The sequence below is a fragment of the Phaenicophaeus curvirostris genome, chromosome 4 (genome assembly GCF_032191515.1).
Source record: "Phaenicophaeus curvirostris isolate KB17595 chromosome 4, BPBGC_Pcur_1.0, whole genome shotgun sequence".
Lineage (NCBI taxonomy): Eukaryota > Metazoa > Chordata > Aves > Cuculiformes > Cuculidae > Phaenicophaeus > Phaenicophaeus curvirostris.
The window spans coordinates 33,627,159-33,750,959 of NC_091395.1; the positions used below are offsets into that span (position 1 = coordinate 33,627,159).

The 123,801-nt window shown below is 37.8% G+C and overlaps 2 protein-coding genes across 2 annotated transcripts; both read left to right on the forward strand.

Moving 5' to 3' along the window:
* Window positions 1–49,458: 49,458 nt before the first annotated feature.
* Window positions 49,459–66,016, forward strand: GUCY1A1 (guanylate cyclase 1 soluble subunit alpha 1). Its single transcript, XM_069855741.1, has 8 exons — window positions 49,459–49,867; window positions 52,770–52,831; window positions 54,444–54,502; window positions 55,541–56,250; window positions 57,664–58,149; window positions 58,670–58,813; window positions 60,944–61,098; window positions 63,031–66,016. Exons 1-8 carry the CDS (start codon window positions 49,619–49,621, stop codon window positions 63,230–63,232), a joined length of 2,067 nt encoding a protein of 688 aa, XP_069711842.1. The 5' UTR covers window positions 49,459–49,618; the 3' UTR covers window positions 63,233–66,016.
* Window positions 66,017–72,321: 6,305 nt separating this feature from the next.
* On the forward strand, window positions 72,322–117,502 carry GUCY1B1 (guanylate cyclase 1 soluble subunit beta 1). Its single transcript, XM_069855744.1, has 13 exons — window positions 72,322–72,461; window positions 89,893–89,993; window positions 91,007–91,125; window positions 95,947–96,144; window positions 104,669–104,899; window positions 106,316–106,432; window positions 107,259–107,392; window positions 108,174–108,371; window positions 110,178–110,415; window positions 111,236–111,376; window positions 112,484–112,638; window positions 112,931–113,057; window positions 116,200–117,502. Exons 3-13 carry the CDS (start codon window positions 91,033–91,035, stop codon window positions 116,221–116,223), a joined length of 1,656 nt encoding a protein of 551 aa, XP_069711845.1. The 5' UTR covers window positions 72,322–72,461; window positions 89,893–89,993; window positions 91,007–91,032; the 3' UTR covers window positions 116,224–117,502.
* The last annotated feature ends 6,299 nt before the right edge of the window (window positions 117,503–123,801 follow it).

A 123,801-nucleotide genomic window follows, 5' to 3' on the forward strand; every position in this document is an offset into this window, starting at 1 on the left:
CTTGGCCAGGGGTCTTCTGACACAAGTCATATGTTGATAGAAAATTAAGAATAAGCCCCAGCTACATCCCTTGCAACACTACGTGGAAACTAACAGGTTCTGAATTTCTTGTCCAGCTGTATTTTCTTGCTTACATTCAGTATACAAGCAAATTACATTAATCATAGAAGTCCTGTTTCTTTATGATGTCCTTTAGCAATATTATGAGATCCTCCAAAATTTTATTTCACATTTCTATCCCCGAAGCCTGCTATGCAATTAGTCAACATAATTAAAGGCTGTAAATCACAGAAAAAAATGTTCTGAACGTACATACTTCAATATGTCATGTTACCATTAACATGCTATTGCATTTCTCTCATAGATTTTAGTAATCAACAGCAGATTTCCTACAGAAATATTAAGCATGTTGTGTGCACTCCAGCTAAACTGAGTGATGATGCTTCATAACTGTTCCCAAGCTCTGTCATCAGCATCCACTAACAGCAGCTGTGGTCACAGGAATGCCCTTGGTGGTATGAAAATGTTCAAAATATATATCTATTAGATGGAAATGAGTAAGTACACAGACTGCTTAACCAGGTGACTTTAGATGTTGGTTTTTTATTAAAAAAAATCATTTTATGGACAAGTTCCTTATTGTAATCAGTGACGAATACTCTAAAGTGTAAAAGAACTGCTGAAGTAAAAAGAAAAAAAACAAAACAAAAAAAACCCTGAAGTCTTAAGTTCACTGGTATTTTTACATATTTGTCAAACAGTATGAAGGATTTCAAAATGTGACCCTTTGGAGCCCTCTCCATCTACGCAAACTTGTAACCCAGTTTTTCAGTTCACAGAAAACAACATTTTTCTCCTCTGTTTTACTTGGCTTGAATTTCAATTGGAACTTCTCTTTCCCACAGTGTACTCTGAAATGACAGAGAGAAAGAGAGAGAGAAAGAGACCAAACATTTTCTTAATGGATGGCAGAGTTAGCAGTAAAGGTCTGTAACTTGCTCATTTTCTGTCAGCAACCTCTTCACTAGCGAATATGCTAATTCATCATTATGCTTTTCAGATTTGAAAATGCTTTAAAATGTACCCTCAGGAATCACGCCTTGGCCAATCTGCTAGTCATGCATTAAAGGAGTAGTAAACACAAACACAACAACCTAATCTTTACTGTAGGATACCCAGCCAGCCCCTGCAGAAGAGGACAGAGAGGCACACTGTGACACAGCCTCTCACAAAATCTATTTATCATCAGCTACGTGGATTTCAAAACAAACCAGTAAAATGTTCTAAATCTTCTCACTTTGAATTGGGAACACCTCGCAGAAAAGAAGGCTTTGTATGGGTATTTGAATGTCATTGTGTGTGAAGCTGTGGTTGATTTATAAAATAAACTAATCTATTGAAAAGTAATGATGTGGTTCATGTTTAAAGCCTGCAGTAAGAGTAGCAAGTAATAAGACAGAGTGAAGGACCTAATTTTACTTTAGCCTAACTAGTCCATTTGGATCTGATGCAATGTGATACATATTGAAAAATAAAAAGACGAAACAGGGGAAAGACAACTTGCACCTCTGGACAAGCTCCAAAAAAATATGACTTGTACACGCATCCAAGGAAAGAAGGATTTCACTGAGTTGTCACTGAACAGCAGTCTTTAACTGTGAGAGAGAATTTGACCACACAGTTTCTATTTTCCAGCATTGCTCTGGATATCACGTACTTCTACCACTGTAGCTGCGGCGCTATTAAAACCAAACTTACTTATCTTTCTCATCATAACTGTAAATGGGCTTGTACTATCAGCCAGATATTAACCTACAAGAAATGCCCTCTGACTCAATCATTTCTGTAAGAATCTATAATGCAGACAATTAATTGTGCCTATACATCAGTATCAATTGTGGTTATGACCTTTTTAATTTACTTAGCAAACAGTAATACAAATTCTTGGCAGGTTCTATAATTCATATTTACCAAGCTGCTGTCAGCCATTCTTGTAAGAGTAACGCTGTAGTTTACTAGATAGCAGTGAAGCTAATGGTTATGCATAAGCACATAAGATAGAAAACCAGTCTTGTGGGAAGATGTGTTGTACACAGAGAAACATTTCAGTGTGTGTTTATCTCTGACTACAACAGCAACTTTGTTATTTCTGAGAGCTGACTCAGATGTTTAATATCAAATGTATGTTGACCAAGCTGTCAGACTGAAATCATAATGCTATGCTCTTTGCAAGGCTGAGCCCAAAGGGCCTTTCATCTACAAACACAATGATTGCTAATCATACTGCAAGGTCAACCACTCATTACTCTTACAAGCTCAGTATCAGTCAACTGCACAGAATATATCAAAAAGCATTTAGAATAAAAGTTTGCATTGCTGTTATTTAATAATTTGTTGAAAAAGACTAGACAGCAGTACTAAAATGTTTGAGCCAAATTGTACAATTACAAGTACACATACAGCTTCTAATGACTTCAGATCTGCTGACTGCAGGGAAGCCACATGCTTCTATATGAAAGCATAATTTGGCTATATGACAACTTAAAAACAGAGAGAAGCCTTTCAAACCAGTTGGTGGATAAATACTTTGTACCAAAGGCTGTTGTATTTCAGCCAAAATGATTCACCACACTTTCTGTTTAGACAATACTTTTTCAAGTCAAGCCAGCCTTAGGAAAACCACAGAATCACATATTACAATACTTAAAAAAAATAGTAGAATTTTAAACATCTATGACCTGCATAGCTATTTTCAGCTAGATAGGAGTTAATTATATTTACAGGGCACTTTATTAATTCATCTTTACATTTTGTAACAGAAAATCTGTTAGCAGAATTGAGACAGTGCTGCAACTGTTTGAATGTTTTAAATATGAAACATATACAGATGGGATGAACTCACTTAGATGATGACATCTTATTATAAACTACATTATTTATCCTCATTAATATGATTCTACATGAGCTGTTATACTAATGAAACTGGGCAGTCAGACCACACAGTTGACCAATGTCTGATCAACTTCGATAGTTTACAGAAACTAACGAGTCACTGGTTTGATTTGGACCTGCCTCAGCTAGTCCCTTCCCAAACAGTTCAGTCGATAGCATGGGTCAGGGACTGTTCCCAGTGATCAGTGTGCATATGATCACCTTCTGAGCATCTTGGAGTTTAGATGCATACACATGATTATGTATATCTCAGGGCCACAGAAAACTCCATAGCCCATTAAAAATCAGAAACACAGAATAATTTCAGTCTGAAGAGACCTCTGGTCCAGCTCCCTGCTCTGTAGAAGGGTTAACTTCAGTTAGACCATTGCTCAAGCCCCTGTTCATTTGAGTTTTCCATAACTTCAAGGCTGGAGACTTTGCTACATCTCTGGACTACCTGCTGCAATAGTTGGCTGTCATCACTGTGAAGATTTTTTTCCTTTCAGGAGTCAGAATTTCCCTTGATGCATTTTATATCCACTTTCTTGCTTCAGTTTGCTGCACATGCTGTGAAGATTTTGGCTCCATCTTCTCTATAGACATCCATGAAATGGTAAAGACACCAATGAGACACTCATGAGCCAACTCTTTTCCAGACTGAACGAATCTAGGTCTTTCAGCTTCTTCTGATGTATTATCTGCTTCAGCTGTCAAACATTCTGGTGGTTTTCCACTGGACTTACTCCAGTTTGTCAATGACTTTGGGAACACAAAAGTGGACAGATACACTCCAGGATAAAAAATTGCTTCTCCAGCTTAGTGACATTTTTTAACTTCCCAAGCATGCTTCCCACACTTTTTTTTGGTGAATGATGGTTAATTGTGCCCATGAGATATTGCCTTGGCAATTTTTCTGCAACATCCTCAATCTCAGCCCATGAAAAGCAACAGAATTCTTGAGATGACTAGTGTAGGGGTAAATTGACTCTTACATAACAAATAACATGGATCCAACACAATTATATATATTAATTGTGTCTACAAAACTTGCTCTAGGATATCCCAGTTGTTTTGTAGGGTCATGCTAGCACTAGACTGGATACTAGAAGTAATTAGCAACATTTTCATTGATGTTAATCCAACTGGCATTTTAGCAAACAAATTGAATGATTAAAAGCTGTATAAATTAATCTAAGCAGAAATCTTTGTTAATTTGGTTTTATTACTTCTAGTATTCAAGCTCTTCCATTTATACATAACTCTGGCAATTCTACATTGTACTGCAATGTGCAATATAGACATTGCAGTCTTCAGCTGAGCCAGCTGTATTCACTGTGACTGGAAACTGAATAGCTTCCTTCTCCTATCACATTCTGTTGTGTTGATTGAATGCTAACCTTAGAGCAGGAGATGACAAGGTGAATGTATGCCTTTGATTAGGCTGATCCATTTTTAAGACACAATTAATGTATAAAATCTGCATCAGATTCTCACAAAAAAAAAAGTCCTGTTCCATGGTTAGGCTCGATGATCTTAAAGGTCTTTTCCAACTGAAACCTTTCTAAGAAAATCTGCAGTATTTTATGAAGAAGTGCATTAAATGGATAAGTACCCATTGCTATTGAAAACTTAACATTTTGTGCTAGATAACACTACTGTCAGCTCTCTTAAAACTAGTACAAGACAGGTTATTAGATTTTTTTCTACTTTACCTCTATGTGGAGCATGCAATTTTGTTTCAAGCTGACAAAAATTAATCTCAGGATGTTCACCACAGGTGAGACTGTAAATACCTGAAAACTGGATGCTTTATTTGTAACTTATCTCACTAAATTATTTTATAATCCTTTTCCCACAGCTTTGCTAGAGTTGTCATAGGGGTTTGGTAGGTGATAGAGGTTTAATTCTACCCCTGTGAAGCCATGCTTATTGTTGATTTGGTATTGTAATCAGCTAAGGAAGGTGTTTGGAATTCAGTTTTATCTATAATTACAGTGTACTTAAATGATACTGAAGTAAGGTTTATTATCATGTAGCTAGTAGGATCGGCTTTATTACAGAAATGTAGTGCCTTTATTAAAGTTATGAAATTTAGTACCTTGTCTGAAATTTATTATGTTCTGAAATAGTATTAAATAGCATTCCCCCACTATTTTACATTTTAGTGCAAATGCACACGTACAAAATCTGCATCTCAATAATAAGACACTGGTGCATCTGCCTTGAAATTTGTAATTAAGCTTTTTGATATCTTTACTTAATATTATGTTGCAGCATAAGCACCAAGTAAGATCATGTTTAAGCTGTAAGTACAAAAGGGGCAATGTTAAGTTCAAGCCTCTGACGATCATAAAAAATCCTGCATATTCTGATTATTACTGGCTGTTTCGTATTAGTTAAGACCTATCAGCATACAGCACTTCTAAGCAGATCTGCTGAAAGCAAATATAAACAAACCAAATTGGGCACGTCCACTTGCACTGTGTTGTACAAATATAGTTTTGTATATAGCTGTTTTAAGATTTTTCAAGGTATTTTCTCATATTGCAAGTTTACACCAACCAGCAGACTGAAAAAGCTATATAAAGATAGAAGCTCCAGAAAAAGTCCTTGGTGCAATTATTTTTGTAACTTTCTGAGATGCATGTATCATACTGGTGGCCCAAAAATACATGGCAAGTGTACACCACCCACACTGCAGCACTTGTCATGCACTAGGATGTAGAACAAAGATTATCTTTTCTTCATTCTGCCCATTTTGAGCAACTGTTTGTGCAGCTGTGAATAGCAGGAGCCTGCCTCTACTATGGGATATTGGATTCTCTAACTTGCTGAAGCAAGATTCATTTATATCCTGGGATAAACAGGTTAGGTGATTTTCTATGCATAAACACATACATACACAGATTTATAAATTTACTTGTACATATAAATAAGAAAACTGTTTAAACTCTGTGTTTTCTCTGACCAAAGAATTCATTAAGGAACTGGCATTGACTACATTGGTCCAGTAGCATTGTAAAAAGCAAGGGAAATGGTTCCTAGACTTGCCTGTTTATTTTGATTTCCTGCTGGGAAGCAAAGATGAGAAAGTTTCGGTTGGCTCCTGTTCTCTCATAAACTAATGTTGGCTGTCATACAAAGGTAAGGTCTGATTCTGGGAGCAAGCACCACCGCAAAACACTTGCTAAATGGATCGTGTACACAGACTGAGTCACGCTATAGATGATCAACATTGAAACTGCATGTTGTCACTGCAACATATCCTTCCAGTGATATTTACTGGATAATGATTTGAGTGCACTGCAGCATAAAAAGGAATTCTGTATGTGTCCTCCTACTGCATCCAAGAAAGGATATAAAAGTCCAGCTTTAATATGGTGAAGATGGGAAGCTACAATAGAGTAGTTTTCCATTTTCATAGCAACAATTGTCATTCATAACCTGCCACTTTCCATTCCTGTCAGAAACTTTGCCAGAAAGAAGAGATTTTCTGTTTAAAATCAGAAATGGCATGACCAGCAGGTCCAGGGAGGTTATTCCCCTAGATCAGGTTGCTCAAAGCCTCATCCAACCTGGCCTTGAACACCTCCAGGCATCCATGACTACTCTAGGCAACCTGTGCCAGTGCCTCACCATCCTCACAGTAAAAACATTATCTAATAAGATATAAATCTACCCTCTTTAGGATTAAAATGTCATCCTACCACTACACTCTCAATAAAGAGCCCCTCCCCAACTTTTCTATAGTACTGGAAGTACTTTCCTTCAGTACTGGAAGGCTGCTATAAGGTCTCACTGGAAACTTCTCTTCTGTAGGCTAAACATCAACTTTCTCCATCTGTACTCATAGGAGAGGTGCTCCAGCTCTCTGATCATCTTCCTGGCTCTCCTCTGGACTCGCTCTAACAGATCCATTTCCTTCCTGTGCTGAGAACTCCAGAACTGAATGCAGTACTCCAGCTCAGGTCTCAAGAAAGGAGAATAGAGGGGGAGGATCACCATCCTCAGCCTGCTGGTCACAGTTCTTTTGAAGCAGTCCAGGATACAGCTGGCTTTCTAGGCTGCAAGTGCACATTGCTGACTCATGGTGAGGTTCTCATCCACCAGCACCCTAAAGTTCTTCTCTTCAGGGTTGCTCCGTCCAGCATGTAACTATGTTGGGATTTGCCTGACTCAGGTGCAGGACCTGGCGCTTGACCTTGTTGAACTTCATGAGGCTCACACAGGCTTACTTCTCAAGCCTGTCCAAGTCCTTCTGGATGGCATTCCTTCCCTACCGTGTGTCAAATGTGTCACACTGCTTAGTGTCATCAGCAAACTTGCCGAGGTTGCCCTTGATCCCACTGTCCATGTCTACAACAAAGTCATTAAACAACACTGGTCCCAATACTGAGCCCTGTGAAAAGTCACTTGTCAGTGATATCCACTCAGATATTGAGCTGTTGACTACTGCTCTTTGAGTGTGACCATCCAGCCAATTCCTTATCCACCATGTGATCCATCCATCAAGTCCATGTCCTTCTAATTTAGAGACAAGAATGATGGTGTTGAATGCTTTGCACAAGTCCAGGCAGATGCTGTCAGTTACTCTTCCCTTATCCACTAACACTGTACCCTATCATAGAAGGTGACCAAATTCATCAGGCACAATTTGCTCTTAGTGAAGTGATGTTGGCTGTCATCAACACCTTCTTATTTTCCACGTACCTCATCTGAGTTTCCAGGAGGATCTGTTCCATGATCTTGCAGAGCACAGAGTTGAGACTGACTTAGTTCACTGGGTCTTTCTTTTTTTTCTTTTCTAAACATGGGGGTTATGTTTCCCCTTTTCCAGTCAGTAGGAACTCACCAGACTGGCATGATTGGTAATGGCTTAGCAACTTCATCCAATAGTTCCCTCCAGACCCACTGATGCATTTCATCATGTGCCATGGGCTTATGCACCTTCATGTTACTTAGATGGTCTCACACCCGATAGTCTCCTACAGCAGGCAGTTCTTCAAAATCCCAGTCCCTGCCTTTGCCTTCTGTGACTTTGGTGGTATGGCTTGAGCTCTTGCTGGTGAAGGCTGAGGCAAAAAAGTCATTGACTACCTCATCTTTCCCCATATTCAGGGTAACTAGGTCTCCTGTTTCCTTCTGGAGGAGGCCTACAGTCCTCCTAGTCTTCGTTTTATCATCAACATAACAATATAAGCTTTTCTTGTAGCCCTTAACACCGTTGGTCAGATTTAGTTCTGTCGGGGCTTTAGTTTTTGTAACCTGCTCCCTGGCTGCTTGGATAATTTTTCTGTATTCCTTCCAGGCTACCTGCCCTTGCTTCTACCTCCTGTAAGCTTCTTTTTCTGAAAAAAAAAAAAAAGGAAAGGAAATGGAAGAGGAAACAATTACTAAAAGATTTATTCCAATGTAAAACAATCCAGAAATTTACCCTAAAGTTTCTTTTGCACTGGAAAGTGTTCCTCATTAAATAAATTGCTCGATGTATTTTTCATAATAAATCTGTGTGCTTAATTTTAAATTGCATGGAGAATTTTTTCTAAAGCAGATAGCTCTTGTGTGGAGATTGTACAATAATTCAGCAAAATTTCATGGACTGTTTTCCTCAGCTCTGTAAACCACGATGAAAGTCAGAAAGCCAAAACCAGGATGTTTTTCATAAATATTATATTTCTTTTTTTATCATGGGTTTATAGTTCTGCAATTTCTAGCCTTCCTTTCTCCCTATTACATAGCTTTTTCAACTAGGCTCTACTTGCACATATATTATACTTTGTTACAGCAATTTCTTCCTATAATTATGGCAAATATGAATCTGTACTAAGCTGCAGAACTTTTGTGTGCTAATCCATAGCAGGAAAGCATGAATGTTCTTAATGGGTTTTCAGACTAAGCAAATGTTACCAAAAGAAACAAAATGCAACATGTTCACAATTAATTAGTTTAACCAGGGCACTTTTCTGTTCTCATGAACAGAAATTTGAATGAATACAAAGAAAAATAATTTAATTATAAATTTACTTGCAGTTGAACATAATGGTGCCATCAATTTTTTAGCAGACTTTACATTACAGTCCATGGGGGACCTATTAAAATATTGATAGCAGGATATGGCCCATTATGAGGACACACAACGTGTTCTATTTTAAACAGAGAATTAATAAAGATTTGTTTGAGGAGGATGCGAAAAGAATAAACCTTAAGCTTTATTTCAGTGTCTCACTGAGGCATATAAGGAAATCTGAGCTGTTGCCTTTCACTCTTTTTTGCATTCCAAAATGCATGTTATTCACAGAAAAAAACCAACCAACCAAACAAAAAGGAACAGTGTTAATTAAAATATTTAGTACTCCAGGAAGTGGATATTTTTCCCTTATTTCCTGCTTTTATCTCCTCCAGGTTTACTAGAATAATAAAAGATTTTTCTTCCATTGTTCTGAGGGAAGGAAATAAAAGCCTCCATTTTTAACTCAACCAACTTGAAGTCTTATAGAATGCATAACAGACATTGATACTAATATATTATTATTTAATATCTTTTGTCTTTTTCCTGATTCCTTAGAAACAATTGAGGCACATTTTATAAATGTTTTCTAGCTAATAATTTCCAAATGCTCAAAAGGGGAAGAGAATATAACACCGGTGGCAACTTAGTCTTTGGAATTTTTATGTGATACTCTTCTCATTTTACATATTGTTCCCACACAAAACATTCCTTCCTTCCCCTAATTTATTTCCTCTGCTGGGGAAAGGGAGAGAAGCGCAAGCATAACAAGAATGCAGAGGGTAAGACAGCCTGTCAAGCCAGCATAGTCCATAGGAACCAACGATTCAGACTGACAGTCTCATATTTGCTGTACACTCGGTTCATCTGCCAATTTTGGGCAGCCTCAAAACCCTATTTTGGAAACACAGGGAATGTATCACCTTCTAGACAAAGATCTTGGAAACTGATTATCAAGTCCTTTATCTTCATGCTTCACAGTTTAAGTAACGTGGAAGCTTATGTAACGTATTGTTACTTATTTTAGCAAGCACAACGATATATAAAGATAAGCTATGCGAAGACAGATAGATGACAATGACAAGATTTTGGCTGATTCAAGCTTTTGGCAGTGATTGGGAGTTTGTAGCTCACTTCGCCCCCTAGAAGGGATAGAAATCTGGTGTGTGTGTTGCAGCTGCCAAACCTGATTTCAAGCCCGAACAGTTCATGTCGGGTCCACTATGTAAAGGCAATTAGAATTGATAGATCTTGGAAAAAAACATGGCACCTGTGCAAATGCCAAATCAGTTCATTTAAACTGGTGCGGTTATGCTAAATAATCATTAAACTAAACACATTTGACTGAGCTATCAATAAAGGGGAAATACATATCCCTGAATCTCCAACATTTATTTCCTCAACTTCTATTTTGTGTCCTTTTTCTCCACCTTTTACCTCAGCTGTCTAAGTCTAGCCAGTATACAGTGATTGATCCCAGGCTCACTAACATCAGTTTCAGCAGGGCTAGAGTTACAACCTTGGAACTGTTCAAATGTGGCAAATGAATAATCTCCAGCTGATGGCAACTTTGTACAGAACTGCAACCAGCAGTTGCAAACAGTGTCATCCAGTGGGGTTAACAGCTATTCACACTGATGGAGCTATACTAGCACCTGGTGCTGCCACAATGTCCCCTTCTTTTACAAAACACGATAAGAAGTCAAGCATGAGATCCTGAGGGTTTTTCTCCAGAAGATTTATCATAGGATGCAGTTTTCCATGTCTATAGTTCTCTGCCTGTTTTTTACTTTGTTATTTTTTAAATGCAAGCATTGACACTGTTACTTACTCTTTCTTTATGTGGGAAGATGTTTATATGGAAGATCTAGAGGCCTCCTGAAAGCTGAAATTCATAAGACCATGTTTTTTGTGAGGGAAAGTTATAACTGTTCTGGTTTGGGTAGGAAAACGAGTAGGAAAAGCATCTTTTTTCATCAGTCTGAGCCTTTATGCTTTCATCTAAATTGTGAATAGAGTCTACACCACAACCTCCCTAGACAACCTGGTTTATTGTCCTTTATCATGGTCCTGACTAGGAAGTTGGCCTCTCATAGACAGAAAGTGCTAGCAGGTTAGCCATTCTTCGTGAAGGCTCTTGGGCTTCAGAAAATAAGCATAATGCTACATCTAGGATTTATAGTATTCTATTTCCCCATAGATTTTCTATACATGATTTTATCCTAAAATTGAATATAATCTGTCTTGCTAATGGACAGCTACAATGGAAATAATTTGATTTCTCTAAGTTATGAGTGTCTGACGGAAACACGTCCTTCCTTGGTTGGACAGCATGATATGGGGATCTTATGACATCTTATGAGTTCCAGCACTGCGACAGGGAAGAACAGATAAAGACAGATAAGAACAGAAAAAGGAAGGGTAAATCTTAGAAATCTTTGCCTTCAACTCCTAATAAGATACACGGAAATTATACAATAATGTTTCTATATTCATCAACTTGTCTACAATCATCAAAATGCAGACTAATTAATGTAAAAATATATCATTAAAGAACAAAATGATATAATGAAACATTGATGGCACAAATTTAATTGCGTGCACAAGTTTGAATAAAAGGATAATATCAAAGGGTCAAAATAATTTTCAATTTTGCTTTGTGACAAAGCTAATTTCTCTAGAATTTGCAGTCCTTTTTTTAACTTAAACAATATTTAAGGCAAAAAGCTGAATATACCTATTGAATAAACACATATGTACATTCTAAAAGATAAAGGGTCTGCAGTGCAATTAGCATCCCATTAGTTGGGTCTCAAAGAGAAAGGCCACGTTACTAAGGCTTGCCACATAACACTGACGTGTTACTTTATTAGCACACAGTCAAGGTTTCTTGTTAGAATTGTCTTAATAACTGAAAATACTGCTCTACTGAAGTGAAATTTCAAACAAATTTAAAATGTTAAAGGAAGATATTGGAAACAAAGGGAGAGAAAGCATCAAGCTTTTGTTCAACAAATAGTCTTTTCAAACAAACCACATAATAAAAGAGCTGCATAATCATAACTGGGTGTTTGTGCTCACAGACACAGAAAACACCCAAACAATTACAGGTTTGTTCTGTCTTACAACTTTAATTCCTGCCAGCAACAGAAATACGCAAAAATCTAGTAGTGGGTTTGGTTGGATGCAACTCCAGAGGCATTCCTTCCCTTTCAGGGGAAAGCAGACAGGCTATGAGCCTCATCCCTGTAGAACAGGCTGCATACCTAAGAGGGCATTAGAAGTTACCCTTGGCCACAAGAGCAAGCAACAGATGCCGGGTCTCTGACAGTCTCTGCTCATTTCAGTAGTTAAAACTTCTAAACCAGAAAAAAATAAATCCTTCATGTGTACCATCCACCTATCCCAGAAGCAGTACTATTGAAGTCAATAGAAATAAAATAGTGAAAGCAGATATTGAAATTACATGTTGCCTTACATCTTTATGCTATCTGTATATGTCATGTCTGGCCTTGAACCTAACCTTTCAGAAAGTACTGTGAAGAGAGTTTTGCACTTCAATTTCTTAGGCTAGTCTCTTTTGCATATAATGAAAATGGTAGGTGAGTGTGGTACAAGTCCATAAGTAGTAGCCCTTTTTATCCACAATAAATTTTTTTTTTTCAAAAAAGTCAGATAGAAGTAAGAAGTGCTATGCTATATACACTGTATTTCATGCACTTGCAATGCCCAGAACAGCTGTGTGAGAGATGGCAGTGCAAAGGAATTGTGTCGGTCTTTCTTGCTTTAATTATGGATGTAATTACTTGAGCTGAGGCCAGAAAAATGGATGTAAAGTTCATAAGTAAAGACCTAAAACTGCAGAAAGGGAGAAACTGTTTTTGGTGTGTTATTTCCACAAGATAAACATTGGAAAAATGTTTAATCCAGACCAAAAGCAGCACATCCCAAGACAAACTAGGTAAGTGTCTGTCTTTCTTAAGAGTATCTGGCTCTCAAAGTATGATGCAATGAGTACAGATGAGATCTTACAAGATAATTATGGTAATACAGTATATGCTGACTGATGAACAGCACTCAGATGTCCTCCCTGTTAAGATAAGTAAGTGGTGGGAAAACAGGTGAATGTTTCTGAACAGAAGCTTTATATTCTTCCATGATCTAAGACTGATCATCCAAGGTTAGCATTAAGTTGTGACATGACTTAGCCTGTGCTATGGCTGTGAATGCCCACACATACACATGACATCAGGAATATCAAAGCACTTCATGTGCACTTCCATTCAGCAGAATATTGAGCAATATAAGCACCTGAAATATGTTTCAAGTAATTACCACTTCAGATGATAAACTCAAAGGTTTATCTACATTAAAGACTGCAGGAGTAAAAATATTTCCTTTGAGATAACATACTAATTTTTATGATATCCTCGAGAGATAGGAAAGTTAAACAGATTTATTCAGTGCCTGTAAACCCCTTATATAAAGCAAGCTTCAATAAATCCTGTGAAATATTCCTTTGCAGATAAAAAAGCTCATTCATTCTGAACATTACATATGTGTATTCACACTCATTTGTAAAAGAAATGTCAACATTGCTACAAGTCTATATATATGACAGTAGGACACAGTGAAACATCTTTTGGAACACAGAAACCTATGGAAAGAGTCTTATTGAAATAATTGTTTCACTGAGAACCTGAGACAGGATATACTGTATAGTGGTACAATACAATGTAATGCTATTGTGTTATATCCTGCTTCTTTAGAGGAAACAATGGAGAGGAGCAATAGTCTTTCACTGAAATAAAACAACAAAGTGATCATAGCAAGAAATAGCTTGCCAGGACTACTTAGTGCCTCCTACACTTATAGTTTACATTTTGTAAGGATTCCTGTAATCATCACAGTAAGGAATATCTCCTTCCTGACCAAAGGCAGACTTCCCATTGAATGCAAACAAATACTGCCAAAACTATCCTGTAAACCTCATGTAGGCAGACTACAAGATTTTCCACAGACCAGAATTTCACAAGCTATAGCCTAGGAAACACTAGGTCTCCACAGAGCAGTTGCTCATTGAAGAAATTCAGCTGACTTAAGGATATTGCCCACTCCTATTTTCTACCAGCTGAGTTGCATTACAAGATGTCTGGAAATGCACAGAATACTTTCCTAAAGCTGATCTACTATGGAAACAACTGTTGCTGTTGTCACAAAAACCAGAAAGAGATGCAGATGAGAGGAAAAATGTCTGTACAGAAGTAGGTTGGAGGAGAATCCCACGCAATTTACCAAGCAAGATCTGGTTTAAACAACTCATCCATATGGAAGGCCAATAAAGAAGTGCACCTGGTGACTTTTCCTTGAATGGAACAGTCTGAAGTATCTTAAGGTACTCTTAGGAAACCTTAAGAGGTTCAAGGCAAGGGGAGGGCAAGAGGGGAAGAGACCAGATAGGAACAAGGCAGTTGCATTCAGGTGGTCAAACCAATCTGCCGTGTTGTAAAAAGATAGGATTTACCCCAGATACACAATTTTTCTGACACTGTTGAGTGTATTTCCCTAACTGTCCTTAAAAAGTAGGTTGCCTATGTGTTGTTCCCTCTGGAGGTTACTGATGGAGCTTTTCTGATGAACAAGAAATTCAGGGGCTATGAAACTGTGTCAAGAAACCATTTTTCAAAACCATTAAAAAGGATGCCTATCTATGTGTTTAAATATACCTGGACGAAAAAAATATAACCCCCCTCTATGCTTTGTGTCTACATTCAACCTATGTCTGCTATCTTCTTCCTGTGAAATTTTTGACATGATTTTTCTGCTGGTAACATTTTACAAAGTCAATAGAGGAGATCAAAGAGCAGAACTAAAAATATTCAAAATTATTTCTTCTCCTCCTTCTTTTTCACACTTCCCGTTTTCTGTCAGTTCTGTTTTATTTCTATTTGTTTTGCTTCTAGTAAATTTGTGTCCATTAAAATTCAGCCAAACCTTTTTTTTTTCCTGGTATACCATTGATGATAAAGATTCTACAGGTTAAAAATTTCTGTTAATTACAGAAACATAAGCCGTGACTCACATAGTAGGTAATTGATAATTTCTGTAAAACCTAGTATTCTCTTATAGCTAGCACACACAAATTTTTGTAAATTTCAGAGACTAGCAGGCACACGCCCTCTAAACAAAATTTCTTGTTAAAATTTCAGTGGTTTGTTATTTGATTGTTTTTCTTTTAGCCTGCAATTCTGAAGTCAAAAGTTACACCTAAATTGCACTATTCATTTGAAAACCAGAAGGCAATATGAATAATTAAAGAAAATTCAACATGCTATTTGCAATATTTTTCATGTTAGGCTAATGTAATAATTATTTCAAATTCAAAGCCCTTCTATTAATGCATGGGATACTAAGAGATGACATACTTGATAGTTATAACAATTAGCTCTTTTAATTCTCTAGGAGCTTCAATGAAGAGCCAAAATATGGACTTTACAGTAGTCTGGGTAGATGAAAGAGATGTATATTGATCATTTTCAATGCAAAACTCTTCAAATACTACATTCAACTCCATGTTTGTGAATAGACTTAGTAATGCTAGCGGCTAGATGTTTAGGGACAAAAGTCATAAGGTAGCTTGACATTCAAGAGATATCACTTAAAATGGACACAGAGGATTTCTCCCAAAGATGTGTGCTCATCTCTATGTGTCTTTTCTTAATATTCACAAAAAAGCTTGCCTCATTCTGCTAATTTGAATATTTTGTGCAATGCTTTCCTAAGCAGATGTGAATATGACAGGTACAAAAGAGCACTGCCATCCTAGATGCTGAAGAAAGAAAAATTCTTTTTGCTCATGACTAAAAGCCTTTATCTCTCTTTCAAAAAGTTCTTTTGAAATTGCATAATAAGCTTTCAAACAGGTCCCATCAATGCTTCAATTCAATTAGTATATTAAATTGTCTATCTCACAAACTAATGTATTTCCCACAGAAGAAGAAAATTACATTTTTGAATGTACTTTTCTTCTGGATTTATTTTCTTTTAAGTAGGAAAAATAATCCAATTGCAAGCATATAATCTATTTCCAACAGAAAACACATTCATTGAACCAAAACCAAAGTTAATAAACTAATTTATCATTCCAAGACTCAGATGAGAGATTTTTGGACAAGAGGCATAGAAGCTGCATGTGAAGAGAGTAAGTCTGCAAATTTTGTGGATGCTCACATGTACCTTCTGGCCTGAAACACATTTTTGTGTAGTTTTCTATTTATCTATAGAAGTTGATACATTCCTAGTAGAAGATGTTACATGTCCTTGAAGATCTAATTTCATGTTGTCCCTATTCTTCTTGGACACCTGTTGAAAGTATATTATTTGTATAATAATATGTCACATTTCATATATTTCAATTATATATTTTGATAAGTTTATTTGCATTTATTTTAGTTGTTCTTCCACTCACTACAGTGAATTGGTCCAAGTTCCGACCTTACCGTGTGCCTTTCAAGATATTAAGACAAAAAAGTACTACCCCTTTAAGTTCCTGCTGGATTTTATTCAGAGTATGGATAAAACAGACTAGTTGATTAAAAATGCACATTTGAACCCAAAAACTAGAGCATAGATACAAATACAGCATTTACAGAACTATTGAATCATAGAAACATTTAGGTTGCAAAAGACACTTAAGATCATTGAGTCCAGCCATTTATGCTGAATGTCGGTTTCTGACATATCCAGTAGCCATCACTGTAGAAACAGCAATGGTAATCATTTAGTATTTAAAATAGCACAGGATAACACGGAGAACTGTAGCTATGGAGTAAATCTGCATAAACAAGAATGAACAGTTTTTCCCTCCTAACTTTTGAGAACTGGTTGGTTTTCTCATTTGTCATTTGTTTGTGAATTCTCCCCTATAATACATTTCTCAAATGTATAGCTACCCTCTTTTCCTTCTGTTCCTTCAGGGGTCCTCCTCATATTTTCCAAAATTAGGAACAAGAAGACCAGGGAAAAAATTTAAAGTGTTCTTGCACCAGAGTTTTTAACAGTTTTGTTGTTGTACCTTAGAATAATTATTTAGTTATTTCTGAATTTATTGCAACAAATAATCAAGCAAGTAACAAGGACTTCTATAATATAAACCTGTTACTTGGTGTCCTTCTTTTCTAACTAATATTCCACAGGCATACCAGGAGGAAAAATACAAAACACAGTACACTGTTGTATCTTGCTGCATTTCTGTTTATCACTTGGAAGCTATTACTGGCAGCAGTTCTGCCACACACATATCCCACTCCATAGCCACAGAGTCCATAGTGATGAACGAGCAACCCTCAATATGCTTCTACAGTGATTTTATTCTGAATATGTTATCCTACACTGAGTGATCACTTTTAGTGTTGACAAAATGCCCCAGATAATAAAGTAACTTACTTGCATGTTAATAATACAACTGACAGTTTAATGGGAACAAAGAGTTTAACAGAAACATAGGACGCTGGATATCTTTTTATTTCCCCAATCAGCCTTTTCCATAATAGTACTGCTTATAAAAAGACAGATCTTTTATATTTTGATTGGAAGATAACACGTTATTCCATCCAGTGTAGTTCATTACCAAGGGATATTGACTTTTTCTCTAGAAAGTCTCAAGTGCTTACTCTTTTCAGAAGTCATAGAATAATTAAGTCCAGAAGTCATAGGATAATTAAGAACATAGTACTGAGTTGTTTTTTTTTCTCCCCATAGACATTAAGATCTAAAACTGCAATGTAGCTAGTTGCATGTATTTTTCCATTACTTTTTCCTGACATCGAACATCTTTTGCACCTTTATCTCACTTTCACCCACTTGTGAATGTTTTATTTCAAATACGCTATTATGTGAATACCACCTGCTATTACTCTGCTTGAATAAGTTTGTGTCCTGCTCTGACCCAAGGGAGGAAGTCCATTTGGATGCCAAAGTCAATTAGTCATTTCAGCTGCAATTTTACAGACCCACACCCTTGCAGAGAGGTAGATAGAAAACTGTACACCACAGCCCAGTCATCTATTTCAGAAGTTTCACATCTATGGATTTCTATGATAGGAAACCATCATCTGTTATTCTAGAAATGTTACTGAGATATTAACACAAGACTCCTTTGCATCACAAATGACAAAACCACCTGGGGGACAGCAGCAGTTTATACATTGAGGTGATACACTCAATGAAACAGAATTAAAGCAAATGGAGGAAACTTTACCCCTGCTTAGAATGTCTTATGTATATGAATTGTCTTATCTTGATATTTTTTTGTAAATGTGAGCTCTCGGGTAACTTTAATACTAAAAGAAGAGAAGCAATGCAATAACATATCAGTTCTGACAATTTTACCACTATAGCTAGGAAAGAAATATTATTACAGTGAATTTTTAATTTTAAGCTGATTCTTGAAAGCAGCAAGCAAATAATTTTTTTGCCCATAAACATTCATAAGCAGTTATAAATAATCAATTCATTACGGACTTAGTCAGAAGCTGGATTGACTATATGTGAAGATGAGTAAAGGAACAAAAGAATCAGCTACTGGAAGTGTACGCTCTATGAACAGAAAGAGCAGATTTTCATCAGGCTTTTTCCTAACTGTAGGAGAACATACTACTTAAATGATAATCTGATTCTAGACATGTTTCCACTACATGCAAGTACGCTGGCTTGTAAGGTTGCTCAGTTCAATTTTATGTTAACTAGGAAAAGTCACACAGTAGTTACAAAGAACTTAAAAATGCAAACAAATTGTACAAATTAAGGACAGACTGTCTGGTGAAAAAAAAATAATTGAAAGAAAATTCTCAACCTGTTCCAGAGCTTCTTTTGTTTTATTTACTTTAGTATACAATCAAACCCCATCAACACAAAAATTGCTTTTCCAGCAGCACCAGCTCCAAAAAGCTCAGATCTGAGTGCAATGTGTGGCCATTCTGTATACCAATACAAGCAAATTTTGTGCTCAAACTCAATTTGGACCAACTGTAAAAAAAAATTCAAGTATGGTAGTTCTGACACTTCAACTCATCCCTGATTCCTATAATTTTGTAATGGGGTGGTTAATGTTGAGTTTAATTTAAAGTAGCCTTGAGGCTTTACATGTTGACTTTCAGGATGTCGTAGTGCTTTGCACATTGTAAATTACTATTGCTCTGTGATACAAAAATTTATACTAATCAAGGAATGACTTCTGCGTGGCTGAGGTGATATCAGGAGGACAGAAAAACAGTAGACGTGTAAAGCTGGTGGCATCCAGTTCATTGTATGCTGCCTGCCTATATTGCTTCTCATATGCTTTCAGCAGCCCACTCTTTATTAGAATCATAACTTTTTTAGAGAGTGTAGAACTATATTTTTAGGCAAATGGCATTCAAGACATCTGCATTTGTAGATTTGAATAAAATGAAACTTCTATGGTTTAATTAAATTTGAAGTTAAATTACATACTAAAAGCTGAAAAATGAAAAATGAGATCATTGCCAAGGTCACGTTGCCATTCCTATCTGCAGCTATTCAAACAGATGAACCACCACCTCCAGAACCTCTGAAATGACTCTTCATTCTAAAGCTTGCTAAATTAAGCATTTTTCTTAGTAAGGATGGCAGGTAAACAATCTTTTTAAATCTTTTCTCCCTAGTCCTGAAAATTTTTTCCTTATTTGGATATGTGCTGGAAAGGTCTATTAATAAGTCTTTCAACTAAAAAATCAAACAGAAGGAGACCAGGACAGACCAGGATCACAAAACTGTCTTTAACTTCATCAACACATTTTCTCATTTTAGGGTTTTTTTGCCTTGGCTTTTGATTGGGTTTGTTTTTTTCATTTGTTTTGGGGTTTGGGTTTTTTTTTTGTGGTGTGTGTTTGTGTTTTTCCTAATCAGGAATAATAACCCTTCTGAAGTTAGGAAAGCATTTATGAAGAGACAGGTTTTCACATGCCACCTACAAATGATATTAATAAAGCTACAATGATATTTACATAGTGCCTTGCTAACTCAAAAATCCATAGCTTTGTAAGCAACTCAGTCCATGATGGTTCTGCCAACAGCTGCACAGTGGGCTCATTTCCTTAGGGGGAAGATCAGTCAACTTCCCAACCCCACTTACCTACCCAGACACCTAAACCTACCGTAAACAAAACAAAACATTACAGAATACCTAACAGAACATCTTTCCACCCTCTGTATTTTCACTTTAAAAACAAGTTGTAAACTTAAGATTTTTAAAATTCAGATTCCAGGTAAAGCAACTGTGGTTCTGTTAGAAGAAATGTCACAGGGTTACCCTGGTGGCGGAATCTGGATATGCAGGAGGAAAGTGAACATATGTGGATGTGTCTTGATTTCTATTTTCCTGATTGCTAATGTAGAGAATATAATTTGAAAATAATCACAATCATAATAAAATGTTCTTTTTACCTCTCTTATTGTTTTTCACCTAAGAAGCTACCTCAAAAAAAATCACATTAAACCTAATGATACTAAATAAATACATGGGGAAGTGATGAAGACAAAAGCAGGTGCATATGATGTCTACTATTTGAGGAGTAATGTCTTTTAATCTGCTGGTTAAAGATCATCTTTTACTTCAGTTTTACAAATGCATTATCTGCCCATGCAAATCACCTCTACAACAGAGCTCTAACTGTCTGAACCCTTTTCATATCAAGGTAATTATAGGGCTGACAATACCAGAACACCACTTCAGAAACTTTTTAATTTCTCCCCATTAACTTGGTGAGCAGCCCTTTGGACTATACAAGCCTAGGCAGTGCAGGAAGATACGTTTACTGTTACCTATCTTGCAGCAAGTGCAGTGGCACTTTGTGTATAATAACTGTGGAAAACTTAATAGAACAGCTAACATGTATGGAATTTGAAATTCAGAGGCAAAAGAATAAAATCACTCAAGTAATGCTGCTCTCTTATTACTAATCACATTTTTTTATTTTTCTTACCAATATTTTTCTCTTGGCCAGGAACTCTTTTAACTTTTCAGAGTCTGTCTTCTTTTCTCTTTTTCTTATTCTTATTCTGATTCTAGTCATTATAGTAAGTCAATCTCAATTTTCCATCTTTTGTTGTCTTATTATCATATTTAATGAGACCGTGTTATTTTGTATTGATTTTACACAATGAATCCCCTCATAGACTTCTTTCTGTGGAAAGGTCTACAGAACAAAAGGAGTATCAGGCTCATTATAGGACAATATGCACTGCAAAGAATTAATTATTTGTGATTAATACAATTCTGAGGTGAAGAGAAAATGACAAATGTTCGTGCCTAACATAAAACAGAAGGTTTCTGATGATATATGGGACATATTAAAAATCACTTCAGGAATTCCTAGAATAAGGGACAGATACACATTTTGGGGAGGTGGGTAGAAATCAACATTTTATTTTGTAGAAAAATCAAAGCCTAATGTGCTTAATGTGTTAAATTCAGGTGATAATACACTTTCATCTGTAGTCACTCTTGAACCAATGAATATGCAGTTGTTCTTAGACAATCAGTGCTCAGATGCCATAATGCATTTGGCTTCACACACATTATTGGAATAGCTTTTTCATGGTGTTATTTCACAGGAAACGCTGCTGCTGCAGAGAGACACAGGAGGCAGTTTGTTAGGTCTCTGTAAGCCACTCCATTTTTGTCTCCCTATAATGTGTTAGTACTTACCAGAAAAGAAAAATGAAAATTAAGAAGCAATGAAAGGACCACTGAAAGAAACAATGGAAGAAGCAATGACAGAAGAGGAAAGTTACCTGACAGTAGCCTGCACTGTTGCTGGGAAGGGAAGGAAAGGAGAAAAAAAAAGCATGAGTGAACTGGACAGGGGTGGGGACCATAGTGAAAGGGGAAAAAAAAGGAAAGTTTGACAGGGAGGAGGAAAACTACTGGAAGCTCTTGAGTGCAGTTCCCATTTGTTTGAGTGCTCAGAGAGAAGAAAATAGGACTGTCTGCATGTCAGCAGGTTCCTTCTTTGATATTTTTCTATTTTTCTCAAAAAGGATAATCTGAAAAAAAAATGATTTTTTTTCCTCTCCACATGAATTTTGAGTTAGGTTTCCATTATCTAGCCATGATTTCTCTAACTTGATGGATTGAGGTTAATGAGATCACTGTAGCTCAGTATTTACTTGCATTTACTGAAATTAAACAACGCAATTTAACCAGAGAAGGGGAGGGAACATTTGTTGGCTTTTTCTGATGAATTAGAAAGCCAACTCCAGCAAGTACTTTGCAGTATGATAAGCCTATCTAAAATTTCCAGAATTCAGTAACAATTGCTGAAAGCTAGATTCTGCTCATGATAATGCATTTGCTCTGTAAGCAGCCCATTCATTTTAACTCCATGTGAACCAAGCTAAGAAGTTTCAAACTAAAATGATCCATGAACAAGCACTGAAAACAAGAATCCCTACCTTGTTTACAGTATGATCAGTAAATTTCACCATGCCAAGTAATTAGAATAAATGAGAAACCTTCATCTATACAAACCAGCATTTGCAAAACAGAAGTCAATCTAATTTTATTTGCAAGCAATGCTCGTAGTTTCTCAGTGCTGATGATTGAGTACTGTGTTCAATTTTCTTCTAACACAAAAGGATTTCTGGAGTAAAGTCCCTTTAACTACTCATGATAGTTTCCCATAAAATCAAGAGTGGATCCAGATGCTTGCAAAACAGTATCCAAAAGAAGACCTTCATTAATTTGCCTGAGAATGTTTTCATAAGGAATTGTTTCTACAGAAAAACAGAGGGATTTTGTGTATAGGGAAGTGGATCCTAGCATATATTTGTACTCTTGCAGCATCCAAGTATGCAAAAAATTACTGGAACCCATTGTACTTGATACAATGAAAACAGAATCTCCTTAACAAAAAGCAAATGAGTAATTTTTATAATGATGTAATTATGGAACTTCATATAATTTAGAAGATCAGAGATCGAAATATTGAATGAGAACTAGTGTTATGCACAAGAATAATACTTGATCGTATTTTCTAAGATAGCAGATGAGTGCCACAGATGTGTGCCGATTTGTGCATAGGATTTTTTGCTTCTTACCTCGTTTTAACTGCTGACTTAAGCTGCTAATTAGAGACTATGGAGAAAGGGTTGTATTACAGCAGCAGAATACCATACATAATACAAGTGTTTCTCAAAACTGAACAGTTTTGAAATAAATCTATTTTCTGTATAGCAACTGACTTACAGTGTCGGTGAAAGACTGTTAAATAGCAGGGAAATCAGTTTGGAATGGCTGCATTTTCTCAGCACAAGTTTTCCATCACTGTCTAACATAGCTGTATTTTCCCTAGCTCTAAGAAATATATTTAATAGATGAAAAATCCAATCTTTAAATATTGAATATCTTATATATCAAGAAGTACCAAAGCTTTTGCTAGACTTGACTTCCTATACCTAGAGGAATCTACTCACTAATTTGAAAATAAAATGTGAAAAAGGCTAAAACTTACTGCAGGATAAATGCACTTTATAGTGTTTGTTCCCTGCAGTCCTAATTCCCTGAGCTCTGTGCTGCCTTTGGGAGCACTCTGCAGCCGATTTCCTGCCTGCTCACGTGCCTTGGCTTCCTTTGAATGGAAATCAATGCACAACAGAAAAGAATGTACTTGCAGAGGTCATCCAAGACAACGTCAAGGTGTCACAGGGGCATGCACCTGGACCATGGAGCTGAAAAATTATTCTGAATCACACTGCATAGGCATAGCCAATGTTTAGTAGAACACATGACAAAGTTTTCATAACAACTCACTTAGGACAGGAAGGATACCATAACAATTTAAATCAGAGGAGGATGCAAAAAGTTTACAGTCACCCAAGCTGGAACTTGTATTAGAGTTGAGAGCTTCTTAAATATGCCTTCAGAAAAGAAGTATCACTGCTTCCTTGTCTAAAAAGAGGTATTAATACTTGATCAGTACAAAGAAACATTATACTCATCTTCCACCTGAAAATAAGAAGGCAGGGCAAGAAAACAAATCCAACTGGCAGGAAGATATTTCCTTAGGAAGTCTACTTGTAACTTCCAATGAAGAAGAAGGCTGAGGGTCCTTTTTTATCTGTTCCTGCTGTTAGAACCATTGTAATATTTCCATTTACCAAGAAAACCTGCAACAGCAACAAAAATCATTTTAATCCCCAGAAATCTTGTGTTCAGTACAGCTTGCCTGCATGGGTATGAAGTCTATAAAAAAAAGGGAGAACTCATGCTTTTATTAATTCATTGAACCAAAACTCTGCTTCATGGCAGGCTTGAAACTCTGCACAAAACTTTCTTTGGTGAAAATGCAGACATTACTTCTGATAAATACTCAGATCTGACTGAGCAAAGCTGAGTAACAGTAAAATATGACATGTACTATTTGAAAATGAGTCTTTCAGTGGAAAAGGGCAAAGGAATAACATTTTAATATTGGTACCCTTTTGAAATGCATATATTTCCAAACAACAAGACACATGTTCCTGAGGAAGGCATTTGTGAGCCTTTAAAGACAAGTAATTTTTAACCAAGATAACTGGATGTCCAGAAAGGACAACATTGTGTTTTAGATGATGCAAAATGAAATTAACTCTTCAGTTTGCAGTACATCTTTTGGCATTTAAATTGATCTTAGAAGGCTCCTAAATAGATACAGTGTAAAATATAAATTTTTTTAGGTTTTGTATTTTCGCACATCTTCAGGAATAATTGTCATTTATCGCTCTGTGAAATCTAATTAGATTATTATTGCCATGGATCAAGTGACTGTCACCTTTCTGTGTCATGTGCACCTCCTCTACACTGGAATGAAAAGCTAATGTGTTCCTCATGTGAGATTCAAATAAATGTCATTGAATAGCAGTACTGAAAATGTATCATTATGGAGTGGAATAGAAATTATCATTACAAACATGATAAAAAAATAACCAAAGCTATTATACAAAGCCAAGCATTATAGTTAAGACAAATGTTGTTTGGCCATGCCTTGAAAAGAGATGCACAGCATAGACACATCACTCCTGGGTTCAATAACCCACACAGTAGATGTGAACTGAGCTAGGGAGTCCATGAGGATTGTGACTGACCAGATTTGATTAAAAAGCTGAAAACCTAGATGAGCATAGTACTACAATCAAATGGACTACTAACTGAAGTGGAGCACTGCACATTTGCAGCAATGCTATTTCTAGCATCAGTGATAAATGCAAATAATCTCATTTGGGCCACAATAAACATTATACGGCATGAATCAGGAAAAGCAAAGCCAGCAGGTAGAGGGAGGTAATTCTTCCCTTTTTCTCAGCCCTGGTGAAACACATATGGAGTGCCAGGTCTAGGTCTGGGCTCTCCAGTGCAAGATAAGGACTTACCCCAGCAAGTCCAGCAAAGGGTGCTAAAATGGTTAAGGAGCTGCAGCATCTGACATATGAGAAGACATTGAGATGGTTGTGACCCTTCGGCCTAGCAAAGAGGAGGCTCAGGGAGATCTTATCTACATGTATAAATATCTGATGGGAGAGAAAATAACGGGGAGCTGAACTCTGCTCAGTGGCATCCTGTGAAAAGACAGGAGGCTGCAGGCACAAATCCAAATGCAGGAAGTTCCATTTAAACACAGGAAAAAACTTTTTTTGCTGTAAAGTTTGTCAAACAGTGGAATACATTGCCTACAGAGGTTGTGAAAGGCCTCATCCTAGGACGTACTAAAAACGTGACTGAAAACATCATTGAACAATACACTCTAAGTGACCCTAGTTGGAGCAGCAGGGTTAGGTGGGCGAAAGTGCGGAGGTACCTTACAGTCTCAGCCTCTCTGCAGATTTGTGATCAGCCAGCACTTCCTGTTCCACGATGCTGGTGCCTGAAGCCATCGGGGCTGAACCATCAGTTGCTCAGCACCATGGCTGCAGCTTTCTGTATTTTCAGAAATTTCAGTTGCCATGGGGGAGATGACAAATTTGAGAGGTGCTTCTTTGAAGACATCTCATTTTGAGAACTTGATTTAAATACAGCAGATGCCAGTAAATGGCAGTTTAGGAGTGCTAATTATGCTCTGAATTATGGTGCTTTTATATTTGATTATACATATATCCTAGCATCGTCACATACAATATAATCTTTCTACTTTACTGGTCAAAAGGAGACCTTTAAATTAAAAAAGAAATTGAAGAAAATGTAGCCATTTTTAAGTGGGACATAAGTGTTTCTTGATGGAAACACGCTATCTTTTTGGTATTTGTGATGATGAAATAAATCTGACTAATCTGATTTTGCTTAGAAAACTAACTTCTCAATGGCTAACGGAAAATGAATATGGCCTTGTAATATTTCAATTAATCGAATTTGTAATATTATTTTCTTCTTCCAAATACTCACTGCAAAGATGTTATTCCTAAGCATTTTTTTAGGTTTTATTTAGTGCAAATTTGCAGGTCATTACTAGTACACACATAGCGATTGATGTGATAAGGAAAACAGTAGCTTTGCAAGAACTCTGGAAGACCTTTGGGTTCCAATGATCTTATTACTCACCAAATGTCCAAATACATCTTTGCTGCCTAGCATTACTTTGTCTCACTGGGCACAACTGGTTTATACTGCAGTGATCATCATATCCACACTTGCACAGCACATCCTAGAATAGACGTTATCTGAGCAACAGAAGCTCTTACTCGTTTTTGGTACAGAAACTTGCTAATGGAATTCATTTATACCAGTTGCTCAGAAGCCATTTCTACTTTTCTTTTTTTTTTCAAAAAACAGAAAAACTGGTTCCCTGAGGCAAAAAAAAAGTGAGACAGAACAGCAAGAGTTAGAGAAGTTTGCAGGCAAGGGCAAACATTAGTAAGACGGTGCCTTGCCCTGAGACTAATCTTTGTTTCTAGAGGCAAGATACTGCGTCAATACATTATGTATTAATACAGTAATTTCATGAAGTACACAATGTCCTAGACTATTTAGCACTCAATTAAACTTCTCATTGCTCATCAATAACTTCAGAAATGGCAACAAACTGGGCTTTAGCAGATTATTTCCAGTTAACTAGCCGACAGTTGAAGGAATTAATCAGTTCTTCACTCTAGCTTCTCTTAACACCGCAGGGTGGGAAGCATGGTGGGAAGCAGATGTATTTATTAAACTGTTTTTCAGTTCTGACAGTCCAGGAGTCAACAAAGCATTCACACCTTGAGCTTTGATACCCTCTGTTGTGTAAAGCTGGTCAGTTCAAAACCACTTGGAGATGTGCTGCTTTTGCTTTGGCTTGTTGAGCTGTGACAGTGAGCAACAAGAAACAATATCCATTCTTCTTTTGCTGACTATGGATGGTGCGGCCCAAACTTATCCTTCCTCTTCCAACAGGTGTTTTTCTTGGTGAAATCTGTTTCCATGTGACTTGATAAGGCAACTAATCCTACTGTGAGGTCAGTCACTGCTAATTGTCCAAGTCCAACAAAACAACCGTTTCTGACCCTGAGCTTCCCAAAGCCATCCAATGTTTTCACAGTGAAAATACTATGAATATCACATGGCATTTGTGAAGATCTAAAAACTGTGGAGTCGTCCTGTTTCAATGGTGACATGCAAGAATTAACCATATGATTTTGGACCTGGGCTACTCTATAAAAGGTGTTCTATGAATTTGTGTTCTAAATGGAACTTAATTTGTCTCTATGATATTCTGAAGTTGTTTGACTTCAGACTTGACTGTTTGACTTCTTTTCTGTGCTTATTTGGGAAGGCATTGTTCCCTTTCTGTCATTGCTTAGCTATTTCATACAGTAGGTACAGCAAAAACATATTTTATATATTATAGATTGCACAAAACATGACTAGGAATGAGAAAATCAAAACCATGGTAGAAAAAGCCCAATTAAAACAAATACGGGAGCACACAATTTTAAAATTGAAGAGTATTTGGGAGGATACTTGTGTGGAAAAGACTTCAATAACCACACTGTCTCAGAGTCCCTGATGACACTGGTTCCTACCAGTGTGGGAGCTGAAAACAGAAGCTCCTGACTGCGCTGGTCACAAGTGGTGCCCCCAGAGCTGAGTCCTGTTCAATATCTTTATCAATGACCTGAATGAAGGCATTGAATGTACAATGTACCCTTGGCAAGTTCACAGATCACGCTAAGCTGGTGGAAAGTGCTGATCTGCTGGAGGGTAGGAAGGCTCTGTGGAGAGATCTGAACAGGCTGGACAGGTGGGATGAGAGCAGTAGAATGAGGTTTAATAAATGCTGGGTCCTGCACTTGGAGCACGACAACCCTGTGCAGTGCTACAGACTAGGGGAAGAGTGGCCAGAAAGCTGCCTGGAGGAGAAGGACCTGGGGGTGTTGGTTGACAGTGACTGAACATGAGCCAGCAGTGTGCCCAGGTGGCCAAGAAGGCCAATGGCATCTTGGCTTGGATCAGAAACGGTGTGACCAGCAGGTCCAGGGAGGTTATTCTCCCTCTGTACTCGGCACTGGTGAGACAGCTCCTCGAATCCTGTGTTCAGTTCTGGGCCCCTCACCACAAGAAGGATGTTGAGGCTCTGGAGCGAGTCCAGAGAAGAGCAACAAAGCTGGTGAGGGGGCTGGAGAACAGGCCTTATGAGGAGCGGCTGAGAGAGCTGGGGTTGTTTAGCCTGGAGAAGAGGAGGCTGAGGGGAGACCTCATTGCTCTCTACACCTACCTGAAAGGAGGTTGTAGAGAAGCATGTGTTAGTCTTCCAAGTGTCAGGGGACAGGACAAGAGGGAATGGCCTCAAGCTCCGCCAGCAGAGGTTCAGGCTGGACATTAGGGAAAAGATTTTTTACCGAAGGTGTCATTGGGCACTGGCAGAGGCTGCCCAGGGAAGTGGTTGAGTCACCTTCCCTGGGGGTGTTTAAAAGACGGGTAGACGAGGTGCTTAAGGTTTATTGGCAGACAGGCACGGTTGGACTCGACGCCCTCAGAGGTCTCTTCCAACGCGGTGACTCTACGGCCCTTCGCTTCCCGAAGCCTCCGCTGTGCGGGGCTGCGCGAGGCAGGGGCACGCGTCCCCCAGCCCGCGCTCACCCTCCGCCCGCCGAATCCGGCGCGGGGCGCTCGGGGTCAGCGCGACTCCCCCGCCCCCCGCCCGCCCCCGGCCCCGCCTGATTGGCCCCGCGGGGAGGCCCCTCCCGCGCGGGCGGCCCCGCTGCCGCCGCCGCTCCCGCTCCCCAAATAACACCTTGGCGGCGGCGGCGGCGGCGGCGGCGATAGCGGCGCGCCCTGCCCGGAGCGCCCCCAGCCCCCCCAGTCCCGCGCTATGGTGAGTGAGCGGCGCCCGGGGCGCGGCGCGGTGCGGACCCTGGACAGCGCAGGGACCGGGCGCGCGCGCGGGGATGAGCACCCCCCGTGTTCCCCCCCCGGCTCCCCCTTCCCCTCGACCTCGGGGTTTGCAGCGCGAACCCCGAGCCAGACGCAGTGCTGAGCGAAATACGGTAGCGATCCGGGGCGGGGAGCGGGGTGGGGGAGCTCGGTAAGGGCTGCGGGCACGAGGGGAACCGGGCGGCCTTTGTGCACGGTGAGGCTTTCTAAGAATTTGCTCAGGGAGTGGTGCCGTTCAAGCTCGTTGCACCCGCTCAGGGTCGGTGGAGAGCATCGCAGCATCGCAGCATCACAGCATCATAGAATCATAGGATCACAGCGTCGTTTGGACAGGAAGGGACCTTAAGGACCGTCCAGTTCAGCCCCCCGGCAGTGGTCACGGTTTCCCACAGGTCACACCGTCGCACCCCGTGAATCGAACATGGTATTTAATCGCAGGCTTGACGCTCTAACCATAATTTCAGTTTTGCGTGTGTTATTCCTGTTCATTTTTTCTCCTAGGAAGAATAAATGAAGCCCCAAACTGCATTGTATTAATTGCGATTGATAATTTGCTTTTGCAGTCTTAGCTCCGCTCTTCTGTTTTGGTTTTTTTTTCAAGACTTCAGGCTTGCAGTTCCTTTTCTGGGTGGACGCTTGTTTCTGTGGCTGAGTTTCAGTGACCATTATTAGCCTAGGTATAATTGTCCCTCTCTAAACTATCTATTTATGTGTAAACATGAGACACTTGAAAAGTTTTTTTATCTCAGATGAAAAGAAGTACTTTTATACCTCTTATGAACTCTCTTAGGCTTGATCCAATGCTGCTCCTAAAACGGCTTTGTTTTCAGAGCCAGTCGCTTGTTCTGTGCATGTAATGAGATGGCTTTCTAAATTCAGAGGGTGAATTAACAGGAAAGAATTCCCAAGTAAGGATGCGGTGTTACTAGAAATGAGTATTATAGTGAAATGAGCTTTTTATAATGCTGTATTTGGGCTATGCACTTTCACCGCACTACAGGTTACACTGTGCTGTGTACAGGTTGGTCTAAAGAGAGATGATAAAGCTTTTGATAGTTGAAATACTAGTACGAGAAGAAGCCAGTTTTATTCACTCAGATTTTCCATTGTAAAGTCCCACAACACAGAGTTACAGAAAAATGTCACAGAGCAACTTTTCATTACAAATGTAAGCGTTTAATTATCTTTCTGTGAGTAGAACAAAGTGTTATACTTATTTGGAAATGGTCTAATCTAATCATTTTCCCTAAGTCAAAACTGCTTATGGAGACACTTAATTTTCTTGTGGTTATGATGATTTGTTCCCAAGCTATAGAAAGCAGGCGCAAGGAAGTGTGCACATAATCACATATGTGGTGATTTACTAGGGTTAAGAGCAAAAGGTGGTGACAGCCCATGCTAGAAAGAGATTCCAGTAACAGACTATTTTACATAATTAATTGGGGAATTTAAGCAACCAGAGAATGAGTGTAAGTATGTTACAAATGCAAGCATGGGCAGTTCTCTTTATTGTGGGTAAGTTTCTTGCTTGGATTGTGTTGCTCTGGGGCGCTGCGTATGGTCATACAGTCTGCAGCTCTAATGACTATTCTCTTTGCTTTGCCAATAGCAAGAACCTTAAATGAACTATATGATTATAAGGAAACATGAGAAATACTTTAATAGTGATATGAAGGACTTTATGCTCCACATTCTCAGGAGACAAAAGCAGCCATTGAAGTCATGCTGATCTAAAGCAGGCAGAAAAAGCAAGGAAGGAGAAAGAAGGAAAACACATCTTGAGATCTCTTGGTTGTATTTTTTTTTCCCATGGAATTATATAGTTTGCAGCTATTACGAGTCATGACAGTGCAAGATCGTGAGGCAGACATTGGAGGAGAAAATAAGGAATTTAGTTCTACAGTGGATTTATTTTCCTTTTTTGACATTTTCAATAAAATGGCTCACCATCCCCTGTCCCACTAGTTCATTTGCTGAGTATTCACTTAAATTATTCAATAAAGTTTTAGATGAACCATTAAAAATGAGAAGTCAAGGTTAGTCTTGAATGTCGTGTCCATAAAAGTAAGTACTAAGTCTTGTATATTTGTCTTATGACTAATGCTTTCTTTCAAAAATCTGCCTTTAACCATTCTGTGACAGTCTGTTTCAAAACAGATCCCATAGTGAAATCAAAACATAAGTAAGAGTTTATAATAAAATACTGAAAATGTCAGTAGCAGTCAAAAGCTGGTTATGTCATATAATAAAATGTAAAACATCACAGCCATTATGAAGATAAATGCCATCTGTGTGAAATTCTAAAAAAATGCCAAGACTCAAAATAAGCAATCCAAGAAGTCAAGGTAGAGTTTGTAGCAAATACAGCTATTTTCCTTTTAACTGAAATAAGTTGCTACACAAAAAGGTGTAGTAAATTATATCTTGGTTATATAAAAAAGTAAAAATGAGGCATTTCAGTAATCTAAGGAAACAGACAAAATATTCTAAATTATCAACAAGGAAATCTGTACAATGAGGTACTGGCCATATTTTTGTATCTAGACTGCAGACAATCAGCAAGTTTCCTTTTTCTTACACAAATCTGTTTTTTTAAGAAAAATTCAGTATAGTTAAAAATAAATGTTTTTTAAATAGTTATTGAAAACTACAGGACTCATTTTAAGGAAATTTGTTGTAATGTTATTTAGAAATTATTATGGTTCAGCTTGTACGTTTTGTTTGCAAATGGAAACTGAGCTGTGGAGAGCTGCCGTTAGAGTTTCTTTGCTGGAAATCCTTGCATGTTTTGTGCTATATCCTTTTTAAAGATCTTTATTGTCTGTGTGTTTATTAAAATTCACTGCATGTATTCAGATGCTTAGCATTTCAATTAAATCTTTTAGCATTTAAAATTTAAAATAAGTCAAATATCGTGTTTGACATTGATGTTACTTTGAATATTCTTTTCAGAATGTTTTGAGCATTTGATATACCTATTTGATTTAAAAATTCCCATAGGATTTAAGCATGTGCATAAATGGAGTAGGGCTTCTGGCTAGGGTATAAAGTACAATTTTTTTTATGTAACAAAGGCAGAAAAATTTACTAGAGAGAGCAGGGGTTTTATAAGTTTTTTCTTTATAGATGCATCTGCTATGAAATAATTGAAGGGGCCATGTAGTTATCTAAAGAATCCATATAGTTGTAACACTGGTATTATTTGCCATTCATTTGGTAACATGCTGTTCTTCCATATTTTTGGTTGTCCTACTCAGGTGATGCCGCTCTTAGGTCAGTATCATTTTGGCTCCTTATTTATGGCCTGTAGCTCATAGAGGATGCAGGGTCTGGGGCAAGCTGCCATCTACTCCTTTTCATAGGAGTGCAGATTTCACTGTTGTCTGTTTTTCTGCTGCTCCATGACCTGCGTCAGAACAAATACGTTCTCTAGGGGTTAATTTTACTTTACTGTAGAGAGACTTCACCAAGTCCTGTCTGTTGCTTCAGACCTCAAATAAATTTGAGCTTTAGGGTTTCCATAGGCCTTCAGCCTTTGGGAGGATCTCACCCTCTCAGACCAGAGTCTTTTGTGATACTCAATTCCACCTATTTTTCATTTGCATTTCCTATTATACGAGTTTTGTTAAGTGGAATCAATACCTTTGCTAAGAATATTATTGCTTTCACATTTAACTGTGGAGTATTTAATTCAGGTTCTCACTTGACTGAAATGGACCTTTCTAAGTGTATTTCAGACCCGCGCTGCTCCTGCTGGGCGCCCTCCTTGCTCCTTGAATTTGGCAGTACTGTGGTAGCCGTTATTCTTGACTTTACTGCTCTGACTCCCTCCTTAAATTAGTTCCTTTGTGTTACTTAAAGCCAACTTGTGAATTGATTTTCCTCTTGCACGTTCATATTGGAAGCAGCTGTTCCAATAGAAGAGTGTCCTGCTAGTGGAAGTATTCAAACTAGCCACCCCCTCATGCAAGCCAGCACCAGTAGACTAATTCCTTACAGGCAGCACACTAAGCCTAGATGATAACCGAGTTGTGACCTTAACTATTATTTCGGAGAAGAGGGCAAGGAGAAAAATTCCCAAAGACTTGCATTAGAGCATGGAGCTATGGGGAAGAGAGCTGCCTGAAACCCTCTCTTGGGACTGTTTGTCTATGCCTTGCACTTTACGCATGGCTATGCCCATTGATTGTTTCGGCAAAGTCCATATAGAAAACAGGTCAGCCATGCAGTGGCTTAGGAAGAGAGCTTTAATTGTGTGGGTTGTAATCTAGAAAGCAGGGTGTGTGCATCATCATGGAGGAGGCAGGAACCAGTTCCAAAGATTTTATCAAGCGTTACAGAATCTAGCCCTTAGACAGCTGGTTTTTTTAGAGAGTTACAGGGAATATCCCATGCAAGTCATCCAGTTGTTTCAGTGTGAGTAAAAATGTGTTACTATAAGGCAGAGTGCTAAAATCCTTTGATTACTTTCTCCTCTACCAATGGAAATAGAAAGAAACATATGTTTATGAAGTGGGCTTCTTCCTCAGCCCTGTTCTAAGGTATTCAGAACAAAAATGTATCACACTTTCGGGAAAAATGTATTTTGTGAGACTCTTCTGGTGTAATTCTTGAATGTCATCAATTCCAGAGGGTGTGGTATAACTTATGGTTTCTGTGATGCCAAATACAGTAATGGCTGCTAAACTCTGCACTTTTAATGAACAATAGCACAGTTATTTTTCAGATCTAAGAAAAAGGTTTGTTTATGGTGTATTAGACAGAAGTGTGATGACTGCCATTCTAATGCTCACCAAGGTAAACCTGTGTTTAATTTCATTTTAACCTTGCATTTCACTTGGCACTTGATACAGATGGAAACTGACAAAAGTTGTTCAGGGAAGGCTGATTTCCATCCTCAGCAAATGCAGAAACTCTTCACACATGAAAGAGCATTAGTAAAAAGCTGACGACAGTGGAGGAACACTTTAGCAAGATTTCCAGTTTTACTTGGAAAAATTTAGATTTTGCATTTGCTCATTATTTCTGTATTTTGAAAACACAAGACAATATATCCAGTTGCTGCCTTCTGGTTAATAGGGAGGGGTGTCTGCTTATATTAATAGCTATGTGGCTCCTTAGTCCTGACTGCAGGCACCCTGGAGCCTAAAATACTCATTGCAGTTCTTGTTTTAAATAGCATTGCTAAAAATGGCAAAATTTCCATGTCTTTGAAGAAAACATGCATCAATCTAACTTTAATTTTCCCTTTTTTCCTTTTTGCTGAAATTGTCTTTGTAGTTGTCTGTTTGCACTGGCAAGCTGAAAGTGCAAAACTACTTGCCTCATGTTGAAAAAAATATCTAGTGGATTGATAAACTGTTCAGATTTTAGTGAAAATGCGGCCATTAGTCCATAGAACTCAAAAAGCATATTTAGAGGTAAGAGTTTAGAATTTCCATATGGGAAGAATGGTATGAAGGGAAGCATAGTCTTGTGGCTTAAACTTAGCAAGGCTTTTGCTCAGTATGGAACTGGGTTTTTTCCCTCAAAAACTTTGGAAATCATGACAGGAGAAATTACAATTCATTTTAGATTGAATTAAATGCATATTTTGATGCAGTTAAATTTTCCCAAACATATTGCATTACAGCAATAAAACCAGCCAGGAGGAAATGCCTTTCCTATAAGCCATTACAGAGCTTTCAGATATAAGAGAATGAAGTTGAACGTGGTATGTGTCAGGCATGAAGTTACAGGGTGAGGACGCCTTCCTTGTTCTGCTTTTGTATGTAGCACCTACACCCTTTAATGAATCCTACCTGTAAAATCGCTTTGAATTTCACTTGTAGAAATGTAAAAACGTTTCTATCCCATTTTTATTTTTAAAATGTGGCTGCAGATTTTTTTTAAAAAAAAAACCTGACCTGATCTTTATAAATCACTCAGATCTACTAAAGTCATAGCCAGGAAAAACTTGTGCAGCTCTGTTTAAGAGATCTGGATTAACTTCTTAGCTCAGCTGCAGTCTTTTGTGATCTTCACCATGCTTTATTTCTCTGCTTCTAAAAGAGGCATCTTAACGCTTCCTTTCATATCCTATTTTTCTGTCGTAATTATTCACAGGGCAAACCCTTCCGGTCAAACAGTACTGTTTACTGTATATTTGTTTACGGCCCTGATCTTAATTTAGGCCTTCTGGCATGGTAAAATAAACAGATAATACACCTAGCAAGGAACAGAGAAAAAGCACAATGTGAGATAACATTGACACAATTTCTCTGCTGAGCAATCTGCCCAAGGATGAACTTGCCAGACAGAAGGTTAAATACCAGTAATTCAGTTTAAGCAAAGGCTCCATAAGAATTTTCACATGTTCACCAAGTATCAGTCTCACTGACTGAGTGGTGGCCTACATGAATGCTAAGAGGTAATGAAACAGTTCCCTTCCCAGGCAAAACCATTTGGTTGTGTGGTAGTGTGGTAGCAGTGAAACAGCATAGTGGAGAGCAGCCACGGGTCAGGCATGGCTTGCAAAACAAAATATTTTGATATGCTTGTGAGGCAAAGACTACATTCGTAGTGTGACACTGAAAATTTACAGCTGATCTGAAAATTAAGTGTAAATTTAAATAAGTTCTGCACTTACTCTTCATGTCACATGCTCCAGATCTGTGGGAGATGCAGCATGACAGTCAACTGTATGTAGAAAAGGTCATTGACCATAACAGTAGTAAATTTTAGAACCAACAGAGTCACGCTCAGTCAAAGTTTGAAGTATGCAGCTATACTATGTATGAGATTATAGCATTGGACATCATGACAGAATAATTATTCTCTTAGATTAGAGACTGGTACTAGCAAATACCAGTAAAAAATATTATGAACTGTTGATTAATACAATATATGAAGTGTGGTTTCATGATATCTTCCTGCCGGTTACTCTTTGAAAATAATTTGCAACTCTAAGCAATACTGAGTTCTAGGGAAAAATAGGTTTAAATGATAGATAGAGGGAAACTAAAGGGTAAAGGGTAAAAATATCTTTTCAAAAGGTTTTGAAGTGGTGAAGAGCAAGGAGTACTGATGGAATACAGGATTATGACTTACACGTAGCAGAAGATAAAGAAAGAATGTCCATCTCTGCCTATGTTATGGGCTGATTTTTATTAGCAATAAATTGTAATGGGGAAAAAAATAAGAACAGAAACTGAAATGAGAATAGTAGTGGCAGAAAAGCATCTAATGGGGTTGATGTATTTAAAAAATAGAGTTAGATTTTATTGCAGTTACTGTAATGTATTGTATTGTAAAAGGCTGATCTAATGCTCGAATAAACATACAAGAAGAGGCGCTTTATACAAATATTTATATAACATATCCTCACTGTTTTCTTTCCCAACTGTTACTCTACAACCATGGAAAACACTCATAATCTTAATAAATGCATCAGGTCTTTAATGTTAAGCTTAAGTTGGTACTCTGTCTTCCAGCAAAGAAGCTGCTTTACTTAGGAATGCAATCTCGTTGTCAGTTTAATATATTATGGGCAGTGTGGGATTTAGATGTCTGTTATAAACAGAGTTGAAAACCCAAAGCAAAGGTTTACAACATAAATATTCTGCAAAGATACTTGTGATACTGTGAGAACTTGATTTCTCCATTGTCACAGGATCCTTGTAAAGTTAGTGCTTTTGTCTCATTGGAATTTGCCTGGTACAAATATTTAAAACATATTTTGAATTTTCAGCATCACCCAAGCTGTAAACTGAAATGTCAAAGTTTTCTGACCCCTTGCAGAGGAAGACTATACACAGTGCAGCAAACTTTCTTTCCTCCCTGCTTTTTTTTTTTTACCCACCAAGAGTGCATAGTCCACAAGATTAATGGTGCTTCTGGATGCTCTAGAATACCAAAAGGCTTAAAAAAATATTGTCTTCATCTTAGCAGGAAATTCTTCATGAAAGAGATGCTACCTTTATTTATCCTTCAGATTAGGTCTCTGGTTTCTATGATTCTATATCCTCCAGGAACTCATGCCTCTCATTCCCTCCCCCTACCTCGACTATACACATGCTCTCTCAGACTTTTTGGTATGAAACTTCATACATCTGCAGAAAAAGGAAGAGATTCCTCTGTAGCATCCCCTTTCTGTGCACATACACAAACACAGACATTGAGCCCATTACTTGTTATGGGATTTCTTTTATCAAGGACCCAGTTAACAATATATTTGATTTCCCAGTCATAGGAGCATCTCTTTTCAAGATAATATTCAAATGACATTCAGTACCTATTTGAGGTACTCCTCTGAGTACACATGGACTTGTTATGGCGAGAATTTTATTTTGGTTCAGTTTTAGGTTTTCTCCCATAGTTCACCATCCAGTCTCTCTCCTTTTCACCACTGAAACAGCTGAACTGTTTTCTGTGCTGGCTTGGGGATACTGTGCACAGCATCAGTATGCAAAATAACAAGCTAGAGGCATCCTTTTATCTGGCATAATTTTTGAAATGAACATAGTTTGTTAATATAATGAAAAAAACCCAAATGTTTCTGGTAGATGCCCATTTTACAGATTTAGAAAACAGCACATACAGTGTGGCTGTAAATTTTTGGTGGGAAATAGCACTTGTACGGCCTTTGGCATGGGACAAATCCTACACTTAAAGTGAATGTTACAATATGTGGGTTGTTCATCTACCATTGCACAAGCCGAAGTGTTGAGACAGAGTGCTGTTTATCAATTACATATGGTATTAGTTTTGGTTCTGAACAAAGCAAATCTGAGATGACCCCATTACATCAGTAAAAGCAAAGCAGCCGAGATTCTCTACAGTCATTGCCTGCTGCTTCAGGGTTCAGATTGCAGCATTCATGTATGACTGGCACTGAACATCCATTGGTTGGCTGTCATCTCCACATGCCTCTCTGCTGCTGCTTCTCTTTAGCTGACTCTTTCCTTTGGAGCCCCAGCCTCTAGAACAACACCCTTGGGCTGTGTTTCAAGCTCATTTTGCCTGAGCACTGTAACCCAAAGACTCTTGGCACTGAAGCATAAATTACTACACGTTGAACTAAGAATAGAGCCTTTAGAGTTTCTTACCTTTTGTGGTGGCACCATGGGAGGAGGGTCTGGCTCGCAGTTCCTAGTGGCTGCTGACACTAGTGCAGTTACGTGTTGCCCCACTCTAATGTGGGTCAGGGTCTTCAAGGAAGCCAGGTAAGTAGTGCTTCCATCCTGGGATCTCAGATGGATTTGTAGTAGAGAAAAAGCAGTATATCAGAAGAGAACTGTCTGTGCTGTTGCAAATCATTTTGTTCTGTTGCCCATGTTTTCCTTCCTTCTTAGAGATTTTTTAATGCTCTTGTCCTTCTGCAGGCTTTGTTCTCTGCTTTCTTCTGGGTTTTCCTTCTTGCTCCTTTATTCTGTATGTATCTCCCTTCATTCCTTTTTCTCTCTCACATCATAAAGAACAGTAGATATTGCAGAATAATGCTACAATACATGAGATAAACTATGCTATCTGAGAAGTGGAGCAAAGCTTTGATCTTTCAGGCTTTGGCAAGAATACTGTGATGTTAACATCGTTGCAGTCAATGCAATTATACAAGTTTTTAGATGAAAAACAGTGGACAGTTCTAGGTATTCTACCTAGAATAATTCCAGGAAGTTTACTCTGTGATTCATATAATGCAGAAAGTTCAGGTTCTGTATCATAGAAACATATTAATTTGAAGGATAAACATGTTTTTTGGTAAAAGTTTTTCATATGGACTTTTGGGAAATGCAAGTCAAAAAAAACCAATGCCTTGTTTTACGGAAAAATTATCTGCATTTTCCCAATGAAAAATACCTGAGGGTCTTGCCAGAAAGTCACAAAAGTTTATGGGAAAAGTAGCAGGAGAATCCTTATGATTAAAATACATTTAATTTACCTCCCTATTTGAACCTGAATTTGTACCTCAATTTAGAGGCCAGTGGCTGGTACATATGACCAGAGATTGTGCACCGAGTTCCTTGTTAACCCTTTCTTGGATTTCCATTTCATTAAATCTCTTAATCTGTTAAATCTCTGTTAATCTGAAAAGCCTGACACAGAAATCAGTGCCTTTCAATGGAATTTACAAGCATTTTGAGCCAGGCATATGTTTCTGTGCCAGTCTGTGCCTGGCATTCTGGCATTGAAATATTACTGAAGGTTTGGAAAAGCAGCATATATATTGCATGTTCTCCTCATGATCAATGCCTTAATGACCGTCTGTTTTTCACTGAAAATATTAAAACAAGAAGCTACATTTTTGTAATGAAATTTATTTGTGAAGGATCTCACATTTCTAGATCTGAATAACCTAGATTTCTGCTGTAATCTGTCCAAAGTAATTCTTTTGTTTTTAAATAGAAGTGTCAGAGCTGAATGACCACCCATAAATATTTTCAATTTATTTTTCCACAGGGCTACATTTTCACCTCAGTCTTTACATTAAACTGCTGCCAAGCCCAAGGGAAGGTTCCACATGCAGCATATGAGGTGAATATGGCAGTTCTTTCCAAGTTAGTTTTGCATGCCTGCGTTTCCTTGGTGCTGTTGCTTACGTGTGCTTACTTTCCTATGCAAAAGCCATCTGAGAAACACTCCATGCAATTTGACTTCTTTCACATGCTTAAAAGAAAAATGGAATAAATGGAAAGGTGGGATTTTAAAGATCACCAGCTGTGATAACTTCAGCAATTGCACTGGAGACTTTAACAAGCTGACTTGTTAAATCACTGACTGACTATTCTACAGGAAGCCAAAATCTGCCTCTTGATTTAAATTTTTAATTTTGTTACAGAGGCGATACACAATAACAGCAGTCTAGTGTTAGTTGTTAAGTGTATATTTACTGTGATTAATTAACAACATTAATTTGTCTTAATATCACATGTGCAAGCAAGTATTTCACAAAACTTCTCGCCTTTACTTTGCTTCATTTTAGTGACAAAAGCTTATGTTTTTAAAGATCATTTAAAGATAATTTTAAAGATCATATTAATTCACAGATTTCCCTTATTTACTTAGCTTTCTCTGCTTTAAATGCATACCTGCGTATTTTCCAGAAACGTATTAGAAAGCAACTAAGTGATATACTTATCAGGGAAAGTGGTATTGTAATGTATTCCTACAGCATTCAGTCTCACAAGGCATGCTGATAGTCTTTGGAATGATGCTTTACAAAGGTAAGATCCACTGCTTTTGTGTACTCAGATTTTTTTTAAAATAGCAGATTTTGAAAGGGATGGGCTATGAATAGGCCAATCAGTGAAACAGAAAAACAAAGGTACTAATATACAGTGCGCAAGCAGCAATTTCATTTATTTTAAACATGGGTTTTAGCAGAAACCATCTGTAAGCATTTAATCAAAAAGAAAGATGCCTGCTGGTCCTACTCTGCCAATCCCATGGAAGAGAACCATTGGGAAAGTAGCTGATTTCTTCTTCAGAGCTGCGTTCTTTGTCATGGGCTCCAGATAAAGCAGAATCAGGAGCTGCATGATGGCTTCGAAAACACCTCTTAAACCATCTATTGTGATTGGATATACCTCTCCAATCAATATGCTTTTTCACTATCAGAAAAATTATGAAGACATGACCTCACTGCTGCAGGATAAACTATTTTCACTAATTACAAGTTCCTGTTATTAGCTTCCTGTGCATAGTAAGTAACTTTTCCAGAATCTCAAATGACCTCAGTTCTGTGTTTACCCTCACATCTGCACACCTACCTGCAAAAACCCCAAATGAAAAAAGCCAAGGCCATATTTTACTTGAGAAATAAGAAAACATTCAAATCAGTCACAAAGCTGTTGGGTTTAATCCTATTCCTGCTATATCCAGTAACCTGCTATTTATTTCAATGAGAGTTGGCATGAATGCTTAACTATGAATAAATACAAAAGGTAGATGTCAGTGATTTTCAGTGTGAAAATGACTTTGTTGACATTGTTAACAGAAGTGGCAGCTGGCAAATACTCAGTCCGAAAACTTGGCGGCTGAAATCTGCTAATGGAGCACTGCTTCCTACAGGCCTGTTTTTCAAACAGTTCCCGAAGATCTATGAAGTTCAGGGAAACTTTTAGTACTCCATTATTTATATAACTTGCTGTTCATTATAATTTGAAGCTGTGGAAATGGTAAGGGAATATTTAACTACATGCACTGTTCTAAGGCTCTACAATCAATGTTTTATATTGCTCTACAATTCTCCACTATCTTTGGGAAAACAGTAACAATAATGGTATTTTTGCAAACCTTTGTGTCAGTTGTTATGCACATTCAACTTCAATTAGAAGAATATGTGCATGTACAAGTCTCAGCCAGACAAGAGTCTTTGAAGAAGCAGAAGAATTATTTTATCATCTCTGAAGATGCTTCATAATTAATCCAGACCATGGTTCTTAAACAAGAAGTTACTTCATGTGTTAGAAAGCTGGAATTTTTAAACAGTTTATTGTTTCATTTATTACAGAAGATGCATCAATCTTGGCTAAGTCATGAATACTAGCTAAATTTTTATGAGATAAAAAGTTACTAGATTTCACTTTTCTTGTAGAATACTTTCTTTGCTCCTAAAAAGTTTTTGATCCATGAGCCAAATAAAAATCAGATTTTTCAGACTTTCAAGGTTAGAGGTCTACTTAAATGAGTAGAGTTATATGCATTGATAAGTTTGGCAGATTCAGCTGTAAGTAGGCATTTGGAAAGAATCAGTAAGCACAACAATTGAGAATTACTTCATATGCTAGAAACACAGTGTTTAATTTTGTGTCTTCTAATTTACATTCCATTGGCTTCTAGCAAGACATCAATCTTTACGTAAACTCCTGCTAACTGTCATGAATACTGCATGTCCTGAGGACAGGTTTTAATTCATGAAAAGGCATAAAGAGTTCTGAAGACGTAAATTTATTTCTTAGCTTTCCTCTTACGATTTTCAAGGAAGTAATGTACTTCCATGGTTTCCAGACACTTCAGATGGCTTTTGGTTTTGCTCACTGCAGCACCTCCTCTGTTTCAGTTTGTTCCTCATCTGGGTGGCAAGATTACTTAAGGTATGAGCAGTATGAGGATTTCTCTAAGTTACATATAGCAGGTTGCTTCTACTGTTTGTGAGGTATCTCTACCTCTGCCTCAGGAAAAAAGCCCACGAGCAGTCACCTTCAGTAGCTCCCACAGTTAAGGAGTCTAGGGTATACAGGGGCAGTATCTCCTTGTTTGCCTTGCTGATGGTGCAAGCCATGCTTTGGACCAGGGGTGAGGATGCAAGAGTCTGCCACATCTGTGGGCTGCTGTTTCTGCCTGAGCCTGTAAGTGGAGAGCAGAGAATCAGGTGCTCTGAGGCTGCCTGCTGAGCTTGCTATGGAGTGTTTTCACAGATAGGGTTTGACTCACAGGAAGAGAATATTTTTCCCACGCTATCTTCTCAGCATGTCTCCCTGTTATTTGGTCGTAGCGTAGGAAAAATATTTACCCTCTGAAAGAACATGTGATACTTAAAATGACAAATATGAATTTTATAAGCAACATTTGAGAATCAGTTCTTTCTTTAGCTACATGCCAAAACATGGATATAGTAATTAGGTTTACCCCTGTGTCTTTAATTGAAACCAGAGATATGGCTGCAATGTAACTTTCACATCTGGAGTCTAGGCTTCTCCCAGGCCATATGTGTATCCAGGGGTTTGCTTCAGACTATTAGTGGGAAATGAGTCAATCACAAAAACAGTATCAGAAATTCAGTGAAGCTTTAAAATGAGGGGTCTTCCTTGTCTTCAAGAACACTGGTTTCTCTGTCAAGGTATAGAGCTTGGTGTTATTACATGAATGCTAGTATTTTAAAGCAGCAGTGTCTCTCTCATGATGTCCTTAAAGTGAGATATTTTTGCAGTTTTGAAGCTTACTTATGTATCCCATTAAATGCATTTTCTGCTGATTACAATAGGAACAAGGTAGTAAAAAGATAACTTAGGTTCTGAGAAAACAAAGGCAATTTCTTTGTGCCCTGACTTGGTTGCTGCCTAATATTGCAGCAATACAGATCACAATCCATTTCACTTGGAGCACAGAGGAAATACTTGATTGTGGGTCTCTGTTTCTTAAAACAACTTAAATTAAAAAAGGTAGAAAGGTGAGGAAATTCTACAGTATTGTAAGCAATGTCTAGATTTTTAGCTTGCCTTAAGCAGTCATATTGGATAGTCACTGGGAAGAGTTACAACACTGATTTGGGTTTACTAAAGTGCATGGACTCTTAAAATAATAATGGGTTGGTATGACTCATTTTATTTTATCCTAGTTACGGTGTTATGTTGTACTTAGCTTGGTAATCACGGTGATTCCACTAGATAGTTCAGTAAGTGCTGTTGTGTTCTGTGGTATTTCCTTACTATCAAAAGTGCACTGTGACTTACTGTAAATGTTTTGAGTACACTTCTGTTAGAAATATCTCCAAACAGAGCTATTTCTGGCAGTAGGTTCACTGGAACTGGGCTTACACAGCACAAAATGGCAATTAGAGTAATACCAGTCTAAAGGATTGTGGGGTGCAGAGACCAACCAGAACTAGGGGTGATTTGTCAGAAAGAAGGGTGGCAGTTGGGGAAACAAGCAGGAAAGTTAATGCCTGAAAAATCCTATTCCTTTTGAGAACTAGAGTGGAATTTGAGATTGCTGAATCTTATAATTTCTTGGATACCAGTAAATTATATTGAAGTCCGCTTTCCAATGTCATGTCTCATCCTGGTCTACAGAGAGCATAAAAACCTTTTCATCTGTTATTGCCTTTGCTTAAATAACCAAAATCTGTGAAAGAGGCTAGAATATTGCTGGGAAAAAAGTTATTATTTCCTAGTGTTAGTAAAGCCCGTATCTACACAAGGGTGATAACGGTTCAGGATTAAATAGTCACCTCTATTTGAGATTCCTCAGGCTTGACTCCTTGGCTTTGCAATTTTCTTTTTATAGAGTTATATCCTCTGTGCAATTTGGTCTGATTTATGTTTTAATTATGTTTGTGTGGCTGCTGCAGATTCATAAGTACTATACCTACTGTGCACTGTACCCAGTATGCCAAATACACACAATTTGTTTTTTACATTATTCTTATATAATGGAACAGTTATCACCAGGTAGGTTAGCAAATGTATTTGCTGTGTTAACGACAAGACCAGATTACTGGGAAGGGGTAAATGAGGCATCCTCAAATTTCAGTTGGATAGTCTCTGACTGGGGAGTTGCAGGAAAACATCTCACTCCTCATCACAAGAACACATCTTTTCCAAGTTGTTCTCTACCTAAGTCAACAACTGGCATTTTTCCATTAGATACGACTCAGTACCACTAAGAAATTTGTAAACAGATTTGCCCATCTCCTCCAGTTACTTACATATTGTGCTTTCCAAAGCAACAACGGCCAAACAAATTAATGTTTTCAAGGTGTGCGACTCTGAACATGTTTAAGTTAACAATGAAGGTTACTTTTTTAGACAGGATTTAATAAGTCTAATAAGCACTTTGACTTCTCAAATTGTTATCTTGTATATCGATGCAGACTTGAGCAATTTTTCTTGAGTATTTTAGAAGCCTCCTTAAAATCCTTGGAAATGGACAAATCACCAGGGCTTTGATTCTGTTGCTACACGCAGCGCTAGAAGTAGAAAAAAAAGAAGTGTGGATATTGCTCTTCAGATTAATAAGATAAAATTGTAGGCTTCAGCTATTTTCGCTGTGTTTGTTCTGCTGACAGGCACAACAGCTAAATCCACAGTGACTGATGGGGTGATGGGTACTAACCTGTCTTGCTAGAAGCCAGTTGTGTTTTGCATGTGTATAAAAGTCAGTTCCTGCCTGGCTTCCAGATGAGCCATACTGACCAGCAAGGGGCAAAAGGCAGTGAATTTTGAATCCTGCAGAGATTAGAGCTGAGTGGGAATTGCAAGCCTCCATTTTATGTAAAGGCAAGATAGAAGTTAACAGCTGCTTCTATTGAAGCAATGGCTCCCAGACCACACTGAGCTCCTGCAAGTGTCACAATCCTTCTTGTGCTGGAGAAAGTTAGATGCAGTCTGTGCTGTTTTCTGACTGCTGCAAAACAAATTAATGTGTTTTGATTTGTTTTGGTTTGTTTTTTTTAATTCTTGTTCAACAGGCATCAGTTCATCTAACAGTGATATGAACAATTAAAAATAAAAAGTCTTTATAGCATAATACTGTATTCTGTCCTGCTCTAAGTGAGGGACTGCTTGTAATGTGAAAAAGGTATTTAATATTGCTTCTAATTTTTGTGCCATGTCCATAAGCTAAGATTAGCTACTGTTAAGAAGTGGTATTGCTGAATTCTTATAAATGACTGTGTTAGTCTTAGTAGGTTTTACTGCCTGATTGATAAATTGCACTTTATTTTATGGCACTGTCAAGGATATGTTTTAGCGAAGGGAAATATTCAGAAGCAACTAGTACAAATAAGCATACAGGAAGACATTTTGGCTGTAAGACAAGTGCAGATGTAAATATACAATGAAGTGTTTGTACAAAGCATTTTGAGCACTGTTAAGTTATTCTGCTGCTATGACTGTACTATGTAAAGTCATCTTCATTTTTCTGAGTGGCACAGTGCCATGTTGCATTCAGCCAGACACTGAATAAATTGGTTGCTTGTATTGATCTCACGGCAGATTATTTAATTTTAATTTTAAATTTGCTTCCCAAGACAAATATGACAGCAATTAATATGACAGAGTTGGAGAAATCGCATTAAACACCGCTTCTCCCATGGGCTGAGCTCTCTCAAAGTATATTTGGAGAGGAATTAAATCCTTTCCCATATTTCCTTATGTTTCTTACATTTTTGTGATGGTCAGAAGGTGTCTTTAAACATTATGAACAACGGGAGGGCTGGCTTTCATCATTCTTGAAAAACATTTGCAAATGTTTCACTTAACCTGCGATGTGTGCCATCATCTTTCTCGTACCTTTTTAAGGTCCAGTATACTGCTGAAATTTCATCTCTTCACTCTACGCTGGTGATTCATTATCTTCTGTCAAACCTTTAAAACAACTCTCTTATTACCATTTGAACAAGACAGATTTTCCTGCAGTAGACAGTAGACTTTTTTCCCTGAATCTTAGTAATATTAAGTTCAAGATGCACTTAGGATGCCAGATGTAAGCTTGATGTTTTCATAAAGGAAGAGCTAGTATGTTGATTTTTTTTTTTTTCATTGTTTGAATCCCCTCAACTGTAATGGAATCATTTTTTCCATTTTGTTTCTTTAAAGATGTGATTTAGAGGGACTTGTAATTGCAGGGGTCAGGAAGAGTCTTGAATTGGTCACTGCTTGAAAATTTTTATGCCTATTGTTGATAATGATTTTGAACTGGGATATATGTTATCTAAGGACCATCCCAGTTGCTTCTGGGAAAACAAGAACCTCAGAATACTTAGAAAATAGTTCTGCAGGAAGCTTTCTTTAGGATCTGTGCCATTGTTATTTGGAATTTAAAGATGCGTACATTAATGATACTGATTTTGTACAACAGTATTATTACTAGAAATATCCTGGATCTCCACTTTCTTGCAAACCAGTGATGATTTTGTCATAAATAGCAATTGGAAAGAGCCCAAGGTCATCTTCAGAGCACGGGCATGAATTCCAGTCCCCAGCAGGGCAGAAAGAGGCTGAATGTGGGTGTCCTGCAGCACAAAGGATGCCAGGCTGCACCGCAAAAAGAAGTTGTTATCATAGTAGCTCATGTCTAGCAGGTTTGTTGGCTCAGGGACCTTCGTATCAGTGTCCATTTTGTCCCTGAATAAGTCCTGGCTCTTGACCATCTTCTGGGACTTCACCTTCCCACTTGGCAGCTTCTAGAAACTTGCAGGTTTTCCAGATGTAAAATAATGGCATCTCTTCCTTCACGTAGCTGATTCTACTTGCCTGGATGTTTTTCCTACCACATGAAGTGTAATTTAATTAAAATACTGTGTAGTAGCATGGAAGTGAACCCCCAAATAATTCCAGATTATTGCCTTCTAGAAAAAGAGAAACAGTTCCACCAGCAGGAAGAAGCCCAGACCATTGAAACTACTGATAACTGCTGAAGGTCATTCACTTTCTTTGTTGTTAGTGTAGTGCAAATGCAGTAAATATTTGTTGGTATCTAATTTAACCATTAATTCAATCTTGCATTCTTCACAGAGAAACTTTTTTTTTTTTAAATAGCAGCACATATAAATGGAGTATTACATTTACTGGGAGATGTTTTAAAAGTTTTATTAAACATTTTCCCCAAAATATATTTAAGAATTTTTTTTTTATTTCAAAATGCTGGTATATTTGATATAAATTTTAAGAGGATTTATCTTGAAATGTAAGACCCAAATTCAGAAAAACACATCAGTATATATGTAAGATATAACAAAGCCATATTTTTTTTTACCCTTTGCCAATGGTGCCCATATATATTTATGTTACTATTTTTCATAAGTTTATTTCAGTACACAGAACAGTGTAACTATGGAAAATGGGGGGGATGGAGGCTGCTTTTCTTTTTTAGTAAAGTAATATAAGGTTATATATTGGCTTCTGAATAAAAATACTTCTACATATATATAACAATGCTTACATAATGAAGAAAAGCATCATGTATATTTTGTATTAAGAGTGTGGTTCTTGCTTGAAATTTTTCACTGCCTCATTCGCTACACGACAGCATACAGTGTTAAAATACAAAGCATTACTGCTCTCCATGCAGTAGAAACAAATGAGTGTCTGTGTAAAAACTGAAATCAGAAATATATGCTATGTAAACATTCTTCAGCCTCTTGTTCTTAGCATTGTGCTTATTCTTATAATAATACTTCAATAATTTTGACAGATGTCCCTGAGAAGCTGGCTTGACACCATCAGTATTACAGCATACTTTAAAAGGGCCTTTTCTGCCAAATATTTTATTTCAGCAGCAGGTCCAGCCAAAGTAGCTTCTGCCTGTTCCTCCTCTTATCTGTATCACTGGCACTGGGCTGCAGCACTCCTCTGCTGTGCCTTTCATTCCAGCTGTTTCAAAACAAGCAGCTCATAACCTGTGTCAAGGAATTAGTTATTTTTAACCCTGGTACAATTCCTGTGTGACCCCAAAAGCCCTTTGGGTGTCTCAGGGACAGAAATTAGCCGTGTGGTGCACTGGCTGATTAAAGCTACAGTGCTGTGAGAGAAATAGTTATTGTGCTGGATCTCCAGGGAGGCAAATGTAATACTTTCAGCTGCTTCCAGAGTCACTCTGAAGGATTACCTTGTTAGAGTATTATATGAGGATGAAAGGATCTGATTCAATGAGATACAGTCAATAGAAAATGAAGACCTTAAGGGAAGAGCTTTTTTCATATTAAGTCTTACTGAAATATATGTAACTAACAGTGAACAACTATTAAGATAAGAAGTTCAGCCCCCGCCTTTTTTAATGTGTTTTTGAAAGATATTACCTTCAAAAGCACAAAAATCGCATAGTGTTTCCAAACGACTACATCAGTTATGTGGTCACATTCCCATGGTGTTAGTTGTCACCAGTCAGTGGCTTTTACATGAGATGCTAACCTTTGGTCTTGGACAGTTTGCTGTTCCAGTGGTGCAAGTACTAGCTGTAATCATACACTTCTCTATAACAAAATGGGTATCTTGGGCATCAAGTTAATTTAGATTTAAGTATCCGTAACAAATCAGTTTCTTTGTGTTGTATCAGGTAGCTTTTAATAGCTGCTTATGAAGAATTAAAAAGGTTTTCTCATTAGGATTCTGCTCTCTACTCTTTCAGAAACCTCATCTGTCAATGTGACCAAAGATATATCAGGTAAAACAACTTCTTTGCCTTAATCACTAGAGCCCCAATTCAGCCAAGAACTTAACCATGCACGCAACTTTAATTACCTAAACCACTGAAGTCAGTAGGGATTACATGCTTAAAATGGTACGCGAGTTTAAGTGCTTTCCGGAGCAGTATCCTAGAAAAGCTATTATTTTAATGCACAGATAGTAAAACTCGTGTCACAGGAATTTAAAAGAGAAAATAAATGGGTTTAATTTTTTTCTTTCTTCTTGTTTTGTAGGGGCACACATTTGTTCCAGTATCGGATCCAATCCAATAATCTTCCATAGTGGGTGCTGTATCAACTACTTCAGCATCTTCTGCTCTTGTTGGTAAACAGAAGAGAACTATTGAACACAAGGCCAAGTATTTTTAATCCCAAGAGAGAGACTTAGTACAGTATGTTCTGTACAAAACTGAAAGACTTGAAGATCACAGGGGAATGTCCTTTCTCCTTACTGACTCAAAGTCACATTACTGAGGAACATGACAAGGACTGCACAGAAACCAGCTCTAGAGCAGTTTTGCCCATCTGCAAAGAAGTCCATGAAAAAGATGCTCAAGGAAACCTTCCACAAAGGAAAACAAGCAGAAGTAGAGTGTACCTGCACACATTAACTGAAAGCATCTGCAAACTAATCTTTCCGGAGGTAAATAGATGCCACATAACAATAATTTAGTAGCATTTAATTATAGTTATTAAACATTTTATGCAAGCCTTGAGATTTAAGCTTTTAGAAAATTGTTTTGACTTCAGAATCTGTGTTCTTATGTTGCACTACATAGTTTAAATCTTCGTTTCATCCTCTTCTATTTCTTCTGGATAAAATTTTACCACAATCAGTTCTGTACACTGTCACACCATCCCTTCCCTGTATTTCCCTATATTTTTGCCTTGTAATTGCAACCTTTCACTGATCATTTTAATTGTTCCATGTATTTCTGTAGCGATTCTTTTACATACAGATACACCTAGAAAAATTCTGTCTTGTTACCTAATTATGTAAATTATGTGATCACCTCATCAATTCACATAACTGAATGCATACTGCTACATGCATTAGTCATTATCACAAAAGTTAAAATAGCTTTTTTCACCTGTTATGATGCTAAACTTATGTCATATTGGTTTTTTTAAAAAATACGGTCTGTGTTTGCCACAGACGTGTTCTTATGTCTCTGCTCCAACTGAACTGAAACAGGTACAGAACATGCACAGTGATTTGCTTGACTGGACATGAATACCATGGCTTCTCTCTGTAAAAAGAAAATGAAAAAGGCCGCTCCATAACAATCATCAGGGTCTTGCCTCAGATTCTGTGAAAGGTGTGAAGGAACTGACTGGTTGGAACTGCAAGTGGCAAATGGCCAACTCTGTATACTCACTTAAGTACAATTCTATTACTTGACATTTAATGCACCTTACTAAACGTGCTGTAGTTTTGTTATATCTATTTGCAGATCTGTTTTCACAACTCTTCATCTATTAGCCTTTCATTAAAACTCTACATTATCACCTTTCAATAGACCCCTTTTTCCTGCTGCTGCACTTCCATGGAGGAAATCCATACCTTTAAACTAATCTTTAAACGTATAAAGGAAAGGGCTTTTAACTCAAGAACTGGCTGACAAAGCACCGTTTCTATGGTGTTCCAATTGCTGTATTGCTTTTCTAGTATATATATTGGTGGGATTTTTAATGAAATAATTAGTTTGGGTTTTTTTTTTAAGAGTGGTATAAATGTATGCAGTTGCCTATGTTATCATCACAGTGGCCTAGTTCGTCAGCTGGGACAAAAGCTTGGTAAAGTCAAGGGTATTATGACCATGTGCCCCAGGAGATGCTGAAGTTCAAGGTAATTGTCACTGCTCATTACAATTCTTCAAGTCATATTCCTTGAACATCTGTCCAAGTACACCAGTCTCATGCTGATTTTGTGTCAAAATCTAAGCATCCACCCAATCCCAGTTCTCCATAGAAGTTTTTTGCTTGTTTTAAAAAAATCTGTTTCATCGCATAGATACTTAATAGTGCCTTACTTTATTTAACCATCAGCACCTAACATTATCTTCTGTCCAACTGGAAACTCCAAAACAGTGGGTACATTATGACCCTGATTGATCCATGAACTCCTCATTAAAACAGTGAGTTCTGCATTGAAGCCCAGGATGTAGTGAATCCAGAATAAGTGTTGATTAAATTTGAGGTATAATGTAGCATGTGTGATTGTTTTCTTTGCTTCTTTGGGTGTTTACAGAAATATATAAACATTACTTGGAGATAAGTAACGAATTGGAAGGCTTACTGTACCAGTTTACACAGAGATGTAATTTACATTGCACTCATATACGTGGTAGAACAGTTGTTCAATTTAGGTGTTTGCTTGGAAAAAGTCTCCAGAATATGTTGCCTTTCTTTGACATAATTTCTTCGCATGTGCAAGCTTCTGAAAATACAAAAAGTAAGAGATGCAGTAGAAAACACTAGTTTCTTCAGGGAACAAGAACCAGAGAAAAGCTGGACCAAGCAAGCCTTACATCCAAATTCTGGAACGGCAGCATTCTATCACCCTGTCTTTATGGGAAGTTTGAGTTTTGAGTGATCATAGAGTACATACCTGAGACCATTTATCTGACCCCAACAAATTGAAATATGCACATTTGGAAAAAGTATCTGTTCCAATTAGGAACTACAGAAAGGATGTGGAACCATGGAATTGAGGTAAATTAAGGTAAATTTTTGTGATACTCCAAAGTGTCTTTTATTACGGAGTCCTTTTACAAAGGTTGTCTACAGTGACTAGCTTTTCATTGGAGGAAATTTGGGTTTGCAGCATACATAGCCAAAATTATTTTTTTTATAAATATAAAATAAATAGTATTATCTTGAAAAGCAATAATCTTGAAAATAGAAGAGGTAATCTGAAGCACAGAATCTGTCTTGATCTTTTATAGCTGCGTTTGAAATTCTTGTTACCTTTTGCAATTTCAGTCTTGACACTTCTGAAAATTGTCCTGAAAAAAATTGAACTCTTTGTAGTCCAAGAAAAGTTACTAATTAGAAAAGCCACTTTTTAATGGCTTCCTGTGGGCATAATGCAGAATATAACTGGCTCTTTCTGTTAGGAGAATATATTTTAAATCGAAAAAAATTCTTGCTACATTTTGCATCCATGGAAGGGTGTTTGGGGGGATGCACATAATTATAGAAAATTAGGTTAGTTTTACTTACTTCTTAGCAGCACTGCCTTTATTTCCACCTGCAACTTGGAGGTAAAGCACATTGCTATATTTATAAAGCACAACCACTGGAGGACATCAGCTAAACAGCTTAATTAGAGTGTTACTGGAGCTGAAGACATCAACATAAACCAAGCCTCAAACACAGAAATGACACAGCATTTCTAACAACTAAAGCATCTTGACAAAAGATGCTAGTCCTAAGGAAGCAACTATTACAGAGAAGTAATTCTTCTCTGCAAAAGAATTTTATTCTTATGATTAGATTTTCACCAATGACATTTTAATCAACATAACTTTTTTCTTCCCCAGTTTGAAAGACTAAATCTTGCACTTCAGCGAACACTTGCAAAACACAGAATTAAAGAAACCAGGTATGTAAGTGTAATGGGTTTGCAACTAACTTCGCAGCAAAAATGTTTTGCAGACGGTTCATATGGATTGGGGTGGTGACTGGAATTCGGATTGTCTGAAATGTGTTTTCAATTAGTTTGTCAAATCAGTGTGTAATATTTCAGGTACTGTAAGTTAATAATGATTTAGTTTATTTAAAGTATTCACAAATATTTATGTCATTCACGAAGTTTATTTAATGGGCAAATTTAGCCATTTGTGTAGGGAAGCAGGCAAGGACTTAGTTTAAAATGAGCAAGCGTTTTGGAGGAACTCAAGAGACTATTAGGTATAGGTGGAAAGGTAGGTATGGTTGTGTATGGATTTAATCCAGTGTTTCTAAGATCCCGGGAGAAGAATTTTAAATGCAAACAATTAGTATTAAACAAATAAATTTGGCTTCTAATACAATCATACACTACAGATAGTGACACGTGTTTCACTGGGCTCACTTGGCTTCTGATTTCTGTTTCTGAAGAACTCAGCTTGATTTTCAGCACTCCTTAGTACTAATCATTTGAGCCTTGTAGGGAATGAGAATTTCTTAGCATCTCATCATACACAGAGGATTCTATTTACGGGATGCATCTGAAAAAATAAGCGTCTCAGTATAAATGTCCTTTCAAAACTAGAGAACAATAATGAAGATGGAAACTGCACTATTTCTTATGTTAATAAGAATAAAGAATTACAGTGAATCTTTTAAAATTATACTTGATATATTTAACGCGCTTTACATGCATTGACTGAACCAAAGACAGCTGGTCAGGTGTGCATTACAATTGTTGACTGGCTTATTGTTGTGCATATTTTCCCTATCTTTAATTTTTTGTGGGTTCCTGGAATATTAGTTTGAAACAAAAAATTATTTGGCTGTTCTGAATGATGTAATAATGCAAATGTACAACAGATCTTAAATGTCAGTATTGCTTTTGTGTATAAATATATGTAAGTATTTCAAGTGAAAAAATTCAGAAAGCACGTATTTAAAGCTTATTGTTATATGGAGGTTAATTTAAGCTACATGTCCTTATCAGTATTTTGGGTCTGACATTTGGGTTGATGTTTATTGACCTCAGAGAACTCAGAGGGCCGCAGTTTTGTATCACAGAACCTGCGTTGCTACCAATGAACAACTAATTTGGAAGTTAATTGTTACTATTGGTGTTTCCTCTCTCAAAACAGAAATACCTTTCTCCTCTTTTGAATTTAATGCACTGTAATGCCAATAAAGGCTTGAATATAAATTCCAATTAAATTTTATAATAAACTATGCAATATAGTTATGGCTTCAAATTAAAAACAGGACTGTTGCAGCCTAAGAGTTTTTAATCAATGACAGTCTATAGCATTTGGCCTCAATCTATAATCTGAGCTCAGACAACTAAAACTTTAATTTATTACAAATGTGCAGGATAATCTAAGATCCTGCCAAGACTCTTATTTTGAATTAATGAAAAACTGCCTATTTGATCAGCAAAACTTGATCTGTGCACATTAAAGACAGAGTACGTAACTTCGGTTACTTACTGGCTTTACCATGGTTATCTTGATTTTTCATGGGGTTTATTTATATTTTTATGATCTTTACAGAAAAACTGAGGATAGAGAAGATTTTGAAAAACTAATCAGTGATCATGCTAATGCAGCAGGTAACGTAAGCTTATTTAATAACAGATATATGTAAAATACATAGATTATATGTAGATTACAAATAGAAAGTAACATCTAGTAAGAAATAATTTTCTCGATGTCAGGGTTGCAGTGATGCTGACAACACAGAGGCTAAATTCTGATCTCTGCAATGAATAGTTCAGGATTTCAAAATTTGAGCTAAAGAAACAAGTTTCTCAAGTCTGAGCTAGCAAAGAATAATCAACCCCCAAACCCAACGTCTAAAGGGAGTTGTAATGCATATTCAGTAATAAGTTGCCGGTTTATATTCATGAAAAACTGTTTCATCCTTTTCATCTTCTGAAGGACTGCAGCCGGTTGGAAGAGAACAGCTGTGATTTACAATATGGATCTCTCTGGCTACATCAGTAATAGTAAATTAACATGATTTCCAGGAATTGAATCGTGATCTTCTCTACACTTAAACTGTTAGGCTGGTCTTGGCATACAGTTGGCCTGTGACAGATAACACTTTTCCAAATAACTCCCAGTAACAGCTGGGGAGTTGGAACATTTGCAGCAGTGAGTCTGCATGCATCTATCCTGTCAAAACAAATTTACCAGCTAAGATGTGAGCTGTTCTGTGCCAGTTAGCTTCACTGCCCTCGAATATTCCTAAGGTCATTTAATTTTTTGGATCAGGCATAGTACTTACAGTTGCATGTGCCTTACTTTCTATTTTTATTTTAAATATTTGAGTTCTTATTTTATTTCTATTTCATATCTACATATATTTTTATATATATCAAGCTAAAAGAATTGTGTTGTATCATGTGCCAAAACATGCATTTATTCTGTCTACATCTATACAAAGAAGACTGTCTCCCTGTTTTCCAAGCACCATGAGTATGTTTTTGGTTACAGCAGGAGTCCTAAATGAGAGGACCCTCAGGTGTCAGTGCTGGATCAGGAAAGGATATTGCTAATTTGATTTGGTCTAGCATGAAGAAAAGTGGAGGTTAGCCTGAGATTCAGCATGATGTGTGCAGTTCTGACTAAAATGTGGTTCCATGCAGGTGTTTCTGTGGAGTCTCTACGGGAATCTCTTGGGGAAGAGCTATTCAAAATATGCTATGAAGAGGATGAACACATATTAGGGGTTATTGGAGGAACCCTTAAAGACTTCTTGAACAGTTTCACTACTTTGCTGAAGCAGAGTGGCCACAGCCAAGAAGCAGGAAAAAAGGACAGACTTGAAGATGCCTCCATATTATGCCTGGAGAAAGATCAGGACTTCTTAAATGTGTATTATTTCTTTCCTAAGAAAATCACAAGTCTTATTCTGTCTGGTATTATTAAAGCAGCAGCTCATATTTTGTATGAAACTGAGGTAGAAGTGATGCTCATGCCTCCTTGTTTCCATAATGACTGCACTGAGTTTGCTAATCAGCCTTATTTGCTGTACTCCATACAAGTCAAAAGTGCAAAACCTTCCCTATCTCCATGTAAACCACAGTCTTCACTTGTGATTCCTGCCTCTATGTTCTGTAAGACTTTCCCATTTCATTTTATGTTTGACAAGGATATGTCAGTTCTTCAAATTGGAAATGGGATAAGAAGACTTTTGACCAGGAGGGAATTTCAAGCTAAACCCAATTTTGAAGAGTATTTTGAAATTCTTACCCCCAAAGTAAGCTGCACTTTTAGTGGAATAATGACAATGCTAAATATGCAGTTTACTGTACGAGTCAGAAGATGGGATAATACTGATATGAAATCATCCATGGTAAGAGATTTTTTCTAACCATTGTGTCTGTGATGAATTTGTTTTCTTAAAGTACATCCAATACAACTGAATAAAGAGGGCACTCTAACTTTGTTCAGATTCTGAAGCAAATATTCGATCAACATGCTGTTCTCAGACTTTTACACAAGTAAAATCTGACTGTTAACTTTATTTTCTTAAAAAAAAAGGAATTTGGAATATTGCTATAAACTCAGTAAGTTGAGACAAAGCCAATGACGCTCCATGGTGCTGAGGATAAGGGCATCTCCAACACAAAAACAGTGACAGGGAAAGCCACAACAGCTCTAGGATTTGGGGAAAGAAGTAAACATTTCCTGTGCTCTTTTCAGACTGCGGTATCTTTGGTATTTTGTTGTCTTTGATATTCTGATGCTTTCATCACATGCAGTTGCCAAAGGTCCCACTTCATTTCAGCTGATGGGTTTACTTACTGACTTTGCTGAGTCTGTGGCACATGATCTGTCCCAGTAAAAACCACTGATTATTCAATGACTGCTTTAATTCATAATGATCCCCAGCTGAATTCCAGCTTATTTACACCTGAGGCAATCCACAATGAATTACTGGTTCAAGCTCAACACTCCAAGAACTTAAATGAAGAACAGTAAAAAAAAGCTTTCATCCAGTTATTAACGAAGTGTGAAAAAATGCAGCACTGATTAGCTACTTCATCTCGCTAGGCAACAGTTTAATGAGTACAGGGAGTAGTAGACTCTGCTTTGCTTTTTTATGTACTTATATAGGCAAATATCTATTAGCAAGTAACAGGTTTTCTTCAAAAAATGATCTTCAAAGCAGTGTTAGACAGAGCTCTGGAGCACCTTACACATTACACAATTGAATACAGAAGGGAGATAAAAACACTTCACACCAAATATATTGCTTTTATAGATCATTAAAATGTTTTCTTTTCTGCCATTTATGCCATTAATTTTTAATCACTGTGAGTACTGAACATCCTATGGTAAAATTGAAGCATATTTTCTCACTTTATTTTACAAAGAAAGTGGTGTATGAAATAGTAATTAGCAGAAATTCATAGGCCACTATAGTCATTAACGTTTTATCAACAGATGAAAATGCACAAAAATTCTTTTTGTTTTCTTTTTCTCTTAAGCTAAAACTGATAGTGATACTCAGACTTAATTAGGTGTTTTTCCTTAAGTTGTGGTTAAACTCTTGTACTGGAAGGCTAAGCAAAATAAACTTATTTGATAGCTCTATGATTTAGCATCCCATGTTTTCTCCTAAGAAGCTAAATGAAAATGTAAGGACTATGGACCAGTCTGATTTTCCTGCATTTCAGCAAAATGTATTTCCTCTGAATTTTCTTGCTTCTAAACCTTTGCCATGCATGTTTTGCATGAATTCTTGTGTCTTTAACTGTTTTAGGTGATGGATCTTAAAGGCCAAATGATCTATATTTTTGAATCCAGTGCCATCCTATTCTTGGGATCTCCTTGTGTGGATAGACTAGAAGATTTTACGGGACGTGGATTGTACCTCTCAGATATCCCCATTCACAATGCATTGAGAGATGTTGTTCTGATAGGAGAGCAGGCCAGAGCTCAAGATGGACTGAAGAAGAGGTTAGGAAAGTTAAAAGCAACTCTTGAGCAGGCCCACCAAGCACTTGAAGAAGAAAAGAAGAAGACCGTAGATCTTCTGTTTTCAATTTTTCCTGGAGAGGTTGCTCAGCAGCTGTGGCAGGGACAAGTTGTGCAAGCCAAGAAATTTAATAATGTTACAATGCTTTTCTCTGACATTGTTGGATTCACTGCCATCTGTTCCCAATGCTCACCTATGCAGGTTATCACCATGCTTAATGAGCTTTATACTCGCTTTGATTACCAGTGTGGAGAGCTAGATGTCTACAAGGTACACAATTTATTGCATTTCTATGGAGTTCTGGGGCAAGAAAGGAAATTAAGACTAAATGAAACAGAGGATAACAGAAGTCCAAAAATTAATTTGACCTAAACCTTATTATAAGGAATGTATATAATAAGATAAATTGCAAAACAAAACAAAACAGAAAAGTCAACACAATCAGCTGTTCATGCAGCCAAGAGGGAATCTGGTCAAACCTTAAGAGCTAATTTTAAAAATTTATTTCAGTGACAGTATTGTGGATCTGGAGTAGATAGGTGTTTAATGTAGCAATGAGTGCCTGACAGCCATTGAGCAAGGAAGAGTAACTTCACATCATGCCCAGCAATAAATAAAGTTGTGCAAATTTTCCTTTTGAATAATGCTGCTGGATTTACCCAGGACTTATGTAATTTAGCAGGGCAAATAAGATTCCGTTACTATGTAGGTAGAATTCGTATTGAAGCTACAGACTATTCCTTTATATGTCAAGCAGTCTAACAGTAAAGAACAAATATGCCTGTTTTAGGTTGAGACTATTGGAGATGCCTACTGTGTCGCTGGAGGTTTACACAAAGAGAGTGAAACACATGCTGTTCAAATAGCATTGATGGCCCTGAAGATGATGGAGCTGTCAGATGAGGTGGTGTCTCCCCATGGAGAGCCTATCAAGGTCATATATTTTATTGTATTTTATATGGTTAAAGTGAGCATTTTTGTTTGTTTAGTTGCTTTTGGGGTTTTTGTCTTAAGGAAATTTTACATCATTGCATTAACTCAGGCAAGCTGGGGAATCAAGAATGTATGGCTGGAGAAGTTTCTTGTTCTTCTTAGTTCTATGAATGAGAGTTTTGTGGAGAGGTAAAGATGAAACAGATCTGAAAATCAACCTAAAAAAAATCAGCCTAAAAGATGCTGCAGTTTTTGTCTCAGTAGCAATAAATTTGTCAGGAGCGCAGCATATTCTGTTATTGATTTTTAATGAGGAGATTAATCCTCTCTCAAAGTTAGACCCAATGAGAATATCTTAAGCCTTTTGAGATGACAGATATAAATATGAATAATCAAAGATTGTCTGATTGTATTAATCTACACATTTTTAAAGGATTCTGTTACTCTTCTTGGTTTACAGTCACTGAACCACTACCATAAGACAATGGTGTTAATGCTGTCAAAGAAACTGTTAGATTCAGTGTTAGTTATATTTATGGCTTCCTTTCAATCAGGACATACACATCTACTGAATTTTTTATGTAGGTTTGCTTCTCACTGAGAAAAAAAAAAAGGCAGGCCTGAGATCATGACAAATGATATGGACCTTCTGCCAAGTTCAACTGTACTGAGACGGGGGTCCTATTATTTTTAATATGGGTGTCTCAGTTCACTATGTCTTTCATTTGCACATTATTAACATTTATCTTACTTAACATTTATTTACTTGTTCCTTTAGAAAACTTTAGGCTTCTTTGATTTTAGATTAAGGAATATTTATATCCTAAGACAAAAAAAAATGGTTATTAAGAGGATTACATGCTCCACATTTATCATAGAGAACAGTATTATTTTATAAATAAATGTCATTCTCTTTGTATTTCACAATATCAAATTAAATTATGCTTAAAAAATCAGGAAACATCTTGACAATAATATTACATGCTTATAATTTCCAGACAAGTACAACCTCTATAATTTTGAATGAGGAATGCTATTACATTTTAAAAAGCATTTTTAAGATAGAGAGAAAAAATTGCATTGTATAGGCACCTAGTAGAAGCTTCTTAGAAAAAAAAGAAAGAATCTGGTTTTAATGAAAGCATGCATCTATTGTAAGGAAATGCTTCATGAAAGCATTGGTTCATTTCAAAAGAAACAAATATGTCACACAGTCTACTATTATTTTATATATAAATTGTCAGAGAAAAAGGTGTGACTGCAAACCACTTACCTTTAAATCAGTCTTCTATATCAATGCACGTATTTCAGCCATCTTTGCTGTGTGAGTACTTTTTGCTTTTGTTGCAAACTTTTCTGCTTTTCCACTCAAAGACAGAAATTGTGACTTCTTCATATTCTCTAGATATTTAAAGAGTAGCACACATGATAGATGTACAAGCTTCCCAACATCATGCCATTATTGTTTAAGTGCTACTCTGGAACAAACATGTCTACATATGTATAACGCACGTAAGAGAAAAAAATCCAGAAATCAACACCAAAAGCAGCACCAGCTAAGCAACCTCAAAAAACTGAGCATGAGGTACAAAGAAGAGATATCAAAGCACGTCAGCTTCTGAATAATTTGAACGATTATGAAAATTCTGTACTCAAGGCTTTGGTTTTATTCTGTGTGTGACCTTGCCAATAGATTTCAGTTGGAACTACAGCATATTTGTATTTCCTTTTCTGTTGCTAAGACTTGTCTTCTGACCTTAACAGCAAGTGCTGTCATTAATGGTCACCAGCCTAACAACATTGTGTCATGTAGTTCCTGCCAGGGAAGTATTCAAATGTCACAGTAACTTATGATGTTTCCAGATGAATTTACTGCCACAGAAACCAGTGTTATCACAGTCGTATCAGAGGAAGGATTACTTACTATAAATGCAAGGCAAGCTAAGCATCAGCTAGTTTCTTCTCCATAAGCAGTGATGACCAGAATACAGACATATCAGGGAGACTATACTAAGTCAATTTATATTAGTAGCTTATTATTTCCTTCTGTTTAATAGAAGAATAATTTATAAAACTGACTTTAACAATTTAGTGTAACCTAATAATGATATTTTCTGTCTTCTATTTAAAGATGCGCATTGGTCTTCATTCTGGATCTGTCTTTGCTGGAGTTGTCGGGGTTAAAATGCCTCGTTATTGCCTTTTTGGAAATAATGTAACCCTTGCCAATAAGTTTGAATCTTGTAGTATACCTAGAAAAATAAATGTCAGCCCAACAACTTACAGGTACAGTGCTTCATATCTGGAAATTGTCCACTTGAAGTAGTTACTGTAATAGATTATTATCTTCTTGTTCTTTTCTTTTCCCCTGTGAAATACTGCTGTTTAGTTTCCTTCTTTTTTTTACCTGACTGCTCATGAATACACCATGGTTATTTTTAGTCAGAATGGAACCAGTAGCAACTAGGAAAAGGGTGAAACAAAACAGCTGATATTTATTTTTCAGATGTTACATTTTAAATAAATGGACCACCTGGGCATATTTTGCTTCCTACCCTGCAGCTATATACCTCTTGCTTTCTTCTTTTTTTATTTCTTTCTTATAGTTTGCTCCTCTTTGAGCTATGTGGCTTTCAGTGTGAACTGGACACCAGTCTGGCTGCAGGTGCCCTTGAAAATAACAACCTAACTGAAGAATTGTTAAGCATCACCCTACACATCTTCATTCACTTTTGGTTAGGGAAGATGAATGAATAGGTTGCAATGAATCAGCCATGCCTGTGTTAGCTTGTACAGGTCTTGATCCCAACTCAGTTTAAACCTTTTGGTATGAAACTTAGGCTGTATTATTTATTCACTCAGATCAGACCTATCTAGTAATGTGTGCTAAGTGATCATGCAGACAGCTAGCAGGCTTTCCATGGCAAAAGCAGCATCTTTCCTTTGTCTTCCTAATACTCCCTTTGTATTATATGTTTAACTTTACCTAAAAATCACCTTGCAACACGTTCATAGCCAAGTAGTAGTGTCTTAAGGGTGCCAAGCGAAATAATAGGAAATTGGTTTGAATTCAATGGTAACAGCATTTTACATCTGAACTCCAGGTCCAGGTCTTAGTTTTGTGCCACTGAGCTGACAGAGTCAATTGTTTCTTTTTCTTAAGATAAGCAGAAATATGTGTTTAAATTATTTTTTTCCCTTTAAAGGAAGCTCTGTTGCCCTCACTGTAGCCTGGAGAGCCAGTTGTTCCTACCCAGCTTGAATCCACTGCTGCATAACCAATAATGCCTTGTGGCAAGATCTTGTGACCAATATCAGACAGAGAATTTGGTACAGGATCCTGACATGCCCTGCAGCATGTGCTGTGTGATTTACAGTGTACCAAGTGTTAGATTATCTCATATAAGTGATATAGACAAAAGGAGCACAGTAACACAGCAAGTCACCTTTTTGAACAAATACAGAGATAGCATTATCATTGCACGAGCTCATGTATGCCAGAACAGTGCTGGCTAACAGTGATTTTATTTCCATATGCATATGGAAAATAATTTTGAATTACACTGGTCTTAAGACCATTAGACACATCATCCACACAAGACTTGCCTATTCTTCGTGGCTTAAGTAGGTTTCTGCATAGCTGTATATTCATCTCAAGAGAATATTTGAAATGAGTATACTGTTGAAAAAAAAATAAGAAAGGTAATTAGTCCTCTGAGTGCTTAGAAAGTAGGCGGCTTGGTTAAAGGGTAAACTATTGTTATTATTGTTGTGGTGTGTTTGGTTTTTTGATAGAGTTGATGATGTGTTAACCTTCATTTTTAGTGTTTTTTTTCTTTTTATTCCTACACCAGTTCTAAACACTTACTGATAAAATTATGGCACCTTGCAAGATTCCTCTGTATTGCAGTAATTGTTTGAAAGCTGAGATACCAGTCATCAGTATTTATCCCTGTAGACCAGCAATGTGTGTTTCAGACATAGACTGCTGGGTTTAGTGGACTCGTGTAAAAATGCAAAATTATTAGAATTGGTAAAAGGATCTGAATAGTTTAGTAAATAAGCTTTTCAGTATTTCCTTAGTTAAAACATATTGAATTAGATTCTGCCCCGCTACATTCTGCCCTGCCATACATGAAAAATTATTGAATTATTGCACTTGTAGTAACAATTAGTGACTGATTAATTTTTAATCAGGATATTTCATTTTTGTTCCAGGTTGTTAAAGGAATATCCAGGTTTTGTGTTCACACCTCGCTCAAGAGAAGAACTTCCACCAAATTTTCCCAGTGATGTCCCTGGAATTTGCTATTTTCTGGACGCTTATATTCAAGGAACAAACTCACAGACTTGGTTTCAAAAGAAGGATTTGGAAGATAGTAATGCCAATTTTTTGGGTGAGGAAACAGGAATAGACTAAATTGTACATTCACAATGTAATAAGTTTATAAATATTTTCATTTTTTTTGTATAAATTGAAAATTTCTTAGAATGTATGAAACATGGAAGCACTTTAGATTGTTAACACCTGAAAGCCAGTATTAAAATTTCAGGAAGTATGTCACCGACTACTTTTTACTTTTCCTTTGCATAAGGGACATAGTCACTGAAATAATAGTGCAAGTTCACTGTTGAAAATGCTACTAAAAAATACATTTTCTCTGTGGTAATTTTTAAGTGCTATGTAACAACTTTCTCAGTTCTCTCTGTGCTGACAGTTCTAGATGTATCGTAGATGCAGTGTGTCAGGAAATGTAACGTGCAAGTGATGCAGCCACATGCAGTGTTATGAGCTGGTGCTTATCAATGACTATTAAAACATATTTTCTTAGTGATGTCACAAGAAAATATCCATTAAAATATTGTCATTGCTATCACATATTTCTTTCAGTGCATTGTTGGGGCCCTATCCTAGAAGCTGCTGACCGTCTTCTACCACTGGCTGGAGTCAATGTGTAGAGGGTGCTCAGCATGTTCTGGATCAGGCTACTAATTGTAGCTAATATACATAGACTTAGAAGAGTTTGCTGCTTACTGTTTCATGAACTGTATTTTCTGTATAAAATGAATATAGATTAAAGCACTGTAATCACATACTAAAGTCTCTGTAATCATGAAATAATATTTTAGTTCTTAGGGGTTTTTAAATACTTTACAAAAAATAATATCTACTTGCTATTATGTACTAGAGCAATAAATGTGGAGGTTTTGTTGTCATTTAAATTTGAATTTTTTAAAAGAAGTGTACTAAAACATGCTTTGGAGTGTCTGCTTAGAAAGGAAGTTCCAGTCAGACTGTATAAAGTGGAACAGAAGTACACCAGTTTAAAGCTATGATCATTATTCAAGGACACCTGTGTGGTTATGACATGTCATTGAAATACCTATGGTGTACTCACTTTAGAGTTGCCAGGGGAATCTACAGGTGAACAGAAATGCTTTAAAACATATGAACTCATGTATGAAGTATTAATTTTACTAGAGTACAAGCTTTTCTACTGTGGATTGTGGAACATGAGTGGAGAACTCTCAAGGATCTGCCTCTAGAACTGGCAGAACAAGAGCAAGTTACAAATCCTGAGTTTAGGATTCTGCCTCTCTAACTGGCAAGTCCATCTGCACAGAAGTTTCTCTGTGCTGCACAGTTTGGTTCCAGCTGCAGGATGGAGAATGGCACTGCTTACACATATACAATTATTTCCAGTAGTATCAGATATTGTTATTATTATTATTATGATGACCTCTTAAACTCTTGAGTTTTGGCATATCAAGCCATAAAAGCTACTTTCCACTGAATTGGATTTTGCCCTCTGAATATATTCTGGGAGCAATTACATTAGACTAAGGTGCCATTCTGTTCATATTCTGAACTTCACTGGTTTGTTCTGAAGCTCAGTGTAGTGTTTTATCTTACTGTCTTGCAGCATAAACTTGTACAGAACATATACCATTAAAGTCTTGAGAAAAGTCTTTACAAGTTACTAGCACCAAGGATATATTAAAAGCATATTTTAATTCAGAATTGCTGTGAGCATTTGGACAAAATGGACAAAACTTGAAACATTGAAACCTGCTTAAGGTCTCCTTTATCCATCCAAGATGCATAGAAACAATAATTCTGTGACACAAAATTGGAGCCTGAGAGTTCTCTACATATTATAGATATGCACACATCTCTTTCTTGCATGCGCCATATATACAAACACATGCACAAGAACACATCTGTTACATTTTAATAGCAGTGTTTCAAGGAAACAAGAATTATGCAGATCTTGGCAACTGATTTTGAAATACTATTTTGGTCAGAAAATTTTATTCTATTGACATAAATACCCAGAGGCTACTAGCAGTCATATGTGGGTGCTCCTTGTTTTCAAAATGTGAGAGTATTTGACTACTGACTCTTCAGCAGGGTCATGATATTAAGCCACTAATGACTGAAGTCAGAAGGAATCTATCCATCCATGTTGTCTGTTGAATGTTAGCAAACAAATGGGCTTTTAAATAAAAAGGATTTCTTCCTTTGTATCTGCCAAATGGAATGGACTCTTAGGAGTGAATTTCCTTTTGTCCCTCAGAAAGAACTGTTGCTGGACTGGGTGATGGCCATTCTCAAAGCTAGATTTCATATAAATCTGTCATTTAGGAGAATGTTCGCCTTGGCAGTTCCTGACACCTTCCTAAGTGTCTCTCTGTAAAGTAAAATGTGCCCTTGGCCAAAGTTCTTATTACAGCTGAAATTAATCTTCCATCATTATTTTTTATAACTCTTCTCTTTTTTTAATACACCCAAGGCTACATTACCAGCTAGGGTAGAACTGCTTTTTATTATTTTTATTATTTTTATTTAAAGCATTCCCAAGTCGACTTCAACCTTAGTTCAGAGAAGAATCCTGATAAGGTGCTTAAGTGTGCACATAGAACAATATACTGGTATCTCAGTGAAGTATATAGGATTTAGGCACATCTTAAGACAATGATTCAAGAAAGTGTTTTAAAATGTATTTGTGTTCTGCAAAAAGCCACACAAGTCTATGCTTAGCTTTAGGTATAACAAGAATTCAGGTCTTGTTGAAGTTATTCCTCTGTTTAAGATTTTTACTGAATTAATATGTATTTAATAAAGGGACAGTTATTTTTAACTAATCTTTTCACTTAGATCTTAAATAGTCCTTTCACCTGTTAACTAACCTTTTCACTTAGATCTTAAATAGTCCTTTCACCTGTTAACTAACCTTTTCACTTAAATCAAAGGCAATGGGAAAAAAGGAAACAGATAAATCCAATAAGCAAATGGTTGAGATAAACAAAAGGAAGGCAATTTAACTCATACAATATTGCGAGATTTTGCATAGAAATAAAACAGTTGTTTTTAAGCTGATGCCTTGTACAGTATGTTTTATGATATTGTTAAAGTCTTCAGAGACTATGCAATGCTATTCGTATAAATATCTTAATATTACATCCAGAAACAGCTTCATTATTATATGAATTTTTATTAGTTCATGAAGATTCTGTGGGGCTGATTCCTGTTTACATTTACGCTATGTGATGGAAGATACTTTTTTATCATACTGCAGTTTCTTTGCCAAAGAAGTGTAAATGGCCCTTGAAATAAATAAAGTGGGTCCTTTGAGTCTTAACAGTGACATAGCTGGAGTAAAAGCTATAGCAAAAAAATTCAGCTAATTTTATTTCATTCAGACAAGACCTGATAAGATAGTGGGGAGATGCTGGAAAAAAAAATCTCATTGCTGCTTTTAGAGGAAGTGCAATCAATGTGGAGTTGATGTTTTCCTTCTCTCTGAAATACTTTGCAAAATCAAAGCAAAAAAACTACTGTGCAAATCAAAACAAAACCACTACTCTGCAAAAACAAAGGTAGAATTCAGACCTTCCCCACAGCAGTTTATTTCTCCCATTATTTTCTTTTGCATTCTCTCCAGAAGCAGCTACAGCAGATAGTACAGGAGGCAGAATCAGTATTTCCATCTGAAAGCCATCAGAATTAAGGGGAATTTCTCTTGAATCTTGGCAAGGGGCCCCCTTTTCAAACTCCACCCATCCTATAACCTGGCAGTCCACTCTAGCTGCTACTATTTTTCATGTGTGCTCATTGTTCTGCAAAAGCAGTGGAAGGGGAGTTTTTGTTTCCTGAAACAGCAATAATTTTTGTGGCTATTTGCCATACGGTGTTCAAGGCACTGTGTTACTTTCAAAGCCCTGCTCCAGTTTATCAGTAGCCAGCTTGGCAGTAACCGGATTTAACTTTGAGGCTGTTTCTGAAATGAAAGCCAGGGCTTTCTTTTCTACCTCTGAAGACTGCAAGATGTGTACCACAACAGTCTTTAGACCTCTAAAGCCATCTTTGATGGCATGGCTGCTCACAACAGCATATGAAGGAAATAATCAGATATAACCTTTCCCACCTCCTTTTATTTCCTAATCCATTTGCATGAGTTCACTGTCAGTCCTTTTCTGCAAAGCAAAAAACTCACTGTCTTAGGTTTCTCAGCATTGTTCTTGTACTGAAACACAAATAAAAGATGGAAGATCATCAATGGTTCTGGTACCTCTGCTAAATCCAGACACAACAATTAAAGAAAAGTACTCTCCTGCGCACAAACAATAGGATCTGAATGTTAAATATGCAGCAGGGCTGGAACATGAAGTTGGAGAGCCAGTCAAAGAAATAATAAACTGTGAAAGAATCTAAACCAAAGTAAACAACCTTATAAAGTCGTGCGTCTCATCTGCTTCAGCCGACTTTTTATGCTGACAGTAAATTTGAGCCAGTGGTTTTCTAATATAAATGGAAATGAGCACTTTGTTTTACAGCCCCTTTATAAGGCTTTCTTTGAAGATCTGTGCTGAAATTGTTTCCTATTTTCTGAGCAGTACAAAGTTACAAATTCTTGTGCCACTATACCACAAATGCCATGTTTCTATGAGCGTGCTCTACACACACAGCATGTAATAGGAAATAACCTAGAGGAATACATGCAGTAACATACCAAGGATGTGAAAAGGGGCAGATTAAGTCATAGACACACTTCTACTTTTCTGATTTTTTCAGCCCAAATAAAACCTGTCAAAGAAATATCAAGACAAAGAATGTTCCCAGGGGCTTTAGACTACAAGCCTATGAAAATCAACAGGAGACTTTCCACTGACTGCAACAGGTGTTAGGAAACACCTAACATGGGCATATATTTTGTTTACAAAGGCTTGTAGTGATAGGTCTAGGGGCAATGGCTGTATACTGAAGAGAGGCAGATTTAGGCTAGACATAAGGAAGAATTACTTCACCATGACAGTGGTGAGGCACCAGCAGAGGTTGCCCAGGGAAGTTGTGGATGCCCCATCCCTGGAGGTGTTCAAAGCCAGATTGGATGGGGCCTTGGGCAGCCTGATGTAGTGGGATGTGTACCTGCTCAGGGCAGGGGGGTTGGCATTAGGTTATCTTTCAGATCCCTTCCAACCCAAACTATTCTATTCTATGATTCTATGATATTTAACTTGCTCTGATTTCCGAGATGGCATGATGCAACAGACCCCACAGACTTTCTAAGATCTATGCAAGTTATTGTGTCACAGAACAGAATGGCATGCTGAGGTCTGTGTCAGTCATAGCTTCTCAATACCAGTATTTGAAAATGAATGTAATGGTACAGTGAGATAGCATATAGCGGTACAGTAGATACAATGAATCTTGCTGAAGTAATCTTACGAGTGGTATTTCTGCACCTGAGAAGTGTTATTATGGCAATCCCAAATGTCAAGGCTCAGACCATGATTATATGAAACAGATAAAAAGAAAATACCCATGATTCACTTTGATGTCAGTAAAGTAACTCCATCTTAAGTAAGTGAAATGCAGCAGTACTATATAAGGCAGCTTTTTTATTTAGTATTACAGTAACAATATAAACTGTAAGAGCAAAGTCCAAAGTAAAAAATGCAAGTTATTAAAATACTTTCTTTGTTTTATAGTGCATGTATATTAACACAAACCATATTGATCTGAATATAGATGTTCTTGACTAGCTAGTGGATTTCCCAAATTTCTGTCTCAGCAGCTGCCTTACCATACAGCTTAAAAGGATCCCATGGTACATTTTGCTTTCATGGTTGTCAATAAGAATTTCCAGATGAAGTTATCATTCTATGGTTCTATGATCTCAAATCAGGAAAAAACATGTGTACCATCACTTAAAAAGTACACCAGTTGTTTTTCTCCTGTAACCACTGACTGCAACTCTTTTGGCTTCCTGATAGCCACTGCAGGAAACTCCTTCTGAGAAACGTGTTCAGAGGGACACAAAGTGAAGAAGCTGCTTCGTTGGATTTCAGTTACACATAACATTTTCTAAAAGGTTTATTTCACACCAGCATTCCATCCCATGCACGTCTCATTTGTGGCTAGTGCTACAGCTAGCATTGTGCTCCTGAATATAAAAAAGCAGCTGTGCAGCAGTTCAGGAGCTATACCTAGTGCATGAGAGGCTATACAGCATTAGAGAATGAAGCTCCCAAGAGTTCTCTTAGATATTGCATTACTGTAGATTCAGTAGCCACAAAATGATTACAAACTATGTTTGTATTGTTGGTTGTGTTTTCCCATTTTCCCAAACCTTCCTTCCTACCAAAAAGGAAAAGTAGATGGTGACCAGATGTGCTCAAATCCTAGATAACTGGTGACAAGCTGACCCCTACTCAGCTACAGGGAAAAAATCTCCTTTTGTCTGGTTACAACATTATGATTTACTACATCATCTCTGTTGCCAGTTTTCTAGGGATTGAAGAGATACTTACAGATTGGCACCTCTTCAGTTTTTGTTTGTTTTTCTACAGCTATCTTTAACCAGTAGTTTGGTTATTTTTTCTAAACATGTTCTTTCCTCCCTTCAAAATCAGCATATTACTTGTATGGTTTTAACTGGTTATATTGAAACTTTTGTTCTTGGTCATCTTTCTAAAATTCCAGAATTGGTTTTCCCAGTAGACTTGGAACGTGTTAGACTAAGTAGAATTGATTATTGTGCCTATGTGTCTTACAAGCAGGGTTTCATAGAATCATAGAGTAGTTTGGGTTGGAAGGGACCTTAAAGATCACCTAGTTCCAACCCCCTGGCATGGGCAGGTACACGTCCCACTAGATCAGGCTGATGATCCTTGTAGCTCTCCTCTGGACCTGTTCCAACAGCTCCATATCCTTCTTATGTTGTGGATTCCAGAACTGGACACAGTACTCCAGGTGAGATCTCACAAAAGAGGAACAGAGGTGCAGAATCACCTCCCTCGACCTGCTGGCCACACTTCTTTTGATGCAGCCCAGTATACAGTTGGCCTTCTGGGCTTCAAGTGCACATTGCTGACTCATGTTGAGCTTCTCATCGACCAGCACCCCCAAGTCCTTCTCTGCAGGGCAGCTCTTAATTACATCATCCCCCATCCTGTATTGAAACCGTGAATAGAATACGTTCTATAGCTGTCTGTCTCTCCGCTCTCACTCTTGGTTCCTGAGCTATAGGGTTAGTCTTGGGATTATTTTGTGTCAGACCTCATAGGGTAATATATGATGACAGCATCTTATTTCTGAACTGTCCTAGGCATGTTGTCAGCAATCCTCTGCTCAAAACCACTTGTCGTAAGGGTTATACCTTACTTGGAGAACCTGTTCAAGAACCCACATGTAGCAGGTTATTGATCCCAGGCATTGGGATACAAAAAAATTACGGGAGCATTTCTGTTCCTGTGAAGGCAGTGCAAAGGGCACTGACACCAGGGCACACATCCCCCTCCTGAACCACTGTGAACCTGCCAGTTACCTCCATTAATCCTCTCAGTGTCAGATGAGTTCCAATGACTCCAGCTGGAGAAAAGCATTTGGAAAATCAATGCACAGGAAACTGTAAGATAGTTGTTTGAAGGGTTCTTCACTGAGGCAAGCACTGTGGAAAAAACATGAGAGGGATGTATGTATTGACGGCAAGTTGAACACAAGACAACAGCTTTCCCTGAAAGCCACGAGGGCCAACCATGTCCAGGGGTGCATCAAGCATGGCATTGCCAGCCAGTTGAGAGAGGTGATTGTCCCGCTCTGCACCCTGGTGCAGCCCCGTCTCGAGTACTGTGTGCATTTTTGGCCACTACAGTATAAAAAGGAAATCGAGCTACTGCAGAGTGCCCAGAGGAGGACCACAGCTGCTGAAGGGTTTAGAGAGGAAGCTGTATGAGGGTGGCTAAAGTTACTTGGTCTGTTCAGTCTGAAGGAGACTTAGGGAAGGCCTCATTGTGGTCTGCAGCTTCCTCACAAGGGGAGGAGGAAGAGCAGGCGCTGATCTCTTCTCTCTGGGGACCTATGATAAGACCTGAGGGAACGGCAGGAAGATGTGCCAGGGAGGTTTATGTTGGAGATTAGGATAAGGTTCTGCACCCAAAGCGTGGTGGAGCACTAGAGCAGCTCCCCAGGGAAGCAGTCATGGTGCAGAGCCTGACTATTCACTGAAAGGTTTAGGCTGGACATTAGGTAAAAATTTTTCACAGGAAGGGTCATTGGGCACTGGAACAGGCTGCCCAGGGAGGTGGTTGAGTCACCTTCCCTGGAGGTGTTTAAAAGAAGGGTAGACCAGGTGTTCAGGGACATGGTTTTGTGGCAGACAGGAATGGTTGGACTCGATGATCCTGTGGGTCTTTTCCAGCCCGGTGATTCTGATTCTATGACTTTATTGCAGAAGCACTCGGCCAACGCCGTCAGCCCCATGGTGTGCACGTTGGGGTTGCCCTCTGCAGGGGCAGGAGTCAGACTCGACGATCCTTGAAGGACCCTTCCACCTCAGGACATCCCACGGTTCTATATCTCTCCTCTCGGCCCAGTCCCACAGCGACCCCCGCAGTGCCCGAGCCCGGCAGGGTCCTCGCCATTGGCTGCTGCGGCAGCGGCCCCGCCCGCCATTGGCTGCTACGGCAGCGCCCGCCATTGGCTGCCCGCGGATGCCAGTCGGGGCCGCGGCGGCCGGGGGAGGCGGTGGGGGCGGTCGGGACCGAGCTCGCGGTCGCGGCGGCACCGGCACCATGGTGAGCAGGGCTGGCGGAGGACGTGGGGTCTGGTCGGGCCCGCGGTGGGAGAGAAGAGGCCGGATCGGCGTGGGAAGAGGGAACCGGGAGGAGAGGCGGGCTCCAGCCCTTTGTTTCGGGGGGGAGGTTGGGAAGGGGGGGGACGGGGTTCGGAGAGGTTGATCCCCTCCGGGGTGAGCGGCACCGGGCTGGGAGGCGTGGGGTGGGGTGCGATGGGACGAGGTGGGGTAGGAATGGGATGGCATGAGGTGGGGTGGGCTGGGCTGGGATGAGGTGGGGTGGGTTGAGGTGAGGTGGGGTGGGATGGGGTGTAATGGGATGATATGCGGTGGGATTGGATGCGGTGAAGTGGAATGGGATGTGGCGGAATGGAATGGGATGGGGTGGAATGGGATGAGATGCGGTGGGGTGGGAAGGGCTGGGATGCTGCGGGGCGGTGGCAGGGGCTCCCCCGCCCGGTGCCAGCCCGCGCCGCCGCCTCGCCCTGCCCCGCAGTACGGGTTCGTCAATCACGCCCTGGAGCTGCTCGTCATCCGCAACTACGGCCCCGCCGTCTGGGAGGACATCAAGTGAGTGCGCCTGTGTCCCTGCCCTGCGTGTGTCCCTGTCTTGTCCACGCTGTGCACGTGTCCGTCCCGTGCATGTGTCTGTGCTGTGTCCGTGCTGTGTCCATGCTGTTCGTGTAACCATGCCATGCGTGTGTCACAGAAACACAGAATCACTAGGTTGGAAAAGACCCCCAGGATCATCGAGTCCAACTATCGTGTCCATGCAGCGCGTGTCTGTGCCATGTGTGTGGCCTTCCTGTGTCTGTGCTGTGCGTGTGACCGTGCCATGCTCGTGCCCATGCTGTGTGGGTGCCCAGCTGCAGGGATGGGGTACCTGTCAGGGCAGGGGCAGCTCCCCGGTACTGGTGGGTCTGTACTGGCAGGTGACAGAGCCAGCATAGCTCTTGTCATGTTTCGTCCTGCTGGAGGCCTTTCTTAATGCTGCAAAGACTGGCCTTGTTTCGTCTCTACTGATTACCAGGAGCCATAGCGTGGATCACCTTGATCCTTGCAGTTCCCTCCATCACACAAAGTATATGGCGGAAGTAAGGAGTGGGCGAATTGTCCCAGAAACCATGGAAGCCCTTCCTTGAGTCAGACCATGAGATGAACCATGCAACAGGGCAGTGGGTATAAACTGGAGAAGGGCAGATTTAGACTAGACATAAGGAAGAATTTCTTCACCATGAGAGTGGTGAGGCACTGGAACAGGCTGTCCAGGGAAGCTGTGCATGCCCCATCCCTGGAGGTGTTCAAGGCCAGGCTGGATGGGGCCTTGGGCAGCCTGATTAGTGGGATGTGTCCCTGCCCGTGGCAGGAGGTTGGAACTAAATGATCTTAAAGGTCTCTTCCAACCCACGCTATTCTATGATTCTATGTTTCTATGATCTCTTGGTATTCCTGATGGAATCAAAATACAGTTTTTAGCTAGTGAACTATATCTAAAACTAGTGTGAGATTTCGGTGATGTGCTTTTCTTGAAATTTAAAAAGTATATATGTATAAGAATGATTTTTTTATATCTTTTCTTGAACCGGATGTCTTGTGTCCAACCCTTGTTTGTCTAGCAGTTTAGCATTTTTCAAGGAGATTATTGCTGTCTTCACTTCAAACTTTTGATGAATTGCGGTATTGCACAAAAAGATTGGAATGAGAAGTGCAAAGAAAATTCTGTGTACCATAAATGTGGTAGTATTGCTACTTAGCAAAACTACAGAGAATGTTTTTTAAAAAGACATAAGTACAGAATTGTAATCTTACTTTGTAAGCCTTCAGGTGGTTAGAAGAAATAGTTAATGTGATCTGTCGATACCATATGTTTTAAGGGAGAAGTAGATAATCCAGCTTGGAGAAAGTAGTCTTTTAACTGGACACCTTCTTCTGTAATGCTCCTCTCTCCCATCTGACTTTGGCCAATTGTAATATGCTTCTGTAGATGTCTTGCCATTACCCCAATACAATTCTTGAAGTCAATGGACTGCTCTTGACTGTGAGATTTTTTTGACCATGCCTTTTTTTTTTTTTTCATTAATCCATTCATTAAGAATGAGGTAATCTTGCCCAATACCATGAAATCAGAGAATCACAGAAATATTGGTTGGAGGGGACCTCTGGAGGTCATCTAGTCCAGACTCTGTACCAACTAGGGCAGTTAATAGGACTAGATCAGATCTCAGCTATGAGTTTTGTCTATCTGAGTCTTTTAACATCACCAAATATGGAGAGTCCATAGTTCTGGTTCAGCAGACATTCACTGTTCTAGTGATCCCTGACAGTTTATAACTATACTTTGCAAATACAGTTCTATGGATCACATAGGGTGACTCTTAAGTGAATGTCACAGTTTTGCATGGTAAGTTAACTATGTAAGTTTATTTTTCTTACATACCTTATCTAAATACACTGATCTGTTTTGAATTCTTATGGTTCAATACTGTTTTATATAATGTGTAAGTTAAGCAACTTAGTAAAAATAAGTGATGCATACATAATTTTCTGTGAAAATTATAATAAAATGTGTATAAAATAGAATAAAAAATATTCACTCTTTCCTGGCATCCCATCCCTTACCATCATGCTTTTGAGTATTTATGGTCCACTTTTGTCCAGATTACCCACTGAACAGAATTTGTGTTTAAAATTAATCCATATGAGAAGATAGAAAGTTTCATCTTCTAGTACAACGTCAGGCTGCATATTGTCAGAATCCAGTCATAATTCCTGATGCATCCTATCTCTAAGATTTTGCACACACCTAATAGAATACTAAAGATAGCTACAGCCTGTGAGGAGTATTCCTCATTTAATGTAGTGGAGAAATGTAATAGAAAGATGTTAAATATTTTGCTAAAGGTCATCTGTGAAAATTCAGGAAGCTGTTACATACTCTTTCTGTCTTTCAACTGAGAAACGTTTCTGTCTTGTAGCAGCCCAACAGCTAGGGTCTGTTATTAATGCATAGAGAAGATAGCATTCTGCAAGCAAACTGTACCACAGTAGCACCCAAACAGAAGAATGGAACGTGATCTGCATGTATGTGCAAATGCTGCTGTAGCTCCTTGTGCAAAACCTGTTTGCAACAGAGTATTCATGCAGCAGCATTTATCTTAAGAAGTAGTGCATCCTAGAATTTAGAAACCAGCGAACAGACCCCTGTATATCTCACTTGGACTGGTTGTGCTAGATTAGCCAATGGTACAGGATCAACTGGTAGCCACTAAATACTTGTTGGTTTAGTAACTAAGAGATGCTGTAGTGCACTTACATGATGTTGTAGAAGAGGTTAGATGTTTTACTTTGTGTAAACAAACACAGATTTCTTGCACAGGCTTTGTTAGAACTGTTAAAACATTTAGGAAACAGTGGGAAGATATAGTCCAGTGTTGTGGCATGCTTTGTTGAATCAGTTGAATCACTAATAATTGAATTGGAGGAGTGATTGTTAAAGTCAACAGTCTCTGACTGTTTAAAAAAACAGAAGAGAAGCTTTGCACTGTTAGTGTGATTGATTTTAGAACAACTTAAGCATTTCTGTGAAGCAGAAAGGCCTCTGAATAGTTGAGTACAAAATTTGACACATAAGTTGTTGGGGTTTATTTTTTTGTCTTAGGCTGATCACATACTGCTGTTTTGTTTTCTCTGAAGTCAGTGCAGAAGCTGTGAATCAGCATTGCAGAGTGGTGGGTTTGCTGGATGATTGTCAAATGCCAGTGGGTGAATTTGTATTTAATATTGATCGAAGTGAAAAGAAAACGTAGAACTGAATAAACTGAAGTAATGCAAACAAGTAATTCTTCAAAAAAAAAAGGCACATTCAGATAAGTTAAATACTGAATTGAAAGCTAGGCTCTACCAGAAGCATGAAAACTCATGTCTTCTGTAGCTTCTTCAGTCAAAAGTGACAGTGAGTGAAGTTCTTAAATCAAGAGTTTGGGAGACCAACTAGTTGATTTCTATGCTCTTGTGAGAGTGGTGTTTTTGTTACCAAAACAAAATCTGAGTCAGAGTGATGATTTCAGGTCTCTGTTTCTGCTATTTCATTTTTCAACATTCTTGTGAAACCACAGTTTTTCTGAAAACGATCTCTACTAATTATCTTTTTAAGTGTCCCAGAGTGGTATTCTTGGGAAAGTTAGATTCTGTGTTCTTTTCATCCACTTTTACAACAGAGCATACCTAAACAACAGGCTTTTTTTTTTTTTCCTACACATTAGGCAACCTTTACAATGGGGGACTAAGCTCATGGAAAAATTACAGTGTTTACTCTGAAATTTTACTGAATGTCAGTTTTGTTGGCTCATTGGAAATATGGCTTGGTTTTGCTAAAGAACTAGAATGAAAATGCTTAAAGCCCAAAGCAATTAAAAGCCATCTGTTTCTGAATCAATATTGCTGATGCATATTTTTCGAAGAGGCTTCTATCATATAAATATGAGCTCTTCTGCAAACCAGTGTCACATCTCCTGAGCTGAATGGCCAGTATATGTGAAATTCCAAGCACTCCATTCAGCAGTTCTCAAGGTTTAATTGTGTCACAAACTGCAGCATTAACATGGATGTCTTTTTGAAACAGATCCAGGACAGTATGTGGGAGCTAGAGCAATGTTTTCAGCAGGGAATGTGTACATAGTCATTTATCCTGTGTTTCCCAACAGTGTTCCTCAGTGTTTGATTAAATGCATATAGGGTTTTCCCATGGGCCCCTAAGTCTGAATTTAGGTCAGATTAGATGCTCAAACTGTGACAGTACTGAATATATTGCCAAGAAAAGGAATGAGAACTCAAATATCTTAAGAAATACATTAAAATGCCTCATCACAAGACTGTAGGATAAATTAGCATTTTTGCCATAGAGGTTCATGAAGGATCTGTTTTTGAGAAATGAAATGGCACAACCAGTCAACTGCAGTCTTTATCTTCCTTCTATTTCTATGGTAGAAGTCCCCACAAAAATGCATAGCCCGATGAGTGTGGAAACACTAGAATAGAAGTTGAAAACTCTGTTTGCAGTAAGTGACTACTTAGAGGTCAAACCACTTTTTAATTGGTTCTAGAAAACAAAATCAGGATTGAAACTTGCTCAGCCCCAGAACAGGCATTTTGTGCCCCAAGAGCCATGTATCCTTTGCTGGCTATACCTTGGCATGGATTGCAGAAAGCAAGTAGTAGTCTTATTTTCCTGGTGCTCAGTGCTTAGTGTAGAATTAAGGCATCTTCCTGCTTTTGCTCTTTTTTGCCCTCCTTTTGTGGATTAGGTTGGCACGTGCTGTCCACTCGTACTTCTAAATGCCAAGACTCGGGGTCTGGGGAACCTGCTGAGCAGGACAAACTTTGCACAGACCCAATGGTGTGGAAGTGCATACAATGGAAAAGCAAAAGTCAATCCCTCATCCTGTGGGGAAGGAAATTTTTGTTGTCCTCCATCAGACTTGACACATTAACACCTACCAAGGCTCCAGGCTAGTTGACTTGTCAGAATTTGTTTTCTATAGCTGCCCTGTTAAAGTTAAAATGGTGAAACGTGGGGGGTTGTGACATTATCCTGGTGCAAAGCAAGTGGAAAGCTTCTTTCTTCAGTTTCAGATTGAGTTCAATGAAAACCGTGTACAATTTGGAGGGATGAAATGAACTGCAGGTCTGTCATTTGCCATTAGAAAACTGAACAGGCACAGAAAGTTTTGCATCATATCAGTAAAGGTTAGTGTCAGGTCAGACTTTAGTTACTCAGCATGGCTTTTCCAGTAAGATGTGGATGATTTAAGAATACATGTTTATTGGGTGAATTTTCAAAGGCATTCCCAGTAGTTAAGTAGATGAGGGTTGTTGCAGGTCAACTAGTTAAGTCAGAGGAGGTAGATGATTTCATTCATTTATGCATTTAAAAATGTCTTGCCCTCATTTTCACTAGAATTTAGATACTTACAAACACAATGATAGGATGTGATATTCTGATTAATTTGATTTTCAGTTATATTCCAAAACAGTAAACATTATAAAATTAAATAATATAATAGGAAATCTACTTAACTCTGCTTTTAAGGATATGTACCAAATTTTTTTTGGGAGGCCAGAATTAGATTTATTTTTTTATACTCGTATTGTTTCCCAGGAATTTCTGGTATAGCAAAGCCTATTAAACAGTGCAGGTAATAGAAAACCTTTTGTACTTGCAAAATAAAGACACCAGCTTGACTTATTGTGTTTGTATACTGAGTTCAGAATGTCACCTTGTCAAAGATTTTTTTTCTGCTTACTAATATGACAAAACACAATTTACATTTGTTGACAAATCCTGTAAAACTGAAGGTTTTGGCCAATTTCTGTTGCTTAGTGCAGCCAATTACTGTTGCTTAGTGCAATGTTTAGACACAATAATAATAATTCATATATAGTTTGCCCTTTCAGAAAACTAGAAAAGTAAGCACAAAAGCTGTAATGAACAACTGGTTTTAGAAGTTGCAACAGTAACCTTTTAAGAGGTGTTGGAATTCATGTAACTTACAGGTCTGAGGCTGGTGGCATGTAAAGTCCTTGAAAGCTGTGTTTTGAGCATAGAAAGTGCTGAGTGCTTTTTGAAAACAGGTGCACAGGTCTCTACCTGGGCATCCCAAATTGATAAAACCTTTTTGGTCTGCGGTAGTCTTGCCCATTTAGAATGGAAATGGTATAATTTATCTCACAGGCTTGTTGGAGAGGTAATTGGTGCCTATGTGTACAAATAGAATAGGGATCAATTCCACAGGAAGGCTTGTTAGAAAGGAATAGTTCTGTCTTCAGAGCTAGATTTGAAAACTATGCTGCAAATCAAGCCTGAGGTTGTATGTCGATGCGCAAGATAAAATAAAATGCAGAATAGTTCAACGTTAAATGAGTAGGACCTAGCCTCAGTCCTGAAAGTACTGGTAGCCTGGAGGAAAATGAACAGGTTCTGTGGGTTCTTGTATGTCACTGGTAGGTTGTCATGCAGGCTTAGAGAGAGGCGAGTAAATACGTCTTGCAGCAAACTTCACTAACGTTGTGATGAGTGGTACCCAACTCCCATCTTTCCTGCTTTCATGAAACAACAACAGTAACTCTCTAAATGCTTATGGCTCTTTATGAGACATTCATTTTATTTCTTCATAATCATTCTGGAAAATGTCATATTTCCTAAGTTTTCAGCTGACTGTAATTTCTACTAGTATATCTGGGGCAACCCTTTAAAAAGCATGTTAAACAGTACCATAGTCTATACCAATTTGTTTACAGTGTTAACAAATTTCCTTCTGCTAGGAGGGAAGATGGATAATTATCACTTTAAAATTTAAATTATTTGGAGAAATAATATTTGTGTATGTAGGTACATATACATATCAATATTTATGGGTATGTTCTCATGTGTGTGCATATTATGTCTACATAAGTACAATGTGGCCCAGGCTTTAAAAATGCAAACTAAACAGGAGATAAGAATCAAAGATCTGTACAAATGTGGCATTTCAGTTAGGTGTTGTGCAGTTGAAGCAAGTGGAAGACCTTCCAGTTATTTGTGGCATTTCTTAACAAGGGCTGATTGCAAGAGAGACTTAATGCCAAAATCCTTTTAAACATCTAAGTGTAGGTTTGGATGTGCCTAGGACTTCATTTCTTATTATTTTTTTATCCTATTAATGCTTTTGGGATTTATCCCATCAAATTGCTGGCTTTGCTATTCCTTTCTTATCCAATTCTCTTTCCAGAAGCTGTAGAAAAGTTAAGGTACCTAGCAAGTGGGTTATGGATTTTATCGCATATACATAGCTGTGTATTGCAGTGGTGGTGTTCAGTCCCATGTGAATCATCTCTCCTGTTCTGTGGAGCTGCTGTGAGCTTGCTTGGTATTTCCCTTTCCCAGCCTACAGCTAATTTATTATAAACAATGCTTGCTTTGCAGTTTACCTAAAGTTACTGCTTCTTTCATGCTTTAAAACATTGCAAGCATACTACGTTAATTTTAATTGTCTTTTCACCATGAATACTGATGAAAAAATAAACTCTTCGCTAGAGTTTTAGATAGGAAGTCCATATTTATTTTGGGTTATGTAGGACTTAGTTATAATTAATTGCAGGGTCTGTGAAGAAAACATGAAAATTGTGTCTTCGTTGCCTCCTTAGCACCAGTTGGGTTTATACAGTGCTGAAGATGGAGTGTTCTGTTCAATCAATCTCATAACAATCAATCTCATAACAAGGGGGCTGGAGAACAGGCGGCTGAGAGAGCTGGGGTTGTTTAGCCTGGAGAAGAGGAGGCTGAGGGGAGACCTAATTGCTCTCTATAACTACCTGAAAGGAGGTTGTAGAGAGGAGGGTGCTGGCCTCTTCTCCCAAGTTACAGGGGACAGGACAAGAGGGAATGGCCTCAAGCTCCGCCAGGGGAGATTTAGGCTAGACATTAGGAAAAAAATTTTCACAGAAAGGGTCATTTGGCACTGGCAGAGGCTGCCCAGGGAGGTGGTTGAGTCACCTTCCCTGGAGGTGTTTAAGGCACGGGTGGACGAGGTGCTAAGGGGCATGGTTTAGTGTTTGATAGGAATGGTTGGACTCGGTGATGCGGTGGGTCTCTTCCAACCTGGTTATTCTATGATTCTAAGTTTGAAAAAAATACAGATTACTTATAAATAGATACCAGAAAGAGAGTTTGGAAAGCCATTAATGGTGAAAGGACAATAGATTCTTTTTTTTTTTTAATCTATACACCTCTTCACATTAGTTACTGTTCATCCAGAAAGTGGCACTAAGTAGGAACATTTGTTGTTTGTAAGTCCCTACTTCATTGTATTCCAAAGTTCTAAGCAATATTTTTAAAGTTTTCTTAAAGGTGAATAGATGGTGCTTCATGGGTCTGGAGGTTAATATTCACAAGATTTATAGGGCCAGGACACTACAGTTCCTGCTCCTTCAGTTCCTCACAGCAGATGGACCTGCTTGGAGGTCAGGAGTTTTAACTGTGTGGTTGCCAGATTCTGTAATTCTTGTAGGAAAACTTGGCTAAAAATAAATAGTCGCATGTTGTAAAACGTGGTGCAAGTTTTCTTGCACTATCTCTCAGGTGCTTTGCAGTTTTCCCAGGACTGGGCAATGCTTTTAGACCTGTCAGGATACCAGATATTGGAAACATATGACTCACTTTTATAAATGAAACGCTTTAAAGAGGATTTTGTAAATACCATTCCTTTTAGTCCACTTATGTAAAAGGAAGCAAAATAGTATGAGCTTTAATTTTTAATAATATTTTTAATATTTGGAGTACTAGCAAAGAACTTGTACATTTGTTAACTCTATCTTCTAGGATTATCTTGTTTTGAAAACCTACATTAAACACTCTAATATCCAGCCTGTAAAACTGGGAAATAACTCAGAGCTCTGAAGCCTATAAATACACATATTTACTTTACCTAGAACATCATTTTCCTGGACAGATTCCCATTTTTATATAATCTTGCAGCTTAATATAATTTGTGTTTTTCCCAGCTGAATGTTTTAAAATATCTCTGGACCATCCACAACACGTACAAGTCTATTTTCTTTTTTTCCTTTTGGGATAAGTGAGAAGAGTATTTCAATATTTGTAATAGTTTTTTAGGAAAGCATCTCTTTGAAGTACATGGAAAAAAGATGAGAAGCATTTTGTAAACATAAACCATCTGTGAAATAATGTAGTGAGAGTGAATTTGCCATTTTAATGTAGAAGAGATACAACAGTGTTGATTCTGGTTTCACCAATACCATCTTTAGTTCTGACACATGTAATTCTGTTAAATAGTGTTAACTCTTGGAACAGAATTAAACTTGACATGCTCCTATCAGTGGGATCAGAACCATGCTGGGTTTCTAATTGTAGTAGTGTTATTTTGTCATTAAGGTTGTTTTGACTGGTCTCTTCAATTTAGCAAGCACTTTTTCCATCCTTGGTACACCAAGAACGGTTAAGCACAATGGTGGCAGAAGTCCCAACAGAAACAATGCCTATCATGGAAGAAGTTCTAAAGGTGGATTTGAAACTAGCTGTTGTTGTCGTGTATTCAAGGTAGCACACCCAGGGCATGCACTCAGGACTGGAGTTTTGATAGGAAGGGATCCAGCTGTGCTTTGGAACAGTAGATGATCTGTAAAAGTGATAACAGAAGCTTCGAAAAAATAATGTTGCCATATCATGGAGAAGCTTGCGTATCTTCAGGATACAAAAAATTTGTTCTTTGCCATCTTATTTCACCATTTTTTCCTGTTTGTATCTGCTCTGTCTCTCATGGGAATGGTTCTTTTTCTGTAAGAGATTTTTTTTTTAAAATTCCAGCTTTATGATCGACTACGGAGACAGAGCAGCGAGTGCTACTTCACATGAATAAAAATGTCTTGACAGCAGCATCCTTCTTCTTGATTATGATTTATTGAGATTCCCTTTAAATACTACAATCTGACTGCAGATTGACCCACTTTATGCAGAATGGGCTATATAAGTAAGACCAACCTGATACGGCATCTAGTCCAACTGTGTTGTCTGTAAAATTTCTAAAGATGGCAAAAAAAATCCTTATGACGTCAAATCAGAGAAAATGTTTCCTCTACATGAAATAAAAATGTGTGCAATCTGTGGTTTACAGGTCTGCAGTGCAAGATCTGTTGTTCTGATTTTAAGAATGGTTTTTGTCGGCATGTTTGTCCACATTTAACATTTCATGCATATGTGTGAATTATTAACATTACCTTTAAACATTAATAGTGTGTTTTCAAATACTAAACTAGTTTCATTTTCAAAGGGCCTATTGTACACACATAGTATCACTTGTAACACTGTTCTGTGCTGCTAGACCAGCAGCAGTCTGGGAGGTGTTAGCATGACTGATGGAGGAAAGGCTGCTTTAAAACTAGATCTTGCTTTGATCTACTCAAAAGGAATTTTTCCGTTGATTACAAGGTCAAACCTCTACGTGAAAAATGACCTCTTTATAACTGTGTTATTTTCCATGGTGCAGTGGTTAAGGTCCTTTTTCCCAAGTAAACTTCCTCGCATTAACCTGGATAATATAAACATTCTGGAGGAAAACAAGGGCATTTTAGAAAAGTCTGGGCTGGAATCTTTGTTTCCCACAATTCGAATAGCTCTGTGTAATAATACAGAATTAGTCTAGAGTAAATAAAAAGGGCTGCCAGACCATAGCAGTTAGGACAGGCATAACATAGGATGTAAATTTTGAACCATGAAATATCACTTCCCATGTGCTGACAACAGGAGTCCATTTGGGTAAGAGCATTAAAATCCTGTATTTTTTTTTTTTTAGCATTTTGAACATAAACTTACTGGGGAGAAAAGCACACTTCTGTCTCTAGAAATGTAAATGAGACATTAAGTGTAAATTTGGTTCTATTTGACTTAGAAGTAATTTTGAAAGGAAGGCCATAGAAGTTTGCTACTGTAGTGCTGCTAGTTTACTAAAAAATTAAGCAGGGCTTGGGGATTTGCCAGAGCTTGTTGCTTTTGACTCATTTCCAGTCAAGCCCTTAAGAAAGCCACCAACATGTTGTTGCTGTTAATGCTTTTGGGATCAAACACTGCGGTCTGCAGAAACTATTAGAGCTATGCTAATTTACTACCATAATTTTATCTGGTAAAAAACTGGGAACAAAGATTGCCACAAAACATTTCAAGGGAAATGCTTTAGTTTCTCATGGAATTATGGATTATGAAGTTTTCTATGAAATGTGGTCAGCCAAATTTAAGTTCTTTGCATCTAAGGATGCCATACTATGCGGCATTTCTAATCCCAGCTCATGAACCATCTGTCAGCCAGGAGAGAGAAGCTGTTCAGATGAGAACAGTTGCCGCCTTCTGGTCTTTTGAAGTTTGCACACTCAGTTGTTCCATGCAGTCAAGTTTGTTTTCATATGTGATACTCCTAGATTATGTAGTTAAAATGTCACTTTGGAGGAATTACTGTTGCTGAACAGACAAACACAGCAGTACCACAAAGCTGACAAAGCAGCCTCACTTTTAGTATTAGTTATAACATTTTTCCCAACACTATCATATATTCTCGATGATCCGGTGGGTCTCTTCCAACCTGGTGATTCTATGATTCTATGATTCTATATTTCTTCATGTCACACCTGTTGTAGAACCCGTTCCTTAGTGTAAATGCAGGCAGGTTTGATAGGTGAGATAGGTGCCAGGTAATTAGATGTGAATGAACGTTTCAGTGACTTTGCCCTCTTTCCTAGACTGCTGGTGGTCACGTCATGGTCAGTCTCTCTTATGCTGTGCTCTCTGAAACAAATTTATTAGAGGACATGCAGTTTTGTCAAGTTGCTGAAGCACATGTGCCTCTGTAAAAATAGGAATGTTTTCACACTGCATTGGCTGTTTTCTATAAGCTTACAGCAGCATTTCCCCATCACATGTAGTATTAAGGCTAGTATTTCAGGGAAGGAGGCTTCCAGAAGTTCACACTGCTGTCACATTACTGAGAGAGGCAGAAGGGCATCAGAAGCTGGAGACCCAGGTGGGGAAGAGGCTTTAGCTGACCTCACTGAAGAACCTATCCTGCCCTCAGCCACTCTGTCTGGCTATACATTGTATGGAGGACAACTTCTGTGGCCAGCCAATGAAGCAGCCAGGGAAATCCATCCAGCAGAAAAATAACCCAGAAAACCAAATATCTAACTGAACTATATTTCAGCTCAGCATCTGGATGAATTATTGGGAGGTACCAGCCCAATAGGTCTTAGAGGTCTGGAGGAGAAATTGTCCTGGAAAGGAAAACAAAAGTTCTGGAATTTAATAATTTTCAAGCACAGGCTTTACAAAGGAAGTTTATCTTTTGTCACAGGTTTAGATCAGACATGAAAATTGCCATATTTGTAGGACAAGCAAACAGATTTTTGCCCACATGGTTTTGACTGAGGAGTGTGGTCCCCTTCAGGAGTAAATTTTTAATTTGACAGATTTTCTAGAGAAAAAAAAATTCCCCAAACAAGACTGGCTTTTGTTGGATTACATTTTCTACATATATTTTTCTCTATATTTTTAAAACAAAAATAGCTAGAAGACAGGGCATTTTTTTGTTTGCATTGGAGTATTAGCTTGCAGTACAAGTACTGGGTCCTTCTCCTGTACTGCTGGTATGTCCAGTCATAGAATCATAGAATCACCAGGTTGGAAGAGACCCACTGGATCATCGAGCCCAACCATTCCTATCAAACACTAAACCATGCCGCTTAGCACCTCGTCCACCCGTGCCTTAAACACCTCCAGGGAAGGCGAGTCAGCCACCTCCCTGGGCAGACCGTTCCATTGCCTAATGACCCTTTCAGTGAAGAATCAGCAAGACTGGTAATACTGAGGGACAGACTTAGAGCAGTGAGTTTCAGTCTAGAAAATTAGATGCAAGAAGTGCAGACATGATGGCTAATTGAACTATTTTATTTAAATGTTATCAATAAATTTATTTTTATGGGCAGTACATCAGTAAGGCTACAGAGAATATGGCTGCTGGGGGGTCCAAAGCATCTAGAGAAAAGTGAGGAAAACAAAATAGCTAAAATAACCAAACTGGGATAGGCATTGAAATAACCAGTGGTGATTTTAAAAAGTAGTGGCTCAGAGAAACTGCAGACATTGACTAAAATCTTTGAGTAAGTAAACTAAAGATGATTAGAATAAGGAAAAGGAATCATGGCTTAGCCAAGAGAAGGAAATGGGAAAAATTCCAGTCAATGTAATTGGAAAGAAATGGGAAATATTTCAAAAGATACACCATCATCATCAAATTGGGTCAATTTTTAATAGAGAAAACACAAAAAACCTGTGTGTACTGAATTGTGCAAGTATGCGGTATTTTTGAGGATGTTCGTTGCTTTTCCAGATGTGTATGTTATCCCTTGTGGTTTGGCTGAGATCAGAGAGACTGAAAGAAAGCACAGTGTGTATCAGAGATGTGGGAAAGTTTGTTCACCCTTTGCAAACTTCCCTACAAACTGCATCTGACTTGCAGTTACATGTCATGTTATGAGAATCAAAGAATCAAGGCGATTTTCTTTTCTCATATTAATTTTGGTTCAGTTTTTAGGAAATGTAAACCTTCTTGTCCCTAACTGACCTCTTTGCGGACAACACTAGACTCGAAGGAAGTGTTGATCTGCTTGAGGGTAAAGAGGCTCTACAGAGGGATCTGAACAGGCTGGATCAATGGGCTGAGGCCAACAGGATGAGGTTTAACAAGGCCAAGTGCAGAGTCCTGCACTTGTAATAGTAATAGGTGATGGGACAAGAGGGGATGACCTTAAGCTGCATCAGGGGAAGTTTAGACTGTACATTAGGAAAAAATTCTTCACAGAAAGAGTTGTCAAGCACTGAGGCAGGCTGCCCAGGGAGGTGGTTGAGTCACCATCCCTGGAGTTGTTTAAAAGGTGGGTGGATTAAGTATTTAGGGACATTATTCAGTAACAGACGGGTATGGTTGGAGTTGATCTCAAAGGTCTTTTCCAATCTAATGATTCTATGTTTCTGTAACTCTTATGCTTCAAGGCAGCGTTTCTGACTAATAACTCCAGCTCTCCCTTACTTAGGGAAAGAAGGAATATGTGACATGGGAGATGTTTTCAGGAGTCAGTGAGACTAGATATCCTGCAGGCTGATATGAAATTTTCGGAGAATGACTGCGGAAAAGAACTAAAAGGAGTGGAGTATGAAAATAAGAGTTTTAGGAGACTTATTTGTACACCTACTATTTCTGATTCTTTCCTTATAAATATACTATTTCTTAAAGTAACAAATAAGTTGTTGTGTTTACTTATTTTAAAAAGATAACATTGTACTTTATATTTTTGTGTCTCTGAGAACAGTCTTGCAGCTAATTTTGACCTACTTGCCTGTGTCCATTCTTTCATTCTTTTGGGTAAGGTCCCAAGAAGTATAAGGGAAAAAACTAGCCCATTAATTTTACTAATGTTTATCATGCCATTGAATAGAGAATCATGTTCCTTTTATTTAGAATAAGATAGAATGTTTAGTCTCACCTCCCCTCTTGCCTTGTCATATTGCTTTGGGAAAATCGATTATTTTGGTTTTATCTCATTATGTGCGTTCATAGAGTAAGTGTATAAATGTGTACGTCAAGTAGCAACTATAAGACTTCATTAATGAATAATATATAGTAGGTATGTTTTTGAAATATAAAACCAGTGTGGTACGATTTTTGATCAGCCATAAGACTGTGATGAGCAGGATTAAAGGAAGATGAAGAAACTAATGGGTTCCAGACCCTCACTGAGACACCTCACTGAGAGGTGAACAGTTTATCAAAGACTGATGATTGCCAATTGGAGGGTTAAATGACAAGTAATTTCGTTTAGATTAATAGAATGCTGCCATATGAGATTGGAATCAGACCTCATCAGTGATAACAATTGCCATGTAGCAGTTTTAAGATGAACAAGAGCACTTAATTCTGAGATCTCTCTTCCCTTTAATACAGAAAATGTTTCTGTTTATATGGCTGTATAATTCCACTACAACTGTAAATGCTGGAATTGTTGTGCAGGCATTATTAATTTGTATCATGTAATTTTTAAAATAAATTCTGCCAGCTCTAGCAAATTAGAATTTAAGTTTCAATTAAATACATCTGTTTTAATTGGTGGTTGATCATGTTGTGATGATAGAGACAAAGTTTTTGATGTAAAAAGGGGTGTAGGATTTTACGTAGCAGGTGTAGAATCTACTTTTTACAGGTTGGTAAGTCCTCTGATGACCACTAGAAGTGCAGTTACAAATATTGTCTCTTTTAAGTGTATGTTTCAACCTTATCTCAAGGAGCATATCTGTATTACTCTTGTAGAAACCTTTCGTTACCATGGTACCGGTGATTATTTTTTACTCATTGTTCTCTTTCATATGTATGTTAGAAAAATAATTGTTCTAGCCCTGAGTTAATGAATGTCTTGCTTTGCATGGTGTGCTTAGCTTTCTATAAAAAACTACCTCATCATCTGCCTTTTTGATACTTTTCTAATTCTAAGGCTTTTTCTCAAGAACAACTCCATGTTCTAATTTTTTTTTTTTTGGTGTGACATAAGGAGGTCTGATTCAGTCATTCTTTTGTAGGCTTTTTTTTACCTCTTTGCCTTTCTTTTTTTCACCTCTTTTTTTTTTTTTTCTTTCTGAAGTGTTATGCAGCATACAGCTGTGTTTAGATGAAAGGGTATCTTTTCTTTTTAATAAGGTACCTGTGACCCTTCCTCTTCAAAGATGCCATGATCATATTAGTTTTACTGAGCCGAAATACATTCTAAGCACATGAATTAGAGCATGAGTGCCTACAAATGTCTCCTCTTTCGTCACAATTTTTGCAATGCACATTGTCTCTATAGGGAGTCATTATAGGCAAGATCACAGGAGGTGAACAGCTCTTAAAAAATTTACTGAGAAAGGAGGCTGTGTTCCTCAACCAACAGAATGTGGCTTTATTGGAGACCACAGTGTACCCCTTGCACGTTCCCCTCTCTCTGCTGAAGGAGAATGTGCCAGGGGATGATGAGCAAATACAGAATGTGACTGGCATTGACAATAGGGCAAAGTCATGGCCATGTGCGCTGGCATGCTTTATGTGCCCTGCAGGGTCCTAGGGTCTGCCTGCCCATGAAGGTGCTCCTTATCTGGCTCCAGAGAACTGGGACTCAACCACCACTTACAGCGCCAGACACCTGGCTCCTGTGTTAAGTAGATGGGGTAAAACAGAGGAAGATGTTTGTGGTCCCTTGCTAGTAGCTCACTTGTGTCCAATGCCAGGCTTGGAACGCACAACAGTTCATTGCCTAGGGATATCAGCTTGTTCTCAGGAAAATAATAGCATGCAGAGTTGTGCTGCCTTTTGAACAAGCTGCTGACTCCATGTTCAAGCTGAAGTGAATGAATAAATCATAGAATCATAGAATCATAGAATAACCAGGTTGGAAGAGACCCACCGGATCATCGAGTCCAACCATTCCTATCAAACACTAAACCATGCCCCTTAGCACCTTGTCCACCTGTGCCTTAAGCACCTCCAGGGAAGGTGACTCAACCATCTCCCTGGGCAGCCTGTTCCAGTGCCCAATGACCCTTTCTATGAAGAATTTTTTCCTATTGTCCAGCCTAAATCTCCCCTGGCGGAGCTTGAGGCCATGATCCTGAAAAACAGAGATCATTTTGATTTTGTTTTTTTTTTCACGTGGCTGCAGTAATAAGTGTGCATGGAGGGACATATGCATGGGTCTTGTCTTAAAACTGGGGTTGGAATTGTTTCCTTTAGTGAAGAAACGTATATTTTTATTGTGTGTTAGCTAAGTGGTGACACTCCACTCACGAAGAACTGATGTGCAATGCAAGAAAAAGGCCTTACAAAATCCTAGCATCCTTTTCTTTTTCCCCCATCTACTGGGCATGTGCAGAATTCTGAAAAATCATGTTTGTCTAGGTACCTACATCTGGATTTTAGGTTCCTCTTTGAAGATATGTGCAAATGGTTGTTAAAAGCGTTACATATGTTTTGTAAATAAAGTGTAATCAAAATGGAAATGAATGAAAACACTTGCCTAAAGACTGTTTAAAGAGCCCATCTTGAGCTGGATTATTGGATATTCCCCAGTTTTAAAATGCAGTTTCCCTCTTTATTGGTTCAGCAACTTGTTTGTGAGGCTCTGTACTGCAAAAATCATGTTTATTTTCTTGCAGGTAATTGTTGTTTTCAGAACACGTGTGGTCTGAAATTTTTGTATTGTACCTTAATGAGTGAGATGTAGAACAGATTTCTTTCTAATTTTCTACCTTAGGTTCTACCCTTAAGAAGTTACTTATAAACTTATTTTATTTAAAGGACTAATACTAAATGGTGTGTAATTTATGTATCAAAATGGTGCTTCTCCCTCAGCCCAGAAGATTTTGTTCTATTTTCTTTTTTAGGAAGGAGGCACAGCTGGATGAAGAAGGACAGTTTCTTGTCAGAATAATTTATGATGATTCCAAAACCTATGATCTGGTTGCAGCTGCAAGCAAGGTCCTTAGTAAGTATTATTTACATCTTCTTTGCCCATACATCACATAAAAGGTACCCTTGTGTCCGTTTTCCCCCTCCCCCAAAATGCATGTAGTAGAGAGAAACAGGATTTAGCTTAGAGGAAGTGAAAATGGGATATTGGTCAAAGAAAGAATTTTATAAAAAACACTGAAGAAAGTGTTTTTTAAAAATTATCTATCTAAGATATCCTTGAAGTGATTTTTATTACTTCCAAAGTATTCCAAGCCATAGGTGCACCTTGAACTGCAGTAATACATGTCATCCCCAGAGCGTGATCAGTGTTACAGTCATGAAGTAGCAATATAGTGCTGTAACTACCTTGCCAGTGCACCCAGATTTCAACCACGGCTGCAAGAGCCTGTGAACAAATCCTTAATCTCTCTGCTGAGCAAGCATGCCAAGTTACGTAAATGTTTGTGGCATAAGCACATCTCATTTCATATCTGCCACTGGTTTGAGTCACATTCATTTTTAGTCATTGCAACTCTGAGCTGGAATTGAAAAGGTAGAATTATGCCCATCAGCATTATTTTATCTGCAGCCCAAAGTGTGGGATGGATTTGTTCTGAATCAGTAATCAGCCAAGAACCCGTAAGACTATGATAACTGTAGTAATGTTGAACAGGACCAGCTTGTGGTTTTATGCTGTTGTAAAACAGAAGTAACTCTCCTAAGGCACTCACTGCTAACTACTGAATTCCTTTATTTTCAAGTAGTGATTTCTTATCTGTATCAAAATGTAAAAGGGTGTTGATGCGTGAAATGCACAACACAACAAAGTCATAATTATAATTGGTAAATCCTGATGAAATTCCTGTTATGAATACTCATTACTTGCCAAGTGGACCCTTAATCTTGTTTTTCTCGTATTCTTGATCTACTGGATCTGGGTGGAGCGTGGATACTGTCTTCCTTATTTATGAATGTGAGACTAAAGTTGTAAGCAGAGTGCATGAAATGCAGTGTTTCAACTGAATCATATTTTCCTGTTTTTACTAGATCTGAATGCTGGAGAAATTCTTCAAATGTTTGGGAAGATGTTTTTTGTGTTTTGTCAAGAATCTGGTTATGATACAATTCTACGTGTCTTGGGCTCAAATGTCAGAGAGTTTTTGCAGGTAAAAATTCTGTGCCAAGTTGTTTCAGATATGAGACAGAAATATAGTCTAATCAACAGATTAGATTGAAATTTGGGGATACAGGTTGTACTTTATAACCTCCCAGTTATTTGTGGAGAGTTGTCTGAAAACTTTGTTCTTTGGTATTGGTGTTCTATAGAGCTTTCCACTGCTCAGCAGTTTTGGCATTGTTCTCTTTCCCTCTCAGTTAATAAACTCTTCAGTTACCTGATAGAGTAATAAATTTCTCATAGCATCTTTGAGTGTTCAGCTTCATAAAAAAAGGAATGGGAAGGCAGGTAAGCTGTGATTGCAGATGGATTCATAAATAAGAAAAGTTTTAAACAGGCATTTTCATATGTAACAGAAGTATGGAGTACAAGAGATGTGAAAAAAATTCACCAGTTCAAATTGTCTGGTTTTGTGTGAAGTAAAAAGATTTCTCTTGTTTATATTAATAGAAAATGTGATCTTCCAACTTGTAGGATATTTATACTCCTATGTTCTCTTTGACTAATTATAGATACTGATTATTTCTAATTGTACATTATTTACAGAGCTAAGGCTCATACATAGCTTATTTCTAAGACAGTATCCTTTTTCCATGAACTGAGGTAGGATAGAGCAGCAGTGTTTAAGTCAATTTTTGTGTTTTCTTAACTGAGGAACAGCATGATACTGCGCTATAAAACAAAACAAAAAGAATTTTTCAATAGTGTGGAAGAAATGTATTGACTGCTCTAAAGTGTGATTTCTAGAAAAAGCAGCCTTCCCCTTTTTGTCACTTGAAAATTGTACACTTCAGAAAAACACTTTGGATGTAAGATTTGTGTTATATGTCACTCTTGGAGAGAACTGTGTGCTGTAATGGGTTTAAAAACATGGAACTGATTAAGATTTCATGGGAGATTGCCCAAAAGCTGAGTGTCAAATCTCAGTTGATTTGCACTATACATTTAGCAGCTTCTTGTCATGAGTTCCCTTAAAATGTCTCCAACACCAGTACGTGAAAAGACCAGAGTGCATTGTTTGCTGGATTACTAGAATATTTACTTTTGTATCTCACTACCTGCCCCCAAACCTGGATTGTTTCAGAGAATCCTAGATTTAGTCAACCCAGATTTCTTGTATGAATCCCATGGACTGTAATTGCTGGACAGACAGATAGGGTTTGTGTATGCTCCAACATGTGTATACTATGTGTGATTTGTATACCAGTGTCTGTCTGTGGGATGTGCCGTCCTTTATATTTCATAGCTTCATTCACAGGCTGCCTTCAAAGCAAGTGTTCAGATAAATGTAATTTTTAAAAATTACTTGTACTGAAGTTGCAGTTGGGCTTGAGCAAGAATAAGCGATAAGGAAAAAAAAGGTGTAGTTGGCCTGTTGATCCATATCTTTGTGTACACATGGGTGGGCCAGTCCTTCTCTTTTTCCTTTCTCTCATCCCATTTCTGTATAGTGTACTTCTCTTTCCAATCTTTTCCATGTTTGATGATGAAAAGACTGGACATATTTGGAGTGCACACCAAACCTCCATAAAAGTGTGAACAGCTTGCATTTATGTTCTGCTAGTGACAGTATTTTAAATTGCTTTGTTTTAATTTCACTGTTAACAGATGACATGAGCTATTATATACTTCTGTAAATTTTATCAGGACTAATGTGTTGCTAGCTCTGCCAGAAGTGTACTTTTTACCTTTTTATTATGATGGAAAATCAACATTATTCATGATTTGTTATTTCTGCATCTTCCAGCAGTCAGATTAGGTCAGGAAACTAATTTATATGCCTATTATAAAAATAGGTGCAAATTGGTTTTAAGCTGCTGAGCTTTTGTCAAATTCTTAAAATATATAACAGAGTTCCAAAAGGTGCTTCTTGAAATCTGTACTGAGTCCAGGATATCCAAAATAATTAAGGGCTGCAGCTTTTTGAAGCATGTCAAGGTAATTCTTGTATTTATGTTCTGTTTCGCTTGACATCTCAGGGGAAACTTAGTTTATTCGTAGATGAAACACAGGTACTTCAGGATTCATGAAAAAGGAAAAAGATAGCACAACTAAACCTCGTATTTATAGTTTCTATGAAAAGCACAAGCCTAGAAAAGTGCAAGTCATATTGAAAGATGCTGTGCCAAGAAGAAGCAGTGTGAAAAGAGGTACCTCCTAAGAAACCCAGAACGTGCTTTTATATTATGTTCAGTAACTTTCTACTGAATGAAAATTAAACATTGGAGTAGTGGTTGGTTCTCTAATTTAGGGGATCATTTACATGGCTATCTGGTTGTTCATAATTGCAGTACAATAAATTTCAGGGACTAATTCCTCTTTTAGAATAGTTTACAGGTGCTCTATGCTACCCAGAGCTGGACTGCATATCTTTATATTTCAGCTGCCAATCACAACTTTTGATTTTAGACAGACCAGGATGAGCCTGATTTAGTATCACTGCTTGTTCTTATTTGGAGATCCCTTTGTGTTTCACTGTGGAGCCCATCACTGCTCTCCAAAGCTCTAGAATTAGCATCTCCAATCCCATTGTGTGCTCTGGCACACATCTGAGCAGTCCAGGAGCTGACAATTCAGGTAGAGAGCTTAACCTATTATTACCTGTACCTGACTCCACCTCTGGTCCACAGACACAGAGGGTGAACAAACTAGAAAAGCAGACACATTTGTTCTTCTAGAAGCTGCAGTATCAATATGGGATGGATCAAGCAACAGAAAATAGGATTGGGAGTGACAATGACAGTGTCCAAATGACAGGATCTGGGAGTGATTTCAGCTCCTTGGTCTGGAAGCACATCCCTGTTGCTTCTTGACTGTGTTGTAGCAAAGTTCTGAATACAGTGAGTTCTTTGCTCACGTGACGATCTCTGTGTATGAGGAGAAAATACACATAGGGGACTGGAAGGCAGCTGCAATACGTCCTGGGGCAAGTCCCCCATCCTGGATGATTAGATAGTCAAGACTGGAGGACATATCACATGAGGTCACCTGTGACACAGTCAGTAATGGGGTGTTAGGGTGACAAAGTGGCCTTCATAATTAGACAACCATCTTATAAAAATCCTGTCCTTGATATTGGCCATTTCTTGTTACAAACTCCTTTTGAAATTCTTCAGGTGTTGATGACTTTGTATCTGGAAAATTATTATTTTTTCCAATGTATCTTCCTAAGAGTTTTTTTCCAATGACTCCCAGCTGTTTCTGAGGCATGTGCACTGGAAGAGTAGTTCTCCGATAGATTAAGGAGATTGCGGGGCAATCCCTCAGAGCCAGTCAGCTCTCTCACTCTTTTCCCATCCACAGTCTTTCAGAGCAGTGTCTTCCAGTTTTATTATCTTGAACCCTGCAAAGTTCTTACAGAATTTGCCTTCAAGCATTATGCTTTTTACAGTTGAATGCCCACTAACAGCTGGAAAGAATTGACTCCTAGATTGTTGCCTCTTCTAATTTTAGTTTGGAGATGTTGATATAGCAACAAAAATATGAATTTGAAACTAACTGAAAAACTAAAGGAAGAAGTTTCAGGCTGAGTGTATCCTATGAAATTAATTTCTAAGAGTCTTATGTCTTCTGAAGGCCTCCCAGGAGATTAGGCAGCTGTTTGAGCACTTCACAGCTCACATGAAATCAAGTTCAGTATGCTTCCATAAATTTTTGGAAATAAAAATGGAAATAAAAAATGATTGACAGATGCTCATGAAAGCGCATCAAAGGTATTTTCACCTCACTTCTCCCTGTGCTATCAGAAAACAATATGCTAAGCCTAGTGCTAGCAGTCACCTAGGAGGTGGGAGAACAACATTAAAGTATGAAGTAATGTTCTGGACTTAAGATGTAAAGGAGTCATATGGATTTTACAACATAGATAAATAATTGTGTGGGTTGGAACACTACACAGCAAGGTTGCTCTCGGTTGCCCTTTGTTAAGTATACAGTAAATAGCAAACTGGAGCCATGATAATTGCTTCATAATCAAAGTCAGAAGTAGGTTTGTGTTCTAAGTGGGATTTTGATCTCATTGTTCCCTTTAATGTCCTTATTAGGTATACCTATCAATTTATCATTTATTTTCCTCTCCAGATAGAAATTTGTGTGGTCAAAATTTAAAGTTAAACACATAAGATGTCGAGGATATCAGCTGGAAAAACAGACAACCTCTTACCTTTCTTGAATAACCTGTTCTGAAACATTATTACAGCAGCTGTGATGTGTTCTGTGTATTCCATGGATTTCAGTTTTTCTCCAAGCAAATACGTATTTGAGGTTGATCCTTTAATTATTTAAATTTTTACTTCAAAAAGGCTTTGTCAGGCCCTGGATTGACTGTTAAGCTGTCAGAAGTAGCCTGTTTCATTGAGAATATGGGAAAAGATTTGTGTTTATTCAGACATGCATACTTGTATCTGACTCCTAAATTCATATCTGAAGAGGAGATTATAGGGAGTAGAATTTGGAAGGGATGAAAATGGGTGAGGTACAGGATTAAGAAGAATATACAAGGTTCTTAATCATTGTAGTGTTTCAAAATAGAGCACAGCGAAGCATGAATTCTTACTATCTGGAGTAGTTTTTAATAGTGCTAATTTTCATGCTGTTCATTGTCCAAATATTGCCACAGTAGATGGAAAGAGCATCGCAAGCTACCTGAAAAACCTGCTATAATGACAGTTCCACAGATAATAAGATAAATGCACAGGGAGTGTGAGCAGTAGGAGAAAAGGGATGTTCAGATTAAACAGAATATGTATTTACTTTCTTCAGAACTAATAAGTGAATGGCTTATAATCATGTTTTGAATTTCTTCTTTCAGAACCTGGATGCTTTGCATGACCACCTTGCTACTATTTACCCGGGTATGCGAGCCCCTTCCTTTAGATGCACTGATGCTGAGAAGGGGAAGGGTCTCATTCTGCATTACTATTCTGAAAGAGAGGGTCTCCAGGATATTGTCATTGGAATCATCAAAACAGTAGCTCAACAGATCCACGGTACAGAAATAGATATGAAGGTAATACCTGAAGAGATGTATACATTGAAAGTTTATGTCATTAGGACAAAATCAAGAAAATAAAAATTGAAGTGATGACAAAACAATTATTTTCATTGTTACTGTCCTCTGTGAAGCAGGGGCATCAGTACTGACTCAGGAAGAGCCATCATCATTTCTTGTGCTTTAAGGACATGTTAGCCATGTGCAAACAAGGCCAGCACTAATTTGCAAACAGAATCAATCTGGAACAAATCTGCCTTATTTTAACACAGAGTTTACATGTACAGAAGTTAGATACTGGGTTACTTCAGATGCTTTTTTATGCTTCATTTTATATTTGGCATATATTTCTTACTGTTTACTGTGTTATGTGAGAACATGGACTTTCTGTCTTTGTGTCCCAGATTCTTCATCTATGTGCAGACTGTGATGCTGATGTGCCTTGATGAGGCCTGGCTGGTGAGCAGAGTATTTTCCTCCCAGCCTGCATGCCAGATCCCAGAATAAAGATGTGTTCATGGGTCTTACACTACCATTGTGTGGCAATGTGGTAGGATACACACCTGCAGCCACAGAAGTGGAAAAATGTTCATCAGTCACAGAGTTTGCATAATGTCAAGTGTGCCAAGTCACTTGTGAAATGAGAAAGAGGCTTCCACTTTGTGTCTATACAGAGGAACCAAAAGATTTAATTCATCACGCCTTGAATATGTAGTGGTATAAAATCAGCTTGGTCCAAGGTGCAGATATATCTGGAAAAAACAGCAAATAAAAGCTTTTTGGTGTTAGTAATATGGCAACTGATATAAATTACTCTTCATCAAGTAGAAAAGAATCTAAGCAGATACAGCAAGCATTCTTTTTTTTTTAACTATTCCCTAGTCATGTTACATAGCAGAGTTTCGTCGTATAATTGCTTAAAAAATCAGTTCCAGTTTCATGACTGTATCACAAAAACGTGGTCTTGTTCGTATAGAAGATTTACAAGGAACTCAATTACAAACATATTTGTACTGCTTATATCAGAGTATTTGGCTTTTAGTTTCTTGTTATGAGCAAGCTCAGGCTTATAGTGAATGGCTAGTTCTGTATAGTGAAGGTGATACATTTGATGTCCTTGTTTAGATTCTACTTTGTAGAAATTCATAGTTCAGACTTCTGTAGCAGGTGTTAGTAATCAGATACGGAAGGATGCAATGGAATCAAAACAATCCTTTTCTTAGATCCCTGTTTATTCAAACCGTTGAGACAGACAAGGAGAACCATGTTGGAAAGTTGGCTGCAAGAGTGCTAAAGCTGTTGCTTGACAAGCTTTTCTTTTGGTAGCACAGGCAGCTTATGCAGTCCCCCTTCTCTTACTGCCTAAGCTCGTCCTAGGACAGCTTCTTCAGCTGTGTTTCTCCAGCTATTGTGAAGCTATGCAATAAACTATACTGAGGAAATGAACTGTGTTCAAGATAACAAGTTGGGTTTGGGTTTTTTTTCTGGGTTATTTTTACCCACATCTGTTCCTTTATGTGATTTGGTGTTCTGTCTGTCAGAGACTCTGAGTTCTGCCAGCATAGTCGAGGAGTCATGCAAAGACAAAACTCATCAGTGGGACAGAGGAGAAATCTGGATTGTGGAAATCAGCAACCAGTACAAACTTGACAAATTATCTCCTCAGCCTGAGTATTCCTTTGCTGAGAATATTTTATTGGACAGTAATGAAAACCATGTAGAATTTCTCACAAATAATATGTTCCAAAAAGGCTTAAATATTGATTGTAAAGTTACTTCTCATTTTCATTTGACTTTGTTAGGCTTTTCTGGAAATTTCATTGTTGTACTGCAATTAAATAGTAATTCAATAGTATTGGTCAAACCTATTGTGAGTGAGTACAAAGTTTAATTTAAATCCAAACTATTCTTCCAGATCGTCAGAGCCAAAAGCACATAGGTGCAACATATGTAGGTAGTTAGGTAGGTATCACCTCTAAAGTGGAGAAAGTGCTTATTGTCAGTATTTCATTTTGTCTGTTATCCTGTGTTTTTTTTTTCAAGGCCCCTATTAGAAAGTCATGTGCTCTCAACCCTGAACTTTTTCTTGTCTCTGCTGGTTTATGAAGCCTAGCTTTTGACACCTTTAATGACATTAAATAGTGCTTTACTGCACAGGTGCTCACAAACTTCAGTGGCATATAAGCAGACAATAATCAGCTATTTGTTTCTGTAAGGTGAGAGTGCCAAAATTTGCAGCTTATCCACACAGACGATGAAAGTCTTCCTCCATTACTCCACAGGTCAGTTATTAATCATAAATGGTACAGAGTGAGGATTTTATAACAGAGTAAGTCCGCTACTGTGGTAATGTGTTACTTTTATACTCTTCACAAAAGTGAGAGCAGGAGAAGAAAAATTGACTGACTCCTTTCATCTTGATCACGTGCTCCTGGTTTAGTAAATTAATGCTTTTGTATTCCAGACTGTTACATTGTTTGAAATAGTACAGCACAGAAAAATAATGGAGTTGCTTTTCACCCCCTCAGTTTTTGTGGACTAATCAATGCCTCTTCTGTAAAATTTTTGGCTGATGCTTTAGTTAGAATTTTGCTTAAGGAAGAGTCTTTTTTGGAACTGATAAGAGCCTCAATGCCTAGCCCTACATTTCTGATGTTATTATGGGAGTTGCCTCCCAATTTACAAGAACAAAGCTGATATTCTGGAATTGTCCTTTCAAGTCTTTTTATCCAAAGTGTTTACATAATAATCCAACACAGGACTGGTTTAGTATTCTGCAGTTCTCTTTATATTAGTGTAAAGTTGATATTTGCAATTTGATGTTTAATACTTTATTATCCACTTTTCTTCTCTGGTTCTTTAGGAAAAAAGCTTAGATAAATCTGCTTGAGAGAATGCATGCTTCTAATTCTGTGTTTTAATGAAATTTGCTTGAATTTGTCTTACGTATTACCAGTTTCAGTGACAATGGTGGCAGATCTTAATTGTTAACAGTAATACTGTTCTTATGTCATTAAGTGGATAGATTTTGTTTAATGGGTTACATGGAGGCACAGAATGACAGAGATTGGAAGGAACTTCAGGAAGTCATTTTTATCCAACCTCGCCCTTGCTTAAGCAGAACCACTGAGAGCCAGTTGCTCAGGACCACGTTCAGACAGCTTTCAGCTGTCTCTAGGGAAGGAGGCTCTGCGAATTCTTTGGACAACTGATGTCAGTGCTGAGTCCCCCTGCCAGCAGAAAAATATTTGCTTATGCTCAGATAGAACCTCTTGTGTTTCAGTTTGTTCCCATTGCCTCTTGTCCTTGCACCAAACACCACTGAAAAAAGCATGGCTCCATCCTCTGTGTACCTTTACTTCAGGTATGTGCACACATGGATAAGATCCTCCTGAGCCTTCTTTTCTCCAGGATGATCAATGACAGCTGTCTCAGCCTTTCCTCTTCTGAGACATGCTTCAGTGCATTACTCATCTTTGTGGCCCTTCACTGGACTCTCTCCAGTAGTTCCATACCTCTCTTGTACTGAGGAGCTCACAGCTGGATATAACACTCCGGGTGTGGCCTTTCCAGTGCTGAGTAAAGAGGAAGGATCACCTCCCTCAGCTGGCAGAGAAACCCAAGGAATCTCATTATCACAAGAGGAAAAGTAAATATTGAGAAAAATGTATTGTTTTTGTTTTGTCCCAGATTGTTTCTTTGGGTGAAATAGCTGAATAGAAAAAAATGTTTAAATTTATCATGTTTCTGCAGTTTCACACAGAACATACATATATAGACTAGAGCTTTCTTTTTCCAGAATAGTGTCCTTCAGTAAATGTGCCTTTTTGTAACACCTAGGGGATGTGTGTGCTGAAGGCACAGGAAAAAAAAAAAAAGAAAGTCTCAGTTTGTCTCTGTTAAACTCTGTTAGTACTGAAAGGAAGGCAGTTTGTTTTGAATGTGGATTCACAGTTCCTGATGAATAGTTCAGGAATGCCGAGGTTGACATTAATTGCTTAATCAGTTGAAGTCCAATTTATCTTCCCTGGCATGGTAACCCATTTTTAGCTAAATAGAGCTAAGACTATATGTTTTTTGCAGCAAGTATTGCTCCAAGAATAGTTGCTGCCTTTGAGAACATGCTAAGAATATTTAATTTCTGCAAGTCTCAGTCTGATATCTAAAAGTCTTCATGATGCTGGTAATCAGCTTTAGCATGAGATCTCTGTAAGCAGCCTTCTGGCTATGCCGCCTTTTACTTCATGTGTCAGAGGTTGTTTGTGTATTAATGAGAGTGACATGTGAAGGTGAACTCGGGACAGGGATTTCCTCAAGGCTACAAATGGTAAAGGTTAAGGAAGAATGTTGTACAATCCTACAAAGCCCCAAAAATCTGTTGGGAAAACAGGTTTCTGCAGTTCTGTTATTATCTGAGAGCAGACTATCAAAATCTTTCTTTTAGACAGTGAATATGGTAGGCAATATCAAATGAGAAAAGGCCAGGAATCCTTGACAGGATAGTAGTTTATGACTGTCTCATTACTAATAGCCATATTAAAAACAAAACCAGACTGACCAGCTAGAGAGTTGACCTAAAAACTGCTTAGATACTTGTTATGCAGGGCAAGCAGTACTGATCCAAACATTAAAATGCTAACTATGTGTGAAGAGAAGTCAATTGTGGAGCATAATCAACCTCTAATTCTGACACAAGGGCAGCAGGAAACTGGTAGCTGCAGGCTCAGAGGTTTGATGGAGTGAGAGCCTCTGCAGTGAAACCAGCTGCTAGGTGGAGATGTACCTGCAATTTTAACTTTGAGTTTGCAAAGCTATGGGTGGTACCGTTTCCACAGTGAACATTGCCTCAGGATCATCATGAAGTGAAGTTTGTCAAGTAGTATTGCACAGTCAGTTTTGATCAGAAGAGATAAGAATTTCATCTGGTCTTGACCTTTAAATGGCAAAACCCTGACTTTATATTAACCTTCACAATCTGATGGAAAAAGATCCCTTCCGTCCCTCCCCTGTGATGAGATACAAGTGTATCTTGGGGACATGCTCCTATCTATAGAATTGAGTCTTGTCTTGGAAATACATTAGTGAAAGTTTAATGTCACAGCAATACTGCTTGATTTAATGTCTTTTGTGAAGCTCACCAAATATATTAAACCATGAAGTAATTTTGAAATAACTGTTCTCTGAATTGTCCTTCCTTGAAATATTGCTGTGACTTTTCACTTGGCTAAGCAAGGACAAATGCTGAAGATACATCTTCTGGAAAGCACAGGCAGGTTAGCAGTTAGATGTTATATATTCTCTTTGCAACTAGGAGAGTGATTTTTCTCGTTCGGTTTTTAAATGCAGTTACTATGGTGATTGAGCTCTTGAAGGTCATGAACTGATACCACTTCACCAACAAAGACTGTAGGGGGAGGAAGAATTAGACTTGATTCCTGACTTTTTTGCTTCTGTCACAGAACCTTAATTTATCAAACATCTAACAGGGGCTTCTTCAACAATATTTAAATGATATGAAAATTCCATGGCTTGTGAACTTCACTTGCAGAATGAAATAATAGATAAGTTCTATTCTAGTTTGCATAGTATCTAAGGCAGGTCTTCATGCCAGATAAGTATCTGGCCATTGAGATTGGATCTGTAGGTACAAGGCTGAAGGAATAAAATCTAACATCCTTGGTTAATGGCCACAAGTGCTTATTTCAAATTTGTTGATAAGGTGGATGAAATCACGAGATAGGAAGATTAGTTAGTGCATAAATTATGTGAGCAGAAAAGACATCATGAAATTACATATCCAATGGAAAGGATATTTAAGGATGAATCAGTAGCTTTCTTAGCCTTGGAAAGAGTGTGGTTGTAGCTTCTGTTAATAAGGGTCTGTCCATAGATGACCAGAATCAAATTCAGTAAAACAGCCATGTCCACAGCTATGGCTGTCTTGTAGATCTGGCACACTTCCATGTGTTTGACCTGTTGTTCATTTGCTGCACTAACACGATGCACTAGAACAGCGAGCATTTCTAGCTGCCATGGAGTCTGGTCAAAAATAGTGCTGCAAATGAACTATTGAAGATGAAGATGGTTGAAGATGCCTGAGAAATTTGCAGCTTTGCTCTTTTACTGACACAGTTGTATTCTATAAAAGCCAGGAAAACAGCACATTGTGTGTGATAAGCGACTTATCACTGTGTAAGCTTGTAGGGTCTGTGGAGGATCATGTCTCAAACTTAGCTAGATGTCATGAAACATATAGCAGTTGAATTTTTATTGGTGTTGTTTTACAACCAACACTTCAGTTTTATTTATTGATGCATATTTCATTTCTAATAAATGGAAAAGAATGTGAATTTATTGAAAGTCCATTAGGTGCTGCATATTAGCAGGTAAAAAACTGTAAGTATAGGTGCAGGTTGGTAAAAGAATACTAATATGCAGTAACTAAAATGGTCACTAGGTGATAATGTTAATATATCTGGAAAGTGATATGCTGTTAATATGAACAGTTCCTATGAAATTATTAGATCTTTAAAACTGAATTTTAAGACTTTGCCAAGTGAAGAAGCTTTTCATCCAAAGTATGCATTTTTTTCCAGCTGTGGCAAGAGCATCTCTTTGAAGTAAGATCCAAGACTGAAAATTATGTTGAAGCATAGATCAGTTCTAGTGATAATTCTACACAGTTGTTACTGTGTATAATCTCAGCTATTTCTGGATGCAGTAATAATAAAATAAAACCTGTGGGAGTGTGTATGAATGTTAGAAAGTAAGAACTAAGACTGTAACTGCATTCTGTAATAGTCTCTCACAGTCTCAGGGATAATGACTTAAAAGAATAGGAAGACACGGAGAACCTTTAAACCTTGAATTCAGAAAACTAGGTCTCCATCTACACTGTGTTCCATTTTTCTAGACAAACCCACATAACCTGTTTTCCTCACCGCATATTCTTTCTGAGGTTTACCTTAGGTTAGCTCATAATTTCCCCCTTCTTTTTGCCACACACTGCCATATGGATTACCAACACAGTTTCTTGAGGAAGTTAGGTTTTGTTGCCATTAACATTTGAACTTGTTTGTTCGTCCAGCTTTAGGTACCTACATTAGCTGGTAGATTAAGTAGGTTGGTCTTTCTCTAACATACTTATGTATGCCATAGAAAGGGAAAGCTAGTGCGGCACATAGTACAGAGCACCTAAATCAGGCTCCTGCTCTGAACTGTCCTCTAGTAAAGCCTAACTTTCCTTTAAATGGATAGTCAAATAGGAGATCAAGAAACACTACCTTCTTAACTTAAGAATCATTTAGCAATAAATATGGCTTTGATGTTTTACAGTCCTCCATGTGTATAGGAACAAATAAAGGAATCGGCATTCCCTAACCAATACACTAGCATGGCTGACAGCTGTGGAGGAGAAATATTTAATAAAGTAAACATCTTGGGGATCAAGTGCAGTGTTTTTGCATGTCCATTCTGTTTTGATATTGTAACTTTTTTATTTCTGTGGCTAGACTATGCGTAAATGGCAGAATTGGGATGCATTAGAGATTTTAAGAAGTCTTTTTTTTGCTTCAGTGGCTTTAGGATCAGACTCTACATGAAAGGAGAATCAGGTGCAACATGTTCCTGAAAGTTGCCACTAAACAATACTGTGTAAATAGAGTTGTTCTGTTCCAGTCATTAAATCTAATTAGGCTTGAGAAGAGGTGAATTCGGCCTCTCAAGGCAAATTGTGTTATTCTATTACTTATTAGCTTTGATTATACTAGAATACATGATTCTCACTGCAAACAAAATCATCCTTAGTAATTTCATACTTTTTACTAACTTTGAGTAAATTAGTAAAGTGTGAAATGCTGTATTCAAGACACTTGAGAGTCAACTTATGTTACGTGACTTTGGTTTTGCTGTGATTATATTTAATATGGAATACAGCTTGGAGAAGGTCGTAATTGCTTTTAATTTTATGTACTGGTCCTGATCTTGCAGTCATCACTGCTTGGATGTGTAAGTACTGTGTATTCAAATATTTGTTCCATCCACTTTTTGTCTGGCTGACTGTGGCATACGCATCCTCTGGTCAGCACTGTTTGTTGTTGTGTTATAGACCTTGCAAACAGCTTTCATCAAAATAAAGATTCAAGTGGTCTGTGTAATTCAGGGCTTGCATCATGTTTATTCAAGGAGAGGGGAGAGTCCTGTTTTCTGGCATGTACTCGTAAAAGCAAGTATAAGCTGAGCCTGGACCCCTAATTTCAGGATGTGCACTTCACTCTGGCTTTATAAATCATATTTGAGTGATCTTCAATACACTGTTCGTGCAGAGAGCACTGTGGCTAAGCAAAGGTATGATTATTCACCTGGAATTGTAAAGACTCTCTAAAATCACAAATACTTATTAGAATATAATATTTTTCAAGATGCATTATCATTCTTGAATTCATCTTTGAACTCTTAATGTATTCCTGTCATCATGGTAGCATTGCCATTATTAATGGGTAGCAGAGTTTTCAGCTTTTCATTTTTACCTTTATTTTTCTAGGTTATTCAACAGAGAAATGAGGAATGTGACCACATTCAGTTTTTAATTGAGGAAAAAGAGTCTAAAGAAGAGGACTACTATGAAGATCTTGACAGATTTGAAGAAAATGGCACCCAAGAGTCTCGTATCAGTCCCTATACTTTCTGCAAGGCCTTTCCATTCCACATAATTTTTGACAGAGATCTGGTGGTCACGCAGTGTGGCAATGCTATATACAGAGTCCTTCCACAGGTTAGACTGTTTTCATGCATGGGTAATCATAAGAGATTCGTAATGCTGGATGCTTCACAGATTTATTTTAAAGATGAATAAAATAGGTTTAGAATTCTCTTGTCTAAAAAGTATTCCTGCTTAACTGTATAATATTTACTACATTGTGTTCTTCTTTGAAAAAAAGACTGTGAAAATAGCCTTGATTCTACAACAGCTCTGTTCTTTATGATCATACCCATGTGCAGTAAGAGAGTAAGCTTGAGCAGAGAAAATCTGATTCCTTCACAATGCAGGTGTTAGCTTGATACCCGATTCTTTGTCATTGCTCACTCCAAAATACATTTGCTATGAAAGTGGCAGAACTCTTTAAGGTGGATGTGTGGCAGTCAATGAGACTTGGCTTGGGGTTCAGGAAATGGTCTTGCCCATACTACTGTACAGCGTAGCAGCATGTACAGAGGCAAGGTATTTGTATATTTATATATTTATATATTTATATATATTACTGACAGTAATATTTTCAAATACTTGAGCTGTCAGATGCACTATAACTGAAGAGCAGAATAACAGAAATTGTAGTATACTTTCTTGGCTCGTGTATCAAAAGCATCAGTATTGACTTAGATGAGCCAAACTGTGATGTATTTAATGTGTTCTGAACTGATTGCAGCTGCTGCAATTTCCTCTGGTTATTTACAGTGAAAGAGTACTCAGAGGTCCATTTAACGTTATGTATTCTGTATATGAATAGGATACCTCAATTCTTACCTGAAAGAGCTGAGAGTGTTTCTAAAAATAAACAACAGGTAAAAGCAGTAATTTGAGAGAAGCAAAAGGTAAGATGATGAAAAGATCAAATGATCTTTACAATTATGTAGGCTAACGTAGCACATAACTGTGCTATTTTTGAATCATTGACATACTTTTAAAGTGTAATTTTATGTTATTTGTTTTTCCCTGCAATTTGTTTTCTCTCTGAATTTTGCAGGAAGGTTTGAAAGAACTGTGTAAGTAGCTCTGCCAGATTTTTCTCAAGGGCATTCACTGAACAGTTATGGCTGTTCAGCCTACCGAGGATGGCTATTGCAATACTTAGTACCAGAGTTGGTGCTTTAGAGAGCATATCTTATTGAAAAGGGAGAAGGAGGTCACTTAGGAGGAAAACAATGGAAAGCTTTTTTTACTCTAGAGTGGAAACAGTTTGACAGATAGTCAATATGATAGTCTAACACAATTTTACAAAGTCATCTTACAGTCTAGAATTGCACTTTGAATTCACTACACTTCTGCTGTAAAATCCTTATTTTAAAAAACTTGTGTTTTAATGGAGAAGTGTATGTATTCTCTTCCATTCTGTATTGTTATCTAAGCAAATTGGATATAATCACTCTGTGTATGTATATATGTTTGTTTGTTTGTTTTTATATATTCTAGCTGCAGCCAGGAAATTGCAGTTTGTTGTCAGTTTTCTCCTTGGTCCGGCCTCATATTGATATTAGTTTCCATGGGATCCTCTCACATATCAATACAGTCTTTGTACTGAGGACCAAGGTAACTAGAGAATATTCACCTCTTTTCTTTAAGTAAGTATGCTTTGGAGAGAAGTGCTGAAGGCTCTGAAGTTGTCAGAGAAAATTACTGACACAGTAGTAGGCTCAGTCCCTTTTGAGTCTTGAGCCAAGAAAAAGTCACCGGTATGAATTCACGTGCAGCTGTTAAAGTAGGATGCTTTATAGGACTGGTGAAGTACGTATACTTCATGTCTGATACTTTCTTTGTAAGGATCCAACCCATTATATGTCATTATACCCAGGTAAATATAGAAGAGGCAATTACATTTACTTTTGCTTCATAACAATGTGGCAAACAAAGATGAAATGTATTCTTGCTTGGGCACATACATTCATACACTGTTCTGTGTCCTTTTCTCAAGAGAGAGCAGGAGAGAAGGCAGATGATGAATGAATGCAGCATGTAGAGTAGTACCTATTACGTCAAGGAGCTTCTTTTATTTATTGAAACTGCACCCGAGAGAAACCAACAAGATTTTTTAGGAATGCTGCCAAGCACAGATAGAACTCCATAAAATAGGCAATACTTTTGTTGGACTATTGTTAAGAAATCATATAGAAGAAAACAAGAACTTATGAACATGAAGGCAAAGAAACCATGCTTTGTATCTTTGAAGTAGCAAATCACAGTATGAAAATAAAGGTAGTGTATGGTGTTCAAGTGAGAAATTAACTGGGTTTTAATATGGGCTGTAAATTTATTTCAAACGTTCTGACTGTCTTCATAGTGAAGGCACTTACATATGTGGCCTGATGTGTAACACATGTGCCATTGTCCTTATATAATTGTGACTTCTCATCACTAGGAGGGGCTGTTGGATGTGGAAAAGCTGGAGTGTGAGGATGAACTGACTGGCACAGAAATCAGCTGCTTACGCCTGAAAGGGCAAATGATCTACTTGCCTGAAGCAGACAGCATTCTCTTTCTTTGTTCACCAAGGTACTTTAAATCTTAAGAGTTCTATAATATTGATTTTCATTTTACAATTACTAATACTAAGAAAGAACTGCTTACGAAAGAACTACAGAGATTAATTGATGCAGGTATTGATTTCATTGATTTTGATGTGTTTATACTAAAAGAGGGAGGAGCATTTAAACTTCAGAACTTGACTGAATATTAAATAATTCAATGTAAACATTGGGATGCTCTGGCCCAATTTGTACAAGAGGGAATTCATCGTGATTCTATGATTTCTGGCAGGAATTGTCCTTTGTTTCTTAGTGTGAGAATGCTAAGAAATGTCACAATATATTCATATATTCATTGCATTAGTTTTACAGTAATAAAGCATTGATGCTTATGCTGAAGTGATTGGGATAGGGGATTGAATGGAGGGTTTCTTTAGCTAAGGGCATGTTGAGCTAACACACCAGATGACATAGTTATGATATGTTCATCTCCTGTGTAAAAGGGAGAGAGTGGATGAAGACAGCAAGGGAAGAGGATAACTTAATGTAATCTCACATTTATTTGTATGCTCAAGAATGTACATTTGATATGTTCATAGAACTCATCAATGAGAACTCTAAGCTGAGTGTTAACATGAATGAACACAAATAAGGTATTTTATAGAAGGGGTATGTTGTACAGCTCATCGGAACTTCAGGAGCATAATCTTTCTTTTGTTATTCCACAGCTGCTGCTGTTCATTTGAGTTTTAAATTCTCCTTTGGCAAGTTTTAATTGTACCCATATTATTTATTTCTCCACATTGCAGTGTGATGAACTTGGATGATTTAACCAGAAGGGGTTTATATTTGAGTGATATTCCATTGCATGATGCTACCCGTGATCTGGTTCTTTTGGGAGAACAATTCAGAGAGGAATATAAACTGACTCAAGAGCTTGAGATCCTCACTGACAGACTGCAGCACACGCTACGTGCACTGGAAGATGAAAAGAAAAAGACAGACACGTAAGAACCAAATCCTGTTTTTGAGCTGAAACAGTCACAGCAATATACTATTTATAGCTATCTTCTTCAAAAAATAACAGAATCTTGGAAGGAATATAAAAGATATTCCAGGGCTGATAATTTTGGAGCCAAGAAAGAACATTTTACTTTAACACTTCATAGAACATTTCTTTATTTAGATTGTCAAATGTCGTATGCAGTCTAGGCTGTTACATGCACAGGTGTTTTGATGACTCCCTCCCTGATAAGCAAAGTTGTGAGAAGTAAATTGACAACCTTTTTGCTTTGTGAATTACCTAAATCGGTAGTTTTGCAAACTTTCTTACATGCAGTCCTTGTAGCTAAGATGAATTTGATGAATGTGCAAATGCTACTATTTGACAGAGGTCTGTAAGCCACCTGTAGACCACTTTGTCTTTCTTGACAGCCATGCTCACAGGCTAATAGAACAGAAAAACATATCTCATAAACCCCAAGAATAGTTTATATAAAAGTGACGTTTTGCAACAGGCTAATGCTGTGCATTTGATTTTATAGTTTCCCTTGGAAATGGATTTGGGGCTATCTAGATAATATTACTATCTAGATATGAGTACATTACAATAATAAATGCATCGGGCCCCAAATGCATTTCTGCGGGTAACTGCAAAATAAAATTTGCAGTATTACTCTGTAGCAGCTCAGCTGAAGGACTACTGACAAACAAAAGTTTGTATGACAAGGGGTTTGAGGTTGATGGATGACTCTTGTTTTTTAAACACAATTCCCATCTCTATAATAGAGTTTCTTGTGGGTTAACGCTATGTTTTGTATGAATTTTATTGACAGATTTTTTTTTTCTGTAGTAAAGTAACGGAAATTATTGTAAAAAGACTTGAAAGGGTTAGACAGAAGAATCAGAGAAGCCTAAATAAATATTTTTGTTACTCATTTCTGTTGAAGTTTTTTATAAAGTCATTTTATCTTCAGGAATTCTAGCCTTCTTTGCAGCAGCTGCAACAAACAGCGTAAGTTACTATACCATGTGCCCAAAGTATTCACTAATTTTAATTCGTGCAGTAGTGAACTTGCAAAGATGCAACTAATGAGAGTTTGTGCAGAAGGCTGTGTAAAAAATGATGCTTACATTTGTGAAAGAGTCAAAGGTCTTCAGCTTGACCACTTAGCTATGTAAGGAGAGAAATACATCTTGAGATGGCAGCTATAATGTTGAAGGAATAATTGAGTGTAGGGTGAAGCTCTTTGTGTGTGTTTTGGATTTTGTTTGTGCTATTTGCAACATGAACAAGTTTTAATACGTCATATAGACTATTAATTAAAAAAAGCAATAAACCTTGTAAGCAGCGTTCTCTAGAGAAGAGATGCACTAATGCATTAATGGATCAAAGGTGGAAAACTGTTTGATCTTTTCATGGCCTTTTTTGCAGCTGTTTATGTTATCAGTTGCAAAACCTGTTTATATGAGCTGAGGATATGGCCAAAATGTTTAAGCAATAAGTAAAAATGATCCAAGACAGTATCAACGGATCATATCAGGAGAATTAGTAATATATAATATGTCTCATTTTGGTGGTAATTTGGACGTATTGTGCTATGTGTAATCTGTCGTGGCTTTAGATGCTGATGTAGATCAGTTCCTGTTTCCCAAGTAACATATTCTTCAGTAAATATCTTGCTCTTTGATGATGCGAGTACATTATAAACCCTATGGGATGTTCTAAGTTAATATTTGAAGAGTGCTGATGTAAAGACCTTTTTCTACATTCTTTCTGTTTCACTTATACCTTTCTTTTCTTACATATTTAGATTACTGTATTCTGTTCTACCACCATCAGTGGCAAATGAGCTGAGACACAAGCGTCCTGTTCCAGCTAAGCGGTATGACAATGTGACCATTCTTTTCAGTGGCATTGTTGGATTCAATGCCTTTTGTAGTAAACATGCCTCTGGAGAGGGAGCCATGAAGATTGTTAATCTTTTAAATGATCTTTACACGAGATTTGATATTCTGACTGATTCACGAAGGAATCCATTTGTTTATAAGGTAAGCAGAAGATTCTCAAAGTGTTTAATATACGATGATGTCACTCTTTTTCATCCTTTGAATTGCAAGCTTTTTTTTAAAAAAAATAGTTATGCTCTCAGTCTTTGAACTGTATTACCTGTTGTTACATAGCTTAAGAAGAGTACGTTGTTTACTCTAAATGTGTTAAGGAACATAAAGGGCAGGATTTCTACACAGCTGCCCATTGGATATATAATTCTACTTCCACGTTTAGCAAGTGTGAACACTTACAAAAGCAGTCTGTGGTTTTGCTGAACCCATGCTTTAAGTTTTTCAGTCATATACTTGCATCTCCTGGTTGTAAATTATAACTTATGATTTAGTTATTCAATGTGAATTTCATTCCTTCATTAGGAATTAGGTGTAGGGGCTGATGTGGCTAGTAGTGGGTAGATAGGGAGAGAGATACATATAAATTCCATATATACATGTGTATGATTCTGTGCTTATATTTATACAATGCATGCCTAGCTTTTAATATAAATCAGTTTTATGTCTGTACCATGAATCAAGTGTGTGGATGAAAACTAACATAGTGCTCCATTTCTACAAAAATTCAGAAGACCCCGAAAGAGAGCTTCCACTTCACACATTCACAGTGTCATTTTTATTGGTTACATTGTTGACATACAATAAATTCTCTTCAATAACAAGAGAGATGATGGGAATTAGGGGCATATGAATGAAAGTGTAGGGGAAGTATTTGAAAGGACAAGCAGACTTGTAGGAAACACTATATCCATTCTTGTACTTAAAAGCCCATGATAATGAAGTAGTTGAAAAGTGTGTATCTTGATAGGTGGAAACAGTTGGGGACAAGTATATGACAGTGAGTGGTCTGCCAGAACCTTGCATTCATCATGCACGATCTATCTGCCACCTGGCATTGGATATGATGGAAATAGCAGGCCAAGTTCAAGTAGATGGTGAGCCTGTACAGGTTAGTAAATATTTGGACTTGAATGAAGAGTCCATTCTTTGATTTGGTGATAATGCTTTGAAAAGTAACTCCAAGTTCATGCAGGCTTTGTTATTGTTAGATTTTGGGTCTGATATCTACAAATAATATGAAGTCACGTGTAGATATGACGTGCAGTTCTCATACCTTAAAATCTAATTATTGTGCTTAACCTTTTAAAGGACTAAATTAAGTCTGCATTGTTAATGTCTGTTTTCTGATCATTTCAATCTAATAATTAAATTCCCATTGCATGTCAAGTACAATTCATTGAATCTTATTCATCTCAATGAACAGAACGTTAGTATTCCCTCTATTATATTTTTGATCATGCTTCAGAGCATCATATCAGCATGAGAAAATATTAAAAGAAAACTGGTTCCATAGGCAGCTATGGCAACAAGTAATGACAACAATATATATTAGTGAAAGTTCACTTGTTCTGGAATTTTATGAAGATGTTGTGGCATTAATATGGAACCAGAGAGGATGCAATGACTTGTCCTCATCAGCAGTCTGTGAGAGGAAGATAAGTAATGAATGTGATGCATATGCCATGAATGTAATTGGTCTAACACCTAGCTTAAAACTCTGTACTTGTCACTGGACAAAGAAGTGAGGTTTGATTTGGGGCTTTAAAATGACCATTATGTGCTGTAAGAGTAAACTTCTCAAAAACCCTGCCTATCTCTTGAGCTTTTAAATGCAAAATACCACGTTTCCTCTGAGAAACATCTCTTTTTCTTGACCTATGCCATCCATTTCTTCATCTTCTGAGCACTCATTAAACGCAAAGCTGCAGTGGATGCCTCTCTTTCCACTTTTTAAATTTCACAGTACTTGGCAGCATGGCATCATGCATGCTGGAAAAATATGGAGATTGTTCTTTCATGTGGAAGGCAGAGCTGTGACTGCAATAAAGAAAGGTGACACAAACCACAAAATGCAAGGCTTTGAAGAGGCAGGTGTGGCACTTGATGAAAATAAACTCCAGTAGATAGATATGGTGTAATACCTGTGTTTAGTCAGAAGCATCGAATTAGTTACATTGATTTTGAATATTCAGGTTTGTTTGTTTTCTCTCTAAAGATAACAATAGGAATCCATACGGGTGAGGTAGTCACAGGTGTCATAGGCCAAAGGATGCCACGTTACTGTCTCTTTGGAAATACTGTCAATCTAACAAGCAGAACAGAAACTACTGGAGAAAAGGGAAAGATCAATGTCTCTGAATATACTTACAGGTGAGTATCTTTATTGATGTTCACATCTTAAGAGAAATCTCTTTATTAGCATAACACCAAACTGTCTTTGGAGTTGAAAGTGACAAGACTCCCACAACACATTATTTTTAAGTACGTGAGTTCTGTGGTGGATTGCATTGTGATATACCATTATTGGTATGCAAATATAATAAAATTATCTGGATGACTCTTTTGTTAATTAGCTCGTATATCTGTAGCATGTTTAATATTTTATGCAATGTGTGGTGTGCATGCATTACATACAGTTAAATGTTTTCTCTTTCAATTCCAGGTGCCTTATGACACCAGAAAATTCAGATCCTCAGTTCCACCTGGAGTACAGGGGTCCAGTTTCAATGAAGGGTAAAAAAGAACCAATGCAGGTTTGGTTTTTGTCCAGAAAGAGTACAGAGACAGAGGTATGACTAACCAGAGTGTAATTTTTTTTTTTTCAACAAGGCATAAACATGAAAAATTTCATCTAAGCCACTGAGACCCATTTGCATTTGCAAAAGTAAATATTCCCTAGAAAAAACGAAGGGTTTTGTACAACACTATTTCATTAATGCATTTATTATCTTGACAGCACATTAAAGTTCTTGATTATTTGTCTACACAGTTTATGCAGTCCCTGAAAGAATACTTTTGTATTTAAAAAAGTCCTTGAGCAAATGCCAAGTGCTTAAATATTTATATCTCCCTCTTCTTACGAATTTCTCCACTGTAAGAGAAGATTTTGCAATATTATGTCCATTTCTGTTTAGTTGGCATGTCTGGTTATCAGCACTTCAAAAATTCAGTACTTGCTTTCTCATGGTGAGTGAATAAATGTGCCTTCAAATATTTAAGCAGTCCAGCAACTACTTGCAGGAAGGTTCACACCTGACGTATATGGTAGCCTGTTAACCTCAGATGGATCTCCTTGTTCAGAAGCTGTTGCATGATAGAGGTCTTGCTTTAGAAGTATATAGAGTGAAAACTATTTCTTTTGAATGGCATCTGAGCCTAAATCCTCTTCTCAAAATGTTGTAGGGTTAAGCTCTTCAAGCACTTGAGTGGTCTTCAGGCTTATGACTCAATTTTAGAAGTCTGGGCATGTATTAACCAAAATGTCAAGCCAATGAGATCTAGATTCGTAAGTGTGCGACAAACTTAGGCACTTAATTGGATTACAGTATGCCAGCTGATTTGCCATAGCTGAGTGGGTGCATACATACCAATAGGGAGAAAAAAGGGTAAAAGAAATTTTATATAGCTTGAATTCTGTCCTGAAGTAATACAAAGAGAGTTTTAAGCTAATGTATTTAATCTTAAAAATACACGTGACTAAGATAGTGGAAGTCATCATTTACCTTGGCTGAAATAATTCTTTTAAGTCATAAGACATTAATTACTTTTGTGAATATTCATGCACTTCTGAAAATTAAATGCAGACTCTATTTGAGCTTTTTAGGAGAGTTGTTCCAGATTTACTACCAGTGGTACCCAAGTATATGAATACTGACATTTTAATAGTAACTCCCAGTATTAAACTTCAAGGGAGGGCCTATACTTTAACTCTGCTGAAGTCTGAGTTTTAGTATGTATTACTTACAATAATATTCTGGGTGCCACTTTTGATAATACTTTTCTATATTTATTCTATATCAAGATCAATTATAATTTCACATGGCTACTATTCTTTCAAATCTATATTTGTATTTAAAATATATTTTAACTAAACACCTTACACTTTTTCCTGCATTATAAATTGTGTTGCATCATATGTAGCAAGGCACATTCTAATTTTAAATGTAAAATTTCATAGGGGCGTGGAGTCAGGTAGATATTTTCATTGTTTCAGTGTCACATGTTTAAAATGAATATAGGGTTCAAATAGTTTAGAATCTTAAGTATTGCTATTTCCTTTTAGACATCTTGTACAATAGTTGATTTTGTCAGTCCTCACAGAAGTCTTGAGTGGTACTTGCTGATAGTATTATCTAGTAATTGGAAATTTGTAGAGAGGTACATGGGGCAGGAATAAACCTGACAGAAAAATACTGTCAGCCTGATTTTCAGGAGCACTTAAGACTCACAGTTTAAGCACACCAAAAAGCCATCTCTCTAATTTTTTGTTAGTTTTTAATTCTGAAGTTAAGATATACAGGTAATTCTTTTAGATAGAAGGACTTCTTTCATCACAGGCATCTTTTCTAAATTGAAGTACATTTGGGAGAGCAGGAGACTAGAAAGATATATTCATGTGGTGACTAGAACTGATAATCATTTTGTCAGAGATGATTTTGAAAAGTGAAAGAAAATAATCCTCTAATCTTTTCATTTTTTTTCACTCCCTGCACAATTTCATTTGTCCATGCACAAGAAGGTGCACTGAGTTTTACTCCTGCAAAACTTTTTGAACTGTTTGCAATTTCTCTTTGGCTTGTGAAGTTACTCTTCATGTTATTTCTGGCACTTTAAAGGCTGTACACAATATTTGGCGTCCTAAAGCAGAAATGAGATACCCAGCTTTTTATATTTTATTACCTTAGAGTAATCGCTTTGCTTTAGGCAAGGGTGCAGACTTGTTTTTCTTTTCAGTCTTATTCTCTCTGACTTTTCAAAGATATGCACGTCCTAATGTATTTTACCATGAGGTTTTGTACCTCTAATATCTTTAAATCTATAGTAGATTCACATTAGCAATATATTCTCCTTTTCATTATATCCCTTAGAAGAAAATTATTATGCAAATCTATTAGCATATTTTACCCTGAAGCCCAGTAATTAATATATGGTGAGGAAAGAGGACGAAATACAGTTGGCATAGAGATGTGAAACCAAGGCTTAAAATATGTTGTCTCTCTGCTAGCCCTGTACAAAATGACAGGGTTGGAGCAGCTCAGCATACCTCAAACTTGGTTCTTAAGTTGCCATCTCTAATGTCAGTCCCCATGAGTGGTACTTAGTTCTGAGAAAGACCTGATTTACAAGAATCAGTGTTGGTTTGGAGTGCTGCTTTTCTACTTTTTTTTTCCATTTAGGATATCTCTTCCATTATACCATTATAGCAAAATTAGAATTGCATCAGAAATATGCATAGAACAAAATCAACTGTGACCGATAACTCAATTTGCATCTGCTTGTTTGCATGTTGTAAGATTATTACTATAATTATTATTTTAATAGAGGTTCAGCTGAAGCTTCTCTCTTGAGAAGCTGATTTGTTGTAAATGATAAAGCTTGCAGAGAGCCTCAGATGTCTGACTGCAATTTCTGTCATTCCAAACTTTCACATATATTTCTTTTCTGTCCTGTCCTCACATTACTGATGGGAACAAGTTAAAATATCTCAGTCAGAACTTGTAGTTCATTACAGAACGTTGGAATTTTTGTGTTCCTACCTACAACACTTAGGAAAGAAATATGTGCATTACCTATGTTGTGTTTCATTTCTGTATTATTTCCTGATGTTGGTTGCAAGTTGAAAAAGATGTATTTTGTCACTGCATTGACTCACCATGTTGTTGCTTCTAAGAAAATCCCTTACTTCTCAAATTCTACTTGCATGCACTCAAGGAAACAAAGCAAGATGCTTTCTGAGCTGAGGGAAGAGGAAGAGGACGTTGGATAGGGTGCAATACTGTCTCCAATTAGGGTGCCAGGCAGTAAGGTCAAGTGTTGGATGTTATTTCATGTCATATCTCCCATTGCCGTGTGCAGCACCATTGTTACCCTACTGCTGACATCACACTCATCATTTTTCTCCAGACTTGCTTGCTATCTTTTTTTCTTAATGTATGGTATTGCTACAGCGCTGCTATGAGCATGTATTTCAAGCTTTCCTTTTTTTGGTATGCATTTTTGCACGTCTTTCAATGTTGCCCTTCCTACCACCAGATAATATTGAATGATTTCTTTTAGTATGCATGCCACAACTAACAACTTCAGTCTGATATTTTACATCTTCATCTCTGAAGCATAGTGGTTTTGTGGATCAGTGACGTTTCTGGAAAGTTACATATTTCAGTTGGTAGGCAGAACAATGAAAAAAAGAATACCTAAAGCAGCATCATGAAAATTATTATATAAATGTTGTTTATCAGATTTTGTTCTGCTATTACCATGCTTCCCATTCAATTTGTGAATAACACGTGATGCACTGTAAATTCCTGGTTAGGAAAAGGTTTGTCTTTTGATATCATCCTGCACTTTCCCTTTGTAAATGGTGTGTAAACATTTTCTGTATTAGAAAGGGAGCAGTTGTTTATCTGATGCTGCCATTTGAAGCATGTGCCAATCTATTTCTACTGAAATGCTGTTCACTTGCAATGTACTTCTCATTGACTTATATTAACTAAGTTAAATTGTCATGTCAATAATAGATTGCTGGACAGTTTTAGACCACACACAGTGCTTTGATTCTTTTCTGATGGAGCCCCCAGAATGGACAGATGAGCTGCTGGGACATAGTTGTCATGGTTGCATTTTCGTTTGGTCTTGCTGATTTTCAGAAGTAATCTTTTTTTATGCCTTGGGGTGGACCTGATAATATTCTAGGCATTGTGGCAGAATTAAGGGATGTAAAATTTGTAAGGGAACATTATGTCTTTTATCAGCTGATACAGTCAGTAAAAGTGGACAAAGTTTCAGATGCATAGACCTTTCATAACTTCAACATACAGTGCATCTTTATGTGAATAATATCTGTTCTTACCTGACTAATAATTTCTGAATATTTGCATTATAAAATAGGATAGTGCAATTATTTGTGTATAAAAATTGTCTATATCTAGTATACCTTATCAGCACAGACTATATATGTATAAATGTTTCACGTTAATGTGCAAAAGAAATTGCAATAAATTATTTTTTCCATTGACTTACAGACATTTCTGGATTTTCTTTTTGATGAAAGCTGTATTTCATTGCGGCCATGCGGGGGACTCTGCAGCTGTCTTAAAGTTGGCATTGTGATTGGCTTCCATAATGCAAAGCTGAGTGGTTTGTTGCTAGTGTTTCTTGGATAATATCGCTTTTTTTTTCCTAATACAGGGCTTGGAAAACAGCAGAAAGACTCTCACTGTCTTCAGTAAATCTTGAGGCAAGCTTATTAAGTGCATACTGTCAATCTTTAGAAGTTACATTATAAAGACTTCCAGAACCAATGAAGGCATTTTGTAATTTTGCCCATGTTTTTAGATGCTGATCTTTTCATTGACCTTCCCCATGTGGAATTCTATCAAAACTTGATTTGTAAAGACCTTTATGGTAGGCAAATACACGTGGGGTTTTTTTTAACAAAAATATCATCAATTCTAGCATAGTAAGAGGGAGGTATTATTACCACATTTACTTTTTAATCACCAATACACTTCTTGCAAGCTCTGTTGGGATCCTACAGGCTATGAGCTTTATGCAGTTGATTTTTATTTATGTTGGTATGCTATAAGGTAAAAACTTTAAATCCAGTCCCCAGTGGGAACAAACTCCCAGAAAATAATTTCACATTTGATGCTTTTTTGGGGAAAAATCAGAATGATTAACAATGAATGAGTCACTCATTTGGAAATCTATTTACTGTATTATCCCAACAGTTATTCCTGTATTTTTTAATCAAAAAAAGAAATTAAAATGTTGTACTGCTGTGGTTAGGGAACTAGAATGGTCTAAACCATTCTATGATTCTATTCTATGATATGTATAAGAGACGGGTGGAGCTTGAGGCCCCAGAATCTTGTCTTTGAACAAAGCTCTTGTAAAATCTAAAGCTAGTAAACATTTGAGTGTGCAGCAGCCAAGCTGTGCACTGCAATATGCACTCTTACTCTAAAACAAATGTTGGGTCATTACATTGTAGCAGTATGGGAACTTGAAGACAGTTTGGTACTGATGTTATCCTGCCAGTCATCAGACAGTCAGCATAGTGGCACACGTGGGAGCTTATGGACCATTGTGAAGGAATTCTGCCAGTCACTTGACTTGTCATCTCCAAGTAGAAGGATATTACTGGATTTACAGTCCTGTTTAGAGTATGCCTGGAGTGCCAAGCATACACAGAGGGTCCATGTTATTATTTCTCAGTTAACAAGTATTTTTCTAGGGAGAGACTGAAACTTGTCATTTCATGCATCTGTCTAACGATGTGGAGGGAGCAAGTAATGAGTCAGTAACCAGAGCCATGCTAATCTAACTAAAGGGAAAAAAAGTGGTTCCATTCCCTGATTTATAGCTCTACGTGCAAGGCTATTTTCTTGCACCATTGTTCTTCAGACTTCTGTCTGGCTTTGGTTAACAGTTGTGGAAAAACTGCTACAATGTGTACTGTCTCCACCAATTCACTCTTTGGTTATTATTAGCAGGAAAAGGCTAATGTTCATTTTCATTGTAGTGGTTGATGAGTCTTTCTGCTAGTGTGCCTGTCTTGGAGATAAGAACGACCAGGGAATGTAAAAACAATGTTGTGATTATTATTCTGGGATGAAACTGTGTTCTCCATTATAAAGGTTTTGTTCCAGACTATTCGCATATCCAGCAGTCAGATTGACATTGGCTTTGCTATATTGTTTGTGGTTTTTTTGCAGAGATGATTATGGGGATTTCAGTATATACCAAGCACGTAATACAAATGCTGCGGTACAATTGTACTTTCAAGGGAAATGATTTTGTGTGACGAGGGTCTATGAACTCACAGCGGTCAGCCAATGCTAGCTCACATTTGTTTTCATCTGTTCACATGCTGGACACCTCTGTTATGAAGCCTGTGTGGGTTTTTATATTGCAGGTTCTCAGGGTCATTCTAGCCTTCCAAAATTGATTTTACACTTTGATAAATGTGGTATCCTGTCTAGTGGTCAAAGAACTGCTTTGTGATTAAAATGACAGAACTTGGACAAGTGCAAACAAAAGACTGAGAGTGTTCATGGCTCCTGGCTGGTGTTAATCATAATCCTGAACTGGAGACCAATTAAGTCAATAGTCCTTGAGTCTTTGTTTAAAGATAAAAACAAAACAAATAAACCCCCACAAAAACTGCTTGGCCATAATTTTCAGATGAAAAAGAGAACTCTTGTTTTCAGTCTTGATGGCTTCAGCCCCTGTGTCAATATGAGTGCAATGTTCTAAAGAACTGTGTGAAAAAATCAAGCTGCCTTCATAAATCTCTCAGTGTACTAAGTGTGAAGAACTGCACATCTATTTCTCACATGTCCTATACACTGTGTGTAAGGTTCCTGGAAAGAAAGGAAGGCAAGTTATATTCTTTTATTTTGAGATATTTTTTGCAAGTCAACTTAATAAATGCCGGTTTTTATGTGCACAGTGTTCAGAAACAACCTGATTCTCAAAAAACCTATATTAGGAGTTTGAAGAGCAAGTATCTTCTTTCCACAGAGGGAACAGTGGAGAGAGAGATTTAACAACCTGTACAAGAAACCAAAGCCTTACTTTCTGTCCTCTGTGTTTGTGGGCAATCATGTAATGATCTAGAGGATAAGAAACTTGTCCACAAAGTGAGGATACATGCCTTTTCGCAAAGACTGTCTTTCCCACATCATCTTACCCCTCAGGTTTTATGAATACATATATAGAGAGAGACAGATAGATCTGTATCTATAAATAAATATCTCAGAATTTAATTTCTGTGTAGGCCACCTTTCTTCTTTCTTCACTGCTTGAGCCCATGTTCAGGAAAAATGATGATGCTCATGAGGCCTGTAAAACCAGTACAATAATACTGCAGTAATCCTGATGAAGGCACTGCACAGGGCCTGGGGAATTGCTCTTTAGTCCCTGTCCCTGCAGTCTTTTTCTGTTCAGCATAAAATGTATGAACAATCTTAGGAGTAGTTGTTAGCAGGGAAAGGCAGAGGTAGGGACAGGAGAGGAGTACCTGAGCTCCAACTAGAATGATCAAAACATACCTCAGATTGCGAGCAAACATTTTCTTATCTATGGCTCATACTGTGTGAAATTAAGGTTTGATGTACATATGTTGTTCAAATGGAAATGGCAGTATTTTCTTAAGCTGTAATGAATTGTTGTTCTGTCATGGATGAAGATGTGAAGATAAAGTCAACATTTATTTATTAAATACTTGCCCTAGGACAGGTTTTTTACTTGCTCTCATTGTAGGGCATGATTAATTTTCTCAGTGTGATATCTGTGGGTAAATGTTTACTTGTATTTTCAGCTAGAAAACAGAGCACTACAGTTGGAGGCAGTCTCCACTATCTCTTGCATTGCCAGGTATGTCACATTTTAACTATGATACTTTATCATCTTTGGACCACATTTTTCCTGGCAGCAAGGCACTGCAGCAGTAGGGAACGTTACTTTCTGACTGAGTGCCATAGCCTTTCAAAAAGAGCCAAAGTGAATCTGACACTTTGAAAAGCCACTCATTCCTTGTCTCATTATGCTTTCTTAACTTCTGGCCTCAACAGGCTAAAAGCTCTCCAATAAATTGTTCAGAAAGAACCTGCAAAACGAGGAGCTCCTGAAACATGGGAGAGCATACAGTAGCCAGCCAAGAATTCTGACTGGGTAGATCTTCACTCGCGCAGCTGTCGGTCCCTAGATTTTATGTTCCTTCCTGTCTAATGAAAGAGCCTGTTCTGTGTCAGGTGATGTCATATTTTCTAATCAAACGCTGCAGAGTGCTAATATTTTCTCCCTCTGTTGCTACAATAATACAAGCCAATCTATACAGCACATTACAACAGTCCTGATGAAAACAAGAAGGAAATCGTGTTAGACTGTTGTGTTGCATTTTGAAAGCTCTGCAGGGATGACACGATGTAGCTGTAGTGTTTGCTTTGTGCATGATTCTGCCTGAGAGGTACCTGCATATCCCACTGTAATACCACCTGAGTAAATAACTCTCCATCCAAAAAACAATTTCAATTCACTTTGAAAAATCATAATAAAACAGGATGGAGGAACACACTTGAGAAAAGGGAATCCTACCTTTTCTCAGTTGAAACTTAAAGGGAGGCAGTGAGATGGGTTGCTGAATGGGTGTTAGTATTGCAAAAGGTATGAGGCTTTTGTGTCCGAAGCAAGAACCTGCAGCTGCTCTGGACCTATGCCAGCTCTGCTGGCTCTGCACACAGTCTGGCAGTGGACGCCATCTCCTGAAGGACCACAACATGGTCAGAAATATTTTGATAAGGCATTTGCTGAACTAGTCTGGGCTTATCTTCTGCAATTCTTTAATTCTTAGTGTGAAGAGTAAATTTTCTTGGACAGCATCTCAAAAGTGGTTAAAAGGAAAATGTCATGTGCTATAAAACATCAGGAAAACACAACATTAGGGCCTAGCTTTGCTCTGACCACAGCAAAAAAAGGCATTAACAGTGTGAAACAGGTCATCCAAAGGTGGAAAAAGAACTGTCTGAAGAAAAAATGTGTCTGTTTTGTTTGGGTTGGTTTGTTTGTTAGTTTGTTCTTTAAACTGCAGCCTGTGGGAGAAGGTACTGTGAACTGCAGTTTTACCCAATTGTGTTTCAATGTTTATTATCTGTTTATACATGACTAGAACATGAAGCTTTCTCTGGAAAAGAAGAGCTAATTGACTGGGGCTGTGTCTTTAATGCCGAGTTACTTTATGTTTGTTTGGCCATGACATGAACACAAACACATTGCGCAGTGTTCCTGTCGCGTGGGTGTTGTCTTTCTGTCTCCTGGCTGGCAGCTGTTGTCTTGGACCATCTCTTTACCGAGAGTGGAGACTGCAGCCCTACTAGCTGTGTTACGGGATGTAACAGTTTGCAACTATACCCAGGCAAGATTCTCACTCGAGTCAGCCAGTAAATTCTGACACAGAAATTCTGCTACAGTAAATTCTGGCACAACGACCCTCCCCTCTTAGGAATAATTAACTTCCACAGGTGGATCATGCCTGGAGATAGTTCATAACACTGCAGATGTTTCTCTTAGGCATCCAGAAGTGTGATCTGCAATCACAGGATAAGGACTCTGCTGCCAGCCAGGGAAGGGACAAAGAACTTTCTGCAGCTGCAGGTTTGTGCACCTCTGGGGTCTTGTCAACCTCCCATGCTGTCACCGTCCTGGCAAAAGGGTACAGAGACGCAGCTGGCCATCAGCCTGGAGTCAAGGGGCTTGCCTTGGTTGCTGGAGACCTGCTTTTAGTTGGAGGTAGCAGGATCTTGCAGTATTTGTTAGGGGACAAGTACAAGGTCACCTTGCTAGTCAGGCTTTCTCGTGACTAGCAAGCAGTTAGCCCTCTACTGTGCCCACAGTACTCCTGTTAAAAAAATAAAGAGGAATTAATCACTGCCCAAAAAGGTGCCTTTGAGTGTACACACATTTGTGTACTGTACACTCTTGCATAGAATAGAAGGAGTGCATACAGACTGCAGAGTCTAAAGGCAGCAGCTGTTGGAAGAACTTGGTTTCCTGAGATACTCAGTTCTCCTTCTGGCAGATCATGACATCACATAATGATCTGTCAAAGTACAGAATTAGATCCATTAATTTCCATTGCTCATCTTATAAGGCTGAAAAGAGAGGCTATCTGGAAAAAAAGTGCTGATTTAACTGTTGGATCCCTGGCTCTGTGAGATGCTCAATCTCAATTTTCACTTGAACCGTATTTCCTGGGGGAGTGGTCCCCAAACCATACTGCATGCCTGTCGAGGAACACTCTCCAACCTTTTGGTTCATTGGCTTTGTTTTCACTAAGTGCTGAATTCTTGTCTTACCCCTGCCTGCTCCAGCCACCCTCAAGAAAGTCACAAGCCTTTCCCTTGACTTCTAACCCTGCTTTGGACTTTGGATATCAGCTTAATGTTTGTGGTTGGTTCATCTAACACTGGCAGTATCAATGTTACTGAAAACCCATAGATCATACGCTTCATTACATTTTACTTCAGGAATACACAAACCAGATGTTTTACCTCTAATGGATGTGTTGATACTTTGCATTGTAATAGCTGTTGTGTGTTAAAGGATGAGGCAGAAGCTAGTGTTTTAAATAAATGCAAAATATTCCCATATCTACATAACAAATGGTTAAAATGCCATTGATCTTCACTAAGTTTTTTGGTAAGGATTATGGAACAACCATGTTATGTAACAAGCCTAATTCAAGATAAACTAGTTAAACTTTTCCCAAGCAGCATGCAGTATTCCCATAACTACTTCTACAGGAAGCTCTTA

Excerpts from the sequence above, each read along its gene's own strand:
- GUCY1A1 (XM_069855741.1), top strand. The coding sequence starts at position 49,619 with ATGTTCTGTACAAAACTGAAAGACTTGAAGATCACAGGGGAATGTCCT. Across the intron at positions 54,503-55,540 it reads TGATCATGCTAATGCAGCAG|GTGTTTCTGTGGAGTCTCTA; the intron begins GTAACGTAAGCT and ends GGTTCCATGCAG. Across the intron at positions 61,099-63,030 it reads GTCAGCCCAACAACTTACAG|GTTGTTAAAGGAATATCCAG; the intron begins GTACAGTGCTTC and ends TTTTTGTTCCAG.
- GUCY1B1 (XM_069855744.1), top strand. The coding sequence starts at position 91,033 with ATGTTTGGGAAGATGTTTTTTGTGTTTTGTCAAGAATCTGGTTATGAT. Across the intron at positions 104,900-106,315 it reads TATACAGAGTCCTTCCACAG|CTGCAGCCAGGAAATTGCAG; the intron begins GTTAGACTGTTT and ends TATATATTCTAG. Across the intron at positions 108,372-110,177 it reads GAAAAGAAAAAGACAGACAC|ATTACTGTATTCTGTTCTAC; the intron begins GTAAGAACCAAA and ends TTACATATTTAG.